This window comes from Uloborus diversus, chromosome 6 (genome assembly GCF_026930045.1).
Source record: "Uloborus diversus isolate 005 chromosome 6, Udiv.v.3.1, whole genome shotgun sequence".
NCBI lineage: Eukaryota > Metazoa > Arthropoda > Arachnida > Araneae > Uloboridae > Uloborus > Uloborus diversus.
In genome coordinates, this window is record NC_072736.1 from 132,772,073 (window position 1) to 132,916,251 (window position 144,179).

Sequence of the window (144,179 nt, forward strand, 5' to 3'; positions counted from 1 at the left end):
TTTTACTTTTACCGTTTGGCGCGGAGTTGGCGCAGCGAATTCCAAGTTTGATTAAAGCAACCCTACGTGATACGAAAGAACTTGTTGAAGACTTTTTCTTCCCACGAACAAGTCGGAACTTCTGCGGACGGAGAAAAGTTATTGCCACAGGCCATACGCGCTGGTCAACAGTTAAGTGTTTACGGTCACTTTTCGTTCCACAGGAATTTATGCGATGAAATGACTTTGTTCAAGAGCGACTTGAGGCTCAACATTTGTAGAAAAATGTTGCTCTGAGAGTTGGTCAGGGAAACCGATTTTTCGGAGAAGACTTAATTATATTTGCACGGTCAAGGACCTTATGGATGAAAAGATGGAACCTTAAACTACTTTGCAGCTGTGTACATGGTGAGAGGACTACAGTTCTTCTGAACAAGGAATCGAAGAATTATTTTCAGTAAGTGAGTTTTTAATTTCTTAATTTTCTTTTTTTAAATTATCGAGATTTAAAATTTGTTGATGAAATAATTTTCTAACAGAATCTGTAAAATAAAAAAAAGCCGTGGAGATTCCGATTGGGGGGGGGGGGGGGGCGGAGCTGTGAGGGTTGCAACTAAACATGCTCCAAAATTAACAAGAATTAGTTCTTTTTCCTTTAGACCCTTGTCTGTTCGTTCAACGTGTTTTGTTTTGGCACTTAATAATAAACACAACTTGATACTATTTTCCATTCAGCATCATTTCCAGGCCTTCAAAATTACACATTTCATCTTCTTTTTTCATTTTTGCGCAGATATTTGATACTTAACTTTGATGATTAAATAATTTCTTGTGATAAAACAGCTTCAGTCACTCTAGTAAAATTTGGAGGCACCACGACGTTAAAAAAAATTTCACCTGACCCCCCTCCCCCCCGTTTAAATTGGATCCAGAGGGGCCTCAGGGAGTCATGACCCAACCCACTTGTAGCGACCAACGACAGATTAAAACTGCATTCTGGAGACTTCAATTTCAAGAAGAGCCATAGATCCCCAATTGTGTTTGAACTTATGACTCCCCCCCCCTTCCGATTTGTATGAGTATATTTTAATAATAACCCCCTCCAAAACTATAGTTTGATCAAACCTAACCTGGCAGCATCGTAATATTGTATTTTTGACTTGCTTAGTCTTCACAGTGCTTCCAGGTTAGGTTTGCTTCATCTATAGAAATTGGATTTCTCCTTGTCCCCTCTTCTCACCGTATAAATTTCTGTATTCGCTACTAGGAAAGCATCAGTTTCTTCAGAGTTTTTTTTTTTTTTTTTGAATTCACTCGCTAGAACCCATGGAGTTACGACATCAGTTCAGTGTCGGATCTAGGGGTGAGCGAGCAAGTACATTTGCCTCGGGTGGCAACTTATGGAGGCGGTAAATGCAACTACAGTAAAACCTGCGAAGTTGACCACCCTTGTAAGTTGACTACCTGTCTAAGTTGACCGCTTTTTTCAGGCACGGAATTAGCCCTTTGTCATATAAATCAACCTTTGTAAGTTGACCACTAAAGTAGTGCACCGCAAGTGGTTGGTAGAACTCCACGGCGCCCACTTTGGAAACTCCTTCCCCATACAAATAATTTTCAAAAAAATAAATAATAAATAAACTCTGTAAAAGTTGGTTCTCTGAGAGAGTAGTGTCGATGCAAGGAAACTACTTGTCATCCTGTCGCTGTTATTCTTATGCTCCTGTTATGAGTTTAGTGTGGATTAAAGTTTGGCATTGGTTTTAAACGACTTCAAAAATGAGGCGGTTATTCATATCGTGTGTATGCTTTTTTTTTTTGTATATTTCTCTCTCTCTCTCTCTCTTTGTAAGTGTGTGTTTCATTGTAACTTGATATAAAAACTTAAAGGAAGATGAGAAAGGGCGGCAGTTTTAAAATTTGCCCTGGCTCAAAAAATTGAAGATTCGGCACAGTAAGCACATACTACCAATAGGGAAGTTTTCGATTTTTCAATTTTATTTTTATATGATAGAGTAACATATATGAACATCATAGGTGAAAAGTTTTTTGCGATACGATAAGTAGCTTTTTTAAATTAATTTTTAAAGTTCAAGCGCTTGTGACGTCAAATGGCATAGGAAGTGACGTCATGCGCTCTTCCGATAGGGGAGAAACCGAAGGACGTGCATTCGACTTCGAAGACGAAACGTAAAAGGCTTATCTCCTCGCATCAGTGTTGCCAGATGGTCAAATCCAGATTTCCCCAATTCCCTTCCAACTTTTCCCCAAAAAGCGATGTTTTCTACCAAAATTCCCCAAATGCAAAAATTATTTTTCCACTAATATTTTCATAAAATGAATCGACTTCCTCTAATATTTTTGTCTCTTGAAAAAATTTTTTTCCCCAAATAGCCAAATTTTCTTATAAAATTCCCCAACTTTTTTTTCTTCACATTTTCGTTTTTTTTTTTTTTTTTTGTCTTCGTTATCTTTATCTTTCTTTATCTTTACTAATAATAAAGCTGAAAGTCTCTCTGTCTGGATATCTCTCTGTCCGGATCTCTTTCTGTCAGGATCTCTAACGCACATATCTCTAACGTCAGGATCTCTAACGCCAAGACCGTTCGGCTGATTTTCATGAAATTTGGCATAGAATTAGTTTGTAGCATGGGTGTGTGCACCTTTAAGCGATACTTTGAAAATTTGATTTTGTTCTTTTTCTATTCCAATTTTCAGAACATTTTTCGAGCAAAATTATCATGAGATGGACGAGTAAATTATCAAGTTATCATAACGTGGAACCGTAACTTGGGCAAGCCAATTGGCGAGAAATTCATCATGCATTATTTGTAAATATACAGGGGGACCAAAAGACCTTTTAATTTTCTACTACGAGCAAAGCCGTGCGAGTGCCACTAGTCATAAATACAAGCGCCTGACCGAGAGATAAGAAATAACCAAATATTTTTTTTTCTACTGGCATTTACTACTCTGCTTCTGTATGCACATTTAAACTATGATTTTTGTATATATTTATCCAAGAACAATCTTCATCACACTTATTTTTACCTGTTTCACGTATCAACTAGTTACTCATGCAGAACATTAATGCGAATTCCATAGCATAATATTCCACATTATGCGAATTCCATGAAGTTGAGCAAAGCTAACCCAACGCTGTTTGATACAAACAATGTTCCCACTACTTCTTGACGCGTATTTAAACTCGAAAAAAAATCTTTTTTCCCCGAGGTTTTTTCCCCCCAGGTTTTCCCCAAGGGAAAAATTTTTCCCCAAAGAATTCCCCTCAAAACCCATTTCCCCCAAAATTTCCCCAGAGAGCACCAGATTTCCCCAAAATGGAGAAATTTCCCCCAATCTGGCAACACTGCCTCGCATTTAACTCCTCGCGTTTCTGGAACATTAAACCTCTCATCCTCTCGGAAATATTCGAATATCATCATTGATGTTACTTGAGCAAGATTATTTAGATTGTGCTTTAACGAATCCGGCCTCCATATAGTGTGTTCAAAAGGATTATTGAATTTCTAAAAAATAAAAATATCAGCGCGCTCAAAATGTCCCTAGCGAAAACAAGGGATCTTCGGCGGAAGGCTGCCCATTAGTGCCCTGTGACGTGAGCTCATGATGTTTCAGAAGAGCGCACTTTTGCGCGTGGATTCTTAAAAATTCATTAAAAATCAATCACAGTGTTTTAAAATTCGGCGATGGTGAATTTTTTAGTTTTGAGGGTCAATTAACAATATCCAATAGTCAAAATATGAACATTTAATGGGTTGCAACTTCCCTATTCTTTTTCGTCAGTATACATATATGTAAGGATTTTATGAAGCAATTCTCCCTCCCCCCTCCTTCTTCCGGGGGACTAAACTCTGGAGGCGCCAGTGGTGGAGTGTTTAGTGCTAGTGGTGGAGTAACGCTAGTGTTTAGTTCTTATAGCATTATGAAAATCAGTTATTAAAAAGTAATGTTTATCACTGTTTAAGATGCTGTAAACTTACTTTTTAATTCCGCTGGCGTAAGCGTTTTTTTTTTTTTTTACAGTATGATTGTTTGAAGCAAAACGCAAATCATACGTTCAAAAAACTCCCAATTTCCGCCAATACTAATATAACCATTCAATGATATTTTAGCAGACAGTTCTTTTATATTTATTTATTTTTATGCATGAAGGATGAAATCGTTTGTACACTGCACCTCAGGATTGTTGGCATTCGCCTTTAGCCGATTCCACTTCAAAATCAGTTGAAAACAAAAGAAACGAGGGTTGCCACAATCAAGCGTTGGTGAAAAAAGTTTTTTTCATGAAGTGTCGGTGTTTGTTAACTCTAAGAAATAAATTTTAGCTGAATACTCGCGCCATACTCCGCGTTAATGAGTACATCGTGGGAGCTTTGATTAGCTGATCGCGTCTACTGCTCTCCCCATTTCCTGCGAATTTGACGTCTTTGAACTCTTCCGACGAGTGCCAGCAACGCGAAGGCGCACTATATAGGGTGCTTCACAACTACCTCCGGCGCTTAGAAGGTTCATTAGAACAAACATATCATCAATAGGATACAACAACGTTGACTTGACAGGAGAAAGTAACATTTCAAGTTTTGTTTAACAAATGTTCGACACGTGAAACTTTCGTGCACTATACTTTCGTGATGCGGCAAATATCAAGTCTGAAGTCTAATGGGGTTGTTTCCTCCAGTCAAAAGTAGTACTTTTAGTCACTGAAATTGATAGAATAAGCAAAAAAAAAAAAAAAAAAAAAACATGGACCTAGAAAATTCTTTCATTTTCCCAACAGTTATTTTTTAATTAATTTTTTAATTGATAGAATAAGCAAAAAAAAAAAAAAAAAACATGGACCTAGAAAATTCTTTTATTTTCCCAACAGTTATTTTTTAATTATTTTTTTAAAATGTCCGATTTTTCAAACAAGGCGTGGTCTTGGTAACGTCACAAATGATGCTCTTTGGCGCATCTTTGGACCGCGTTTCCACGTTATGATAATCAAGAAGCGAATGAAATAGCTCTACGCTTGCACGTGAGTAAAGATGCGAATTAAATATTTTGCTCTGTGAATGGCAATACAGAATGGCATTTAATCATTTGTGATGTCATCGGCAGGAAATGTAAACAATGAATGCGCACTGATTTAAGTAATTTTTTAAAAGTATTAAACTTAAACAAATTATTTTAAAAATGGTCAGATCCTATGTTTTTAAGCATACTCTTTCAGAAAAAAATACTTCTAAATTTTGGAAACGACCCCATTCTTGTTTCACTCAGTGTATCAAGATGTTATGATCAATGATCGTTCATTTCCCAACAAGATTCCCAATTTTCCACGGCGCCCACTTTGGAATTCCTACCCCATACAAATAATTTTCACAAAAAGAAAACTCTGTAAAAGATGTTTCTCTGAGAGAGAGATGCAGGGAAACTACTTATCATCCTTAGAGTCCCTATATAGAAGCTTCTATAAAGGGACTCGAATCATCCTGGCGCTGTTTTTCTTATGATCCCATTATGAGTTTAGTGGATTTAAGTTTGGCATTGTTTTTAAACGACTTCAGAACGGAGGCGGTTATTAGTTCATATCGTGTGTATGCTTTTTTTTTCGTTTTCTTTTCTCTTTTTAGTCAGCTCATAGCGTCTTACTTAGTGACTTGATTTTTATTATTCCTTTTTTAATGAATAAAGGATGTAAAATGAAAAATAAATAGAGTTATGCTCAAAATTTGCTTATTACTGCATGCACGTTTTTCGGCGTTGCAAGGAATGCCTTTTTCAATGCAAAAGAAGTGAGACTAGAATCTTTTGTAAGATGGATGTCTTTTCATCTTTTTTTTTTTTTTTTTTCATGAGGCATTTATCTTGGTTACTTGCGACTGTGGGTTCAGGAAACTAGATTCTGAAAGCAAGAAGACTGAATCTCCATGGGAAAAACTTTTTCCAAAACCTTTTTTTAATAAAAGTGTTGGGGGGGGGGGGGGGTTAACGGTAGGACTTAGGGGTAGATTTGACCACGTCTGACTTTTTTTATTTTAAAACTTTTTTATATTTCCTTGAAAAAAGAAGTTTTAAAGGTTTAGGGGGATTAAAACTCTTTGAAAATAAATCAAGAAATATTTAACCCTCTAAGCTATTTACTTAGGCTCCTAATTGAGTGGTTTTAATTACCCAACCAAAAATAGCAAAAAGGGATATTTTCAAGTAATTCTGAACACATGTGAGGTAATTATGAGCACTTGTTACTTTCTTCTATGCCTTAAAATTAAAAAAAAAAAGAAGAAAAAGAAAAGAAAAGAAAGTATTGGTTTAGCGAACATTTTCGAATTTCAAAAGATTTCCACATTTTCAAGTGTACTGAGTCCATTTTGACCAGTTTTGGAAAATGTCTGTCTATCTGTGTGCGTGTCTCTATGTGTGTGACCAGTTTCTTGAAGCCAGAACTACTGCTTTTGTAGTGCAAAAACTACTGCATGAAATCGGAACAAAATTTGGTACACATTTGGCACTAAGGCAAGAAAAGTGACACAGCTCAAAATTTGGAAAAAACGTACTAGCTATTGATTTAAAATCCAAATTTAATGTCTTGTCTTGCCACAAAACTCACACAAAGTTAGCATACATAATTGATGCGTGGTGGAGTAAAAACGATACAATTAATGGCGACACATAGTTAAAATTTTACAATTTAGAAGGAAATTTTCCTTACTTTCAGTATGCATTATTAATTTAGACAACAAAAACTAACCACTAAATATCACAATTATAATTTTTTTTCGAGTATTGTAATATTTGAGACTAAATCGCTTAGAACTACTATTGCGTAAAACCTTGATTTTCTCCAATGCTATTGTTTTGAGTTGTGTCACTTTCCTTGTTTCGGGGTGCGATATGTGCCCCCATATGAATTCGTGCCCAGCGGCGGACTGGATCCCTTAAGAAGGCGTCAACCTTGGCCTCCAAAGGAAGGAAAAAAAAGTGCAATAAAAAAATAAAGGTGCAATAAAAAAAGGTGCAAAAACAAACAAAAAAAATAAAGAAAGAAATAAAAAAAATAAAAAACTATGATACACAGGTTTACGAGATTAAAGAAAAGAAGAAAAAAAAGGAAAGGGAAGTCACACAGGTTTGTGAGCGAAAAAAAAAAGGAAATCGCACTAAAACATTTAAAAAATAAATTAATTTAAAAGAAATACTTTTTTTTAAATAAAAAAGGGATTCAGGCTTGAGGGCGCATCGGGCCGATTTACCGGCGGGACAGTCCACCCCTGTTGGTGCCCATTAGTTTTCTGCACTATTCAAGTATTACATGTTCCTAAAACAAAATGTACAAATCGAGCTTGAAAAAACCTGTTTCAAATTTTGTTTTGCCTTTGACCAATTTTTTTTTTATTTTTAAATTTCACTGGTTATAATCACCCAGCTGCCATAATTTACCCACCTTAAGAGCCATTGTCTGTAAGGATCAGGCAGGTTGTGATTGTTGACATTTTTAATTTTCTTTATTTTTGCAAATGCTGTTCCTTATCATGAATGTAATGTTTGTGCAAAATATGAGCTTTGTCTGCCGTACCGTTTTTGGGAAATTAATTTTTTTAATTTAGGGGGCGTGGCACATTTTTGCGTGTTTTTCAAATTTGCAGATTTTAAAGTTCTTGTTGCTTTAAGCGCCCCTATAATGACATGGATTTTAAAATTCTATACTATTATATGGTCTTCTTAGATACTATTACAGCTGTCAAATTGGTGTCACTACGAGGGCGACGGCCATGAAGTCCGTTTAAAAATGACCGAAAATGAATTTTTTTCTATATTAAAGGCCAATTTTCTCAAAGCGCCTTCATGATGACACCAACATTTTTAGATCATTTTCTAGCCACACTTACATACATCAAAAATATGTATCAAAATCGGTGTCACTATAAGGGCGCCAGCAGATATTGGAACTTTTATTCAATAAATTTCACAAAAACACAAATATTTAGAATCTAATTACAACTGTCGCCCTCATAGCAGATATCTGATACTACATTAGGTTGATAACCAACATGTTTGTCTAACATTTGCACAAAAAAAAATCGGTGTCACTCCTATTATTTTTGGAAATATAATCGTTCGAAGTTAGTACGTTATGGCGTTTTTTTATATTTATTTATTTAATCTTTTCACCCCCAGATAGTTTTTTTGAACATATTTATTTTTAATTTAATACAAAAATGTGTATCTTTTAACATAAATAGCTTTGGGCAGTAAGAGCGTCTTTTTCTTGAATAGAAAATGCCCGTTTTGATATAGGTACAGGCAGATGTATTGTGCATAATATGTCTAGATTACCATACCAATACTCATCTTGTTTTTTCGACCAAACAAATCTATTTGTTCCAATTGCTCTTGACATACATTTGACAACAACTTGCAAATGGATTTTATACGAAAGATGTATAGAGAGGAGGTCTTACAAACATCTTATATAAATGCTTCAAATTTTCAACTAATAAATACCCCTGCATTGCCAAAAGTTCAATTTAATGAAATTGGATGGTCCCTATCTTTACGAGCTCAGTTCAAGTTCACTTCAAAGCAGAAGGAGTATTTATAAGAACAATTTACGATTGGTGAAAATACTGGGAAAAAACAACATCCCTGTCAAGTTGCACACCACATGAGAAATGCAGTTCGTAAAGGGGAAAAAACTGTTCGTTGCTTCAGAGTATTGTACTATGAAACAAATCCTATCCTTTTTTTTCGATGGAAGAAACAAAAAAAAACGAATGCATTCTCAATACATCAAATGAGAATATTGAAGAAAGCGAACATTCAGAATCTGAAACTGAATTCGAGGATAACGTAGACCAAAACGAAGAAAACATTAAGAATCAAGTCAAACCAATTTCAGAAAGACAGTCATCTCTTATTGAAAACTGCTAATTTTGTTGCACTAAAGCATGGGGAAACATGGTACCCCAGAAAAAGAGTAGAAGTTGACCATTTGCAAGTTTATGTCAAATGCATGTCAAGAACAATTGGAATAAATAAATTTGTTTGGCCGGAAAAAACAAGACGAGTATTGGTATAATAGTCTAGACATGTTATGCACAATAGATCCACCTGGTACCTAAATCAAAACGGGCATTTTCTATTCAAGAAAAAGACTCTCTTGCTGCCCAAAGCTGTTTATGTTATAAGGTACACTTCTTTGTATTAAATTAAAAATAAATATGTACAAAAAAAAAAAAAAAATCTGGGTGTGAAAATATTAAATAAATAAATATAAAAAAAACGCCGTAACGTACTAACTTGGAACGATTATATTTCCAAAAATAATAGGAGTGACACCGATTTTTTTTTCTGCAAATGTTAGACAAACACGTTGGTTATCAACTTAATGTAGTATCAGATATCTGCTATGAGGGCGACAGTTGTAATTAGATTCTAAATATTTGTGTTTTTGTGAAATTTATTGAATAAAAGTTCCAATATCTGCTGGCGTCCTTATAGTGACACCGATTTTGATACATATTTTTGATGTATGTAAGTGTGGCTAGAAAATGATCTAAAAATGTTGGTGTCATCATGAAGGTGCTTTGAGAAAATTGGCCTTTAATATAGAAAATAATTCATTTTCGGTCATTTTTAAACGGAGTTTGTGGGCGTCGCCCTCGTAGTGTCACCGATTTGACAACTGTAACAGTATCTAACAAGACCATATAGTAATATGGAATTGAAAAATCCATGTCATTATAAGGTCGCTTCAAACAACAAGCACATTAAAATCTGCAAATTTGAAAAACCGGCAAAAATGTGCCACGCCCCCTAAACAAAAAAAATTGTTTTCTCCAAAATGGTGAGTCAGACAAAGCTCAAATTTCGGATTTACATTACATTTATGATAAGGAACAACATATGTGAAAATAAAAAAAATTAAAATTGTCAACAATCACAAATGCTTAAAACTGCCTGATTCTTACAGACAAGGGCTCTTAACCTTAACATTTTATCATTTTGGATGGAAATTGTTCGTTATCTAAGAATAGTTTTTCGTCCTTCTGAACTCCGTTTAATACATGTGTCCTCTCTTAGATATTTCTAAAAAGGGGGAATTGGCCACGGGCTTCCAATTATGAGACCCTAATTAAGAAGGAGAAAATATAAGAATATTTTATTTTTGGATTTTGTAAAGAGCTTTAGCCCCAAGCTCGCAAATGCCTGTGGTCAGCATATAGGCTTACTTTCATCCAGATGTAAATTTTTAAGCGAAGATGCTATATTTTATAGTTACAGGCCTTTGACCCGCAACAAACAGGAAATATGTATGCAGCCACGGTATTTCCTAAATCCACCATGCATCTGTAGAATATTAAGAAAAAAGTTTTTTTTTTCGTCGCAGAAAAATATTTGAAAGCAACCCTTCAACCCAGCTCGCATTCAAATTAAAAACAAAAGTCAGACCGTACTTAAGTTCATCCGGTGAATTTTTCACCTTTCAAACCGGGAAATTTCTCGTTTCGCCAGTTTGAGAAACTTGCTTCGACAAAACGGAACACGAAGATCAAAAAAAGTCGTTTTTCGGGGTGGAAGGGAGGATAAAGTGGTTCGAACTGACCAATTAATTCGGAATCGTTTCACTCGTCTTTCTCAAAATAGGATTTATGAGATCAAGAACTAAGCGCAGGGCCGGACTGGGTGATCGACAGGGCGCGGGAAAGCTGAGTTGAAGGGCGCCGACTGAGTCTCCATAATATCTAAGAAATTAAGATTTAATGCGACCATTTTTAAAAGGATAAAAAATCATTGAGAAGCAAATAAAGCCCTTTTTTGTTGCTGAAAATGTCTAAACGAGAAGTCATATTTTTTGCAAGTTCAAAAATAGTAGAAGAGACCTCCCCCCTCCCCCCAAAGAGTGTTGGTACATCCCCTTAAATATTAATGATTACCCCCTAGAAAGAGACTCCCATAAAAAAAGAGACGAAAGACCACCAAAATACACCCTGAAAATTTGAATAACGTCGCGGGGGCGGTTGGGGGGAATAATTTTTAATTTCGAAGAATGAGAAGATTTGCAAAATGTTTCTCAACAGAAACTTTTTCCGAAAATTCATTGCTTGTTCGTCTTTCTTCTGAAATGCATCATTCACTAGTTCAATAGCATTAAGTAACAACACCTCTTGCAGTGATACTTTTTTTGTGTGTTGTCGATTGAATTTTTTTCACTGGTATCTGCTGTTGTTTTAAAACATGACGCTATCATTTTATTACATGAATTTGTCGGTTCTTTAAGCTGACGAGGTTTTCTCTGTGCGATCAGCTTTCATGCTCAGGTTTTTTTTTTTTTTTTTTTTGTCCCTGCATATGCTAGTTTGTCATTTTCGACAAAATGCTTCTGCAATTTAAAATTAAAAAGAGATGTATGTACATGACAATTCAAACTGTTGTCCGTTTTCAAAGACTGTTTTAAAATATTTTTTCCACTTTATTGTGCTAAAAACTCAAAAAGAATAAATTAAAAATATCATTTCATAAGTAAATTTTTTTCTTTGGATTGTTAAAAATCCAGAGCCGATCCTAGGGTGTCGGCCGCCTGTGTGCAAAGACCTGATGTGTCGCCCCTGAAGAGCAATTTGCATGTTTTGACTATAACGCCCATATAAATCTATATAAATCTTTCTTCAAATTTCTGTATCAAGATCTAATTTTTAAAAAAAGAAAAACAAAACAGGAGAAGGATGAATTCATGTAAAAAGTTAGAAAAAACTCCTTAGGTACAATTTATATCTTTGAAGAAAGTAATAGGTACAAAAAATGTACTAGTCGTAAAAACGCATTTTATAGTCTGTCTTTGGTGACATCAGAGGAAAGACGGAGGAGGAAGAAACAGGGTGGGGGGGGGGGGGGATCGCATCCAGAAAATATTCAAAATTGGGTTATGAAAAAAGCTGTAATTAATCTTTGGTTGTGTTTGGTTGCTAGGACAAAAGAGTCGGGAACATTCAAGGTCCATGGAGAAATTTTCAATATTGACGTCAAAAATTGCAATTTTAGGAAATTTTTCGAGATTTGAGGGGAAAGTAATGTTGGAGTTCTTTCCTAAAATTCTTTAAAAATTGATGTTAAATTGCAGTTATTTTTTTCTGACCTTAGTTTAGAAAGGATTGGCGCTCTTAAAGAAAATTTTCTGGAACGGAAGTTTGGAACAAGCAATTTTGTGTTATCTTTGTTGACGTTGTTGGAGGGAGGGAGATTCGGTCGTCTCCTATCGAAAGTTTTCAAAATTGAAGTTTAAAACTCAAATTTAGGCTGTCTTTGGTGACGGTAGGGGGTCTGGCATCTTTCCTCTGTTAATTTATCGGCACTATTGTTTCAAAAACACATTTTTCGCTAGATTTGGACACGATAGGGGAAAATACTCCGAACGGAGAGAAATATTTTACGGAATTAAAATCAATTTTAGGCTATTTTTATGAAGGTAGGGTTTTAGGTCTCTAAAAAGCGCAATTTTGTACTATCTTTGGTGACGTTAAGGAAACCGAGAAGTTTCAGCGGATCTTTCTGAATATTTTTCGATATTAATATCTGAAAAATAACTAAAGACTTGTCTCCGATTGATGGGGGATGCCGGATGTCCTAGCGCCGTGAAAATTTACGTAAGCTATCCGGAATTTTTTAGAAATGGAAGTCCCAAAATCGTATTTTAGGCATTGTTTGATAACGATGGGACAAAGAGCGGTTGGGGATTCAGTGTGCCCTCAAGAACTGTTTTTTGAAACTGAAGTCAATTTCAGGCTATTTTAAGTAGGAAGGGTTTGGTGGCTTCACGGAACCATCTAAAAACGAAAGTTTGAGCCATAGTGATTACGTTGGAGAAAAGGGGGATCCGCGGTATTTCCCCCAAAGTTCTTTGAAACTGATGATTGAAAAACGCAATTTTGGTTTGTTTTTGAATACGTTAAGTGAGAGGGGGTAGGATTGAGGGCCGCTAACTCAGACCATCTTTGGTAGTAATGTTAGGGAATGGATTTCAGGGGCCTCTACCGCAAATTTCGAAAAGAAATTTGAAAAATGCAATTAAGCAATTTTTGATGACGTTTGGAAGAGCTGTCCCCAGAAGAGACATTTTGGATTTTAGAGAGATCATTTTTAGGCTATGTTTGATTAAATTTAAAATAGAAAGAGTGAATAAGAGACTGAATTGGATCTTTAAGATCGATGGTTCAACCAGCAAAATTTTCCGAAATTGAAGTCCAAAAAACGCAGTTTGAAGCCTTCTTTAGTCTTGTCAAAAAGGTCAAGGCATCCTTTTGGATCTTCGTTTTGGAGCTACACTTAAAATTTGTTACCCGGGGCAAAGGCCCTGTCCTCCTACTTGATATGTAACCGGGCAGTTCATTCGTGATTTTAATTAGAAAAAACTGCTGTAAAATTAAAAATTTTAGTTTGTTGATTATATATGTTTGACTCTCAGGGGAGTAGCAATTTTCCATTGTCTCTCCAGTCTCCACGCATCCACGACTGCTGAACACAGAATTTGTAGTTTGAAATACTTGCGAGAGTATCCTATCAGCATAGGTTTTTTTTTCCTTTTACATAGAATATGTATGTCTTCATTGTTAAGGGTCAATAAAAGCTTGGAAGGCTGGGGAAGGCTGGGGATGAGTATTAGTGGCCTTTAGAAGGCACGCTTTTATGCTTCGGGTGGGGGGTGGGGGAATAGATTTCCGTTATTGCCCCTCCCCTGCTGTATCCATGCCTGATTACCAGTTCTGTCGCAAATTATGCAACCAAATGAAGCATGTGAGTCTAACATTCCATTTTTCTCAATATGCTAAGCTGTTGGAAAATTGGCAAACACTTTGATAATTGAACATTTAAAATTCTGCATATTTATTCGACTTATTATGTCATCTTGTGAGAAATTCTTGAGGAATTTTGCTTGATTAAAAGAACTACATGATGCCGCCTGCGGCCGCCCCTTGCTTTGGCCGCCCTTGTGCGGTGCGCACTCTGCACACCTGCTAGGATCGGTCCTGTAAAAATCTTTGCATCTCTGCATGGTGCTCTTTTAAAGCATTTTAGTTATGCAATTATTTTGAGAGTAGGAGCGAGTGGTAATGAATATCAGGCCATTACTAGTTTCTATAAATGTACTTAAAAAAAAGGTATGTTTTTGGATGAATAGCAATACAAAAAAGGAATTCAGTCATGAAGGGGAAACTCGATTTTACAAATTGGGTAAATCAAGAAATATTATAATTTATCAAAAATGAAAATTAATAAAGAGTAATTAAGGTGAAGAATTTAGTGCGGATATAACATGCGACATGACATTAGTGATTAATTGATTTCAGTCCTCAAAATCAAAAGATTATTCGAATTATGTTTACGCATTTGTTTTGTACTTATAATATTGCTTGGTTTTTTTTTTTTTTTTTTTTTTTTTTTTTGCATCTCACATGTCAAATTTTATACGAATTATGCATTTGTAATGAAATTGGCTTATGTATGCTATAAAGTAACTGCTGCCATGAAAATGAGTTAAAATATCATTTTTTTTTCTTAATGTTTGCAAGACATATTTTTTTATAAATAAAACATAAGTAATACCTAGCGTCCTTAAAATCTATTTTTAAAGTCTGATTTTTTTTTTTCAAATCCTATATTTATTTATTAGTAACATGATCATGTCATAGCAAATATCTTGGGGGAAAATACAACCAATCGAACTCTAACTTATCCAGTGCACCTGATCGCCTTTTTGCAATACGTAATAAATAATATCATTTTAATAACACTGAAACTATTGGGAAAAGCTTGAAATTAAATTATTTGAGAAATCATTTTTTATGTATGGATATACATTTAAAATTACTATTATTTTTTGTGACCATTATAAGGAATAAATGAATTGATTTGATTAATCAATAAAACTTTTGCAAGAAAACTCAAAGATTTCAGTTTAAAAGAAGAACAAATAAATTTCTTGACCATGTCCAATTTCCCCTTGCCTCCTTTTTTCATTTAAGAATTCCTTATTTTTTTTAAGTAAAATTGAAATTACAAGTTTTTTGTTAGCATAAGAAAACAAGAGGGTTTTTCGTAATGATATTTTTTCCTCCACATTCTTAAATCAGGATCTAATTTCTGAAAATTCATTTCAGAAATTCTCGCTGTCCAAAGTGTTATATTTTTAAAGTATATATATAGCAAAAACGAACATTTTAAACGTTTATATTCATTTTCATGGCATTGTTGTCTTAAAGTTTCGAGAACTTTTTGAGTGTCAGATTTTTTTTTTTTTTTTTTGAAAACTGGCGTGACCGACCTAGACAGAGCCGTCATAAAAACTACCAATCATATTAAAAACAGAGGGACGATGAAAAAAAAAAGAGTTCAAGGACAGGCTTGATCTTAGTAGTTTTTACCTTTTAAAATAATAGTTTTCAATTGATAACACAAGACCTTTCAACTTATCTGAGTACGTTGTTTTTTTAACCATATGTATTTTCGAACATTTTGCAATATCATTTGTCATTTCGCAGCACATAGATCATAATGCCATTAATTATGATTCATAGATTGTAATTCTATAATTTAAGATTATACATGAAGGAAAATATTTTCGCAATAAAAAGAAAATGAAAACTGAAACGAGTAACCTTCTGTTGAAAAGATCCTTGACTTAATATATCCAATTTTGCTGCCGCTTCAAAATTACTTGTTCACTAATGCAAAAATCTGATCCAAATTACTCTTCGATTCATGTAAGTAACGGCAATGGGACCTCTGTAGTCTACCTGCATAAAATTTATGATAGTTGTCCTCCCTTGTCCAACAGAAATCCACTGCTATGAATCCCCCAGGACTCAAGCATCGCAGATCCTTATCGATATAAAGCATCTTAAAAGGCGTTATTTAAAGCCATAAAACAAGTGTGTGGTCTACATGTATGCTCCCTTTTTTCTGCTTACCAAAAGATAGTGAGTCAAAAGCTCTTGCACAGTATAAGAATGCTTCGAAAGACCCTCATAAAATGCTTTAATGGTTAGAATCTTTAGCTTTTATTCTGTGAAAAAAAAAGTGCTGTTTATTTTTTAGGCTTTATACTATCCTGATATGTAAAAACTAACTGCAGATAGAAAACGAATAAGGTTACATCGATATTTCTCACATTCCATTTCTAATATAGTCTTTCTTGACTCTTATTAATATTTGTAATACCAGTAGCGTACCTAGCATGGGTGACACTTGGAGCGGTAATTAGTGATGTGTCACCCCTCCCCCCCTCTCCCTCTAAACGCAAAAAAAAAGTTTTTAAATTCTATGTAAACATGAAAATATTACAATTTTCAGAAACAACTGTATTTGTGATTTGTGAAAAACAAAATTTTATGTGGGATAATATACATGAGGCAAATAAAAACTATGAATGATTTTTATGTAACTACCCAAGACGCATGTGTGCGTCGAGAGATCAAAAAAGTAAGGGTGTGTGTGAAATTGTTGGCCTCGTAATTACTTTGAACTTATTTTACACACATGGAAAGCTAATGGGTTTTCAGTTTTTTGTTATAAGAGGTCACTACTAGGTCTAAGTATTGACAATATGAACCTAATTCTGATTATAGTAGTACGTATTGATTCCATGGTGTGGGGTGGGAAATATTGGGGTACGGGCGGACCTATCCCCTGTAAAATTTTCAAATTAGAAGTCTTAAAATTGCATTTCAGCTTCATTTTTATCAAAAACTTGTAATTCCACTTTGGGTATCACCCCCCCCCCCCAGACAGTCAACCCCGAGGCGGACCCCCCCCCCCCTTCGCGACGTCACAAGTAATAGCTTTGCGTTTTACTTATTAACAACATCGTTATACATTCCTTCTTCAAACTCAAACTTTGTTCCGCTCATAATGAATTGCGTTGTTTCATTGATGCAAAGTTTATCAATAATAAACTTCACGAGTCAACAGGATAGCGAGGGGTGGGGGGCGCGGTATCGAGCTTCATCTGAGGGAAACACAGATGAAAAAACTTCCCAAAATGATATAAAGGCAGCATAAAATGTAATAATATTATGATTTTATGCAGGAATTCAAATATTAATATTTTTAAGGGAGTATTGTAGCTTTTTTTTTACATAAGGGCGACAACCCCCCACCGCCAGGGCAATGACGAACCTCCTCCAAATGCTACGCAGCGCTCCCCCTCCCGAGAACTTGACCCCCAAAATGAGATTTAAAAAATATCTTAAGTTAACTCCTAACAATTTCAATGCCGAAGGTTATGCCATGACCCCCTTCCTTTGTACACACATCTGGCTAAAAAGACAGTGAAAGAATTAAATCCAAATAAAAAAACTGGAATATGTTTTGAACACAAAGATCTTGAACTTGTAATGATTTTAATTGACAAAACTTAGTTTAAAATTGAAAAATGCTTTATCTCTAAAGTTTTTCGGCATCTTTATTGTGTTTAGTCCAGTAATTCCTCAAATGTGCCCAGGGGAGCCCTGCAGTCCTCCTAGGACCACATCGAAAATTAACTATTTTTCTCAATTAATTTAGACTTAATATTTGTTAAACTTTTTTTTTACAGGATAAATAAGGGCTATTCAATGCAGATACACGACTTGTATTTATTTTTGACTGCCAGTTACAAGTCATAATTTTATTTTGGGAAGGGCGCTATGCGAATATCTTAGTTCCAAAAAGGGCGCCATGACTCCAAAATCTAGGAATCACCGTGCACTCTTGTCCTAAAAGTTATTTTGTGAAGTGACAAAAAATACGACATCTGACTTCTGTCATCGTGTTCATCCATCCACTAAATTATTGCTTTTATGCGGCTTATTTCGACATTACACTATTTTTAATGCGCAGATTTCAAAAATTAATATTATTTGTCTTCTTGCTTCTATTGCACTCATGGTCGTTACCAGAACAGGGAGTCATGCTATTCGCTCTTTACAGCAACTTAAGTATAGTCAATAAATCAAACCATTCTCGTATTCTTGACTATAGATATGTGCTGTCACTTTCACCCTCACATCCCTTTTTTATTGGGGAAACACCATGGGTCCGCTTTTGTCCTCAGAATTGAAACTTGGAGCAAAAGATAAGCCACAAACGATGCCCTGGGATCAGACCGTTTACGAAACGAGAGGGGACTAATTGCCTTTATTGGGGGCAATAAAAGGGAACGTTTATATAAATAAGAAGACCATTGCTTTTGCATGTGAAAATATTCACATGCAAAATCACTTCTTTGTTCCACATAATTTATTTCCATTTTTCTAAAACATTGTTTCGAAAAATAAGAAAAGAACAGAAGGGCGCCTTTCGAGAGGGCGCACCGGGAAAAGTCCCGGTTAAGTCTATGGCCAGTCCGGGCCTGACTAAGCGTGCTATTGAATTTCGAATGTAATATCATCTATCCATTGAATTCAAAAATGACTTGACCTGATTTCGTTTCAGTCTGCCATGTTTCGTTATTTTCGTCTCAATTTTTCTATTATTATTATTATATTTTAGTTTCACTAAACTAGTTTAGTAGATTGTATTAGTATTATTTTTAGTTTTGTCAAACAAATTCAATATAAATTCTATCGGTATTGTATTTAGTTTTACTAAACCAGTTCAGAGTATACATTCTTTTAGAATTATACTATTCAGTTTTGCTAAACCAGTTTTATAGGAATTCTATCAGTGAACACAATATCACCTGATTATGACCAATGATCAGTGCTGAAGTTGAAGAAAAATAAATTTGGGGAAACTCACCTTGGGGTTTGCTAATATTCACCAAAAGAAAAAGTGGTTTGAAACCAATTGCATCATATTTGCCATATTGATATATACAGTGAAACCTGTGTAAGTTGACCACGTGCGGTGCACTACTTTAGTGGTCAACTAAAACCATATGGTCAACTTATAGAGGTTGAATTATATGATATAGATCTAATTATGTGCCTGAGAATAGCGGTCAACTTAGACAGGTGGTCAACTTACAAGGGTGGTCAACTTTACAGGTTTTATTGTATATAAAAAAATATATATTTCGGGGGCTACATCTCTCAGCGTTCCCCTCCCTACAGCGCAGATCAACTACAGCGCTGCCAATGATTGTAGTCTTCTTTTACAGCAATATTGCTTTATAAACTTCTGTTTATTTTGAAGGGTTAAAAAAAAAAAAAAAAAAAAAAAAAAAAAAAACCTGAAAATACTGAACCAGGATTTTTTTAATATTCTTTTAACGAAAGGTTTTGTGAGTCGCTTCAATATCTCATCAAACCTCAAATGAAAAAACTCTCAGTTTCAATTGGCACTCTCTACAAATAAAGTTTGCTCTATTTTTTCATTCATTTTTCATAGCTACCATTTTTAGACAGATATTTAAATTTCGTATTGCATCTAATTATGAAAAAAATAAAAAAAGTCTTAAGTGACTTTTGGGGAAATACACGCACTATTATCTCAAATTGCCTTGTAATTGTTATCAATTTCTCTCCAAATTGAAAAATACGTTTGACACAATAAAAATTGAGCCAACGAGGTTCCTGCTGTCTTTAAAAATATTTCAGTTTATATAAAAACGGTTTTAATGATTTATCAAAAGTTCATAAAACTTCGTATTTTCGCGGTAAGAATACTTATGCGCAACCATCCACATAGAACAATGTTTATGAATATGTCAGTCTTAATTTTCTGCTTTTAAAAATACTATTAGCTTCAATGAGAACAATCCTTGGAAATTCTCTTATAACATCTTTCAGCTTCAAAGATTTTGCACTGCAATGGTTTTTAAGTGGAATTAGTTAGGTTAAATAGTTTTTATTATACGCAACTTTGAAACTTACTTCTTTGAGGCTCCCTTAACTTTTTTTTTTATTTTCTCCCATTCTGTTCAGTGAGAAGCAAAGGGATGTAAGTGGACATTTTCAAGTTTTGAATAAAACACGTTTAAAGATAAGGTCCTAGGTAGGCTTTCGTTGAGCTTTTTTTTTTTCTAAATCATGCTGAATAACAGCGCCTACCAGGGCTACTAGTACTATCTCTAGCCCCAAGACGGAAGAGGGCTTCACCTACCAGTTGTACTGGTTATCCACAAATTTTTAATTTTGCCACTTACACCCCTTTGCTTCTTAACTTCTTCATGTAATACCTTATTTTTATGATAAAATTGCCTCATGAGTTTTTTTTTTTTTTTTTTCACTTTTTTAAAAATTATTTTGTATTAAAAGTATTTCAACTTTTAATCATCTCAAGCTTCTAAAAGAATCTTTTTTTTAATTTTGAATTTTAACCTTTTTTCAGTCCATAAATAAGTTGGTCAGTTTTTTTTATCCCCAAAACGGGACATTTACCAGATTTAGTCATCTGCTCGTGTATATTAAAAAATAAATAAATGAATAAGTAAAATAAAAAGTTATCCTTCTTTGTAAAAATATAGTTTATGACAAACAAAAACAGAAATAAACAGTTAAAAAGGAAAAATTGATTTTTTTTTTTTTTTGTACAATTTTATTTGAGTACATATGGAGCAGACTTTAAATAAGAGTGAAATTCTTGATGGACTTTCATACAGTTTATTTTTAAAATCAGCATTGGTTTAAGAAGTGGTTCATTGGTTGCAAGTGGTGATTGGTTTAAGAAGTAAGAAATTAGTTCAACAGCGCCCCAAGGGGAGGTCATGGGAGGTCACTGTGACTTTCCAAAAATTCCTTAGTCAGCAAATTTTGTCTGATGATTCGGCCAAATTTAGAGTTCTATTCCGCAAATTATCATAATTCTGCAAAATTTGAAGTTTCGTTCGGCAAATTGAGAATTCCCGCCTTCCCAAAAGTTCAAATTCGGGGCGCGCCTGAGTGTGAGGAAAATAGGACAGAAAACCTGAAAATGAGAAGGTGATCATACGCCCCGTTCCAAACGGGGCGTATGGTCACCTTCTCCATAAGCAAAAAAAAAAGCGTTCTACAAATGTAATTTTAAATGACCTTGAAAGTGTTATTTCGGTCATTCCGCGATACATTCCTTTCATTTGTACGTGCATTACATTCAGAGCCGTTCGAAAAGGCTCGGAAAACGCACTTTCACGTCTATGACTGCCAGAGGATTACGCGCATTTCAATTTTACATCAAGAGAGAACGAAGCCTGAATATAGAAACCCTATTAATGGAGACAACTACCTTGTATTTATTTGTCTCACAGTTCCCATAAATCTCAAAAGCATCAAATAAGCTTAAAACGAGCTCATGTGTGCATCACATGACTTCCTTTACTCCAATTTCATGTCTGGCCAAATTGAAGCCAGATTAAAAAAAAAAAAAAATTAATCTGAATTTTGACATCTTGAATTTAAATTATGTTTTTCGCAATCACGAGTGTGTGTATGTAGGCGTGTGTGTTTGTGTGTACGGGTTATGTGTATGTGTGTGTATGAATGTGTGGGGGGGGGGGTATGTGTATGTGTGTGTAGGCATATGTGTTTGTGTCTGTGTGCATGCATGAATGTGTGGGTAGTTGTGTGTGTGTATGTGTGGGTAGTTGTGTGTGTGTATGTGTGGGTGTCTGTATGTATGCGTGTGTGTAAGTGTTTGTATGTGTGTATGTGTGTATGTGTTTGTGTGTGTGTGTATGTGCGCGCGTGTGTGTGTAGCTGTGTATGTATGCGCGTGTGTGTAGGACATGGATGCAACCTGGAGACGGCTTTCGCTATAGGAGCAGCATCGTGAGGAGCCAGCCGGTCCACGGTGATGGTGCGGACGGTGGCGGTGGGAAAAATCAGCGTAACGCTAAAAACAGTCAAATGAGAACAGTAAGCAATCGTGATTGCTCAAAAAAAAAAGAAAATTAATTTGAATTCTGAAATTTTGAATTCAAATTATGTTTTTTCGCAATCACGAACTGAGACAGGACCCTACTCATTGGAGTTATAGAAACAGCTCCTGTCCCCCCTCCTCCCCAAGCCTGACTCTCCTCCTGGGAGGTCACATGTGCATAGTTGTGTGTGTAAGTGTGTAGGCTTGTGTGTGTGCGTAGACCTGTGTGTATTCACGTAGGCGTGAGTGTATGTGTGTGTGTGTGAGCGTGCGTGTGTGTAGGACATGGATGCCTCCGACCAGGAGAAGCGGATAGCTCAGGACCGGAGCAGCCGCGCCGCGCCGCACAGCGGTTCAAGGGCGGAAAAAATACCCATTTTTAAGTTTTAAGGTAAAAAATATTTCATGCCGTAATTACTTAGCCCTTGAGTTATAGTAACTTACTCCATAAGAGTTTTTTGGAAAAAAAATTCCTTTTTCACAAAAATAAGCCAAGATTGTTGAACAATTATGTTTTTACTTTTTTCGGACGTACGTCTTATACTTCAGTTTTAATTCATTCGTTCAATAAAGAGGAATAAAATTTAATAAAAGTCATTTCTGATTGGTTTCTCACACTTATAGGATGCATATTATATCGTAGTTAAAAATTAAAAATTCATGAAAATTGAAAACTACCTGAAATAAAAAAACATTATTTTCTAAAAAATATAATGAAAAATATTGTGAAATATACTTTTATCGGTGGCTTCGGGTGGGCTAAAATTTACATATATCAATAGTTTAATCCTTCCTGTAAATAAACAACAACATTTTAGCTGCGACCACCTGCGACTGCAATCGTAGCAGGCGTTTTGTTTGATTTTCGCTATTTACAAACACCAATATAGTAAGCTGGAAAATAACCCGTAACGTTATGACGTAGCTAAATTGCTTTTTTTTATCAAAGGAATTGGTCATCAAACTTGACATGCTCCGGACTAACGTATGTCACAGTTTCACTACTTTGCAGGAGAGGTTAAAAACGTTTGTTTATTGTTTCCGAAAGTTGGGGCTCTTGAAACATTCATCAATAAATATAGAGGATTTTTTTAATACAGATTTACGTTGTTATGGCTTAATGCGGAGCATTATTTTACATGTAATGCAATAGTAACCTAAAAATAACAATTTTCGGACCCGTTTCGTATGGCTTTAAAGAAGATACATATGAGAAAGAAATTTTTAAAACTCATACAGAATTCTATATAAAAAATTTAAATAACCAATCTGTTCATAAAACAATGAAATTAGAAAATCATCAAACGTTTGAAATTTCTAATTTCCTTTTCGAAATCATTCTAGTATAAAGCTGTTCTCAGTTTGACAACATTGCCAGAAAATATTGTTCGAGGGTATCAATTGCAATAAATAAACCTTGCGTGTGGCATACAACTGATTTAATTTATATTTTTCGCTAAAAACAGACATGAATTTGAACTATAGAGAAACCCCGATTTCACGTTTCTCAGTGACCTAATCAAACATAAAATACATAAAATATGGGAAAACGTCAGTTCAAATTTAAAAAAAAAAAAAAAAAATATGGGAAAACAAAGTATGGGAAATGTATAGAAAGCAAAAATCAGATAAGGAAACAAAAATAATCAAGGCTGCTACGATGACGCTTATAAAAGGTAAAAACGCGATACCGTCGAGCCCGCTTAATAGAATATCGGATAATAGAATATCCCGCTTAATGTAATAAAATTCCAATGTACTACACCGTTGATGTGTATTATTTTTATTCCGGATAATGGAATATCCCGCTTATTAGAATAATTTTTCTTGGCAAATTGCCTATTCCATTAAGCGGGCTCGACTGTATTTTACGAAAAGAACATTATTGTACATACCAATTTAGATCATTCTACATTAAGATACGAATCCGGCCGTTTAGGTTGAAAATAGTCAGTAATAATGAGTCACTGAATTCATCTAGGATTGAAATACTTTGCAAAGTTTTTTCCCGGTCTTTATGATAAAGAAAATAGTTTTTTACTATTAGTAAGCTCTTAAATGCAGTATTGAAAGAAGAGACTTGTGTTTCCTCTTCTTGTTCATCTTCATTGGCGGTCGAAGGGCCCACAAGGTTGGCTACGGATGGAGCAGTAGCATCTCTGTTTTCATGAATTAACTTTTAACAGAATGGATTATGTTTAAAAATGCACAGAAGGAAACATGTTGCTTAATTTTAAATTTTTTTTTTCTTTTTTTTAACTGCCAAGGGAAAACGTAAAATGCAGGAAATTCATAACCAATAAACTTTCTATCCGGGTTAAATTAATATTATTAGTACACGGAAAAACTGGGACCTGATGATAAAAATCGTAAAACACGGGGAAAACGTTGATTCGGGGGACGTAAAATCGGGGTTTCGCAGTGAATATGATCAGCCAGCAGGAAGATAAATATTACCATACAACAATTTTAACACTTTTCCATAGCATTTTTTGAGAATATTCAAAGTTATTGAATTTTTTCCGCTTTTTTGTCGTTTTGAACCACAGTGCGCCGCCTGCAGAGGACGGTGAGCGGTGATGCTGCAGAGGATTCTGGTTCAAGCTGAAAAAGGCACGGACCTCAAAAACGGTCAAATGAGAACAATAAGCAATCGTGATTGCTCAAAAATAAATAAATAAATAAATAAATAAATAAAATAAAAATAAATAAATAAATAAAAACGCCAAATTTGTCGCCAAGTTGGCGACAAAACTTGGCGACCAAAATGCTGGCGATATATCGCCGTGTTCGCCAAATTATAACACCACTTGAGTTTACATCGAAATTAACAATCATTTCCCTCCAAAAAGGGGAAAAAGACCCCTTTAGAAACACTCGAATGCAATCAAAAGGGTAGGAGTCTACGTATCGAATTTCAACGTTCTAAGATATACCGTTCTTGAGTTATGCGACATACATACGCACATCCGCACATACAGACGTCACGAGAAAATTCGTTGTAATTAACTTGGGAATCATCAAAATGGATATTTCGGGGGTCTATACGTTCTTAGACACCCGATTCCCCCATCCACGTGTGGTCGAGTCGAAAGAAAAACTCAACATTCATTCGGGGGTGAATAAAATGAGAATTAAGGTCGATTTTTGAGTGAAAATTTTTTCGAGACTACAATACTTCCTTTTTTTAAAAAAAGGAAGTAAAAAGGTTCAGTACAATCTTCAAGGGAAAAAATTCAGGCCTCATGAGAAAATTTTTTTCAGTTTTATCGCCAACAACTGAGAAACTAAATGACCATATGATTTTCTACATTACATTTTTAATCATGTTGCAAACAACCTTGCTTTCCATCCAGTACGCTTTCTTTGACTGACCTTTTGAATTGAAATGAATATAGTCGAATCCCATTTCAACGAAGTCCAAGGGACCGGCGAAATCATTTCGTTGTAACGAAACGAAACTTCGTTCAGGAACGACACACAAGGGGGCGAAAACGCCAAAAAGCGCTTAAAAATGATTATTTTTTTCCCTATATTCAACCAATTGAGGATTAATAATTTTGCACAGGCCTGCTTCTTACTCAATTTGAACTGGAATTTTAGAGCCCTTCGTCCACTACAAAGCTGAAGGAAGTACGGGAATTTACAAAATTTGCTTTTAAACAGTCTATAATTTATTTTCTTATTATAAAGGCGGGTATATTTAACTTCTCTGGTGTTCAACGATAGTAATAGGACGAATAAAATGCATAATCGAATATTCAATCCGAAAATCGGTTTTGATCAGCACCGAAAACTAGAGAATTCAAGGTTGTTTTTTTTTCTTCAAAACACTCTACAAAAAATGTCCTCTTATGTCCTCTTTGAAATTAATATTAATTAGTCATCAAGGGTCTGTAGAAAGATCCTGAAAAGGAATTAGCTGCGGGAATCTGCGAACTTTGGACCCTGGGTCCAAACTAAGGTTCCTATATAAACGAACCGACGCATCAGCTTAAGATCAGCCTTTTTGAATCGGAGCGCGTGTTTGAGTGGTTGTCTTTTCTGGAGAGTCATCGCGTTGGTGATTGTTCACTGTAAGCAATTATTAGCGGCACGGGAATCTATCTTCTATATATATAAAAATGGAGTTTGGTAAATTTGTTCCCTAAGATCTCAGAAACTACCCGGCAGATTTGACTGAAACTTTCACCGTTTGTTCAGTTTGGTACTGGGAAGGTTTATAGACCAGTTCGAAAAAAATCCGATTGATAGTTCCCTTTTTATTCTAATTTTAGTCCCAATTTTCGCATAAATGCCCCAATATGGGGGTGGAAAAAAACGTGCACATATTAACATTATATGTCCATCGAAAGCGCCAATTTTTCTGCTGAAGATGGCATCTGTTCGCAGTTTCTAAGTTGTATAAAAAACGAGTTATGAGCTTTTTTGTTCCCTGTTCGAAGGCTCTTATCAACCCAAGTCATTATTTAGTGTGTCATGTGTCATCTCAACTCCCAAGAATTGTTGTATTGTTGAATATTTTTGCGTTTCGTCTGACTTTTTGAGGCTTTTCTCAAGTCAAATCTTAAAATAACGTTTTTCCACAAGATTGGCTAAAAATAAATGGATTTGGCTGATCATTTTACTTTCAAACGGAACTTATGTAATTAATGGTTTATTATTATTATTTATGCTGATTGGACACTTGCTCACTATATCCAACCAACCAGCAGAAATATCGCCAGAATTTTTTCAGAAAGATTTCAGTAGCTGATGCATTTGGCAGTTTTTTCCACTGTCGCTGTTTTTGAGCCCAAAGAGTACGTAATAATGTTTCTCAGCTTTCACCATATAAACAAAATATTGCCAATCAAAGATACTTAAAAAAAAATACTGTAAAAAAATTCAACAACTAAATTAGGCAAATCCATAAACCGCACAAAAAATTCCATTAATATTTCTTTTTGCACGATTTCAAACAATCGCCAAATTTTACTACTTATTTTGGAAACATTTCGAATGAAATTGTTAAGCGCCATTTCATGGTGATCAAAAGTATCTTGGCATATGGTGACAATATCTCTTTAACAAAAATTAGTAACATACCGTTTTATAAAGTAAGAAAGGGGAGTATTATCCAAGTTATCCCAAAACGATTCCCACAAATTCGGTAACATTTTAAATCGCACCAAGAACCCACAATAGTTAAAAATTTCCAAAATAACTAAAGCAAGTTTAAGGGGATCACGGGCGAGCGGCTACATTTTTTTTAAACAGTTCGTTCTTCAATAGACATACAGAGAAGGTATGACTCCATGTAAAAAAAAAAGTACTAACTGATAAATCTTTTTAAACATGTGAAGTTTAATTTCATATTTCGGAAATTCTTCAAATTTGTATACGCTTAAATTTCGTGTTTTCGTTTCTAAATGAAAATTATTTTGCTCTTTTTACTTACTGCTACTTTAGTTTTATGAGTAAGGAAGAAGCTAGAATTTAAATCACGTCAAAAAAATGTGTTTTAAGTTCTTTCACTGAAAACAGAAAACAAATGCAAGTAACGATTGTTTCTCATAATTATTGCTAACCCAGGCAACGCCGGGTATTTTTGCTAGTTGTTTATAAAATAAAATATTATTTTCTGCAAATTTGGCGAAATCCGAAACTTTGCTGTGGTAACCCAAGCAGTGCAACAATGAAAAATCCGATCCAAAATGGCTAAACTTAAGCTGATGCGTCGGCCTATCTATATAGCGGCTCTAGCCCAAACAAATCGAAAAAACTCGTTAATTACATGCCTGTGTAAACAAACGAACGAGAGAGGTTTAAAAACTTTTTTAAGCGCTTTTTGTCGTTTTCGCTGCACTGTCACTTAGTATAAAAATAATAATTTCAGACCCTGTTCTAATTTTATTATCACAAAGTTTTCACCTTCAATGGCTATTTTGGATTGGGGAAAAACCAATCCACCAATCATCAATCAGGGGCGTGCACAACACTTTGGGGCCCTTCACAAATTACTTTTATGGGCCCCCTCCAAATTGTTTCCCCCTACGTCCCTACACATATTTCACCCGAAATTTTAAAAATATTGCCCCCCCCCCCCCCTTGAAGCTCGGGTCCGGGCCGACAGGTGTCCCTTCTCTCCCCCCCCCCCCTCATTGCAGACCGCTGTCACCAATCAACTTTTTAGTGCATCTGATTTGTTCTTAACCCGTTCTTATCATTTAGAAAATGTTTTCCGATAATGGTTGCATTTTCCCGAGATTACCACCAGGGGCGCCCCAAACTTAATTTTTGGGGATGCAGAAAGTCTCAATTTATCGAATGGAACTCCAAATTTGGTCGAATGATGATAATTTTGCCGAATAGCGCTCCAAATTCTGCTGAATGGTGATAATTTTGCGAAATCTCAGACAAGATGTTAGGGAGGTTGGGCGCCTCTAATTACCAACGCTTCCTTTTCTAAAAAATACTCTCCTTTCTTTTGTTGCATTCGCTACACTCGTCGTACCTACTTTTATTTATAGGTCAATAAAAGCATAAAATGTGAAGTGCTCTTTTTGAAATGGAAGATATACAACTCAACCCAACTCTAGTCAGAATCCTTTTTTTTTTTCATTCGAATTGGCTTTTGCGAATGCAAATCAACGATGAAAACACGTGCCCCCACCCTAAGGAAGTTAAGCTAAGCTCAGAAAGGGTGTTGTAGGTAGGTTGAAGATGATCACTTCCTTATTAACCATTGAAAGTTTAAGAAAAGGGAAAGCGAAATTGTAAACAACCTTGTTTTGAAGAAACTCTCTTAGTTGTGCTTTTTTATGACCAGTTGTTAAACTTCCAATCGCGTAGTCTCTTGTCATCCCACAATCTACTTTTAACTCTTTTATTTTAAGTTCTGTATGTGTCCGTATTTTTAATACCTTTTGAACGAAAGGATCATTAAAAGCCCGATTTATCTACTTTGGGGAGGGCGGAGATTCGTCTTCGGAACAAAACGCTAGCTTCCCCCCAAAAAATGTATGTACTTAAACATTTCATCTGAAATATGACAAATACAAACTATGGCAAAAGTTTAAAAATTCTTGCATTCGTTTTGGCATTCAGAAACTTTAAAAGATTACATTCAAAATAAACAAAGAGTAATACATAAAAGGTCATTGGCAATACTAAGGGAAATGTTTTGACGGAAAATGTCGAAAACAATGTGCCAAACGTTTTCCCAGTTTCAAAAAATAAATGGCGTGAAATAAACATATTATGGACATAAATCAAAGACGATCGTCTGCTTGAGCTATGAAATATGATAATCGATCAAGGAAGGAAAATATCCATCATTTAGGCGGAAACGTACTGGGGGAAATATACCTGCTTTATCTGCGCCATAAGCATCGATTTTCTTTGAAGCTTTGACCGTTTGCCGTTTTCATAAGGAAAACCTTGTTATTTAAAATGACCTCAAATAAATGATACTTGAATACATTTTTCTTTTGATTATACTATGCCAAAGTTAAATTTCATGAAAATAAATATTTTATTAAAGTAGAAATCTTTCTCCTTTTTGTTTTAAGCTTTTTTGCAAACAGAGTTGTATTTATACGAGGAAAAGCCGATAATATTGTCTAAGATTGGGTTTAAAAGACTAATTAGATTAAAATAAAAGTTTAGGTGTTCTATGCACATTCAAAGATACTATCCAGTAGACCCTCGTTTTACGCGGGGGTTACGTTCCACAGAAATGCCGCGTAAATCGAAACCGCGTAAATTGAGACCTAATACTAGTGTTAAAATAGGGGTTTTGTTCCGTAGATAACAAAGTTCTTCATTCTAGCGATGACTAATTGTATAATAAGTTTGATGTGTACTTATATCGATTTTTATGCACAACATGCATGAAGAAAACAAATTAATTTCGTGTTCTGTTTATAAAGAGGAGCTGGCTATAATAGTCTTTTGGCAGACTTTTTCTCTGTAATTCTTTGCAGAGCATTAACGCATCAATGATCACTTGCGTCATTTCCATGAAAGAATCTTCCTTTACTAATAAATCAGAAAGATCATTTCTATTGTTTAGGATTCGCTCAAACTTTTCAATATGGACATTTTTGGTTGTGCGTCACCGACGTCGGTACCCTCGTTGGTTTTGGCCTCCTTTGTCACTCTTAAAAGCTCTTCTTCCAGTGAGTTCTGAACTGTGTGAGTTTAATAACTTTACTTCTGGAAAGAGCTCTGGAACCAATCGCATAAAATGTCTCCAGTGGCCCAAGCTCAATTATTAGCACGGCAAAATGTAATTGATTACGCGTAATTTGCAATCTTTTGGAGTTTGGATTTTGAAAGAGGAGACAATTTTATCTGTTTGCATGACCGCATCCGTGTAAAACCGAAACTCATCTGCGTAAAATAAAATAAAGGTGTCAAATCTTAAACCGCGTAAAACGAGGGTCTATTGTATGGAAAAATTTTTAACTGTTGTTCACGAGGCTGCTTGCTTTTGCTTGCAAAGCACCGGTTTTTTTTTAAAATCAGTCCTTACGTTTAGCACAAATGTTCCCAACCTGCGGTTAGTGACCCCAAATAGGGTCGAGAATCATTTATTATTATGTTTTAGCGACATTATTCTTGTTTATAAAATATAAATATTCTCCAGTTTAAAAATTGTATTTACGAAACAAAAACTTTTTTTGTATCGATCTTAATTGCGTTTAATACTTTCAATAAAATTTTGTTTTGAAAAATTTTACTATGTGTTACTTTTTGTCAGAAAATTTTTTGATTTTTTAAGATTTACCACAAATAACTAACTAAAAAATCGATATTTGAATGAAAAAAATTTGAAATATACGTCAAGAACTACAGTACCTATTTTAAAAAAATATTTCTACAATTATGTACAGGCATTAATATTACGCATGAATGAAACGTCTCAAGTTGTATCTTATACGTAAAGGGGAGTATTCATATGGGGACGCGTTATGTTTAGTTGGAAGCAGTGGCGTAGCTACACTTTCTGCAGCCCGGGGCGGTTCCTCAATTTGCCGCCCTTTTTGATGGGAAATAGTTGACACATTAAATAGTCAAAATTATTTTAGTAAGATTTTAATAAACAAGAAAAGAAACTTTTTTTTTCTTCTTATTTTTCTTGCAGAAGGAAGAAAAAGTAATTCAGAACCCCAACCGAAACATTCCAAAAGTTAAGTCAAAATTAGAAATTTTAAGCAATTTTTATAATTGCTCGTAGAAAAGATGCTTGGAACTCCTTTTTTTTCAAAATTAAATTTAGTTTTATTCATTCTTGATAGGGTCGGGACTTCTCCAGGAAATTTCCGAAACTGAAGTGTTAAAAAAGCAACTTTATACTATCTTTGGATACGTGAAGATATTTGGGAAGGTTCGGGGGCGCTCGCTGTCCGGAAAGCTTTTCAACAAAGTTGAGAAACAAGTAAATGTAGGCTGTATCTTGTGGTGTAAGGGTCTCTACTATCTCCAACAAAGACTGGATTTTCCTCCCAAAATATTTTCAAACTTGAAATCAATTTTAGTCTATCTTTGATGACGTTAAAGAGAATAGGGAACGTTCAGGAGCTCTCTGGAAATTTTTCGATGCCGAAGTTTCAAAAACGCAATATCAAAAACGCATAAGTTTCCAAAAATGTTGGAAGTCAGATGGTTTTTACGTCTCTCCTTGAAACTTTTTGAAAACGACATCCTAAAAACACGATTTCAGCCGTTGTTTGATGGAAAACGTTATGAGAGAGTTCGGAGGTTCGTAACGTCCAAACCAACAGTCGTAACGTCCGTTTTGTAACGTCCTAAAAACACGATTTCAGCCGTTGTTTGATGGAAAACGTTATGAGAGAGTTCGGAGGTTCATTTCCCACCCAAAATCTTTTTTAAAAAACTGTTGCTCACTTTAAGCTCTTCACCACTGAGAAAAAAAGGATTTGTTGTCTTCCCTCAGAAATTTCTAAAAACGAAATTCGGAGCCAACCGTGATGACGTTATGTGATTTCGTGCACATCTGGGTTCCCTACCTTAGAATTTTTCTGAAGTTTAAGTTTTGAAAACCCAACTTTAAGCTATTTTTGGAGACATTGGATAAGTTGATGATTTTAAAGTTTGAAGTTGATGTCCTAAATATAGACTTCAGACTATCTTTAATCATTATACAGAAAGGATCAGGGATTGACCGCTTTCAGAAATTTGTTGGTATTGAAATTATAAAAACTCAATGATCAGGATTAGGTTAAAAGATGAGATGTGAAGGGATGGGGTGGGCATTATACTTTGGAAATGTTTCGAGACCAACTTTGACTTTGAAATTTGACAAATTTGAAACACTTTGCCCAGAAATCATTTTACTAATTAAAAACCTTTCCATAAAATGAATGACTAAATGTGAAACTCATTGTATAAAGGAATTAGTTGATATAATGCAGAAGTACAAGCAATTATTATTCGAGTTGTGAATAATTTTTTTAATAAAATGAACATAAAATTCAATCTGTCTTATTTAAAATTTTGTAGTCAATGTTCAAATAAAACAGTTGTTTAAACAGATAATGCTATCCTGAAAATGAGCAAGAAATCGCCCACCATTTCAGATCTCTCTCCTTTTACTCTTGTTTTCACTTTCCTTTCATTTATTTATTTTTTTTAATGCGATGGTTTCCCCGGAACTTATTTAAAATCAAATGGTAGCTTCATCATTTAAAGAAAGGTTATGGAATTTATTGTTTCCTCCGTAATAGTTAAAATTAACAGCAAAGAAAAAAAAAAAACATGGTTCCTTGACTTCACCACTACCACCTCTCTCTCTCCTTCTAAAAGTTCGACGAAGGAAAAGAAAAAACAAACAATAGTGCTGAGATGTCCACAAGAAAAACACATGTTTCGTATTAGAGTAATTGTATTTTTATAGTCGTACTAAAATCTTACAATTCGAAGACTTTTTTTTCTCTTTTTTGCTTCCAGTAATGGATCAAAAACATGATTTCCTTATTGGGAAAACGCGTTAAATTTTTTCGCGTTAAAAGTGTAAAATTGCCGCCCCCAAAAAGTGCCGCCCGGGGCGCATTTAAGCATACGGTACTCGAGTTTGGACATGTGAATAACACGCGCTCTTCATTGGTCGAATCGTCTGTCAATCAATTGCCTTTCGCTCCGTTGCCGCTGAAACACGCGCCATGTTGTCTGAGATGGCCGATATGGGTTCGCTCTCGTTCTCCATGAAAATAAAAAGCGAACATCTACCTGCTAAGTTTTACAATATTATTGTAGAAAATGATGAAAAGATTTTAATAAGAAGCAACGTCAAGACCATGGTGGACATAGATACTTGAGTCCGAGAATTTGGAAAGAAAACAAATACTAAGTGGAACACGAGAAATTGATGCCTATCAGGTCAAAAGTTCGTTTGCTGATAAGTTTCTTTTTTCCTTCGTCCTTTTTTTAAAATATTTAATTTAACTTTGAACACCTTGATTTTTTTAAACATGTTATGAACTTTTAAATCAAATTGTGCAGTTATGTTTTCTATAGATTTGAAGTGTTAATAAATGATTAAAAAACAATTATTCATGGCTAATTTATATATATATATATATATATATATATATATTTATATTTCATAGTAAATTTTGATTAATTAAACTGTTGAACTACAGTGTGATGTATTCCAGGATTTATTAGTACAACACTTGCCATTGGTGTGAAAATATTTTAAATTATTGTTGAATCTATCAATTTCAAAATGTTTTAATTGACAAAGGGAAACACAGCTAAACATCAAAATTATGTATAACATTTCTTATAAAATGCAATTAAAACAGAAAAAGGAGTTATTTTTTATATTTAGGCAATCGCGGTTATTTTTTTTGCTTATGCTTGACTGAAAAAAAAATGTTCCCATGAAAATAATTACTATGATAATAATAATAGCTGTAGCTTGTTATTTTTAAAGCCTTATTAAGATAGATTAATTTTCGTTAGGATATTTACAAGTTATCTGTGGTTGCGTACATTTTTTGTTTTTTCTCAAAGCTTAAGTAAACCAGAATTTACTTTAAATAACTGGTTCATTTGTGGCAAATCACAGGATTTCAGAAAACACGTACCCAAGGGCGACTTTTAACTACCTTTTTTGGGGAGCGGCAGTGGAGGATGATGCTGACAAATTTTTAGAGTTTTGACCACAAAATTTTTTTGAAACTGCTTAGGTGTCAATAAAAAGCACCAAATCAGATAGCAATAAAGCACCAAATAACTTTACGAAAGAATTTTATGAACTATTTAAAAAAAAAAAGGTTTCAACCTTTACAACTCAAGATAATTCATGAATTGAATCAAATTTTGTAATTATTTTCACTTTATTCATAAAATATTTCAACACAAAGGATAGATAGTATTGTGGTCAATTGGGGGGGGGGGGGAATGCCCTATGGCCTCTCCTGTAGCTGCCCCAGCGGATACTAAACGCGGATACACACAAGCCCCTAGTAGCACACAATGATGACACAATTCTAGTTTTAAATCAGCGGTAAAGTTTGCGACAGCGTGGAACAGAAATTAACTATACTATAAAGGATATGTCTAGCAAACCATTCCAGATAACTTTTCTGAGCTATTTTGAGGGTTTTAAATCATCGTCTTTTTAATGTCTCTTTTAAGTTTGCTTCTGGTTATTGCATCACTCGAGTTTCGGTTGGTATAATGATTCATAGAAACGTTGGAAAACAATTATAAGATTATTTTCTAGCAAATTTCACCTTAGCAATGATTGAACAATAAGATAAAAATGAATATTCTTATTGATCCAATCCATACTATAACAAAACGCCACTTATGCATAAAATTCATTAAAGAAAAAGTTTATGAAGAAGCATGCTCGATTCGCAAGCAACAGAAATCCACAATGTAAACAACAAAATAGTTGCCACTCAAACATAACCTTTTTTTTTAAAATCAGAACAAAATTGCGGCCCCTACGCTTTCGAGAAACGTAAAAAGACAGCACAACAATTTATTTCTCAACGAAACAATTTATTTCTCAAAAATGAAAAATAAACAGCTTATAACACGATGTTTACATTTGGACTTAACGTTCTCGCATCGCTTCCAGCGAAAGGCGATTGATTGACAGACGATTCGACCAATAAAGAGCGCGTGTTACACACATGTCCAAATTCGAGTACCGTATGCTTAAATGCGCCCGGGGCGGACCGCCCCCTCCGCCCCCAAGCTACGCCACTGGTTGGAAGTTAAGTTGTCGCAAAAGACATCCGATTTTTGTCAGGTGACGTTTCATCCCTAAACTCACTTATTTTGCATTGAAAAGGGTGTTCCTGGCAACCCCAAAACACGTGTCTGCAATAATCTGCATTTTTTTTTTCACATTTTTATTTCCTATTTTATTTTTCTAGCACAAAGCTATTTATTTAACTCCATTAGCATTTGTTTACTTATTCCCTCACTTATTTATTCATCATTCACTAGTTTATTCACACATGTTTAATTATTAATTAATTTATTTAGTCTTTATTTTTTTTCCGTAAGGTTCTACATAATTTAATTGACTTTTTAGTTATCGTTAATTCGATACAACTTGCTGTTCCAAGTAGGACTCTTAGGAGTCGTTCTTCTTTTAAATTTTTTTTTTACCAAACGAAACTACGTTGATAATTTTTGTCTTTTTAAATTTTACAAACTTTTTAACATTCATTGTCGTGATTTAGATATTTTTAACTTGTCCTTTTACAATTTTAAGTCTTTATGTTTCAATATTTAAAAATATATAATTTGTTTTAATTGCTATTTTTATATTATTGTTGCCGCTGTAACTGGATTCTTTCTGTAGTGTGCAATACTTTTAATAAATAAATAAATTTATTAATTTATTTTGTCGTTTTTTTCCCACTCACTTTATTTTATTTTACTCATTTTTTTTTTTTTTTTCAAAGAAAATATTTGTAGGAATCTAATAAAAAAATATTTCATTAGAAAAACAGTATAACTTCCTTTTGCCCCAGGTAATAAGGCAAAATAAAAATTTTCTTTTTTTATTTTGAAGGTACAAATTTACTACCAAAAACTAAGAATAACTTTGCAATACAAGTTATCTTTAAAAAAAAATCATTGTTCTGGAGTATGTACTGTAAATTTCAAATTAAATTTACTATTTGCTCATTTTGAAACAAATGTAATTTATCTCAACCGTTTCACTTTGCCCCACATTCCCCTACTTAAAAATATTTTCTTGCTGATGACAGGTAGAGCTAGCAAATAAACAAAATATTGCATTCTTTCATCAAACCATTTTTATTTTGTACGCTATGACAAAATCAACTCGAAAAGTTAATTTTAACTTTTCCGATGAGCTACTGATTTGTGTTTTCTTCGAAAATCTTGTTTAATTTATTTACAACTAGTGGTACCCGCACGGCTTTGCCCGTAATAGAAAATTAAAAGGTATTTTAGTTCCCCTGTATATTTACAAATAATGTATGGTGAATTTTCTCGCCAAATGGTTTGTGCCCATGTTACGGTTCCACGTTATGATAATTTCGTAATTTACTCGTCCATCTTATGATAATTTTGTCCTTAAAATTGGAATAGAAAAAGAACCACATCGAATTTTCGAAAAATCCTCTTCGAGGTGCACACCCCCATGCTATAAACTAACTTTGTGTCAAATTTCATGAAAATCGGCCGAACGGTCTAGCGCTATGCGCGTCACAGAGATCCGGACAGACAGAGATAGAGACTTACAGCTTTATTATTAGTAAAGAAGCCAAAGCTACGTTTAGATTGAGTACGAAAATCAATGAACGTGTAATTATATGCAAACTGCATGGTCAGGGTTGCATGGGACTGTAATGGAATGAACGAAACATCCTTTTCCTGTGTGCAGTCAGTGTGTTTCCCCACTTAAAGCAATAAAAAGTCATTACGATAACGCGGCAAGATAATAAACGAGAAAATATAAATAGACTCGGAGCTTACACAGGAAGAAATGTTACTATTTTTGTTAACTCCAAAAGCTAAAAGTATATTTTGTTAATTGTGTTTATCAAAATAATAATATTTAAGTCATTAACTCGTCGCTAAAAAGACGAATGGGCGTATCTCACTTTTAAGCATTTTGCAAAAAAACCGATTCAAAGATTTCCAGTTTACTTTATCGCTTGAGAACCGCCACCAGTGTGAGGGACTGTAGCTTTCTTACTATTTATTGTAGAGATACGCCCATTGGTCATTATTATAAAATCGACTTTGGACATTTCTGTGAGTGTCATAGCTCATTTTTCGATTTTTTTTTTTTTTTTTTTTTTTTTTGAGATGCGCCCATTCTTCTTTTTAGCGACGAAATAATTTACAAGAAAAGAAAAAAGGAAGGACGACAAAACGAGCAACAGATTGGGCTGGCCATTCCACTGAAAAGACGCCATTTTGTTCCGCACTTGACAGTCAAATATTTCACTAAAAATAATAATTTAAAAATGTTAATGAACAAAACTTTTTGCTAAAGAAATCACACATACATTTGTGATTTCTCAAGCAACAAAGTTTTGTTCATTACGTTTTTAAATTATTAGTTTTCAATAACTATATGAACTGTCACGTAGGGGAGAGTGTTGTACCTTGGGGCACTTTTCATATTATAATTTTTAACGTCCATTATTCGAATCAAATTTAAAATCTAAAAGTCACATTAAAATACCTCAACATACTCCTATGCAATAAATTTTATAAAAGTCAGAAAGTTTGAAAATAAAATATTGCCAGCCATTTAAAGTAAAAGTTTCAAGCTGTCCCAAGGTACAACATCCTATTGTACCTTGGGACAAATCCTGTTGTACAATGGGAAAGTCTTCACGATTCAGGAATCACCCATATACTTGAATCAATTTTATTCCGGAAGAAAAAATCATGGTATTGAATTAAATCATGAATATTTAATAATGAATTATGAATAATGAAATTATTATCCAACATTAAATGTGTTTAAATGACTACATAAGATTAGAACATTGTTTCATGTTCCTAAACATATCTTAATTATTAAGAACCATGCATATGTTGTACCTAGGAACGTGGGTAGAAAATGTTTGGCTGCCCCAAGGTACAATCACCACGTGGCTTAAGAAAAACTAAAATAATAGTCAATCTAGATGGACTACCATTATTTTCTCATAAGCAAATTATTTAAAGTGCTTCTCTTTTATAACAAAATAAAATTCAGTTGATTAAACTTACAAATTCAAAGACAGAAAATGAATTAAAATGAAGAAAATATTTACTACTAGAGGACCCGACAGACGTTGTTCTGTTCAAACTTTGTAAATTGAAAAGTTAAAAAATTTCAATAAACCATCAAGTGTTTGAACCGTTTTGTTGAAAAAAAAAAAGTAAAAAGAAAATGTTTTAAGCTGCTTGGTGTCAGAATGCGTATATTTATAACAAATTGATTTATCTAATGCCCACTGAGCAGTTGTTTCATTAACTATATTTTCTCCCGTACTTGATGGTTTGTTCCTTCAGCCATACTCAAAGGATAAAAAGCGCTCTCAGATATTAAGTGTAAAAAACTAATCAGCCATCTAGAGCACACGGGAAATCCCGCTGCAACACCCCCCATATGAAAAAGAATAAATCAATCGAAAGGATAGGGTTTACAAAAACGCTAAAGGTAAAAAAAATTCTCTGAATAAGCGAAAATCACTCCCCCTCCCCCTCCCGATGTAATTTAAACAAATTCTTCAACTAAAATGACTAAACACTCTTTAAAAACAAAAACAAAAAAAAAAAAATCTTTTGCAATTTGAAATATTTTGCTAAATAAACAAAAAATACAATAAATTGCATTAACAGTAGCTTTAAAATGTAAACAAATGATCACGCAACTCTGTTGTTTATAGCTAAAGTCGCCAAGCCGCCACGTTACTGTAATCCAGCCGATCAGTGAGCGAAGCCAACTCCGACCGATTAGCAGTCCGATCTTTTGAACAAAAACTTTTAAAACTTCATATATTGCCTAATTTGTTCTTTCCACCAAAGGTAAAGATCTTCCACTGCACTGATCTTTTGTGTACAGAACTCCCCTGTTGTAATTTATCTGGACGAAAATAAAATTTGTTTCGTCTTTATTAAAGGAAAAGATGATGGAATTAAATGTACTGAGTAGTTTGATAATCCTTAAAATATTCTTGACATTGGTGCCAAAACTCAGATGGATTTGTGCCGAGAAACAAATGTTGCTTGGTACGGTAGTTTCTGATCATTTGGTTAGGAAAACCTAAAGCACCGATCCGGTCACATGGTTCAACTACGACGACAGAACACACGTTTTGTGTGAACCTTCCAGTACTTTACTTTAAAATATATCTCGGGACCTAAAATCGTTGCTTTCAAGAAATGAAGGCTTCACTCTCTATCTCTCTCTACGTTTTATCTATTCTCAATTGACATATCACAGTAGGAAATTTCATTACAAAAAGCAGAGCTGGCTTTCTTATTGTCCTTCGGCAACGGGTTAAATATTTATTTAAGTTCTCGCTCAACAATTGTTAAAATAAATATTAACCATTTGGGAGATAAAATCATCCAACGTTTAAATTAATTAGTTAACTAACAAAAACGTTTCCGATTCGAGCCATCGCGCTTCAAAACCATGCTTGCCACAACTTAATTACACACAAAAAATTTGATCAAAATCGGTCCAGCCCGTTTAAAAGCCTTATAGTGACAAACGTCCGCACAGATTTTTATATATTAAGATGGAGTCATAACATTTTCTTTCTCTCATAAAATCGTCAATTTTACTCATTTGATGCTAATTTTTTGCTATGGCACCATTTAGTGGTGAAGGTTACTATTAGAGATAACAAAAACATGGCTGCTAAAAATAGATTCTTAAAAATTAGCAGTGTCCCAAAGTACAACACTCCCCTACGGAAGAAGATAACCGCGTTTCTGTGGTTATTGCTGTGAGACATGTGACCAAATACAACCGTGGTTTTGAGTGCAATGTCGACAGCCGAAATGTCAAAATTTGTTAGTGCCCAATACGACACAAATAAGGTCAATATTTATTTCCTCACTTATTAATTTAAATAATATTGAGGGTTTTGGGCAGAGGTTCCCGAAAGTTTTTATCCTCTGGACTACCTGCTTTTTTTTTCTGATTTTCGTAGATCCTTTCCAAGGGGTGGTTACGGTGGTTTAAGTTTCACCCTAGCCGTTCTATGAGTCAGGTGGAAGCGAAATGTATGGAAATTATGCAAATATTTACATTTGTATGCACAAGGAACTGGTGAATAATTATAGAAGTTTAAGAATCATATTTTCCTGGGTCCCGCAAGAGGGTGTCAACCTTAACCTCTAAAGGGCGCAAAAAATAAATAAATAAATAATAAAAAAAATTAAATAAATAAATAAAAGCGAGAAAGGTAAAAGAAAGAAAGAAAAGAAAAAACGATGTTACACAGGTTTACAAGTTTAAAGAAAAGAGACAAAAAAGAAGCGAAGAAAAGTCGCGCAGGTTTGTGTGCGCAAAAAAAAAAAGAAGGAAACTGCAACAAAATATTAAAAAAATAAATTTAAAAAAAAAACTTTTTTTAAACAAACAAAAAAAAAAGTTTTCAGGTCTGACGGCGCATAGGCGGGAGGACGCGCGGGCCAGCGCGCCCCTGATTAGACAGCTTAAACATTTAGTTTTAGATGCGTGATTTTCAACAAAATAAGTCAGTCAAAAGTAGTTCACTCCAGTTAGTATTGTTTGACATTAAAGAGACGAGTTATTCTCTAGAAACTTGTTTTTTTTTTCATAAGAAATATATGTTTATTGTCTTTGCTTTTTTATGTTACAGCATTTTATAATCATTCAGTTTCTGCTTTACAGTAAAAAATGCTTTTGAAAAGTCATTTCCGTTGAAATTTTCCTTTTTGTACCAAACGGTGCAAATATGCAAGGAAACGATCCTACGAGGCAAACAAAAAATAAGTCACAAAAAATAAGTTCAAAAAATATCACCTGCAGCAGTTCATTTTGGGACACCAATCAATTATATTTTTTTGAAGTTAGTTTTTGTAAATTAAGAAAACATCTATTTCCTGGATTCACTTTAATTATATTACAGTATTTACTCAAAGTCAGTGCTCAACTTCTGTCATTTTTACTGACCCTTTTTAATGACTATCGTTGTTCTCCGCAGTAATCACTTATGCTGCAGCAGCAAAAAAAAAAAAAAAAAAAAAAAAAAAAAAACTCATTTCCATTAATGTGGAATAAGATATGGGACGAAACAAAATCCAAAATGGAGTGGGAAGATTTCCTCAACTGTTAAGAACCATCTTCTTGTACATTATATTTGCGTGTTGTTCCACTAGCCGAATCTAATGGCCTGCTAAATGATAGGTATCAGCACATCAACGAGGAAAGATGGTAGCTCAGAAACGCCATTCCCGTTATAATCTAGTGTAGCAAAGAGGAATGAACTACAAAAACCACAGATACCGAAAATGAAACTGTTTTTTATGGATGCTTTGGCTGTTCTCGCGTGTAAAGCAATAGCCGGCGGGAAGTTAGCGAACCGTGAAAACGGAAAAGCGCGTTGCCAACCATCCAAACAAAAAGTTCGTAAAAAATAGTAACATAAAAGGATGATGACTCGAGAGCCTACAGAATGGCCAGAAGTAAGAAATAAGAAACTAACATCTTTCAGGATGTTTTGATACGTTTCTGCTTTGTTTTTTTCCCCCCTCCTCCTACGTTCTTAATGGTGAGAAAAATTATCGCCGGGTGATTCCGAAGAAGAAAATGGCTACAACAAACGGCAATGCGTTCCAGATGTGAAATCGAATCTCTCCCATTCGGGTGCTGAAGAAATTTTTTGTTCTTTCGAAAGAGTGAAGAGCGAACTGAATGTTTGCTGTTTCTCTTTCATTCATTAATTATTAATCAACCGCTTGTAGTTGGAGTTGTTTGCAAAAGCCGATTTGAAAAAGCACCTACCTGAAGGTTATGAGCACTTACTGGGTGGCAATGACCTAGATAGTACGTTGATTAAAACAAATAATTATAAAGATACTAAAGGGAGTTGCAACAAAATTCAACATTTCTCGGCAGCATTTTACGTTTTCACAGAGTGCTGTGTGGCAAATATAAAGCGAAACTGAACTTGATCAACATTTGTACCTCAACCTAAGCTGGTTTTGTTTTGTAATTAACTGCAGCGCAAAAGTTTTGAAAAACCTATTTTTTATCCCTACGAGCAAGGTCTTGAAGTAGAATATTGAAATTTGCGGTGCTTATTTATTATTTTTTAAAGTATTTTTAAACAATAACTTTTGTTTTGCTTATGGGCAATTCTACGAAAATGTCAACCTGAACATCAAAATTTCAATATTAACCGAACTATAATGTATTGTATATCATTTTAAAGCTTGTAATATATAATTTAAATGCGTACCAAATTAAATTTTAATTTACAATTTTTCGTATTGAAAGCAAGCCGTAACAAATGCCTATATCTTTTTCGGATTTTTCGGGGAAAATTTGACATGTAGTAATCAATTTTTTTTTCTAAAACAAATTCTAACCAAAATTAAAGAAGGTTGGTGTATTTTGTTACACTCATAATACAGTTTCAAAAAACTAGAAGCTTATAACAATGAATATCTTTATAGCGTTTCATTCAGAAACAGTTTTAAAATCAGTTTATAAATGTCAGTCAGTTACCATAAAAAATCATTTCCCCCCTCAGCATGAAAAGCATTGGTGGAAATTTTCCAAAATTCATATTCTTTGCCTACATCAAAATTTTTTAAATGCTGAATAAGTAGAATGGAAGTTTACATCCGGAACACCGAAAATTCCTTGGTAACTGACTGACATTCTGTTTAACTTTAAAATGGCTGCAATGTAATTTAATTTAATGCTCCTGAAAACAGAATTATTTTATTTTTAGCCCCTTAAGTGATATCAAACAATTCAACTCTTTTAATATTTAAAAATGATAACATATTTTATTGATTTTATTCATTTTCCATTCTTACGTAATTTAGTAATGCTTGAGCCTAAATTTCAAAAATAATTGTCTTATATTCGAAAAATACATAAATTCAAAACAAAAGAGGAAAGCATTTTACAGCCAGTACAGCCGAATGACAAATTTACAACATCACAATTTTCACAAGGAGGAATAAAATTCAGAAATATGGGAAATGACTGCTAGTAAAGAACATTTCTATGGAGTTTCTTCTGATCTACAATATTTTGTAGCAAGAGTGATCGATAGTAATTAGGGGAAAAGCCGAGGTGAAATTCTTAATAAAAGGACTTGTTCAATCATATGAGTGACTAAGATGATGTAGAGGAAATAGAAATAGTTTACTTTTTATAGCTCAATAATTTTACAAGGATGTGATCCATTTTTAAATGTTGAAGAAAAAGAAAAAAATTTCAAATCCTCTAGCAAATTTAAAAAAAAAAATATGAGGAGAAAAGAGGTTATCGATAGAAAAACATAAAATCTTATTTTAATTGCTTTTCTTTTGCGTAGAGTTTTACTTACAAATTTTAAGGCTGTTAGACATTCGGTCAAACACATTTATAGATAAAGTGAGCAATAACCAAGTCAAAAAGCACAGATCGCAGATTACTGCAAATTATTAAACAGATCTTAATTTCTAAACAGTTAATATTATCACATTTATAGATGCTACAAAAAAATACTATCGAAGGAAGTGCTGCAGAGTTGTAATCGCCTGCAGTTTTTGTCATTTCAAATACTACAGCTAGGTTACACTGAGGGTGTAAACTACTTTAGCAAAATACTAGGTGGCACAAAATTGTTATTTTGATGTTAAAAATCAATCTTTATATACGTTTTGTATCACCCTTGCATTTAAACGTCATAATTAACATATTGAAACTATTTTTTGTAGTAATTTTATATATGGTCCTAATTACTTCGGGGGTTCTCATAGGCTGAGGGTCTCCTGGTCTAGCCCTAAAGGCAAAGAAAGCTCTGCTTTTGTGTACACTTATTTGTATGTTTTACTGCGTAATTCTGAATTTTTTATGCTGGGATACATAGGAAATTTACTAATGTCAGTCAGTTAGCTCACGAAGTTGTACTAATTACTCTAATTTTGTTATTTTAGTAATATTTTCGAAATCAAATGCCGTATGCCGGAAGGTTATTCATATTTCTTTGATCCCAATTGAAATTCATGAATAATTCCTTTAGCTTTCAGAGGAGAACATTTTATTGAATCTATATTACGTTTCCTGCAGGTTGCATTCATGTCAGTCAATTACCATGGTTTTAACATTTTTTTTTTAAATCATCTAAAATGCAGTTTAAAAATTCAATTATACGAATAAATTCAGCTAGAAGAAATCAATAAACTTGGAGATTTTTTTTTTTAAATAGATATTTTGTGTTGCATGTTTGTAATATCAGTCAGTTGCCAATCTCTCAGTGAATTACCAACTTGTCGTAAATACTGCAAATCTTTACTTTAGCAATACACTGGTCGCCGAGATTATGAATCCCATTCGTTCTCAACAGTTTTGATTCCATAAAACGGCTGATTCAATAAAGCAGCTAATTCAATAAAGCTGAATTTTGTTCTGTTTTTGACAATTTGATTCATTAAGGCGGTTGATTCAATTTTTCACTGATTCAATTAACCGGAGTCCATTGTATCAAATCTAACAAATGTATTTTCATTGCTTGCCTTTTATGTAAACTTATTTATTTGTTTTGCTGCTTATAATTTTAAACATTTGCATTAGTATATTTAGAAAATTTCAGAAATGTCAGTCAGTTACCGGGATGTCAGTCAGTTACTAAGCAGTTCTAATTACTGTAGTTCTTTATTGTAGCAATATTTTCCAAGTCAAATGCCGAAAGTTTATTCATCGTTCTTTAATCCTGATTTGAGTTAAATAAAAATTCCTTTTAGTTTCAGAAAAATCTCTTATTAAATCAGTATTATTTTTCACGTAGGTTGCATTCATGTCAGTCAATTACCAAGCTTTTAACAATTTTTCTAAAATCACCCAATATGTATTTTGGAAATTCAATTGTACCATAAAATTCAGCTTAAAAAGTACAATAAGCGAGGAGAAAATATCTTTTTAAAAATTAATATTTTATGGTTTATGTTTCAAAATACTTACCGTTTTGCTCTGTGAATGTCAGTCAGTTACCAGTGGAATCGGCCTCATATTTAATTTATTTGCATTCGATAATTCATAAAGTGAACTAAAACTCAAGGAACATATTGGAAGTTCTAGAGCTTGAATACGCCACCTTGCGTTGATTTAAGAAATTAACCGAAGAGGTAAAAAATTTCAATTAGAGATGCATCGAATACAATATTTTGCCGAATACCGAACATCCGGTTAAAATTTAAAACGAATACTGAATGTTTGGTTGTAATTTTTCGATTAAAATTTGAATTTTATGCCAATTTTGTGAAATGTAACTGCATTTCCATTTAGAATCGTAAACTTATCTACCTGAAGTAAAATTATTAATTTAAAATAAGTAAAAAAATCAAATAAATTATTCTAAAAACGAAAACATATTGTCCAAAAGCAAAGCAAAAACAAACATAATTAAAATTGAGGAATAAAATTCAAACTGTCAGATATTTTTATTTTTGTCTTTAAGTGCAGAGGATTGTTTAACTTTGATTACAATGATTGATTTTAATTATGGGTTGTTTTCAAACAATATTTAATATTTTATATGGTATAAAACTTCAGAATTTAAAATACTGTAACATTTAATGTATCCAAGCGTTTTCTTTTTTCCTCTTCTCCTTATTGTTTCTAGCTACGTATTTTATATAAAAAATTAGCAATAAAATTAAGTAGTAAACATTTACTTAATATATTTATTACTACTTCACTTTATAGTGGAACCCCGATTTTACGTTGTCTATACACGCATAATTTATCCCGCTTCTGACGTCATTTTCTGTTGGTCCCTGAAAAAAGCTATACTGAAAATGTCAATATATTCCGGAATTTAGGTTACCCTTTTTCAGAAAGTCCGTTTAATAAGTTTTTCCGCAAACACAGATCAAAAGCAATTTATAACCTTCATAGTCCAAAGCCCAGATAAATTCTGTGACTCATAACAAAGTTCCACTTCGATATCTTTAAAAATTAAAAAGGTATCAGTGATCTAATGAGCCGAATTTCAATAGTTCTTGGATATGCGACGAAAGGTAAACCGAAAGGTCGTTCGCAAACTGGTAACACTTGTTATCGTGTAGAGTGGTTTAGGATAAAAAGATTATTTGCAAACGATCCCTCACGAGTCGTCGTCCATCTAAGAATTATTGAAATTCGGTTCATTATATCGCTGATAACTTTTTACATTTTAAAGATATCGAGGTCTGTATTTCGCGCATGCGCAGTGAAAAATTAATTATTTTAAACGTTCATATTTCATTAAATTTTCAATCTTTTAACTTCAAATTTCATTATTATGTTTCTCTTGCATGCTGTCAAATATTTCGCGAGTTTAATAACGTTTGATGGAAAACTCTGCCTGCTATAAGCCGAAAACCTTTAAAAAAAATGTATTTTTGAAAGAAATGCTTACATCTTCGTGGGTGTAAGAGGTACTTTCACGGAAATACGAAAATAAATTCTACATAGTACCTTACTGTCTGACCACGGATTGTATGGAAAGACAAACATCCATTTTACAGCCGGAAATGGACGAATCTATTATTTTTTACCGATGTCTGCTTTTGCAGAAGCAGAGTCTCATTCAAATAAGCGGAATACGCGCATCAAATTTTTACTTTTCCCCCTTATTCACATGGATTCGTCTTATCTTGACATTTAAAAATTCCATGCAATCCGTGGTTGGACACAGGGGCGGCATTTCAGCATTTCGTTTGGGGGGTCGAGCTTTTTGAACATGAATTTTCTCAGTACGGTATGATGGTTAACAGGAAGTGACAATAAAATGGTTTTAATGTTAAGAACAATGAAGCAATATTGAAGTTCAGACACAAATGTTATCTACTATAAAATGTACCTGATGTTGATGAAATGTTGTACCTGATTGAAATAGTCAAAAAACAATGAAGGCAAGAAAGTTATATTAAAAAACACATTTCCTTCAAATTCCGCTCTTTAAAGTAACCAAGAAAACTTTTTAAATTGGGCTAGTACTTATTTAGAGTCGTTTAAAAGTATAGTCGCAATTCACAAAACAAATTTTACTTATAAGTGTAATATTTTCTTTTTCGCTTTCTATAACCGATCTACATAATATTGAACAGACCAATGGTAAATATCTCGTCAAATCCTGTCTCAATTTCTTGAGAAGCTGAAAATTGATCATTTTATTCAGAATAGTGATTCAATATTTTGACTAAAACTTCATAAGGTTTTGTCACCTCTTCTACATTGGCATACAGTAGAAACTGTTATGGAAAGTTCTACTGTCACAAAGTTTTTCATTTTGTTCAAGGGCTCAAGCATGAATTAGTGCGAAAATTACTAAGAGTTTCAAATGTCAATCCAAGAATTAAGATTAGCGGATTGAAATTTTTGTGATAGAGTGTTAGTGTAGCATTGTTCAAAAAACGCTCCGCAGTATAAATAAAGTAAACAAAAATTGAAACAAAGTCATACATATTAAAATGACATCAGATTTTCTATCATTGAAAAGGTCGCTCTCCAGTTATTCTTCCAGGGGGCTTTTATAGATTTAACTTTTGAATACCATCGTGTGTCACTCAGAGATTGTCAAGTAAAGAGCCTCAAGATATATTTGTTGATTTGAAAGTATTTTTCGATGTGGGATGTTTTTCATAAAGAGCATATCTTTACAAAGAGTTTCTAAGAAAGCATATAATGCATCGAGTTGCTAAAATATGTTTCTAGTACAAGGAATCAACGAACAATTATTAGCTAAACATTAATTTATAATATGAGCATAAAAATTTATGTAAAATAACATGGAGTTTACGCGTAAAAATTGCGCAGTCTAAACACTGTGCGGGCATCTCATAAAAGATGCACCAGCATAACATAGAATACACAATTTTGAAATATTTAACCCATATGAAGAGATTACTTCTTTAGTTAAGGCAAACAATTATTCTCCACCTGTTTTTTCTGTTCTTAAAATGCAAGCAAATAATTTTCTAAGTTATCTAAATTGAATTTAGCCATTTTTTTATTATTCTTAGTGAAAAATTTGGGGGTGCAACCGCCCCCTCTCGCTCCCCCTATTTGCCGCCCCTGGTTGGACAGTATTTAGTTCTGAAATTTATAGCTTATTCCCAGCTATTTACAATGCAATATACGATCAAAAAACCCCTTTTTTTTCCCTCAATTTGTTGTTGATCCCTTAATTGAATAATAAACTTAATTTTTATTGAAAAATGGTAGCTGGAGTATACTTTTTATGTGAAAAAAAATTACAGAGCAATCGGTCTTTTATTTCTCGAGAAATCTGTAAAAATGTGAATTTTTCAAAGTTTCCTAATACTTTTGGTAATAGAAGGCACATTAGGCATCATTTTTTACAAAGCAATATTGTCTCCAAATTTTCTAAATCGTCAGACAAAATTTGCCAACTGAGGGAACTTTTTAGGAAGCCACAGTGATCCCCCGTCGAGGTGGCCAATGACCATATAGAGCACAATGACTCTGTCTGAATTTCAATCCATTGTAACTTCTAATTATGAAAAACAGAAAAAAAAAGTGTCATTCGCAGAAAAAAAATTTCATAACTAAATAAGGAAGTATAACACAAAAGCAAAATGATTTCTTTAACCGGTAAATTGTGGGCTAATGGTGCTTTTAATTGCCAATCACTGCATTCGTATTTTACTCCTATTATACACAAGCCGAGGTGTTAAGTTTAAAACACGAATAGGTTTTTGAGTTGTCAAAAGCCAGATTCTTTTCCTTGATAAAAGGCTTGATGATATAAAGTAATTATTTCAATTATTCTTAAGGATACTCGCTATCACGTGAACAACTTTTATTTTCCTCTGTTCTAAAATTACCCTTTTCCTTATCTCATAAAAAATCTCTTCTCGACCATCCCCGAAAAAAAAATAAATAAAAATTTAATTTGAGCCATTGTCTTTTCGTCTATATTCAGTGGCGTCAGCGCAGACAAACAAACTACCATCAATATGCAGGGCAAGAATTCAAAACTCTGCTGTCACTTTCGATTCAACAAATTCTGCAAACAGTTGCTTCTTGTTTTTATGTTAGTTCGCGCCATTTTCTTTATTATTTGTTGGAAATTCGATTCTTCGCAGCATGCAAATCCAGTTTCGGAGGCGAAGGTTCTGTCAAACAAAAGGAATGAAAAATTGTGACCCCATTTCTGAGAATCACGCTCTCCCTTAGATATTACTTCGTGAACAGACGATCTAACATATTTTCTTTGGTAACTTTCTTGAGCATAAAGGATTTTAATCGTACAAAATGGGATTCGGAATTGAGTTCATGCCTTTTTTATTTGTCTCAACTATGAACGTGCATTTTAAATTGTTCTGAAGCTTCCTTTTTTTTTTTTTTTTTTGTTTATAAACTGATGATAAGCATTGTTCTACTTTTGATGGCGTCATTAAAACTAAAACTAAATGGTTGAAACATGTTCCAGCGCAGTTTTAATAATTACAGTGCCCTTTTTAGAATAGTATATACGGTCGGCTTTTTCTATTAGGAATTACAAAAGCAATTTCGATTTGAATTCTAAAATTCTCAACTTTATTCCCGTGTAGAATCTTATTTTAAAAACACAAACATTGTGAACAAGATTTTAAAGAATGCTTGGATACTTGTTCATTGTTGTTCTGTTACGAAAACAAAAAAGTCGTTAACTCTTCGCCGCCATGTTTGTCTCTCATGCTTCAACTTAGCATTTAAATGAAGCTTAGATTTTTTAAAATTATATGTATAATTATTTTGCTGATTAATCTATGTTTTAATGGAGGTTTTAATGGTGTTTAATTTAGTTGGTGGATTGTTTTACATTTTAATGGAACTTTTAGTGTTATTTAATCGCTTGTTTATTTATTTGGCGGAATATTTTACGTTTTAATAGAAGCTTTGATTAAATGCTTTGCAACTTGTTTTATTTAATTGGCGTATTTTAGGTACATTTTCTTACTTCATTTCTGTCTACCGTCTGTATATATGATACTGTGTTTTTATTTTGCATTTTAATAAGACTTATTTTACTTAATTGGTGTATGTTGCTTAATATTTTTCATTCTTCTCTACTAGAGCATCCGCTAGCAGAATGGAGTCGTTTCAAAAATTTTAATCATATTTTTTTCTGAAAGAGCATGCTTAAAAACATAGAATCTGACCATTTTTTAAATAATTTCTTTAAGTTTATTATTTAAAAAAAATTACTTAAATCGGTGCTCTTTCATCGTTTAACGCTTATGCCGATGACATCAGAAATGATGAAATGCCATTCAGTGTTGCCATTCAAGGTCCAAAACATTTAATTCGTATCTTTACTCACGTGTATTGGCAACGATATGGTTGATAGAAAGCGTAGAGCGCAATTGTAATTCGCTTCTTGATTATCATAACGTGGAAATGCGGTAGAAAGATGCCCCATAGTGCATCATTTGTGACGTCATAAAGACCACGCCTTGTTTGAAGAATCAGACATTAAAAAAAAATAATTAAAAAATAATTGTTGGGAAAATGAAAGAATTTTCTGAGTCCATATTATTTATTTATTTATTTTTTTTTTTTTGCTTATTCCACCAATTTCAGCGAAAAAAAGTATTACTTTTTACTGAAGGAAACAATCCCATTGGTTTCAGCCTGTTGCAACGCAGATCAAAAATCAAAAAATAGTCTGCAACATGAACCGACATCAGATTAATCGTGAAAACTGAAATCATCACCAAGAAAAAAATAAGATTCTTTACAAATTTTAGGTTTTTTTCTCCCCCGACTAAGAAACAATCTGCAGACTTTATCAAAATTCTGCGACGCCCGTTGCAGTTTTCGATGTTTCTACTTCCGGGTTGAAGTAAACAATAACTTTCTTCTGAATTTCATTGTTCCTTCCCAAATACGTCATATTAATAAAAAGAATGGAGAGAAACGCAGACCCGTCATTTCAAACCTTTTCGGCTAGGGGGAGAGGAGCAGGGGTGTATATTCGATGAAATTTTATCGGAGAAGAAAAAAAACCACGCCTATACATATTTAAAAACGTAAATTTTCCAAAACCAGGGGAGCAATCGCAACCCCTAAACGACGGCAAGGGATAAAGCCATTTTCAGAAAGAGTATTAAAATATAATTTATTCAAAAAACTATGTACTTTTCATTACAATTATGCAAGCACAAAAAAATTCTAATAACTGTTTCATAAAAGTAATGAAGCAAAAAGATTTTGCAATAGCCACATGAAACTGAATTTTTGGGTTTTTCATACTTTTTCTGCTAATTTGAATTTTGAATCATAAATATATCCAATTAGCCAAAATACAAATACTAAAATACACACAAGTAATGCTGAAAAAATTTCAACTGAAAAAAAAAAAAAAAAAAAAAAAAAAAAAAGTAGAAAAGAAAAAGATAGCTCAAGAAATAAAAAAAAACTGCATTCTATTTGCAACTCCAGAGCTCGAATACGCTACCTTGCGGTGATTAATAGTACTAACGAAAAAGGTAAAACATTCCATTCCACGTGTTTTCTTTGCGGTAAATTACAGGCTTCACACAGTTCATGGTCTAATGTAATTTCTGAAGAATAGAAAAGAGAAAGCTTCCCATAAACACGATGAAAAATTACTGTCATTCACTAAGCAGCAAAGCAAGTTATAAGTTACGGCATTTGTTTGTTTTACCTTTTTCATCCGCCATTAGACAGTGGCTGCAGCGCCCTCTATAGTTTATTGGAGTTGCGAATAGTCCCTCGGCCCCTTAAATGCCATCAAAGTTTTTAGAGCAATTTTGAAGAGTATTAAAGTAATCATTTTCTGAAGTCTGTTTACCATCACTGAAAACTTTCCAAATCTTAGCTTAAGAAACTTACATTTTACCGAGAAATACTTTCTAATGGACGATTAGAAACTGGGAATCACTCATGCAACAACCTCGGACCTCGCTCACCCGTTTGCTGATATTTTAGTTTATGTAAATAATTAAACGGCAATTACTTCGCATTTCCACTTGTTGCTTCACCTAAAAGAATTTCATTGTTTATTCTCTAATCGCTTCAATCTTAATCTGCCCCTACCGATCGTTCCAAAAATATTTTATCTCAATTACTCACCTATAAAAAACAAAACGTCAGTTGAAATCTTTAACATGTAATGACATGATTGAATACATGCTTTTAATCCGAAACAACGGTTCATTTTCGATTTTAATTTGAAACAGTTTTTTCCTCCTTTCAGGTTGGATACTTTTAGATTTCCAAAATTGTGGTAAGAAATTTTTTTCAATTCGTATTTATTAATTAATATTATTATTATGCTTCTTCGAGCATGGATAAATATTTTATCCTCCGCAAACCAAATTTAGTGACTTTTGAAGTTAGTTAAAGTTGTAGTTGTTCGACTCTAACTCCTACAATTTGGTAACTTAAAATATTTTAAAAACTTATTACGTATGTGTCGGTTTTCGTTATAAACGTAAATTGGGCTTTCATTTTGTGTATTTTTAAAAATTGAATACGTTGTAAATATTCATACAAATTATTTATAAAATCGAGATGTTGATAAGTTCTCTCTCTCTCTCTACCCTCCCTTTTTATATTTTAATTACAAAAGGGCCAGAATTGAATTAATGCTGAAAATTCGCATCTTTTACGTAATCAGTGGCACAAAATATTTACTAATAGACAAGTAACTAAAATTAAAAAATTGCAAAAACCCCCGACTGGGTCGCAAATGCAGAATAAAGAGAGAAAATTGAAAATCCTTTTAAAAGTCTTTTACTGTAAAAAAAAAAAAAAAAAAAAAAATTAATTACAAGTATTTTATTTGTTAACAAATTGAAACTGACAACAGATAAAATTTCAAATAACTGCTTTTAATTTCCTTCTCGGCCAACAGCGAATTCGGTAGCTGAATAAAGGCTTAGCCGTAGTTGAAGTCTGTTTTAAAAAGCGTTTAATTCGAATTCTATGTAACATGGAAGTTCCAAACACATTCTATCAGACGCAGAAAAAAAAACTATTTATTTTGGTACAAAATTTTAAAATATGTTTTCACTGCAAAAATTGCAAAAAACCTTTTAGAGGTTTTTAATTAATATCTTCGTTAATTAATGTCATCCGAAGACGCAACCTAGCTAAGAACACTCTCGATCATCTCTCCTTTCGAACAAAATTTTTTTTTTCAAAATCGACCCATCCGTTTAGGCGCTAGAGTGCCACAGACAGACACACACATACACAGACACGTCAAATAAATAACCCCCTTCCTTTGTGTGTCGGGGGTTAAAAATGAGATGCCCTTTTTTTCCGTTTATTTTTGAGTAGTTTATAATATTGATATTGACCAATATTTTCTAAATAGATAAATGATACAAAATTTGTCTATAAAATCTAAATGTATCAAATAATATTTTGTTATTTTCTTACGAACTACGCACTAACTTCCACTCCAAATCGGGGCTTCTCAAATTGTGGTCAGTGATCTTCTTAGAAGTTCACTGCAAACTTCGGATAAAATGTTTAAAAAACGTTTCATGATGATATTTTGTAATACCTTTGCGTTTGAAGACCAGAATTTTCACCTTCAAGTATGGAGTTGCCCTTTTGAGTTCTACTTCCCAACATCTTGAGATAATTCTGCAAGATCATGCTTTAGCCCAGGTGATCGAACTGTTTTCTGCTTCTACAAATCTATTCAGTCTGTACTCATGTGAATATCAATGTTTTGACAACTGGTGCTCCTAGCATGGGTGTCATTTCAACTTATGCAGCCACCAAAACTAAATACCGACGCTGTCTTGGTTGTCTATAATTCGATTCCAGCTATCAAAAGTTAAATCCACTTTATTAAAATTGTGTCTACTAAAACAACCTCGCTCTTTCCGTTAATTCAATGTTCAATTTTGAATTTTAATCGTTTTGTTACACATCTCTATTAATAATAGAGCTGAAAGTATCTCTGTCTGGATCTCTGTCCGGATCTCCGTGACGCTCAAAGCGCCTAGACCGTTCGGCCGATTTTCATGAAATTTGGCACAGAATTGGTTTGTAGCATGGGGGTGTGCCCCTCGAAGCGATTTTTCGAAAATTCAACTTTGTTCTTTTTCTATTCCATTTTTAAGAACATTTTTCCGAGCAAATTAGATAACGTGGAACATAGGCGAGCAAATGAACATAGCAAATTGGCGAGAAATTCATCATCCAAATTTTGTGAATATACAAGCGAACCAAATGATCTATTAATTTTTTACTACGGGCAAAGCCGTGCGGGTACCGCTATTTAATTTATAAAGTTAAAAGATCTGCGCTGCCCCATTGTCTGAAAATTTCAATAAGCAGTTGTGCCTCCGTATCACTGCAAAAGGCGACCAGTTTAAAACTAATTAAATCTATTGATTGCCAAAGGTCTACTCATGTTATTATTTTTTGCGTTTTGTCAATTTATTTAGTCTTAATAAAATTACATGGAAAATTGCTTGTCCGTTTTTTTTTTTTTTTTTTTGCCGCACCCTGTATTTCGGCTGCCCATGTAGGGGAACATAGGGCAAAGTGAAATAGTCAAATATTTATTCTGCTTTTAGCTCCACCTATCTGGTATTATTTTACATATATAGTACCATATGTAGTCTATTTCAGTCAGAAAAATAATACCGCCAAAGATTAAAGCATTTGGAAATACAGGCAATTTTTAAAAAATGATACTCATTTCGTAATATTTTGTAGTAAGTCAAAAATTATTTTTGTTACTATAAAATGATAAAGTACCTGTTATTAACATTTTAAATATTAATTGAGATTTTCTAATACTCTGTGAAATCTTTATTTAGTTAATATTAAGCTTATTTATATTTTAAATATTTTCTACAATCAGTGAAGTACATACGGGGCAAAGTGGATGGGCAAAGTGAAATAGTTTGTTTCATTTACTCACTCAATCATTTAATATAAATTACCTACGTTTTCGTTTATTAATTAAATCATTTACATTCTTTCAATTAGTAATTCATCTATTTATTCATTCATTCACTTATTTTTTTATTCATTCATTCTTTTACTCGCTCATTTTTTTTGTTCATATATTAATTGATTTATTCATTTAATTATTCGTTTATTGTTTCATTATCTTTTCATTTATTCATTTAACTTTTTAGTTACTGATTCTTTTGATCAAAAATATGTTTTACTACCGAATAGAAAATATTTCATAGGGAAAATATTTTATTTTTCACTTTGCCCCATGAAAAAAAAAAAAGGTGAAAATTTTCCACTTTTTTTTTGAAGGCTCAAATTTACTGCCAAAATTAAAAAATACTGTTTCAAGGCAAGTTTTATTATAAAATAGAATGTTATTTCTTTATGTACAGTAATTTTCAAAACAAATTTCCGATTTGTTCATTTTGCAAAAACTTACTCATCTTAACCATTTCACTTTGCCCCACATTCCCCGACTTTTCTTCACTTAGCTGTGGTTTTCATGATGATATTTTTATTAACAAAATCAGAAATGTAAAAATGTCGGTAGCCTCTAAGAAGGTATCATGATTATTTATCTATTAATATTTTTTTTATTAAACTGAAGCTTATCTGTCTAATCGAAATATTTTTTAATCATTTACATTTTCAGAGATTTAAAAAAGAAAATTACGTGTAATTTTTTTACTTCTTACATCTTAATTTGATGTAGTGAAGGATTTTTTTTCTCAACTCAGGGGAGGAGAAAAATTTCCATGGACAGATGATGCCTCACTTTGTCTACCCCTAGCTACGGCCCTGACTGCCCAGCATTATATATTATTTAAAAACAACCAGGTATTTGCCATAGATTTACTTGCAACTGACTCGGATGGAACAGCAGTCAATCCAAGCATTTACCAATGGTGTTGTTTCCTTTAGTCAAAAGTACTACTTTTAGTCACTGAAATTGATAGAATAAGCAAAATAGAAATAACATGAAGCGAGAAAAGAACTTTCATTTTCCCAAAGTTTAAGTTTTAATTTATTTTTTAAAATGTCCGATTTTGGAAATAAAGCGTGCGTCACAAGTGATGAACTTTGGCGCGCTACTCCACTGACGCACTGAATGCTTACGATTGCTACGACCGCATTTCCAGATTGATAGTTAAGAAGCGAATTAAATATTGCGCTCTGCGCTAATGGCATCAGTGAATGGCATTTCATCAACTGTGGCAACTTGTGATATATGCAGAAGCGTAAAAAATGAAATTAAAGCTGGGCACCAATTAAAATAATTGCTAAAAAATTTTAAAATTTGTCAAATTATTTTTAAAAAAAAGAATAAAACCTTTGTTTTGAAGCATGCTCTTTCAGAAAAAAAAAATACTTTTAAAATTTCGGAAACAACCCAATTGTGAAGTTTAGAAAATTTGCTATTGATCTGCCCACAATATATGGAAAATGAAGCGGACATGAGTGCAATTTCTTAAAGTCGATTTAAGGAGGCTCCTTCTCACTCATTCTAATATACTTGGATACTTTTCCTTTGCATGCCTTTCCTTTTTTAAACAGAAATTAGTGGCTCAGATTTTCTCGCAGAACTACAAGAAGTTACTTTTGTCAGAGAATTAAACTAACCAAACTTCACTACTACTTAGTAACAGGGGCGCCCCAATGGGAGGTCACTGTTGACCTTCCAGAAATTTCCTTATTCGGCAAATTTTGTTTGACGATTTGGCAAATTTATCGTCATTCGGCAAAACTTGTAGTTTTATTCGGCAAAATTATCATCATTCGGTGAAATTTGGAGATCCATTTGGCAAAATTATCATTATTCGGCGAAATTTGAAGTTCCATTCAGAAAACTTATCATTCGGTGAAATTTGCAGTTCCATCCGACAAAGTTATCATCATTTGTCGAAATTTGGAGTTCCATCCGACAAAATTATCATCATTTGACAAAAAATTGGAGTTCTATTCGGCAAAATTCGAATCATTCGGCAAAATCTGGAGTTCCATTCGGCAAAGTTATCACGATTCGGCAAAATTTAAAGTTCCATACAGCAATTTGAGAATTTCCGTCCTCAGAAAAATTTAAATTCGGGGCCCCCTCCTGCACCCCTGCTTATTTATTACCTTTACCACTATCATTATTGAGGGTAAATCTGAATAGCGGGTAGCACATTTACAAGCCGTATTCAGTCAGCCATAATGATCTGATTGCCCTGAATGGGCTCCGAAACACAGAACGCGGGTTGAATCCAGAACGATTTTCTCTGCATTGGACAGGAGTCTGCTGAGGAAAAAAAAATGCACACTTCGCTGACCACTAGCGAACAAAAGAAACTCTAATTTTCCATTCTGCTGGGAAAGCTGCTATCGCCTGCGATCATCGGCCGACCCCACGCGAAACAATACATCCAGCTGAGTTTCCGTGACTGGGACCGTAACGGAGACTTTTTCGGGCGCCATCTTAACGGCCGATTGACTTCCTTGATGGCAATAACGGGTTGCTTCGACTCAAGACGTTCAGAGATATATTCAGCAACATCGGAGAACGAATTATGGATTATTGATCATCTTTCTCCCCCTCTTTTTACAAAGCATTCTTATGCAAATGGCGTAGAATTCTTCACCCGTGCTCGAAGACCGATGCATCGCTACGTAAATACAATGGAGGTGACTTATCAGAATTCTTTCATCATTGCCATTGAACGCAAATGCAAACTACAACCGCAATATTGTTTTATGCGGAACTTAAGATATATCTTTAGAATAATACATACAAAAAAATCCCTATGTAAGCTTAAAGGCTAGATTTATTTTCGGTATTTTTTAATTTTAATATTCATATTCACTACTTTTCTTTTCTTTTCTTTTTTTTTGGAGAGAGCATGTGAATTTCTTTTAGTAGTACGACTTAAAAAATGATATAAATTTAAATTAAAATATAAAATTTAATACATAAACCTTGCACATGTAAACGTTGCATATAGACATGTCCAGGTTTTAAAAGTATTGCTAACATTGTGACGACCATTCGAAAACGTTTATGATACGTTTGAACGTCACGTCTGCAACCTGTTATATATATTACCAATATTGTTTTATGCGGAACTTAAGATATATCTTTAGAATAATACAGACAAAAAAAAAAAAAAAATCCCTATGCAAGCTTAAAGTCTAGATTTGAGTATTTTTTAATTTTAATATTCACTACTTTTCTTTTTTTTGATAGAGAGAGAAGAATGAACACATACAATTTCGACGACGAATGTTTTTCTACTAAAAATTCGTTTGACTGTCAAAAATGTCTACTGTCAACTCCATGTAATTAATACATGAATACTTTCAAAAATTTTAGATGTACGACTTAAAAAAATGATATACATTTAAATTAAAATGTTAAATTTTATACATAAACCTTGCATAGGAAAACTTTGCATATAGACATGTCCAGGTTTTAAAAGGATTGCTAACGTTGTGACAACCATGAAAAAACGTTTATGAAACGTTTAAACGCTACGTGCGCTACCTGTTATATTACCAATAATGTTTTATGCGGAACTTAAGGTATGTCTTTACAGTAATACATAAAACAACAGCCCCTGTGTATGCTTAAAGGATATATTTATTTTCGAGATTTTTTTTTAAATTTTAATATTTATATTCATTACATTTTTGCTTTTTTTTTTTTTTGAGAGAGAGAGAGAGAGGGAATGAACACATACAATTTCAACAATGTATGTTTTTCTTCTAAAAACTCATTTGACTGTCAAAAATGTCTACGGTCTACCCTGCGTTATAAAGACATAAATATCTTTAAACATTTTAGTAGTGTTTAAAAAAAATGTATTGATTGTATAAATTTAAATTAAAATAGCAAATTCAATACATAAACTTTGCACAGGTAAATTTGCTTGCAGACATGCCGAAGTAAGACATTTGTTTCATAAACGTTTTAAAATGGTTATCAACGTTGCGACAACCATTTTAAAACGTTTAAACGTTACGTGTGCAACCTGTTATACTACCAATACTGTTTTATGCGGAACTAAAGATATATCTTTAGAATAATGCAGACAAAAAGAAAAAAAATCCATATGCAAGCTTAAAGACTAGATTTGGGTATTTTTTAATATTAATATTCACAACTTTTCTTTTTTTTTGATATATATATATATATATATATATATATTTATATATATAGATAGATAGAGAGAGAGAGAAAATGAACGCATACGATTTCGACGATGCATGTTTTCCTTCTAAAAATTCGTTTGACTGTCAAAAACGTATTAATTACATACAGTTGACAGTAGACATGAAGTTGTTCAAACATTTTAGTATTACGACTTAAAAAAATAATATAAATTTAAATTTAAATATTAAATTCAATACATAAACCTTGCACAGGTAAACTTTGTATATAGGCATGTCCATGTTTTAAAATGGTTGTTAACGTTGTGAGAACCATTTTAAAACGTTTATGAAACGTTTACACGTTACGTTTGAGGTCTGTTATGTTACCAATATCGTTTTATGCGAAAATTAAAGTATATCTTTGGAATAATACATAAAACAGCAACCCCTGTGTATGCTTAAAGGCTGTTCATGTTTTTTTAAATTTTATATTCATATTCACTACATTTTTTTGATCAATCACGATTGCTTATTGTTCTCACTTGACCGTCTTTGGCTTTTGGGTCCTTTTTCAGCTTGGACCAGGGGCCTCTGGAGCACCACCGCCCACCGGCCTCTTCAGACGCGACGTCTCTGATCCTGAGCATTGTCCCCCGGAATCCGCTTCTCCTGGGCAGTGGGGTCTATGTCTTACACACACACACACACACACACACACACACACACACACACACACACACACACACACACATACATACTCACACGTCTACGTGCATACACACAGGCCTACGCACACAACTATACTCATGTAGCCGCCTAGGAGGAGAGGCAAGCTTGGGGAGACAGAAGCCGTTTCTAGAAACAATAACTCCAATGAGTAGGATCCTCTCGCAACTCGTGATTGCGAAAAACATAATTTGAATTCAAAACTTCAGCATTCAAATTAATAGTTTTCTCTCTCTCTCTCTTTTTTTTTTTTTTTTTTTTGAGAGGGAGAAAGAATGAACGCATACAATTTCGACAATGTATGTTTTTCTTTTAAAAACTCGATTGACTGTCAAAAAATGCCTACGGTTTACTCTATGCAATAAATACATGAATATTTTTAAAAAATTTAATAATTTGATTTAAAAAAATAATATATTAAATATACAAATTTGAGTCAAAATGGCGAATTCAATACATAAACTTTGCACAGGTAAACTTTGCTTGCAGACATGCCCAGGTAGCACACATCCGTTTCATTAACGTTTTAACTCTCTGGCGGTTTGACATACGAGCGGAATTTCACCTGGAAAAGGTCACCTTGGGAACATGGCTATCTGCTCGAAATGGTCAATACTTTTTATCTTGAAATTCCCTCCCCCTTTCGGAAGGAGATAAAAAGCACTTAATCCCTTTTGTCCAGGACGTGCTGTCAAAGCTCAACCCCTTTCTTTTCAACGCGTGTCGCAGGGAAGAGTGGAACTCCTCCAGACTGCCAAGGTCCGTCCCGCCCATTTCTGCCCTCAACACGTGTAGCAAACGAGTTGAATTCCTTTCAGCCAGTCGTGTTTTACTAATCACAACTTTCTGTAATATTTATGAAGTAATAATCTAGATTTTAAATCTCTGGAATTGCTATCTCCTACTACTGCTCTAAATTACTATTCACATATTTTATTATTGAATTTAACTACTCATATTCAACATTTATAAAACATATATTTGGAACAAGTTATTTCAATATGAAATAGCTAAATGAATTTAGTTATGATTGTAATGTTTTGCATAACCTGAAATCATACATAATAATAAAGAGCAATAAAGGAATTCCCTCCCCCCTTCCGCGCAACAGCAATTCGTTGTTTTTCTTTTAACGCTGGGGGAAAAAAGCACTGCAAATTTATACATCTAAGCATACTTTTTACATACTATGTTTGTATATGTATATTTTTTTCTTTATTTGTGCATTTTTATGTTTCGAATCTCGCCATATTTGAGACTAAGTGATCGTAATAGCGGTATACCTAGACTTGCCTTATTTCCGAAATGTTCAACCAGGACCCCCCCCCCCCCCCCCACCGTGGGTATTTCAAAAGGTACACACCCCGGCTGGTTTTCAGAGTGTTTTAGAAGGTAGTTTATTCTCAATGCTATGGATAAATGATTACTAATTATCAGCCTAAACCAGGAATAACAAATGATACATGACGCAAGCAGATACATTTAAACAATTTATTTTGTAAACGTTAATCTTTTGATGTTACTTCAGCAAGAAATGAGGAATTGAATTTTGAACAATATTTACTTGTTTATTGCATTGGCTAGGACTTTTTTAGAAAGTCTTTTTTGTTTTAAATCTTTTTGTAAAATTTCTTACAAGCAAATCGGATAGCAATTTTATAGCTCATAAATTACAAATCTGTACCTCAGAGCTAAACTAACGTGATTCACATACGCTATTTTACAGGAGAGAAAAAAATATGTCATGTGAGTGCAATTTTCGAAAATATGTAAAATATCCGATATTTTCAATCAACGCAAACTAATGTCTTCAAAATAGTAAATGCATCCTCAAATCACTTTATTTATTATTATAATGTGCAGACTTAAAATTAAGGTTTCTTTAATTATTCATATCTAATATTCCATTTTACATTTTAGTCAATTTTAATAGAGTTAATATAGCGTTAGCTGTTCTACTCATTTGTCTTCTGTTAGCTACTTTTACACAGTTATATGATTCAGAAAAAAACAGTATGCAACAGTCAGGGGCACAGTCATAAGACATTTTCTTTTGTTCCAACCAATGGTTAACATTTAATTAGGTACTTTTAATATGCATTAAAATTGTTACATTACTAATAATTTTATGAATAAAAAAATACATTATTTTGTTATATTAATGTGTAATAATACATCATAAAACTATAGTGCATAACTTTTTAGGTATTTTTAATAATAAATGAGCTATATTACTATGATTAATATAATTTTTATACTGAAAATACCGTAGTTGGAAAAATAAATATCGAAAATATCAAAATATCATGATATTTTCAGAACAAATATCGGATATATATCGGCGAACCCTAGCAGTAATAAACAGAAAATTCAAATTTTTGGACTTACGTCAGTCTGGCTACGAGGTACAGAAATGAAAAATTTATTATTTTAAATAATCCTTCACGGTTAATTATTTTTATATTTTTTTGGTCATCTGTAATGAAACTTATATTTTACCGAGACTTGAAGTAAACTGGCCGGGACACTGGATTTTTGAATGAAAATCGGGACTGTCTAGGATCTCGTTTGAAAATCGGAAAACAAATACTAAATCCAACATTCACTGAATTATGGCGTATTTAACAAAGCTATTATAAAAAAAACACTGACAATCACATGGGATCTAGTATGGGGGGCCTCGATGAGAGGCTCAGAAGGACAGTGTAACCTCCCCAAAAAATTCTCATTTGAAAAATGTGGAAACACTATTGCAACATTGAGATTCTTCTTTCAAATTTTAAAAATTGTTTTTAATGATGCATAATGTTGCTTCTCATTAGATGTTATGTAAGTATGATATAATGTGCATGCTCATGTTTATCATTTGGAAAAAGTAGAACTTCATTCGAAAATTTGAGAATCCACCTCTCCCGCCCCCCTCTCATTTTATTTCGGAGTGCCCCTGCTAGTAGTTAAGACCTAAGTGACCGAACTAGGTATCAAATCAAAGTTATGAAAACACAATTAAAGCAAAAAATAGCAAACAACGAAATACTTTTAAATTATAGTGGTAAAAAAAAGTCGCAGCAAAAAAGTTGTTAAAAAATTTTTACGAATTTTCATCCCCGTAAAAGGTTTATTAATTAGTATGAAGCATGAATTATGATGATTTTTCTATAAAAATCAAGGTTTTATAATTATTTTTGCTTAAGTTGTTCCAAGGAATTGAAAGATCATATGACTTGTATCAAGCAATCGCACAGATTAAATAGTGATTTGAGATAAATATCAGGCTTTGGGCAAATTGAGATCAATGAAAATTCTGGATTTGTTGCTTAATAAAGTACAAATAGTTAAGCTCTGCTGAAGTTTTATTTTAATTATAAAACGGTTTAAACCTTTATTTATTTTTCTCTATTTATTATTATTCCTTTTTTTACATAAAAGAATAGTTATAAATTCTCACTTAACCATTTCCCCATTTCCATCTTCCTACAAAATACTGTAGATCTTACGCAACTCCATAGAAATTTCCTTTACTAAAAGTCAGGTCCCATTCTTCTGAATTTCTTCCCCCTCTCAATGAAAAAAATTCCGAGGCTCTTTATTTTTTATTGAAAAGAAAAAGCTACAAACGATTCAATTTTTGATTTTTTTTTTTTTTTGAAAACTATTCATTTTCATATACTTTTCCATTTTTAATAACAATAAAAAAAATATTATTAATGTTCTTTGCTAACAACTGAAGGTTTTTTTTTTTTTTTTTGTATAAATGTTAACACAATAGCTGCCTGGTGTTGTGCAAAATTTTTGCTCTTACTATATATTGTTTATTTAGTTTTTTTTTTCCTTATACAGAATTGAAATTGTATGCTAAGAGATAAATGTTTGTTTTTCTTTGTGATTAAAATAATTATAAGCTGAAGTATTAGACAGAATCGGTGAATTTAAAATGTTTCTGATATTAATGATTGAAATTTGCGACCAAAACCCAAGGCCAATCAGTTAGAGTAAATAAATTTGAAAAAATATCCCTTTTTCTTATATTTTTTATAATGTGTTTTGAGTACAACATCTGCCTAAATGTGCGTAAAACGCAACGTAAGTGCACATAAAAGTTCAAAATTGATCTTTTACGTGTACTCTTTGGTTTTTTTTATGGCATTGTGATTTTATAACAGTTAAAGTTCCTAAATTATATGTTAGTAGCGAATAAAGCCGTAGCTATAAATTTATTTCCAAAAGGATACTTAGTTTGTTTTCGTTCAATTTGAAATCTCACGGCTTTTATTTATTAATTTATTTGAAATGTAATTGAATGTCATTGTCGTCGATTAAATTATGTTGCATCCATTTACAGCACAATCATTAATTAAATGTAAATTTTAAGCTTAGAAGAAAGAGAAGTGGATATTTCATTCTTGGAATCAAGTTTTGCTTTTAGCAGATGCTTACAATAAATAGCAAGGAGAAAAGCTTAGAAATCTTTGCGTTGATAAGAAGGATGCACTGAACCTTGAAACCCCAACCTGATGAAAGGGTATTGTTTGCATGTGTGAATACAGAAGGTGGGCCCCTGCGCTCCGGGGTGCCGCTCTCAGGAGAGGGGAAAGGAAACGCAGGATTCTACGCCTTGGACCGTTTGACAACGAAAATTTAGTGTCAGAAAAATACGTGTAAAACGCTAGCGACGTGATCTTGCTACGGCGTGATAAGACGTGCAAAACCGCCGGTAAGTTAAAATGATTGTTAACGTTGCGAAAACTATTTTAAAACGTTTATGAAACGTTTAAACGTTACGTGTGCTACCTGGGTGCCAACTCTTCCGCGTTTTGTAGAAACTTTCTGCATTTTGTATCTATCTCTCCATCTTTCTGCACGTAAGATAAAAATTATCCGCATTTTCTACACCCTCTTTGAAATGAATGTATTACACCCAGAGGTATCAAAAGCCGTGACTGTTCATTTTTGATCTGAACTGATCATGTTAGGAGTTTGCCTTTCTGTGACGTAGTGAGCTCTGCACCAATCAAATCTTTCTATGCTTTTCAAAAGAAATAATCTAAAAAGTTGTGACTTCTTTATGAAAAATTTATTTCGATATATCTAACATAAATACTTATTTTATGTAAACGAGAAAAAGATTGCACATTATAATTGATTAAGACACATTGGTTTTTAAAGCTGCCTTTTTACAATGATGTTGTGGTAGAAATAAGGGGTTCCCATGTTCCCAAAGTGGTTGCCAAGGCACCCTGGAATGCCGGAAGTTGTGGCAGAGGGTGCTGCAAAGTATCCACGGGATCAATATGAATAATGCGATAGATATAGACTCAAGTGCCGAGAGAAATTTGTAATTCTCAGTAATTTCACCCTTACACCATGTATTGGACGATATAATTTCAGTTCAAAAGGTATGCAACATTAGTTTAAAAGTAACGAAAAAACTGTCTACCTCTCGCATATTAATACTTAAAATCAGATTTCTTAAAATCTACTTAACTTGTTGTTAACGAAAGACAAGGTTGTCCAGAGGCCATGTCAGCCCAGTCGGAAACTAGAAACCCAGCCTTGGGGGGTGGGGCTATCCATTTAAAAGGCCAGACGTGGGAGTTGCTCCCCCCCCCTTATTTTTAATGCCAACCTTTCTTAAACGGCCTATTAAACTAGTCAATTGGAGGTACATGTACTACAGGTATCTCCCAATTGACTTTAAACTACACAACTCCATTGACGCAATAGACCAGCGATATTTAACCTCTGGAAGGAATCAGTTTGTAACAGTGACTTTTATTCGATATTCAAAAAGAATCAGCAGTCCTTTCTGTTCCATTATGATAAGTAAAAAATATTTTGTTGTATACCCTTTAAAAATTGATTATTTCAAAATTTCTTCAGTCACAAGAACCGACATAAACTAAAACTCAAATTCCTTTTATCGTTTCAGACGGTGAACAAAGAGCTGTAGAAAGAGAATGGATCGCAACATCCCGGATGTCAGAGACATCTTCGGACGCAGTACGGATTCGTCACCAAAGAAACAGGAGCTGCGTTCGTATGACTATTCACCCCGAAGTCGCAGGCGCCATGAAGAATCGGAGAATCACAGCCACAGGATACCATCCCACAACCACCAATCTTCGGATTACCGATCCAACAATTTCAGCAATCCTAAGAAAAATCGCAGTCGCCATGACGACTACAGTGAACCGATTAAGCAGAATATTATCCGGAAAACAGACGACAAATCCTCCACCAAGAGCAAAGATTCGTCTCACTATTCCAACAGGACTCTCACTGAACGCGACATTCGTCATTTGGAACGCCATCTTTCAATGAAGAAGACCATCCGCAAGCAGATCAGTCGAAACTTGGCACAAGCTTTCGTAGATGACCCCGAGTTGGTTTTAAATGATTTCACGCCGAGTCCTGTTGCCAAACCTGGGAATAAAGTCTCAGCTGATCGCACTTTTACTCTGACCCGAGCTAAAGTGTCCAAATCGGAGCAAAATGTCCTGGATCTACTAAAAGACAACGAGCCCGACTCGGGACATTGCAGTGCAGATAATCCGAATAGTTCCGACGACGATTCTCAAGAGCAAACCAAGCACTATCAGACGAGTAAATACTCTGAGAAAACGAGTGGCAACAGCAGGCCTGTTGTTGAGAGCAACCGGAATAAAAGTGAACCTCTCAAAGACGATGGGAAATTTTCTTTTTGGAAAATGTTCTCCGTTAAGAATAGAGGAAAACGATGATTGTGTGTTAAAATTTAAAATTTCAGTGAATATGACTTCGAAGTAACTGAATTTTGTAGGTGCTTAAAAAGTTACTAAACGCTCTTACTGTCTGTGATAATCTAGCACTTGGTGGAAAAAATGTTTGCTGACTTTCAAAATTGTGCCTTCGAATTTAATACTAATTTATTAAAATATTGAACTTTTTACACGAATTCAAGGTAGAACGGTATATGCAATTCGTTAGAATAGCTTTTTATATTATTTTAGGCAACGAGAAAGCGATTTTTTCCCCATTGATTATATTGAATTTCAATGGAATTTATTTTTGTTCATGAACAAGAATTATGAGAGAAGTTTTTAACTGAGAAACTAATTACTATTTTAAAGGTTTGAACAAATACGATAGGTGAATTTGCTATACTTATAAAATATCGTCAAACCGAAATAAATAAATAAATACAACTTTGTTTTGTAACAATATTGAATATATTCATAGAACTATATGTGACATACATAGGCAAAGAAGGTCCTTCTCGAATTAAGAAAAATAAGAAAACTCATTTTCCATACTACAGTCTTAGTTATGTCAATCATAGATTGACATTTCCTGCTTTTTGGTGTGTTTTTCGTGTTTCCTGTAGAGTGCCATTTTAAAAGAAGAAACTTTCAAGAGCTTACAGCAATTGATATTATGCACTTTTCCTTTTGTGGACACTATTTTCTGATAAATATAAATGGCGTCAATTCAGAATATTATTATTATTATTTTTTTTTGAGCAATCACGATTGCTTATTGTTCTTATTTGACTGTTTTGAATTCCTATGATTTTATTTTCCCACCACCTCCCTCTGCAGCATCACGGTCGGCCGCCTCACGATGCTGCTCCTCTTACGAAAACCGTCTCCATCAGGTTGCGTCCATATCCTACATACACACGCATACACACGCATACACACGCGCCTACACACATACACACACACTAATGCCTGCGCACAGACACAAACACACACTCCTACACACACAAATACACATACACACACTCATGCCTGCACACAGACACAAACACATATGCCTACATACATACACACGAACGCCCGTACACAGACAGCACTGCATGCACAACACGCACACACTTGCATACACACACATATGCGCCTACACAAACACACACGCGCATTCATACACACACACACGCTCCTTAAAACATAATTTGAATTAAAGCTGCCAAAAATTCAAATTAATATATTTTTTTTTATTTAAGAAAAGCAAAGTTTAAAGGAATGGCTGACGGAATTAGCATATCAGTTGGTGTGTTTCAACTATATATACTTCATACCACTTATTTCAATATAATTCAATGTTAATGTAGAAATACATAATTTTTAAGGAACTATACTGATATCAACTGTAAGTTACCACCCTCAAGCCAGTGCTAAGGCAGAATTAGTTGCATATACCGACAGCCCGGTTTTGGCATTCCGAGACTCCAGTTTCGTCCTTGTTTTAGCCGCACCATTTGCTTGCGGACTGAAGCTGGTGAGCTAAATTAATTTTAGCTGCCAGTTTGAAGGTATTCTCAGCTTCAATGAAATGACACATGCCGCCAGACTCCCATTCAGAATTCCAGACTAATGAGTCTAGAACAAGGATAAAATTGCAGTCTCTGGCTGTCATAACCGGGCTTTAGGTTTTTGCTTTAATGCTAATATTACTTCATTTCTATGAAAGCGCAATATTTTACGGACCATTTTTTAGTTGCGTTTGTGTGTCTAAAAATTCTTTAAAAAGAAAATTGAACTTCTTCTGCAAATTAAACATTTTAACCAATTCTTATTTTAAATGTAAAAATTTCATACATTGTTTCTTTATTAAGCTAAAAATTTAAATAATATGTTTTTAAAAATTTATTTTGTATAGTGAATGTTGTAAGCTGAACTATACAGAGTGCCCGAGAAAATCTGTTACTATTCTAAATTTTAATAACAAAAATACTAAAATGAAAGGTGAAACGCAATTAGCTGCAAAAAGAACGAAAAACTCTGAAAGTTATTATTATTATTATTATTATTATTTTAGTATTAATGGGGTTTTTTCAGTGTCTGGTCAGTGCTAATTCTATATTAGCTACCAGTTTGGCACTCTTGACTTCCTTATAAGGTTTTCCACTTCCAGCTCAGTCACTTCCTGTGCCGGGGTGATGAGTGCTAATAAGCATGAAACTGCAGTTCTCGGCTGGAATGACTGAGCTGGCGGTGTATTTTACGCATATTAATGGGGTTGTTTTCTTCAGTCAAAAAGTACTACTTTATTAAAAAACTGACTTTGTCACATTATTTTTCATTGTTTTTGGCAACAATTAAAAAACAACTACATCACCAGTGATGTTCAAATCAATTTTTCTGAGGGTATACTTCCAGTAATCAGTTTTGCACAATATGTGTATGCCATCATATACATAATATGTCATAATATGAAAATTTTTGAAGCTTAATTGTATACGCTATATGTCTAAAAAATATTTGCGAGTATACGGCGTACGTGGAGTACATCCTATGGGAACATCACTGTACATCACTTTCGTCGCATCAAAAAGTTGCAAATCAGAATTTCAAAGCCCTTGCATAAAAAGTTTCACTCCAAAAACTTTCAGAGTTTTTTATTTGTTTGCAGCAAACTCGGTTTCAATTTGTTTGTTTTTATTTTTGTTATTAATTTTTAGAATGGTGAAGATCTTTCTCGAACGCAATAGTTTGTTCATGTGTTAAGTTTTCAGTAGTTGAAAAAGAAAGAGAGAGAGAGAGGGGAAGAAATAAGAAATAAGTAACTTTCAGTTTGATTCTCTTTGTATAGTTGATTTTCGGTATAATCATACTGTCATTGATATGATTTGAATATTGAGAAACTGTTATTGAATTGATTCTAGGACTACTTTATACATTTATTTAGCTTATTATAGTGATGTGTAAGTTTTTCGTAAATAAATTGTTTTACATATTTTTTTGATATGTTGTAACAAACTTATTGATTAACGATCCGATAATTACCAAATTTAATTTTGCAAAAATACTAATTTTTGTCACAGTTTGATGTTTTTTATACAGACGAACCTCGTAAATTCGAGCACATGTTTAGTACGAGCTATACTGCTAAAGACAAACTACATTTGCTTTCCCCGTCTTCTTGTTTGCTGTTGACTCGGATAAAACGAACTAAAGTTAAGAAAAATTGATTTTAAAGTTCCCTTTGATTCGTTTTAATGAGATTCAACTGTATATATCGAATACAAGTGTAATACGTTTCAATTCCCCCCCCCCCCCCAAAAAAAAGTGAAAGAATTTAACGACGTAAAAAGGAACATATGTTCTGCAGTCTCAGCGAGAAGCTGCTAGAAACAAAAATAGTATAAAAATATTCAAGAAAAACAAATAATCAAGGTACTGAAATATAATAAAAATATCAACGATACAAAACTAATTAACATGGAATTCAAAAGAATGTCTTTTATCAAAAAGATCAATAAAAACAAATTGTCTGAAAGACATCTATTTAAATCAAGGAACTCAGTTTGGTTGGTATTGTCATTTTTGTGGGTAAGTTCTAAATAAGGTACGTTGATCACTTTTTATAGATAATTCACATACAGATACACATTACAGATTATTTTCAATTATCATAACTTTTCGAGTGATTCAAAAATATTTTTCCACCTGGGTTTAGAACTTATTTACAAAAATGAGAATTTCAACCAAACTGAGCTCCTTGTTTTAAATATGTCTTTCAGAAAATTTTGTTTATATTGATCTTTTTGATAAAAGGCTTCCGTTTGAATTCTACGCTAATCGACTGATTTTATGGAATTTAAATATATCCATTAAAGTTTTTCGTAATAAAAAAATTAATGAAATCAATCGAATAAAAACTGTCTGCAACAGAAAAGATGATGGATGATTCTTCAAAATCGTATCAGTAGCCTAACACAAAAATTGTTTAAGAAAAAGTTTTAATTTTTTTAATAGTTAGAAATAACTTATCTCATGTTATTCTACCCTTATTAAAACAATACCTCATTTAGTTTTTTCTACGAAAATTTTTTAATAACCACAAAGTCACACTTTTTGTGTGTCCCCATCCGTTTTTCAAATGGAGTTAAATTATTTAAAAATTTTGTATCAACATTCCAGAAATTCAATTTGTAGTACAAAATTAAGCATACTTAAAGGTGTAAAATAGTATTCCTTTAAATAAATTAAATTATTTAAATCATCAAGGTACATCGTTTTAAACTTTGCCCCCAGGTTTTCATTTCATTCTCCTGTCTTAGGAATGAGTTCAATTATTATAGATAAGAAAGGAATTTTTTATCTGCTGTACTATAAAGGTGTTTATCATCACTATTTTGTTGGATTCCTTGAGTATTTTGCTAGTGTGGTTTGTCTGCTGGTTCTCATTAACATTTTGAAGTTCAAGAATAGGGTATGTAACATTTTCGCTCTCATTTCATGGACAATATTTCTGTTTTAAATAAACGAAAAATTTTAACTCTATTCATAGTGTGTGATTGAATTAAGAGGTTGGAATAGAAAAATAACATTATTTGCCTTAAATGTAAGACCCCTATATATACGAGTCGACGCATCGTTATCGCAAATGGCTGATCTTAAAGCATCAGCCATTTTGGATCGGAGCGCGTGTTTGAACGGTTGTCTTTTCGGGCGAGTTATCGCGTTTGGTAATTTTTCACTGCGAGCAATTATTAGCAACACGTGAATTGCTTTTAAAATAAATTATTATTTTCGGCAAATTTGGCATAACCCAAAACTTTACTGTGGTAACACTAGCTTCGCAACAATGAAAAATCCAATCCAAAATGGCTCAACTCAAGCTGATGCGTCGGCCTATCTATATAGCGGCTCTACTTAAATGTAATCCTGGGCCTACGTAACAAGCAAATTGTAAGGAAAATGTCATACTAATGTCCTAAAAAAATCACTTTCTTAACATTATTTATCAAACACTGGTAATGCATCCCGGAGAATAGAAGGATTTATTTCCTTCCAATACATTAGTTTGAAAATAATGTTGATTTTAAAAAAGGAAGTTAAATTTGGCAAACAATAAATAAAAATTTTATCATATTGTGCATGGCTAATTTAACATTTTAACGTAGCAAACATTTTTTTGTTGTTGAAATGTATGTCCGTTATTTGAAGTGTAAGCTATTCAGAGTGAATAATATGACAAAACCTATGTGGGACTTGTACTCGAAGAAATTGGGGGTGTCCGTTTTACATAAATGTTGTTTCCTCATTTAATAACCATAATAAGCTTTTTGATTTAGGCTTCAGTTATTTCTTTATTACTATAGTTACATTTTAGATAACCCATGAAGAAATTCATTTTGTAACTCTCCTGTGCTGCTTGTCAGCCTCTTGCTGTATGAAAGTTTGACCCCCTCTTTTGAGGGTGTAGCATAGTTAAAGTGAGTTCCCTCTATTTTTTCCTTAATGAGTTCCTAACGAAGGGTAAGTATAATTTTTTGATTTTTTTTTCAGCATTTTTATTTAAAAAAAATGTGATTGGAAAATGTCAGGTTTTTGGAGAATCACCCTAATGTTTATAAAAACCTACATTCGCTGAAAATGTCTTTGACAATAATAATAACATATTTTCTAAAGTTTCTACTGTACTGTAAACACTCCATTTTACAGTAATATACCGAAAAAAATTAAGAAGAACCATAAAAATTCTCCAGTGTTTATATAATTAAAAAAAAAAAAAAAAACCCTGTGGCACGACAGCCTGTGAGGGCCAAGGCCTACTGTGCCCAACTCAGTTTTCCTGACCGGGGGCTCTGGGTTGCAAGGCAGATGTTCCGGTTAGATGGTCAGCCTAACGCGGAACCCCCAGTGTTTGGTTCTCAAGTACGTTTGATACTCATTTTATCGACCCACTCACTGAAGGGATGAACGGCTCAGTCAACCATGCCCAACCCGGAAATGGAACCCGGGCCTGTGGCGAAGCGCTACCACCGAGCCACTCGGCTTCGTTTATATAAATACTCATATCAATCAAAGTGTTCACAATGTCATATGCCAAACACTACAGTTTCAACAATGTTACGAATTTCTGGAAAAAAAAATGTTTGTTTCTATTTGAGCTACCGAGTGGCTACTGACCTTTCGCAGATCTAGCTCATTTCCCCGAGACCAACCATTCTTTCATGTGACAACCACTATCGGCAGATGACACTGCATCGAGAATTTCGACGCGCCGTTTCCCCACCAGATGGAGCGCTGGGCCCTTACGAGGCAAAACTACTCTAGGAATTTGATTTTACCACAATTATTCAAAGCCAGACGAACCCTTGATGGGTCTGCTACATAATCATGCTACATGGACGGTGTCGATTTTTTGCATCTTGAAAATCCACCGACTGGAGTCAGGTTCGAACCTGCGCTTTTGGGTGTAAGAGGCCAACGCCTAACCACGAAAAAAAAAAAGAAGTATTTGATTGTTCATGTGCTGGTCATACTACCCTTTCTAAGGACTTTTTATGCGTCAACCTCCCGTGAATAAAATTCTGATTTTAGTTTCAGGTAAATATTTTGTTAACTTTAAAACTTAATCGTGTGAAATAATGCAAGTAAATATTTTGTCACCGAATAAAAGGAAAAATACCATTATCAAAATTTGACGTTAGCTAAGAAGGTGTAGCCTGAACGCCTGACATTTGAATAATGGCAGAGCAAAATTTCGGGCGGCACACCTTCAAGAGAAAGGGTGTTGCCAATTCACACACGCTCTTTAGCATTATTTGAATCTTGAAGGAGAAAGGAGGTTGGAGTGTGTTCACCTCTCATCCTGCGTTGGCCACTCGCAGCGCCGGTCATACCGGTTCGTTGTGATGTAGGTTCTTTTTTTATCCATGTTATTATTTTAGCCTACTCACTGGTGAAGCTGGGGTAACCTTGTAGTTCCTTGTGATTGCGAAGGCGGAATGATTTCTTTTCTCTATTTTCGCTGTTGTTCTCAGGAGAATAATTCGAGGAAGAAATTGAATATGGTAAAAAGTATTGAAGTCTTCGAATTTCGAAATAATCGTTGACTGGCACTGAAACGTTTGCTATCATTCGAAAAAAGTTGATTATGCTGTCAAAATGGATTATTTAATCATTCGAAGTAATGAAGTGTGCTAACTTCATATCATATTCTTGAATTAGAATGCAATCATTTTGCTCCACCGGTTTAAAAAGCAGAGCGCTGTGGTGCTATGGAGACGAAGTTGGGCTGATTTTGTGGGTAAAAGAACCAGTCGTCGTAGGTAACAAACATGCCGATTACAACTCCGGGATTTCTTTTACTGACGATCGATTCCACGAAAATTCGTCCTGGCGTAAAAAAATATTTTTATTTTTCACATAAAGTGAAAACAAATCTTATTTCTACAGTAAAAATGGCTGTTTTCAACTTCAGCATCAATTTTGATATGCAGTGAAACCCCGATTTTACGTTTCTCAAGAGACTGGGTTAAAAATGCAAAATACGGGAAATCGAAAAATAAAATACGAGATGAAATACATAACAGCAAAACTGATGACGGGATCCGATGAAAAGACGTAAAATGCGGGGAAAACACAGATTCGGGAGGCATAAAATCAGATTTTCACTGCTAAAAAATAATTAAATAAATAAATAAATAAAAAAGATTTTTGTCGTAGTATTTGAAAGCACATAGACAGCGACCAAAGAAGAAGAAAAAAAAAAAAGACGCATTGTTTGTGATACAAATTTAAAAGCCATAATTTTCATAATCATTGACTTTAAAAAAATTATGAAAAACAATTTAAACAAATGCTCCACTAAAATTATGAGTCATAAATTTGTAATAAAGACTATGAATATAAGCAAAAACCCTAGAAAATACTCCGATTGTTTTTTTCAGTCACACACGTAACGCACAAGTAGTAAAGTGTTTCCCTTAAGTTAAATTAGAGGACTAAAAGAAATCTAAAAATATCTCATATTATAAATTAACTTGAGATATGTAAGTTTTATACCTTAACTTTTATCTTTATAGATTCGGTAGGAAATGTTTAATCGAGATTTTTAAAAGATTTCACACATGTAACGCTTTTCCATGTTTTTCTTTACGTGTTGGATTTGAGTGTAAAGGGGAGGCAATTCCAAATCATTAATCTAAAAATACTATGTGCGGATTCTAAAATTATGTCTCAGTGAAAAACATGAAACGCTATTTAACGTATCAATTATGTGTTTAAATAAAGTCATACTTGAAGTAAGAGGGTAAGATTCTGAGGTTAAAATTACTCTAAAAGCTGAATGTTACAGAGCAAACCCTGCCCCCAAATAGGATCAAAACTCCGATACAATGAATCCCTTTAAAAACTCAAACGTGCAATCGGCGCCATAACAGCTCCCCCCCCCCCTTCCCATCAGCACCTCTGGTTATCAATCATGGACAGTTTTAGTTCTTGTAATACGAAATTTATTTAAATAATATTTTACAGTGGATTTTTAAATCAAACATATTTCATACGCGGTCACACACGTAACACTCTTATGTCACACACGTAACAGAATGTATTTTACGGGCAATGTATGAGATTCATAAAATTTTTTTTGAATGAAATATTTACTTAATATATGTAGACACATGTAAAAAAACATGGTTCATTTCAATTTCAAAACTTTACAGGAAATTATAAAATAAGATGGGGTACAACTTATTTACACATTTTCTGAGTCCCACAAGCAGCACATTTAAAATTTGGTGAAAAAGTTCAGAATTATCCAACAATAAAAATTTTGCCATTAAAATAATCCTAGATCTTCTCTATAATCATACTAAGGAAAATTAAAAAATATTTTAATAACTTCATCTAAATTTTTATTGTTGTTAGCAAATAAACAGTGTCAGGTAACACACGTAACAGTGTGTGGGGGGGGGGGAGGGGATTGGCCGGGACGAACAATTAGTTCGATTACTTGTATTACTCTGCCTACTTATAAGAAGGAAAAACCTACAATTGTAACCAGCTTTAGCTTGATTATTTATAACACTTTCTGTAAAGCCCTAGACCAGTGGCTTCCAACCTTTTTTGACTCATCGAATCCTCTAGAGGTTAGCTGACAACAATTGCTCCCCCCTTCCCCTTCTTCCTTGAAAAAACCCTAAGTTGGCGTAGGTGAACATCGATATTATTGGAAATACAATCGAACTCGCTTATAACGAACCTTGATTTAACGAGAACTTGGATTCAACGAGGAAACTAGAAATACTTGGTTGGTACAATGTTAAGTCTATAGGAGCATACTCGCTTTTAACGAGTAGACCCCGCTTTAAGCGAAGTCTATTTTTGTGATTCATAAAATTTCTATTGACTTCCAGCTCAACTTATCCTTTGTTGGTAAATTTTCTTTTACATTCCAAAGACAACCAGAAACAAAGTTAGTGATAAATCATAAATCCTGAGAACAGCGATGACAGCACTTTTTTTCATTTGCGGAGTAAGGAAACATTTAAAAAATTATATACGTGTGTACATGTGTATTCCTCAAAAACAATGACATAAGAAAAAGACATTCAGACAGTTCAAAGCAAAGTAATCAACTGTACAGTGATGAAGAAGAAGAAAAAAAAATATTTGAATTTTGACATCTTGAATTCAAATTAGGTTTTTCGCATCTCGTATTTTTTTTGCGTGTGTACAGGCGTGTGTGTGTAGGGGGGGGGGTATGCGTGTGAGTGTGTGTGTGTAGGTGTGTGTTTGTGTGCAGGCGTGTGTGTGGGTATGTGTGTGAGTGTAGGTGTGTGTTTGTGTCTGTGTGCAGGCGCGTGTGTGTAGGCATGTATTTGTGTCTGTGTGCAGGCATGAGTGTGTGGGTATGTGTGTTTGTGTATGTGTATATGTGTGTGTGTGAGTGTGTAGGCATGCATGTGTGTATGTATGCGTGTGGGATATGGACGCAACCTGGAGACGGTTTTCGCTAGAAGAGCAGCATCGTGAGGTGCGACACCCGGTTGACGGGCGGTGCTGGCAGAGGGAGACGGGGGGAAAATAAAATGATAGCACGCCAAAAACAGTCAAATGAGAACAATAAGCAATCGTGATTGCTCAAAAAACACAACTATGATGAATTTTATTGAATTTTTTCGCAAACTTGCTTTCTACGAGTGCTCGATTACAACGAGCAAATATCGCGGTTCCTTTGCTCTCATTATAAGCGAGTTCGACTGTAAAACTATCATGGAAGGTTAAGGATTACCAATTTTGTAAATATTAATCGCTATTCTGTCATATAGTTGCACATACCATTTTGTTACACTGAACAACAGATGCAAGAGTCTCAAGCCTCAAGCAACTAACTGCAGGACATACTGCATACCTTGCTTGAGTGAACATGAATTATCGTTGATTTCTTCAATTCTTTCAAAATACCCAATTTTTTACTGGAAATTCTATGCAGTGAAATTTTTCGAAGTTTTTTAGTTATTATTACTATTCAAAAGCCAAATTTATATCAGAAACATTATTTCTGTAAATTAAGCTTTTGTACATGCGTACGCTCTATGTAAGGAAGTTTTCCAAAGTTTCTTTTTAAACGTTATTATTACTGTGTAGAACAGCGATTCTCAACCGGTGGTCCCGCAGGTACCGGTGTATGACCGCAGAAAAATTTGAAAGGTATTTAGAGAGTTTTGTTCGTTTACGTTTAAAAAATTTCCATTATCCAAAAAAATAGAACGCCATGATGAAAAAAAACTAATTTGAATTTTGGCATCTTGAATTCAAATTATGTTTTTCGCAATCACGAGTGTGCGTGTGTACGTAGGCGTGTGTGTGTGTGTGGGGGGGCATGTTTGTGTGTGGGCGTGTGTGTGTGTGTGTGGGTAGTTGTGTGTATGTGTTTGTGTGTGGGGGGTATGTGTATGTGTGAGTAGTTGTGTATGTGTAGGTGTGTGCATGTGTTTGTGTGTCTGTATGTATGCGTGTGTGTGTAGATGTGTGTGTGTAGATGTATGTGTGTGTGTAGATGTATGTGTGTGTAGATGTATGTGTAGAGGTGTAAGTGTAGGCAAGTAAGTGACGCAACCTGGAGACGGTTTTCGCTATAGGAGCAGCATCGTGAGGCGGCCGGTCGACGGTGGTGCTGCAGAGGGTGCTGGCGGGAAAATGAAATCATAGCACATCAAAACAGTCAAGTGAGAACAATAAGCAATCGTGATTGCTCAAAAAAAAAAAAAAAAAAATCCTACACGACATTTTTTACTTTAATTTTGTGATTTATTTTTTACTTTACTTCTTTTATGATTTTTCAGCAATGTTTTTTTTTTCTTCTGTATAATTATTACAATAATTATTTTTCCTATTCTTAACATTTAAATATTAAAACAGTTCTTGAATAACAAGTAAAGTTGCTCACCGGTTCGTAAACAACATCACATATGTTTTTAACAATCAGCAATGAACGGTTTTACTTATTTTTTTTTCTTGCCTTTTTTTTAATAAAGAAGGAAGGAAGAAAAATAAGTAAAAATGAAAAAAAAAAAAAAAAAGCTTCACTGATCCGTGAATATTTTTTTTTTTTTTTTCAAAAGCTCTTCCAGTCAACGGGTCAAAAAAGGTTGAGAAACGCTGGTGTAGAAGATAAATATTTTCTATCGGAAACATGCTTACTATAAATTACGTTTTTTAACCTGCATACTGGCCACGCAGCGAAATTTCCCTAAGGTTTTATTACTCTGTGAAATATATGGTAGATTTAACCCAGGAGTACCTTACTTGTAAATCGACTTTTTTTACACACACACATTCCATGCAGTATAGTTTTCCAAAGTTTTATTTACTTACTTAGTATTCTGCTTTGGGAAAGTAAAAGGCAGTATCTGCAGCTATGAGTTTTTGAGGTATTTGATATTTGAAGAAACGAGTTTCGGGATCCACACTAACAACTGGGAAATATTGGAATTTGAGGTTTCTTTCTTTTTTTTTCCGTGCTGTATTTTTTTAGCGGAAACTAAATAAAGAAGATTATTCAGTTTAAAGTACAAAATATTACAGAAATGCAAAAAGATGAAAACTGAAAAATTTAGTTACTGCTTTTTCTTTAACATCCGCGGCAGTATAAATGCCAGGGCCGATCCTAGGGTGTCGGTCGCCCGTGTGCAAAGACCTAATGTGCCGCCCCTGAAGAGCAATTTGCATGTTTTGACTAATACTTAACGCCCATATAAATCTTTCAATTTTTCTTCAAATTTTTGTATCAAGTTCTAATTAAAAGAAAAAAAAACAGAAGGATGAATTTATGTAAAATGATGAACTATGTGTCCTTAGGTACAATTTATGTCGTTGAAGAAAGTAATAAGTACCAAAATTTACTGGTCGTAAAAAAGCATTTTATATTCTGTCTTTGGTGACATCAAAGGAAGGGGGGGGGGGGGTCGTCTCAGAAAATATACGAAATTGGCGTATGAAAAATAGCTGGAATTAATCTTTGGTTGTGTTTGGTTGCAAGGACAAAAGATTCGGGAACATTCAAGGTCCATGGAGAAATTTTCAATATTGAAGTCAAAACTTGCAATTTTAGGAAAATTTTCCAGATTTGAGGGGAAAGTAATGTTGGAGTTCTTTCCTGAAATTCTTTCAAAATTTATGTCAAATTGCAGCTATTTTTTGTGACCTTAGTTTAGGAAGGATTGGCGCTCTTCCTGAAAATTTTCTGAAACAGTTTTAAACACGCAATTTCGGGTTATCTTTGTTGAAATTGTTCGAGGAAGGAAGATTCGGTCATCTCCTATCGAAAGTTTTCGAAATTGAAGTTTAAAACTCAAATTTAGGCTGTCTTTGGTGACATTAGGGCGTCTGGCCTCTTTCCTCCGGTAATTTATCGGCACTATTGTTTCAAAAACACATTTTTGGCTAGATTTGAACACGATAGGAGAATCGGGAAAATATTCCGAACTGAAATATTTTTCGGAATTAAAATCAATTTTAAGTTATTTTTGTGAAGGAAGGATTTTGGGGCTCTAAAAAGCACAATTTTGTGCTATCTTTAGTGACGTTAAGGAAACCGGGAAGCTTCAGCGGATTTTTTTGAATATTTTTCGATATTAATGTCTGAAAAATACAACTAAAGACTTTTCTCCACCTCACCTCGGCGATTGACGGGGGATGCCGGATGCCCTAGTGCCGTGAAAATTTACATAAGTCATCCGCAATTTTTTAGAAATGGAAGTCCCAAAATCATATTTTAGGCATTGTTTGATAACGATGGGACAAAGAGCGGGCTGGGGTTCAGTGTACCCTCAAGAATTGTTTTTTGAAACTGATGTCAATTTCAGGCTAGTTTAGGCAGGAAGGTTTGGTGGCTCCACGGAACCGTCTAAAAACGAAATTTTGAGCTATATTGATTACATTGGAGAAAAGAGGGATCCGGGGAATTTCCCCCAAAGTTCTTCGAAACTAATGATTGAAAAACGCAATTTTAGTTTGTTTTTGAATACATTAAGTGAGAGGGGGTTGGATTGGAGGCCTCTCTAGAGACGCCAATTCAGACTATCTTTGGTAGTAATGTTAGGGAATGGATTTCAGGGTCCTCCTACCGCAAAAATTACGAAAAAGAAATTTTAAAAATGCCATTGAGCAATTTTTGATGACGTTAGGGAGAGCTGTCTCCAGAAAAGACATTTTGGAGCCATCATTTTTAGGCTATGTTTGATTACATTAAGGAAGAAAGGGTGAACTTAATTGGATCCTGAAAATCGGTGGTTCAACCAGCGAAATTTCCCGAAATTAAAGTCCTAAAAACGCAGTTTGAAGCCTTCTTTAGTTTCGTCAGGGCTGCTGAACACAGAATTTGTTGTTTGAAATACTTGCGAGAGTAACCTATCAGCATAGTTTTTTTTTACACAAAATATGTCTTCATTGTTTAGAGTGAATAAAAACTTGGGAGGCTGGGTGAAGCATTAGTATCCTTTAGAAGGCACCCTTTCATGCTTCGGGGGGGGGGGATTTTCATCATTGCCCCTTCCCTGTAACCATGCCTGATTACCATTTCTGTCACAAATTTTGCAACCAAATGAAGCATATGTATAAAAAGTTGGTATTAATGGATAATGGAGCAACACAATGTGCTCTAACATTCCATTTTTCTTAATATGCTATGCTGCTGGAAAACTGCCACTTACTTTGATAATTGAACATTTAAAATTCAGCACATTTATTCGACTTATTATGTTATCTTGTGAGAAATTCTTGAGAAATTTTGCTTGATTAAAAGAACTATATGATGCGGCCTGCGGCCGCCCCTTACTTTGGTCGCCCTTCTGCGGTGCACCTCTGCACACCTGCTAGGATCGGCCCTGATAAATGCCAAATTTTAATTTGGAGTAATATGCATATGATAAAGCAACCTTGTCCAATCACTCTTAATCTAAAAAATCTGTAAATAAATAAAAGGACCTATTTTCCCACAGATAGAACTAATAGATATTTGAAGGGAAATACTTATCTAAGATCATTAGCGTACTTTTCAAAAACAGAAGTACATTTTTATATACCGTACACACCGAAGTACACCGAAATATCCATTTTGACGATCCCCGAACTAATTACTATGAGTTTTCTCGTGACGTCTGTATGTACGTATGTATGTGCGTATGTGTGGAAGTGCGTATGTGTCTCGCATAACTAAAAAACGGTATGTCCTAAAAAGTTGAAATTTGGTACGTAGACTCTTGGTGGGGTCCAGTTGCGCACCTCCCCTTTTGGTTGCATTCGGATATTCTAAAAGGGGTCTTTAACCCCCCCCCCTTTACATTGAAAATACACACGCATGATTATGAACAACACTCGTTGGAGTCTGAAGATATGAAACAGCGGTTGCAAAATAAAATAAAATAATGGGTTAGTTAGGGGTATGGTTCCCATCCATCCCTCTAACAGATATACAGACCAGGGCCTGATTGCCGCACAATCCAACTTTTCCTAAGGGTCCCCAAATTACTCAAAACAATATGCATAGAATTGCAATCATAAGAAAAATACACGCATTTTTAAAATAATTGTTAAAAATAATGACTAATTGTTAATTGAAAAAAAAAAAAGTTCTTAAAGGAGAATTTAAATTAATTCTGCCAGTGGTGAAGTTATCATGTCAAAATTAAAAGGTGCCCCAAAAGAGAGACACAAATGAACATGATAAATGATTTACATAATTCTGTGATAGACAAAGGGGCTCCCAAAAATGCCTCCCAACCCTGTTAATCAGCCACTTCATTCCCCTATAGAGCCTTTTGGGGCCCTCAAAATTATTGTGGGCCTAGGGCCTCATTTTTAGTTATCCGGGCCCTGATACAGACCTCGCAGCGTGATGCCATACTGGAAATGCGGCAGTTTAGGAGTACCTGGGGCAATTGGTCACATTTGCTCAACAACGCTGTTCTCAGGCCATGGATGGTCCTCGAACTCGATTGCGAGTTGTTATTGCCCTCCCGAGAGCGTCCCAGACATGTTCTATGATTGTCCTGTAGTATGTATCCATGTACAAGGTGAAGTGTAACAACTTGTAATGGGGGGGGGGGGGAGTTAAAAGTTTTTGAAAAAAAAAAGAGTGACATCATTACGAACATCCCCTTCCCTTGAAATAATATCAAACTACTTTTTAAATAAGTTTTACAATACAATGCTCTGTCGATTCTCTGGATTCGTTTTTCTCTCTTAGCCGATTAGGGACTGTCCACAAATGATGTACCCTTACCTGATGTACCCATAAGTCACAAACTAACGAAACCGCAGTTTAGTAAATACCAGCTTTCACGAATTCAAAATTTTCTTCATTTATCTTGAAATTTAGTTCAACTACCATGCAAATACTCTTTAGGAGGTGCTTTCTCGATACTAATTTGATTTTGCTTAAGTGTCTTCCCCCCCCCCCTCCCAGATCAAATATTTTCTTTCTAAATAATCGAATACAAATAATTTATAAATTTTTCTTTTTTCCCATGTTATTGAAACATTAGAATCAAAAGTTTTGGCAACAAATAAATCTATATACGTAAATGGCTACTTCTGTATGTATGTCCAAGGTAAGCTTCAAAACTACTCGACCGATTTTAATCATTTTTTCACCACAGATAGCTACCTTATCAGGAAGCAACATAGTCTATAATTTATTCCTAAACGAGCTGACGTGTGCATCACATGACTTCCTTTTACTCCAATTTAATGTCATTTCCCCATTATTCGCTATTTTAATGTGATTCAATATTTATTCTCTAAATATCACCAACAATGGCCAAATTGAAACCAAAAAAAAAAAAAAAAACTCCGCCAAATTTGTCGCCAAGTTGGCGACAAAACTTGGCGACCAAAAGACTGGCGATATATCGCCAAGTGTCCGACAAATTATAACGCCACTTGAGTTTACATCGAAATTAACAATGATTTCCCCCCAAAAAGGTGCAAAAGACCCCCTTAGGAACATCCGAAAGCAACCAAAAGGGGAGGTGCACAACTAGACCCCACTACGAGTCTATGTACCAAATTTCAACTTTCTAGGACATACCATTTTTGAGTTATGCGAGATACATACGCACATACGCACATACACACATACGCACATACATACAGACGTCACGAGAAAAGTCGTTGTAATTACCTCGGTGATGGTCAAAATGGATATTTCGCGTGTCTATACATTCTTAGGCACTTTTCCGCATGTGGTCGAATCGAAAAAAAAAACTCAACATTCATTTGGGGGTGAGCAAAATGGAAATTAAGGGCGATTTTTGAGTGAAAATTTTTTCGCGAATACAATACTTCCTTTTTTGTAAAAGGAAGTAAAAACGTAGCTTAAAAAAGCAATGATGAAAAGCAGTAAATTCCATGCAATTTCTCCATTAAACGATTAAATATAAAATCCATTGTTACAAAAATTCGTTGCCTTACAACAGTAGTATCAACAGTAATCGTAATGAACCTTTGGAATCAAAGCTTCTCCGGAGCAAACATGAATTTAAAGTCATTTAAATATTTGGAAACTCTACTTTTTGCACACTTAGGGAAACATAGTAGAGAGATTTTTTTTTGTGTGTACTATTTAATTAAATAAATAAAAAAAGTGCACAGTTTTTTTTAGTGATCTTTGTGTTTGTTAGTTCATATTTTTTAAACTCTTCAAATTTTTATATGCCTTAATGTAGTGCTTTTGTTTCTAACTGAATACTATTTCGTTCTTAGTGCTATTTTACTTTTATGGGTAAGGAAGAAATTCGGTTTTTAATCACGTCAAAGCAGTAGGTTTTGAGTTCTTTCAGTTAAAACAGAAAACGCATGAAAGTAGCGATTGCTTCTCACAATTATTACGGACCCAGGCAACGCCGGGTATTTTTGCTAGTAGCTTAGTAAAACAAACAACTGTTTTAAAAAAGGATGTGGTTTCCTTCAGAAATACGTAAATGAATTACATATGCAGTCTCACTGTCATGCTCAGTTGCCACCCGAACTTTTATTTTTGGCGGGGGGGGGGGGGGGGGGAGAGTTTTCAACTTTCCGAATAGAGCTCCAATTTTTGCGGAATGATGATAAATTTGCAGAAGAAGGACGTTTTTGGAAGGTGACAGTGACCTCCCGTGTCCTCCAATCGGGGTGCCCCTCGCCATGCTTTCAGTATTATTCAAGGCGGTGAGATTAAATGCCGGTAATGTGATTAATTATCCATATATTTTTGAGTTAAATATTAAATTAGCCAAAATTTTGGAAAATATTTGTCACTTTGCATCTTTTATAAACTCCTAAGTCCCATCAATTCACACAAAATATACTGAATTAATTTTCAAAAAATTTGGCATAAAACCTTTTAATCATTATAAGTACAGAAAAAAAACCTCTCTACGACAAACTTAGGGTTATAAGTCTTAAACACAGTGAAAAAGTTTTCTCAAATTCAAAAAAAAAAAAATCTGAATTTACCTTAAAATTCCGTTTAATCTCTTTGCAATAACTTTTGAAGTTTTAAAATTGATTCTACTGCAGGGCAAATAGTTAAGTCAGATTTGTAGTAGTTTTTGGAGCAAGGAAAATCAAGTTTTCTTGCAGAAATAAGATATAAAAAAACACTTATGTGGCATAAAACTCAAATTTTGTAGTGGTAAAGGGCGGGGGGGGGGTAGAGAATGCGTGGAAAGAAAAACATCCTTCAGAAATAGCAAGAATTGATATTTTAACAAAGTGGCAAATTTACCATGTCGTAATTGCGAGCGTCCCCCACGACACAGGCGCCCAGAATAGGACACAAAAGTGCACGTGCAAAAAATTTTACGTAGTTCTGTTCAGTTCTAAAAGGGTCTCCCCAAAATTGCCCCTCCCCCTCCAAATCTGTCACTCCGCAACTGATTTCAACCAGGTTTTTAAACATTGTTTTTCAAAAGTCAATTTTAATGCACATGACAAATATTTTAAAAACTTTTTTCAACGACAATTTTCATTTACAAAACTAGTTTAGAAATGCGGTAAACGAGACAGTTAAACTACAGGTGTTGAAATTAGTTGATTCTATATTTCTATAAGTGAAAGTCAAGAAACAAGAAACATATATCATTTTCTATATAAATTACAATTGCGAAAAAATAGAACTATATTAAACTTAAGTGTTTTTACTTAAGTAAGTAAAATGTAATCATCGTAGTCAAACAATCCACAAACTCGTGTGAATTGAAGAAATCTAACAAATTTTAACTTATACTTCCTTAAATCACCCTGTCAGTGTAATTTCAATGACTGTTCGAATAACACGTATTGTCTCCCCCCCCCCCTCAAAAACTATGACTGCTAGTAAATGCTCTGCTTTCAAATTTTCCTTTTCTCTGTAAATCAAACGGGACAACAATCAAAGTAGATCGGTAGATGAAACTTTTACGAAACAGTCGCTAACAAATCCGGCAACCACGAGACAACACAAGAAATTCAGAGTTTTAGATACAGCTACCGAAAATTTCAACATAACAAGCTTTAAACATCGGACGATCGCTGTAAGGGTGCTTTTTTAGAAAGTTTATTAACTTCCCCTGAAACAATTATACCAATATACTCGCTTTTAAGTCGAGAACCAAAACGACGTTCAAAGATTTAGGGTTGACTCATATGGGGGAGACAAAACTTCTGAAAAGTTTCACTAGACAACATTTGAAAATATATACATTTTCCCGATTTTAGTTCAATCCTTATAATTAAACACAAAAGAAATAAATACTGGCACAATGTTTTACCTCAAAGGAAGTTCTTAATTCAAATCTCGCTTACCGTAAATTCAAAGCTTCGACATCTCAGACTATTCCAGAGTAGTGAAGTATCTTTTCTGTATTCTTGCTGGGAATATATCCACGTATTAACATTCACAAACAGAAATACGAACACTTCTAGTCTAAAGCGATATACACAAACACAACACACACACGACAAACGCCAAAGTGATACATTGCTGCCACCTGACGAATGAACTACCACAAAAAAAAAAAAAAAAACTTCCACTAGTGATTAAGTCCTACAATTTCTGCAAGACGTTAAGGTTATTTTATTTCATTTCAGTAATTTTGAGGGAGTTATTAACAGCGAAAATTGCTTCTACATTTTAACGAAGCAATGGCCTGTTTGATGATATTTTGATAGTTGAAATTTTAACCCCAACTCTAGTGGATGAACCCTAAACTCCAGTAGATAGCGTTCATTGTTGACCACTTTTTCGTTTCTTCATTCCCCTGAAATGACATAGTCTTACCAGTAAAACAGTTAAGGGGCAATCATTAATTATGTAAGGATGATTTTGGCAATTTTTGAGCCCCCCTCCCTCCATGTGAGGGTAAGTAAGAGTTTTCAGACCCCCTCCCCCCCTATCTTACGCAAGATTCCATTTCGTTTTTCAAAATACTAATAAAATAACGAATCTTACATCACTGAAATCGTTATTAAATTCGTTATTTTGAAAAAAAATTTCAAAACCTTTTTGTGCCAGGAAATATTTACTAAAAGGAATTTAGACTGAATTTTTTTTTCGACAAATATTTTTAGTATATGATGCGATACTAATTAAAAATAAGACAGTGCGATTCTTTTATTATATTTCATGTCTTATATTATCACCAAACTACTTGACCGCGCGATTTCTAGTATAAAATATCGACTTGGAGAATATTATGTAAGAGTGGGTCTGACACCCTCCCCAAGTAAGGGAATGTAGAGATTTTTCCAACACCCCCCCCCCTCCCCTGGGACCCTTACGTAATTAATGAATGGTCCCTAGGTAACCGGATCCAGTTCAGCTTGTCACAATAAAGCCTTTCCCTGCATGTCAAACATTATCAAAACATATTATCGAATTGTCATGCCGTGGCGCGAGTTTCGTTGTTGATGATGTCAGGAGCGTTACTCGATCATTGGCTATTGAGGACATAATTATATATTTTTTGACCCTGAATTGAGGAATTTAATAACAGATGAAGAACTAGTATGAAAAGTACGGAAACTCCAAATCTCGAATTTATCGTATTCGCACGTGCATCGCATGAAAATAGGTTCGTTCTTAAAAATACAAAGCGGGCAAACTAAGAAACAAATTTTAGCGACAGTAATTCAGATTAAGAGCAACAGTTAACGAAATATGTAATAGCAGAAACAAACCTTTTTGAAACATCGCAATCGTAAAAACAAAACCTTTTCATATACGAGTTTGAAAGCTGCCTGATTACGTTTGAAATATGGTCATTATGAATACAGTAACAAAAGATTAACAAAATAGTCATTTTAGGGCATAAAAACTTTTGCAGCGTTTTGTGAAAGGCTTTTTCTGTTTGGCGGATGTGTGTGGTCTTTTTGTTACATTCTTTCCATGGTTTTTAAACTTACCCTTGAATACTTTTCTTTACAATGACCAAGCGCGGAAGCAGAAAAATTGTAAAGAGGGGACGGTTGATTTTTTAACTTAACTTTTGCTATGAGTCTGAGTAGGGGCCATTCATTAATTACATAAGGATTACGTAAGGATTACATCCATTACGTAAGGATGATGTTGGTCATTTTTGACCCCCCCCCCCCCTCTATGTAAGGGTACGCAAGATTTTTGAAACCCCTGCCACCTATTTTTATGTAAGCTTCCATTTCGTTTTTCAAAATAATAAAATAACGAAACTTATATCACTGGAATCGAATCGTTATTAAATTCACTTATCATGAAATTTAACTTTATTGTGTACAGAAATATTTACTAAAATGTTGGAATTTAGACTGAATATTTTTTGACATTTTTTGTGCATGATGCGATATTTTACACCAGTGGTTCCCAATCTTTTCCCCTTTGCGAACCCCTTTCAAACTCCGAAGGAAGTTGGCGAACCCTTTGGGGTACTAGGTAATAAGCAACAAGCAAAAAAAAAAAAAAAAAAAGCGTGCGCACACACACACACACACACACACAAGACAACAAAATTTGAGAGATTTTAAAAAATTTGATGCTGCTCCATACTTTATAACAAGAACGAAAACATAATTGCAAAATATAGAATTACAAATATTGCTAGGAACTAAAATGATCGCAAAAAACATGAATACAAAACATATTGACCAAAAATTAAACACAGTTCTATGTTGAGCTTCAATCAACTTTGAAAAAACAAATTTAAATGGAATATTTGTAGAACAAGAGGCTCAAAGTTTGGCTGAAATTTTTCGGACACAAGGGTGCATTTATCTCTATCACTAAATCAGAAGTCAATTAAAGAATGATCTCTTTAAACTACCTTCCAGGGTCTCAGATTAACTAAATGAACTTTTTTTTCCCAGTAGAATGAAAAAGATCTCTAGGTTTAAGTCTTTTTGAAAAGGATTACGAACCTAGCTGTTTGATAAGGATCTACTGCGCAAATTAATCGTTTGATTACTGAATAATTTTCTTGTATTTACGCTATAAGTGCAGAGTAAAATGCGTGCATTGAAAAATAATAGAAGCGTCGATTTTTCAATTTTCTCATTTACTCTAATTTAACACAAAAGGTGATTTGAAAAAAAAAAAAAAATTAATTTGAATTCTGAAATTTTGAATTCAAATTATGTTTTTCGCAATCACGAACTGAGACAGGACCCTACTCATTGGAGTTATTGTTTCTAGAATCGGCTCCTGTCCCCCCCCCCCAAGTCTGCCTCTCCTCCTGGGTGGTTATGCGTGCATAGTTGTGTGTGTAAGTGTGTAGGCTTGTGTGTGTGCGTAGACCTGTGTGTATGCACGTAGGCGTGTGTGAGTGTATGTGTGGGAAGTCGTGTGTGTGTATGTGTGTGTGAGCGTGCGTGTATGTAGGACATGGACGCATCCAACCAGGAGAAGCGGATAGCTCAGAACCGGAGCAGCCGTGCCGCCTACAGAGGATGGTGGTACTGCAGAGGCTTTTGGTCCAAGCTGAAAAAGGCACGGACCTCAAAAACGGTCAAATGAGAACAATAAGCAATCGTGATTGCTCAGCAAATATTTTAGGCTCACTTACTACAAGTGAAATTTTCTAAACAAATCTCATAAATTCCTTGTTTAAATATAGTGCAAATTAAGTTGCATGGTTAAATTCCGTTGGTTTTATTTTTACTGCGAAATCTTACACTACTAAACTTTTACGCACGAAAATTTTCTAAAGAAATTATTTTTCCATACTTCCTGCGGTTGCTAGCCATTCTTTTTCGACAATAAAGCTCGAAAAAAATTTGTAGTCTATGTAGTGTGAAAATTATAGAACAAACAGCACGATCTCACTTCTATGCATTTTTGACTCAACACACGGGAAGAGCGATAACTCTTCGTCGGACTCAAATGGTGAAGAAACTAAACTTCAAAATATTTGTGTGTGTGTGTGCGACGCTCGCATATGCTCCTTGTAATGTTTTCATCCAATGGCTCTGAAGGGTGTTTTCACCCCCCCCCCCTCTTCACTGCGCCTCTGATCCCTGCCAAACCACTTGACCGCGTGATTTCTAACGCAAAATATTGACTTGGAAAATATTACGTAAGAATGGGCTTGACCTCCCCCCCCCCCAAATTAAGGGTATGTAGAGATTTTTCCAAACACCCTCCTCCTTCGGACCCTTACGCAATTGATGAATGCCCCCTTACACACGCTTTGGGGGAAGGAGGGCTTCCACAGCATTTTTGTCTAAAACAACTAAAATATAAATATTTAATCGAGGAAGGTTTTAGTGTTCGATTGGGCACCACTGTCCAAAAGAATTTTTGAAGCAAAGTGCATTTTGAAGTTAAAATTGTCGAATTTAATGCGGCTGCTTCCGATAACTAAACGAAATAAATCAAGTATTAAATCGAGGAGCATGCCACATTCTAATTTTGGAGAACACCCCAGTAAGTGAATGCTCAATCTTTTTTTCAGTAATCAGTCCAAAGTTGATGTCGCTCGGATTTTTCAGATTATCATGACAACGGTTGTTTTTATTATTTATTTAGAGAGCTAAACTTTGGTCGTCATAGTTACAAATAGTATACGGTTTGATTTTATTCATATTTTTTTCAGGATATAACTCGAAGAAAAACTACATTAGAAAAAGCATTTTTTTGGGTGAAATTACGTTTTTTCAGGAAAAAACGCCTGTATAGATCAACTTAAAAAGCAAAACTTCATCTTAATGCAAAATGTCCAGATAACTAACTCACATCATTTAAAATTGAAAAGAAATAAAAATATACAACGTTATACGCTGTAAATATTCTTCATAATAAGAGTACTGGTGGATATCGGCCATAAAATCTTCATTACCGCATCCTAATCACCATTTCTTTTTTACAGATATGTCTCGAATGACCTATGCTAGAAAATCATAAGTCTTAATATGACGGATACCAATTTCTTGGTCGTTTCCATTCCATTCCATTTCATTTACAAGAAACTCAACGAGTAGGATCCTATCGCAATTCGAGATTGCGAAAAATATAATTTGAATTCAAGACGTCAATATTCAAATGAATGCTGGATGCTTTTATATTTATTTATTTTTTTGCCTTTGTTTGTATCAGGACGGTGGAGTCGGAGTCGGACTGATTTTGGGATAGAGGAGTCGGAAATGTTAGAAAACATGCCGACTCCGACCTTCTTTTTTCTTTCCCTTTCGCTGACTCTCCTTGCATTTTTTAAAAACTGACTGGCAATTGGTTCGATTGCATGTATAAGAAGATACTAATGAGAAAATATCTGCCATTACGGCAATCAGCTAGCTTGAGTGCTTACCGAACTTTCTGTAGCCGTCCCCTAGTTTGTTTGCTATTTAACTTAACTAATAGCAACTGTCAGCAAACGGTTTTGTTGCCTAACATTTTCAAGTAATCACTTTCAAATAAAAATAGAAATATAGTGTTTTGTTCGATCTCAGTTATAAAATAGTAAAAGAAGCGTAACAAATTAGTAAGTCGAGGCCTGTAGCTATGGTTGGAACGTTTAAGGGTGATCGGAAAATTCAAAAAAGGTCTGGCGCGAAGGCACGAATCCAAAAGATCCGATGAAATAATCTAATGGTTTTTTTCTTTATTAAGACTATTTCTATAAGCTTGGTTCTCACTAAAAAGTATGAAACAAAATAAGCGTAAATGATTTCTTGATTACAACACTCAATAATTGCAGTTAATCTTAAAATCTTGACGTATATGTGCCCTATTTTCGTTGCAATTTTATTGATGAAATATAATTTAAAATATATTAGCGAAAATTTTCAGAATTAAAATATTTATATTTTTTATAAACTCTGAAATTAACTTTGGTGTCATCTACCAGATGGGTGTCACCCGGGGCAAACCACCCCCTCTCAAGAACTTGGATTTAGAAAAAAAACTTTTTTTCCTCTCAAGTTACAGCTTTTATTGAAAGCACACGATTTGATCAATATCTATTTGTTAAACATTAAAGGGGGGCAAATTACAGATAATGCTTTTCAAATTTTTAAAAAGGGATTTTTAAGTCATCTCACTTTTTAACTCGTAACTATTGGAAAATTTGATTTTTAAATTGAATTTCTGACGTTTCATGCGTCTTGGATTTACAATAAAAAACAAAATGCAAAATTTTCATGAAAAGGAATTAATACTTCGATCTCTGTTTAGAGGTTTTCCCCCTTCCCCTGAAGGGAGAGAGGGAGTTGAAAAAATACAATTAAAGAAAAAAAAAAAATCCGGAGTCGGAGTCGGGCGTTTCAAAATCCAGGAGTCGGAGTCGGGGCCGGAGACGGTCATTTTCCTTCCGACTCCGCGGCCCTGGTTTGTATAGACTTGAATTTAAACTATCAAATGCTCTTCTTTCAGGTCAATATATTTACCTTTCGTTTTTTGTCTTTTCAAGATAATTCTGGAAAACATTTAACCCTTTATCCTCCAGTTTCCACGTGAATGTAATGGAAAAGCAACTGAAGCAAAAACGTCCATTACCAACTTCGGTTCGATTACAATTGCTTCAACTGCCTCGATTACGTAATTATTGAAGTTTTCCGGGTAGAGATTTATTTTTGGCGTCACGATCATCATGAGTTGTTTCAATGTTTAAATTCTGGTGCTGCTCAACATTTGTTCATTACCATGCAAGCCCGCCATTTAGGGGGGTCGGGGTCGACTGCCCCTCCCCCCCCAGTTTTGTGAAATTCATGTATTTTATGTAAGTGGGCCCAGTGGGCGTGGTTTTTGCTATTTTTCGGTACAATTTGCATTGTAAAAAGCCCTTTGCCCTCCCCCCCTGGAAAAAAAAACGGGCCAGTACCAATGTAATTAGTTTGCTCTATTTTCTAAATTATGAACAAAGATTTTGAATTTTGGAGAGAATTACAAATATTTCAAAAAATTTTTCCTCTTCGCCAACAACACGAGCTTGATTTTTAGATCGAACATAATATTCGATGTTCAGAGGTGTCCACAAAGGGGAAGGGGTGGGGTTTGTAGTCATGTGCAGATTTATGGGGGGCAGAGGGGGCAATGCCCCCCCCCCCCCAGTTTTGGGAGGACTTCATGTAGTAACAACACATCTTCCAAAAATTAAAAAATATATATATTATTTATTTTTTGAATAGTTCAGAAGGGCATGGGTGGATTTATAGGGGGGCATAGGGGCAATGCCTCCCAGTTTTGGGAGGACTTTATATAGTAACAACACATCTTCCAAAATCTTAAAACAAAAAAATCATGACTTTTTCTTTTTTGAATAGTTCAATGAAAATGAAGAGAAAAGCGAATGTCCTTTTCTAATGGGAAAAAAGAAAAGGAAAAAAAAAAAACGAACATTAAAAACAAATAGTACAGCTGTCGCTGGGGTGCTGAAAATGTGTCTAAATTCACTATTTTGGACTGAAAACCATTTGGGCAAGTATATGAATGAAAATATAGGCTAAACAAGCTATACATTAAGCTGCAACACTTATAATAATTGACGATTATTTTTACAAATTAGAACCTAAAGCAAAGGGGAAAAAACTCCCCCCTCCCTCATTCGCTCTAACAGAACGATCTACTCGTTATGATTTGTGTCCACATTTAAAGTATATTTGTGCATAATATTTATGTTCTTAGTAGATTAATTGGCCTTTTGAGAAATTCAAAAAAACATAGTTTTTTTTCTTCTTCTCTCTCTCTCTTAAAAGAGAGAGAGAGAGAGAGAAAATAAATACTGTCGCAAACTGAATAAATTTCAGTTATCTGAGTGTTTTGATTAAATGAATTTTTTTACTTAGAGGGAGAGTACAATTTTACTTACTTTATAAATACTGTTTAAAATGTAAGGTAAGTCATAATCTCTAAGTCTAAGTGAGCCAGTTCTTGTCATTATTGAAATCTAAATAATTGAGTCATCAAAAGTTTTGGAAAAATTTGCTGAAATTTTATAAAAGTCTATAAAAACCTAACAAAGGTTGGTAAAATCGTAAAAATCCTTTAACCATAAAAACTGACGAATTTTCATAAAAATTACGAAAAAAAAAAAAAAAAAAATCAAGCAAAAATCTGCAGGTAAGAGTGAATTACAAACGGGGCCAAATTTGCCTATAAGGTAAACAAGCTATTGCTTAGGGCCCCTGCTTTGAAGTGGGTCCCTAACTCCCAAAAAAATTCATTATTCGTTCCTTAAAAAATGGAAATTGCTTGAAAAAACAAATTTCATTTTTAAGTGCTTGAAAACCTTGAATATTTGGAAACGTATGGCTACAAACTTTAAATTTTAAAATTTCTAACAAATGGTAGAGGGGGAGGGACGCCAGAATATGTCAAATTCAGCTCCTTGCCATATCCTGTATTAAAAATGTAAAAATCATGGTTCTTACGTTTGTAACATATTATTTAAAATAAATTTTTGTGACTCACATGTTTCATATCTTGTTGTTTATTCAATCCCGAATGCAGTATTTTAGAAATTCTTTTGTATTGATTGCGTTTATCTTACTTCTTCTGCATATTGTCTATCTGTTTAGCACGGAAAAAAATACGCACTACTTCTATTTCTATTCATTTTCTGCCCCACTTGCAACTGAAGAAAAGTTGTTGTCATGAGAAATCTATGGTTTCTTTTTCCTTTTAAATTTAAAATAGCTATTTCTCACAAAGTTAGAACAGGACTGTAAAAATTTTCAATCAAGTACTAAAATATCAGAGACTGGAAAGTACAAATGAAGTGCGTTAAATAATTTAATTTATTCTAGAGTCCTTGAAAATAATTAGATAAGTCTCTGAAAATCCTAAGCAAAGTGGGCTCCAATTACTTCTACTGCACATTGTTAATCTGTTTAGCCAAGGAAAAAATGATACACTACCTCTATTTCTTTTCGTTTTCTGCACTACTTATAATTTAAAAAAGGTTGTTGGAATGAGAAATCAATAGTTTATTTTTATTTTTTTTCAAACTTAAAATGGGTGTTTCTTACAAAGTTTGAACAATACTGTACAACTGTATAATCTAGTTATCAATTTCTATGTCTTTCCAATTAACCTTTATAAGGCTTCAAAATGCAGAATTTTATATCCATTTTACGAAATTTTCCCCGGGGGAGAAACCCCCGGCCCCCTAAAATTGCTGATATTCTATTTCCCACGTAAAAGGGAGCCCTGTGTCACTCTCTTGATACCAGCTCCCTCTCTTAAGGTCAATTCAAAAAGAACAGCATGAAAACACACATTAATGAAAACGACACACAAAAAAGTAAAGCATGGACTTATGCACCACAGGAAACAGACAAAAACATGGGAGTGGGGGGCAATAAAAATGTTGCTAAAAAAAAAAAAATCCTGCCCCCCTCCCCCTAGGAAATCAGTCCTAAATCCGCCTATGTTCCTAGTGCAGACTGCGCCATTGAATTTTTTAGGGGGTTTTAAGGTGCATTTTCCTTTTTAGGGGGTTGAGGTTCTCAGCCAGGTGATGAGGTACTCCGTAGCATTTGAGGGGGTGGGTCATCGCTTATGGAGGATGGGTACACCTACAAAAATTACTCTACGTGAAATACCTTGCATTTCTTTGAATAAAATAAACACATCAATATATTTATTTTTTCAATCGTTACAACAACGTAACCGTTGTGAGGTCTCAACGGTTCTTTTCGGCCTCCCACGACGATTACGTCTTGTTAGGGGGTCATTCTTGGAGACCACACGCAACCACTGCAGTTGTCCCACGGTCTTACACTAGATCCCCTTCAAGATTACGCAAAAGTTGCGGTCACTACGGCGCCGCTCCTCCTCTTTTGTCTCGGAGCAGAGACCACCCTATGGTGAGAATCGAAGTTTTCTTCGGGGGTCTGAAAGGCTTCTGGAGGCAGAGATGGTTACGCCACGAGCCGGGACTGAGGTCCGAAATTCTCTCGGGAACGCAATGTTCCAAAGTTTGGTTTGTAAAGCCAATATATAACTTAACTTCCAACGAAGTTAGTCCTCTGTGGATAAGATTCCTGCATTTACAATCCTTGTAAATTAATTGTACATAGCTGTATGCAATTACTCCAGACAAATAAAAGTTTATTTTTATTATTTATGGTCTGGTACGTTACAGCTTTAAACTTATTTGGTGGCAGCTTCGCGATGGTTCCTCTATCGCCTCAAAGAGACTGGTAAACAAATTATTTACCATAGTTGAAATTGCAATTCATCCAGAACTGCTCTGCTTGGAATGTGCTCATCTTGTGCATCTTCGCCCATGTGAAATGTTTGTGTTCTTCTCGCCGTCCAGAAGTGACTTCCATGTTCGCCCCGCGAACCTATTTTTCCTGTGATTAAAAGTGATCTTCGTTGCATCAGAGCTGTGTGTTCTTCAACTTCTGTGCGCGTGTGAAAGAAGAAATTTACTTCTTGTGTTTTTAAAAGCGAAATCGTCGCATTTCCTTTTGAATTAACAACGGGCAACCCGTTAAAGAATTTTTAGAGATCGGTCATCGCGACCTGAACTTTTTTGTGATAACCCTCCTGTGGTTCCTGCACATTTTTTGAGATCGGTCATCGGACCTGAACTTTTTTGTGATAACCCTCCTGTGGTTCCGCACATTTTTAGAGATCGGTCATCGTGACCTGAACTTTTTTGTGATAACCTCCGGTGTTTCCCGCACGGATCCTAGTATCCATTAATTAGTTCCCTATCTCTGAATTTACACTTGGATATACCCTGATGAGGTCCTTTCTGCAATTGGGTAAGTACCCTTTTCATTTTTGAGAGTGACGGTTAGGGTGTAAAACTTTTCTTTTTTCTCTGTGTAAAGTAAAATTACTGTACCTTATGAACATGTATTTTGCTAGGATTAATGACACTTAACTTAATTAGGTAGTTCATTAACTTTTAATTTGGCAGTTGTCTTGTTTGTATTTTTATTTTTCGAAATTAAATTGTTTTGTAATCATGGCTTTCTTAAACAAAGCAAAAAAGTCTGAACTCCAGGAATTAGCTGAAGAACTGGGGTTAACTGTAACTCCTGATTTAAAGGTTGTTCATTTGAAAGAGTTAATTTCAAAAAGTACGGAGGACCCAGAAGTTATTAAAACAATGTTTGAAAACATAATTTTCGAAAGGAATTTGATTTTGGAAAAGGAGAAAGAAAAGAAACAGGAAGAGAAAGAAATGAGGGAATATGAGTTAGAAGTGCTCAGGTTGCAGTCTCTCCCACAGCAGGGAGCTGTTTCAAATGTAAATACTGGGTTTCGGGCATCAAAAGAAAATTTTGAAATTGTCAAATTCATCCCAAAATTCGATCCCGAAAAATCAGACATCAGTCTGTATTTGACTATTTTTGAGCGACAGGTCAAAAAGGCAGATATTTCCCAAACTAATTGGGTTTACTGCCTGTTAAGTTTACTGCCGCTGGACATCGTGCAGTTGATTGCTCGGGAGTCTGATGAAAAGTCAGAAGACTACGATCACATCAAACAAATTTTACTTAAGAAATTTAAATTAAGTGCGGAAGCTTTTCGCCAGAAATTTGTTCAACTGAACAAGCGGGTTGAAGGAACATGGAAATGGTACTGCTCTCTTCTTGTCAGAAATTACTGTTTCATGTATGTGTAACTGTAATCACCGTGACTATGATTTCGAACTGTTTACACGTGATTCAAGTGTGACAAGATTTGCATAACGGTGTGTTGGACTTATTTCAAACTATTTGAACTGTTTCCAAATTTTTGAACTTTCCACTCATGTGAAAAGTTCCCTTTTTAAGGGGGAAGGAGCTGTGAGGTCTCAGCGGTTCTTTTCGGCCTCCCACGACGATTACGTCTTGTTAGGGGGTCATTCTTGGAGACCACACGCAACCACTGCAGTTGTCCCACGGTCTTACACTAGATCCCCTTCAAGATTACGCAAAAGTTGCGGTCACTACGGCGCCGCTCCTCCTCTTTTGTCTCGGAGCAGAGACCACCCTATGGTGAGAATCGAAGTTTTCTTCGGGGGTCTGAAAGGCTTCTGGAGGCAGAGATGGTTACGCCACGAGCCGGGACTGAGGTCCGAAATTCTCTCGGGAACGCAATGTTCCAAAGTTTGGTTTGTAAAGCCAATATATAACTTAACTTCCAACGAAGTTAGTCCTCTGTGGATAAGATTCCTGCATTTACAATCCTTGTAAATTAATTGTACATAGCTGTATGCAATTACTCCAGACAAATAAAAGTTTATTTTTATTATTTATGGTCTGGTACGTTACACCGTGAACATTTGCGTACGCTGCTATGGGAGAACGTAGCGAGTAGTGATGTTCCGGATATCCGTATCCGCAGATATCCGAGGGAAAATGAAGAGGTGTATCCGCATCCGTATCCGTTACTTTTTTGACGGATCTTTTCCATTCTAAAAATTCTTAAATATTTGAATGAAAGATTCTTAAATTCCGTTTAAATTAGGTTTTATTCCCTATTTAAATTATAAGGTATCATTTCAGAAGCCAACGGCCCTCTGTGACATGTTTTTTTTTAAATTTTTAATTTAATATTAGTTTTTGTTCTTCTTCATTCTGGTTTTTCTCGACATTCTTCAAAAACACTGAGACAAACTTCTCTATTTATTGTTTGCAAAAGTGTTCCCAGCTCTGTTATTCCGTCGGTCGGAGTAATTTGGGTGGGATGGGTCAGCGCTGCATTTATGCTGAAATAAAATACGAAAATCTAGCCTATTCAGTAGTAGCTTTACGCTCTTGTATCCTGTATCCTACATCTACCGTTACCGAGCAAGTTTGTTCAAGCATTAATGCAGCGCTGATCTGTTCCTTCCAACTCTCCCTCATTTTTAACGGAGATTTCTTTAAAGAGTAAATCTAAATCATAGTCTCTTTATTATATTTTCGCCGTGGATGACATTTTTTGAAGAAACAGTGTTATTATTATGACGGAAATACCTTCCGTAATAAATTTTACACTTGGATAGTTGAATTGGGGAAAATATTTTTGAGATCCGTATCCGTATCCGCGGATCTTGACACTAATGATCCGTATCCGTGGATCTACTTTTTTAACGATCCGGCACATCACTAGTAGCGAGACATCTAGGAACGCGATTCGAGCATCCAGCGTGGATAGAAGCATATGTGGGTGCTCGGAGAGATCGGAGATTCTTACAAAGAACGCCGTCCAATGGGTCGTCTTTTTCGAGGTCCGCTACTTGTTCAATACCTTGAGCACAGGAGAATAATTATCTCTGATGTGTACTGTGAGACACTCCAAAGACCACGCAGGTTCATCAAGAACAAAAGACCAGGTCTGTTCAAGAAGTGTGTTCTGCTTTGTGATGACTCGTGTTCACACGTCTCCAGGGTCACCCAGGCGACACTGACCAAGTTCAAGTGGGAGCAGCTCGACCATCCGCCCTACAGCCTGGACATGTCGCCTGCGATTTCCATGTGTTTGACCTTCGAAAGAGCATTTGAAAATGAAGCGCATCAACTCGCACGACGAACTAAAGGACACTGTGAAAGACTGGGTTTCGTCACTGCCACTGAAATTCTGCGAAGAAGGAATCCTTTGGTTAGTTAGTGGGATCGTATAGTCTTCATTTAGACCCACAGTATCGTATGGCACCTTTTCATTTGAACATCTCTTATTTGAGTTATACACGGTATTTTTAAATCCTGTTTTTATTGACTTGGTTAAGTCTTTTTTTATGTCTGTTGCAAGTGAAATCTTGCAACTCAATTTTCATTCACTTCATAGTGATCGGATTGTTTTTAAATTTGGTATGCAACCCCGGACAGTCTACGGACTCGCCTACACAAATTTTTTGCGATTGAAATTCTCAAAACGCAATTGTATGCCATCTGTGATGACGTTAGAAGAAATACTGAGACTCGAAACACTTCCCCTGAATTTTTCGACATTGTTGTTCCGAAAACTCAATTTCAGACTATATCTTTGGTGGTATAAAGTCAGAGGGGAGGTTTGGAGGCTCAATAAGTCTTAAAAGTTTTGATTGGTTAAGTGAGCAAATTGATGTTTTTAATGACTATCTTACCGAACGATTATGTAGTCCTAAACTACATAGGAAGTAGTTTTGCAGGAGTTAGCACTAAAATGCAGGAGTTTGAAGGGTCCTCCAAAAAAATGTTCTAAACGAAGGAGGAGTTTTGAGGAAGCGTAAAAACCCTGGTGATAATACAACTTCTATATATAATTGGTTTATGTGCGGATCCAGAGTGGTAATTATTCCCTCCTTCTTTAAGGGAGGTCATTATCCTCTCCCCCAACAACCTAAAGCTTGTTTCAAAAAATTCGCCTCCAACCACGGATTCATGCCTAAAAATTAACTTATGACGCTTCCGATAGTAACTCCTTTTAAACCAGACGCTGGATCCGTCCTCGATTTGGTCCTTTAATTCCATTGCCAAAATGCTCCCTTTGGTTGAGCTTTTGGTAAACCAACTTTGCTGTCATTTCTCAGAGCATCCATATTTCTTCCCTTTACTGCAATTATTTGATGTTCTCAATTAATCTAATTTATGCTCTCCGACGTTAGCACTTTTCCCTCGGCCACTCTGCAGGTTTTCTTTCGAACTAGTTCAGTCTAACCATCTGCCCTCTCTGTGCTGTTAATTCTGTCCTACACTATTTGCCTGCATAGTACTATACTATCTGTCATATTGGATCTAAGTTCATAAACGGGTCCTGTGCAGGCCTGGATCTATACATTTTGAGCCCACTGCAACAAAGTCTGAAGGGCATCTCTACAGAGGCAAGCAGTGTATATTTGCAACGTTATAAGTGGTAGTGCCAGTTCTTTTAATCAATTTATTGGGCCCTTTAAAGATGTGCCCCCCCCCCTGCAATGCGGGTACGCGCACAAAACGTAAACATAAATTAATAAACAAATAAATTTAAGAAGAAACAGGAAAATCAAAATATTGATAACTATTGTACAGTTAATTTTGACAATGTACTTTAACTACAGTATGAATTCAGGGTGACTTGAATGTAAGAAGGGTCTTTGATTCTTGGTGTATCAAGCTTCCAGTACCTTTAAAACTGAACATGCCACATCCGACAAGTCGGAAAATGAGACACTGAAATTCGCAGGCAAAAACAGTCAACTACTTCAGATGTGGTAACAGGAGGATTGACCAAAAACTCACTTTTACCAATACCTATTTTGAATCGTTAGCAGAAAGACCTTCTATAATAAACAATGAATTTTGTCTTACTTTACCCCATCTAACGGTTTTGAATAACATTTAAAAACCAGCAAACTTAAAAAGTAAAATTATTAGGGTAAAGTAGCCATATTTCGTCCCCCTAGGTTTCTCTAGTCCGACTCTAGGTGTCGTCATCGGCGATATTTTTTATTAATGGCAAACAGGAACACTACTTATTTGTGGAAGCTTCATGAGTCAAGTCCGTTGCCGTTTGGGAGCACTTATTCTGATTTTTGAAAACAGATATCATAATACTACTTCTCTTTTTGATTTATTAGACTGTGTTAATTAGTTGCATTTGACATATATGTTTCGGATAAGCAATAAACCAAGTGCGCTTTGTCACGTTTGGTTCACTTCACATAGAGCAGGAAGCCGCTATATTGGCAAATAGGATGTTCCTATTTTTGTCCCCAGCCAAGTCTCAAGTAAACATAATGGTGTAGAGAATCAATTGTGCCAAAAATGTTTTTATGAAGACAAATATGAAGAAATATTAGTACGTTACCCTCAATGCGCCTCGTGGACACAAGAAACATGCTCCAGGGTGAAGAAAAATAAAAAGTCATTTGTGGTTTAGATGGTTGAAAACTCAATCTTATAATTGTTAATTAAACATTTTTTACTAAAAGTGTACAATTTGAGATGCTTTTCTTTAATCTAGTGATTAATAAGTATCTTTTGTTACTACCTGGTTTATAGAACATTATTTTCTATTTAGAATGTGTACTGAAAGGGAGACAAAAGTAGGTTAACTAGTTTCAATTCTGGCAAAAGTGCTTTTTTTTTTTAAAACTTTTTTTTTAAACCAAAAACTAATTGTTTGACATACATTCAAGCTTAAATTCCATGTGTAGTTGGAGGTGTTATATAAACTTTTTTGGATGAATTAGTCATCGCATATGGTACTCAAAGGCCAAAAACCTTGAGGGGGGAGGGGACGAAATGCAGCGACTTTATCCATATGTCCTTGTACACAAAAAACGTCCAACTGTTGAATAACTATTAGCCTTTGAATCACATCAACAGACAAACGTTATTACAATACACTGAATATTTTAGCTCAACTGAGTTTTAGCAAGGAGCAAAATCGGTAAAAAATGTACACACTTTAATAAAATCAAATACATTATGCTGGATAAATATGTTTTATTTTTTACATAATCCATCTTAACCACATACAATTTACAACAGTACATACTCTTAGAAATAAATTCACCGAAAATATTTGACACGACATGGACATTTAAAATTAAATAAAAGACTTAAGTGAAAAATTTTTACAGTAATGTTCTTTCTTAAATGAATGTATCACATATTGTCAAATTCAACTTAACTACATATTAAGAACTCTAAAGAGTTTATATATTTTATTATTCATTCATCTGAAAAAAGAGCATGATAAACATTTAAAAATTAAAATAATATCACAAATAAAAAAAGCAAATAAATAAATGTTGGTCCCAGATTTCCTTGGGAAAATAAGTAATTAACTAGTATGCTAGCAGTGCGATATTTACAATAACAAAATATACAAGGCAAAGTGCGTTCAACTAGTGTCAATAACTTTGAAAATCTGGAGATTATTATGCTTTCTCACAAGAAACACTCAGCATGAAAAGGTACTTTTCCGTTAAAGGTACCTACCTCACTTAGTTTGGCAATTTGTTTACTTTTTACCTTGGCGACAATAGAAAAAGTGCTAGATGTGATTGGCGATATCTACAAGTATCTGTCAACCCTAAAATTTAGAAATTGAAGTTGTTGAATGTCACCAACTACGAAGCTTTTAGTTTGCAAAAGCAATAAATAAGTCAAAACGGCCGAAAGTAAAAAAAAATCGCCAAATGAAGTATCTTTAACGGAAAAGTACCTACAAAAGAAAATGAAAGGCAATTGGTATCAAAAGCAGAAAATATTATTAAGAAATACTTTGCCTGAATTAGTGCCTAAAGTGAATGGAACAAAATCTAAAATTTCCTCAATAGTCCCATTCTTTATAACAACTTTCATTAATGAGAAAAGAAAAGGGAAAAAATGAGTGATAGAAATAATGAGTATGTACATTCAGAGAAGAAAAAATCATTTTCAGCTAAAAAGACACCATGAGATATAGAAACATTTCCCATCCTACTGATATTGAGCAAACAAAGCCAGCATTTTTTATAGATAAAACAGGGTTGGCTTAGCTGTTGTTTAGTGTTGATTCTAGCATGGAAATACTACAAGACTGGAAGTATTTTCAAAAGGGCACATAACCTTTCCAAAAGGACACCTATAGTTAATTTAAGGGCACACTTTTTGAAAATTTTTCAGTTGGTACTTTAATTATTTAGTTGACACTTTATTTTCATACTGATAACAAAATGAGTACGGTCAGGTAAGGTGGAATGGGTAGTTTATTAATCTTTTAGATACAGAAAAAAAAAGATTAAAAAATAAAAACACTCATGTTATTTATAATAGTTTGACTTTATTTTGATTCAAGAAAAAACTGAATGGAAGCAGTCAGAGTTTAGTGGCAGCCTTCTTGGAAGTTACACTGTAAAAATCAAAAAATTAACTGATGTCTTTGAAACTTTTTTTTTTCAGGATTTTGTTTGAATTTAGATAGCATTCTATTACTGTTATTTTCATTTAAGGAATTCTCCTTTGTCAACTGAAAAAATCAAAAAAGAAAAATTAAATAGATTTTAAGAAATATGTTAAAAAATTTTAAGTGGCGTGGAATGGGCATAATATTAGGCTTAATGATATAGGCTGTGGAATTAACATTTTTTCTTATTAAAAGTTTTTCTCTGAAGTAAGTTGTTCATTTTATCGAAAGTTTTATATTCTGAAATGCTTATGTTATAGATTTGCTTATGGTTGCACTAAATCTGGTTGGATGGAAGATACAATCTTTGGAGAATGGTTCAAACTTTTCGCAAGGCATCTGAAAAGACTTGCAAGCTATTTGACATATGAAATTTTAAAGCATGCTATTGATAATGAAATTAGCATTTGCCTACCGCCTAATACAAGTCATGCCCTGCATCCACTAAACAAAGCCAGAGCTGACTAAATAAATTGAAAACCAGTCTGATCAAACTTCCATTCCACAGGTTTATGTACAAGTACAATATCTACAGGAGATTGGTGCTAGTTGAATACACTGCTAAAAAATTTGCTCAAGTTCTAGAATCTTTAGATACTTGAGCTTATGTTGTAAAAAATCTTAAGTGACAGGAAATTTTTTTACCTTCCCCAATAATGCGAAAATGTAAAATTGAAGAAGAACAGATCACCAAAAACCTAAGCCAGCCAATCCTCAGTAATCGTGGACATTATACCTTTAATTGCAGTGAAACTACAAACTATACTGTTCAACAGATTTTTACCCTTACATTCAAATCTTTTTTTGAAAAAATAACAATAAATTCATGTTTTCACTTTGAAATTTAATTTAAAATAATACTACCCATTTCACCCCACCCCATGGGATGGAATGGGTATAAAAAGACTTTGAAATAATAGTTTTTTCACTAAACAATAAATTTGTTTCTGTAATAATAACTATGGATATGTGAAGTGTATTGTTGAAATGTAAAAACTCAGTTATGGTTTTTAATTGTTGGATATCAGATTTGAATAGCTTGATAATGATTTCAAAAATACCTGCTTTTATACCCATTCCACCCCATCTGACCCTATTTAGCTTTTTTTTCTGGGAGTTGTCCCTTTATTGTTATAACGGTAGTTTCTTTTTCTTTTAACTTTGCCCTGCCAAAATCACCTTGAAAATTCTGATGCCCTCCTCTACTGGTGGTATGTGATTTATTTTATTACTATTACTAACAAACAATACTTGATTACTCACAACATAAGAGTAACATTGTAACTGCGGCTAAGAATAAAGAGTTAACAGTGGGAAAAAAAATCCATATGCACAACCTCAAAAACCAATTCTTGGTGAGTTGAATGCCCCCTGTTGGGTAACACTGCTACAAAGTCTAACAGCAAATTTTCTTAAGCTACTGAAAAGGAAGGTATTAACAAAAAGGTAGAAACTTCAACTAGGTTAAAAAAGAAGAAACAAAAAAGGGGTCTACTAAATTGTTCAAAATCCAAGTTTTGATTTGGCAACTGATGACAAGTGGTCTATTGTTAATTTGATGTTCAACAAACTGTACAATAACTTATATGAGATTTTATAATTTTTATAGCAACTTATTATTTCAAATTTAATTTCAACTTGTTTATTGATAGATAAAAGCTTTCTTGATAGTTTTTTGTCCATCCAAGAAAAGAAATAGCGTTTTTACAAACATTCATAGAGAACTATGATTCATTTCCCACATATGTTTAAACAAGTATTATAAACTTAAAATTTTCTTCAATGAGTTGCATTTAAAAACACCTGCAGACAGTGAATTTATATAAAGACTTTATACTCTCTAAAATATATTTACTAAGCTCCACACTATGCAATTTCACAGGGAAATAAACAGACAGGGGGAAAAAATGAATACATATAACGCTAATGAGGCATTACAAGTTTTGCCAAGAACAACCATGCATTACAACAACCATTGGTTTCACTTCGACAGCCTCCCATTTGAAGTCACACTTCCATAGGCGACTGGTGGACAAAAAACAATGAGGGTTCATAAGAGGTGTGAAAGGATGGGGGGAGGGGCCCTTAAAACTTTTTTTTAATGTAAAATTGGGCTAAAAATTTGAATTTTAATATTAAAGATTAAATGACTTCTAAAAAATGCGGAATATGACCTCAAAATTCAGAACAGATAGCCACCGACTATCCCCTTTCAATGTTCCATCCTTATGAAATAACAGGAGCAAAGCCCATTTATTAGGAATTTTCAGCTCTTATTATTGTGAAATAAACCAATTCATTGAGCAAAAAATAATTTTTCAATCCGTCTTTAATTTTTCACTCTGAAAAGTGAGGGGCCAGACCCTTTCACTTTTGAAAGTGAGGGGGCAACTGCTCCCCTAGCCCCTTCGTATGAGAAGTCTATGCACTCTTCTCCTTTGATAAAAAAAAACAGGAACAGATTTTGTGAACAGAAATGTAAGATTAGTTCAAAAGAGAGAGAGAAGAGAGAGAAAAGAATTTACAAAATGTGCTATTTCATTTAAAAATTGAAGAAAGAAAAATGAGAACTAAAAAATATGCTATTTCACCTAAAAAAGAACTTTTAGAAGAAAATGAAGAAAACTGTAAAAATATAACTATGAAATTAATTTTAGAATTCAATTTCTAAAAATAATTTGTAACAGGTTACCAAAATTACGCACTTCAAAAGATTAGTGGCCACTCTATTACACATGGATTGGACAGCCTTGGAGGCAAAATATTGAGATTCAAAGATCATGTAATATCAGCTAGTCTAAAACTAAAGAGATGTTATATATTAGTTAAAAATCAGCAATATTAAAAGCCCTAAAGCCCTTTAAATTTGAATTTAACAGAAAATTTCAGGCAAAAATGAGTTTTTTTTTTGTTTGTTCACAAGTCTACCAATACAACTATTTACCATTTGATGGTTAAAAACGAGCAAAGAATTTTCACAGCTAAAAATTTATTAAAATATTTATGATTATTTAATACTTTAATTTCAAAATAAAATTCATCATATTTTATGAGTGAAACTGAATTTCAACTCATCTTGAGTAAAAAACAAATATACAACACATCCTCCTACTTGAAATGAAAATCATTGCCGTAAAAACATGAATTACATTACAATGAGTGTTCCTTTCCATGAAACTTCCTAATGCTTGATGTGATCCCTTTCCCTTCTAACGCTTGCAAATCGGTAGAAATTAAGAAAACAGTAGTATTTAAAGGTAAGAGGATCTACAAAGAATAATTTTTGAACTGTTTCAAATCAAAGTACAATTAGTACCAAAATGCAAATATGGGGTTTTCATTTGAAAATTCAACTATGGGTATCATATTAATACTGCCAGTTTCTTGCTCACTGCCGTAAAATATTACACATGTTTTAAATTTAAAAAGAAAACCTTAAATCCAGTAAAATAACATAATAATAATATGGTTCAATTAAATGGTACAGTAATGTATATTTTGTGAAATTGTTTACAAAGGCCAATCTGATTAGCGGTTAACAGGCCAGAAACTATTAATAACATTGATGCACAATGTATAAAAACAATGAATGATAATGTTTCAAAATAACAAAGATATTATAAAAAACAATGTATGAGAGCATAAAGTATGATATAAAGTAAAAAAAAAAAATAATAATAATTTCGTTAAGAAATTATTCATTGATGGCTTGGCACATTTTTTGAACAGAACATATCACAATATTGCATTTGATTTCAAATCGTATTAGGAATTGCTGAATAGACTGAAAATGAAATAATCAAAAAGTAATCTTTAAAATCTCAAATTCATTTAATTCTGCTAAATATAAGTTAATTTATATCTAAAACACTGAAATGATGATAAACACAATAAAAGTTGAAAATCGTAAGCATTTAAAATTGAACATGAATTTGAAACATAATGCATGTCAAAATTAATAATAAACTTTACATAATTTTAGTAAAAACTATTTTTATAATATATTCAGATTCAAATTAGACCACAGAGATTTGGACTTGGTAGGAAACATATGCATAAGATGCTAAGTCAGAATGTTTATGGTATTCCTGCTCTGTCGTTACGATACTGCATTTTTGGATATAAATTGAAACAATAATGACTAATGGAAAACTTAAAAGAGGAGGGAATTTTATCATTTTAAATCAGAAATCTGTTTTTAAAACACAAATTTCAGAAACAAAATAAAATATTTTAATCTCTTTTTTCTTTTTTTCCCTCTTTTTATTTGAAACTTTCATTTCACTTATTAATATTTATTCATTTTTTTTTCAATACATAAATAGTTCATTTTATAGCTCAAAGAGACTCAATACTGCTTCATATGAAAGAAAATAAAAGTAAAATAAATAAATAAAACAGAAAAGTGCAACAATAAGCTCCTAATATTTAAAATATGATGAAATATATTCTTTCAAAATTAAAATTCTATAGACATTAAAATTATTCTTATATGAAAACATTTTTAATTCAGCTACAGACACTTGTTTATGAAGTTATTTATTTAAAAAATATTTTCATTTTCCTCGTATATTTTGTTTGAAATTAAAAAGCAATGTTATAGGTCAATGAAAATAAGATTTCAGATTAAATTTTCATTTCCCGAAGAATACAATTTAAGAAAAAAAACTTAAAAATAATAGTAGTAAAATAAGCATGGTTTAGAAATAAATATAGTAACTAAAATTGAAGTACACATAAAGTATATGAACACTACATTGGAAAAAACAAATAATTACTACACTGTTTTTGCTTAAGGCTTTTAGAACAACGATTGCTCTACAAATTATCTTAATTAAATTATTATTTCTTTAGCTATGTCACGCAAAATTAATTAACAATATAATGTGCAAAAGTAAATAGCTGTGTGCTATTAGTGAAGAATATGAGTCGCATAAGTAAAGGAAAATAAAGTGTATTGCACAAACTGAAAAGTTTTAGAGAAAAAATAGTTAAGAGACAGAAGATTTATCTTTACACTTTTTTTCCTTTTTAATAATAACAAAAACGAGAAAGAATATTCAAAGAATAAGCTCGGATGACAATAAATAGTGAATAAAAGGAGTTGATAAAATGAAGCATAGGAACTAAATCAAAGATAGACATACAACAACTCAAAACAGAATTTCAAAAGTTGACAAAAAATATTACTCGAACATTGGTTTAAATTTTGAACACACATTTAATAACACAAAAACTGACATTTTAAATTGCTAATGAGTGGCATAAAAAGTGATAGACTATAATTTTTCTTTTATCAGTTGTTTTGTTTTTTCAAGTTTGTTTTGAAAACTGAGCAAATTTCAACATGAAGTTAATGTTAGAATAATGTTAGAGTTAACTATTCTTCCTGGTGTCTGATTATTTTTACCTTACATTTGCATAAATATAATAGCTCTGACCTGGAGTCATTTTTGCAAAGTTTTCTTATTTCTTGTTGCACTTGATCTTTTGAGGGTTTGGAGCAGTTTTTAAAAAATAATTTTAGTCAAATAATATTTATAAGTGAAAGAAAATTATTCTTAAAAACCAAAAAAAAAAAAAAATCTTTTCACTAAAATTATTTATACTTTTTTCTAAACTCTTATTTTAAAGTGATGTACTTAGACCTAACTTACCAAGGACACCCATATGCAAAATTTCAAGGGGGGAGGGGCTCAGATATTTTCCCTATGGTTTAGCAGGATAATTTCTTCATAGAAACCGATTTGAATACAGATTAGAGTAATAAAAGTTTGAAATTTTTAATAACTTATTCATTAATTGCTGGAGAAGAAATGTTTTTACATTTTCGCAAAGAAAAGAGTGCTAAAAGCAAGGAAGTTTTAATTTCAAAGGGGGGTCGCTTGAGCCCCCACTAGCCCCTCTCCCTTATGGGCGCCCTTGTAACTTACTTGTTTACTATTGGTACCACAGTGATTATTGTTGCAGTGAACGGTTAAACAAAATGTATAATGTTGCTGGGTACAGTAATTACAGCCGAGGTTTGCAGCAAAGAAAATATATTTTCTTTAAATAAGTTACAACCACATGGCACAAAATGCTTGAAAAAGCTAGATTTCACCAAAAAACACGTTTCTTATAAGTTATGTAAAATTTGTAGAACCTATAACTGATTTAATGCAGTATAACTATCATTTGCACAATGAATATCCCTGGAAATTTTATCAATTATACACAGCTAAATTATAATTCTTGAATTAAAATCTCACATTTCAAAAAAATATATTAATGTCTTTTGTATTTTAAATATATTATAGACAATGTTTCCTACAATCTTTACTAATGTGGCACCTTAGACAGATAGTAAAGGTTCAGATGTAGTTTATCATGTGTGGAATAATTGCTAACACAAGCTTAATTAATATTAACAAATGTACAATATATATAATATAACAGGCACACTCATTCAGAGCAACTTTTTTAACTGCTCCACTTACATTTCAATAGCATTCTTGTACTATCTGCATAACACTGAAGAAAAACTCTTGTATTGAATTAGTATCCAACATTAAGAAATAATGATAAAAATCATTTAAAATGAATTATTAACCTTTGAACCATGGGATAAATATGATGGAAAATAATTATTTTAATAAAAATTGTGTAATTTTGAACTGGAAAAAATAAAGTTTTTGAATGTTTAAAAACTCCCCACCTTTTATTTCACAGCATCACATGATTATTGTGAAATAAAAGTGGTGACTTTGAATTATGTGAGAAATGCGATGCAAAATAAATTATTTTGATAAAAGTAGGGGTGGGGTAACTTTGAACCACAGAAAAAAAAAAATCTAAGTGTCCAAAAGCTCCCCAATTTTATTTCACAGCATCACACAATTTCCATCATTGATTATACCGTCCAGAATATTACAATGTTGAAGGAGAGTTTTCAACAACTTTAGGCAGTATTTAAAAGTATAACTTCAAAATAATTGGATGACAAAATGTACAAGCCTCAAAACATAACAGTAAGATATTCTACTGTTGCTCTGATGAGACAATATGAAAAATCGTAATAACCTATTTTGCAATACAAGTATTCATTCAAATTCATTGATCATATACATCAACTGTACGATTCATTAATGCAGGCAAGAAATGCCAGTAATCTTGTTTTTAAAAGTTTTAAAAGTTTCAAAATGTCTAATTCAGAAATGAACGCCAAAATCTTTGAGTGATATCATTGTTATGAATTTAGTAAACTGATTGACTAACATAATTATTCCTTTGAACACATGTTATAGCAGATCATTTTTTGAATTAAGAATGATTCTCCCTATATTTAAAAGAATTTTCAAGTTCATTTCAAAAAATGGTTTTCCATAAATACAAGAGCCATTAATACCTGATGTTAATTTGAATAAAAATTTACAATATTGTTAAAAACCAGAGAATTATTTTATGTAAATAAGTTTCCTTTCTACCCCTGTGATTTCAAATGGGATCACTGAAATCAATAAGATTTGGGCATAAATCACAATATTGTGATTTATGCCCATTATTATTATTAATGCCCAATTATGCTCATGCTAAATGAAGAAATTTAGTAATTTCAAATGTGCTAATAAAAGATTTTTTCACAAAGAGCTGAAGATAAAAATAAAATCAAAACATGAACGAAGATCAAACAAATACACTTTACTTCAAGGTATCTTATTTATTGCAGCATTTTTAACATCCTCACGCACATATTTAAAATCACAAAAAACATGAATATAATTAATATCTATTAAAAAATAAATATTTTATTTAAAAATATAATTTCAATGTTTGAAATTAACCAGAAATTTGAACATTTGAAAGAAAATTCATAAAACATTTTATTTTTCAGAATTATTAACTTATTACGATAAACTAAAAGATTACAACTGAACCTACGAAATCCCATGAGCAAGACACGGTGCTCTCCAAACCGCAGAAGCCTGCCCACTGCGACCACATGACATGTTGGGAGCATCCTCCCACGCATTTTCCTCTGGGTCATATACTTCTACCGTATTTAGAAAGTTGGTGCCATCATAACCTCCTGGGGAAAAAAAAAGTTCAAAAGATAAAAGTTGGTTAGCATGATCAGTAAGCAAGTAACAAAGCAGATTGGGTTTTATCAACAGGCCTATTTCACAAAATTCCAAGATTGTTCTACCTTTGTACAGAACTTTGAGAAGACCTCATTTGAGGCAGTGAGAAGCAAAGGGATGTAAGTGGACTGTTTAAAGTTGAGTAAATTACATTTGAAGTTCAGATCCTAGGTAGGCTTCCATTAAATTTTGTTTCTAAGTCATGCGGTACAGCAGCACCTACTAGGGCTACTAGTACTATCTCTTGCTTCAAGACAGAGGAGAGGCCCACCTACCATTTGTGCTGACTATCTCCAAATTTTTAATTTTGTCACTTACATCCCTTTGCTTCTCACGGCCTCATTTGGAGTATGCTGTTCAATTTTGGTCTCTGTATCTTAAGAAAGATATTAATTGATTGGAAAGGGTTCAAAAGAAGTTTGCAAGGTCAGTCAATGAGCATTTTAATTTAGGTTACGACTTCAAGCCCAGAATGCTTAAAAATGTACAGTCTTGAGTAAGGGAGAGTAAGTAGGGATAAGATCTAGTTATTCAACTTTATTAAAATGGAAGATATTTATGGTCTAAATTTTTGCACAGATGGCAAAACCAGGGGTCATTGTTTTAAGCTTTTCGAACGCCAAGCTAATCTTGAAACTAGGAAAAATTACTACTTCAACAGGGTCATAGAGATTTGGAGTATTTTACCCAAAGCAGCTGTTACTTGGGATGGGGTGAATTTTTTTAAGTGGGCTCTTGATTTTCATAACAACCTAGCTGGGCCTAGAGCTTGCTGCTGGTCATCACATTTGTATTCCTTTTGGTACATTTGTATTTGTAAATAAACACTAAAGCACAGTTTCATTTTTCAGAAATTCATAACATAGATTAAAACTTTAATGTTTGATACATGACATTAAAGACATTAAAATTGATTGCTCTAATTATTAAAAAAAAAATTAGAAAAACTCTCATGGATTTATTTCATGGTTTAGTTTCACTTGGCCCAAATGTTCCTGTGTTTGAACACTGGCACCACTCTAGCCTCCAGAAGAGTGTTAATGGCTGTATAATGCTCTCTTTCCTTTGAAAACTGAAAATAATTAGGGGAGGGGCGACATTTCCAAAGAGTGGGACGTGTTCAGGGTTAAACTATGGCCACATTTGGATTCATGGGGGTCATTTTACATAAGAATCAGCAAGAATGTCAGAAGCAATATGAAGAGTTTTTTTTTTGCCATGCAGTGTTATTGATCTGAATGTGAAGGTTATTTGTTGATGCAGCCATTGGCCATCCCGGTTGATTGACGAGTCCGAAAATCAGTCATCGTCTTTGGTGATCCCAGAGATGACCGGTTTTTGGACTCATCGATTCACCTATATTTGTTTTTAAATTCATATGCGGAAAATCATCCACTAATGATGCATGTGTGCTCTTGTTTTACAACTTTGCTAATATAAATAGTAACTATACTCGTCTGCAAGCTTACCTGACAATGGAAAAATAAGCCGAGACCAGGTAAAGGAAAGAGTTCCCAGCACCTTGTCCGATATTTGAGTGAAATTATGCTCTTCATTTTAGAAATCGGATTAGTTAGTTAAACCCTCGCATACATAACATTTTTTGTCATAATTTCTGTCAATTGTTAAATATTTTCAATCTTACGAGCAAAGCAGTGTGGAACATTATATCTATTTGAATCACAAACGCCAGCCAATAACAGCTCATAGACTGGTGGCGATCTTCTTTTATTCACAAAGCAGACAGGGTAGGCTGCTAGTAAGTGTGATTTTATCTCTTAACTCTATTTTTCTTCCGCACATCGTGACATCACTGTCAACTTAAGTTGCAAGCAAGTATATTTAAAAAATATTAATGATAACAAAGACGCATGGAAGATATTCGTAATATCACCATAAGACATTTATAATATAAAGCTCAAAGCATTAATACATACTAATTACTTTAAGTTTTAAGAATATACAGTAAATTAAATAAGAATCATTTGTGTGTTTACTGTTTACATAAATAAGAAAGCATATGTTCTGTATAAGAAAGGGTTGTACTATTAAAAAAAAGATGGTCAACAGAAGGTAATAATGTGATATTCATACTATTTACACCACATTTTATACAAGTTCTTTCATGCAAACACAACTTTACAAACTGGTTTCCAATATTTAAAGTAATTCAAAAAGTTAAAAAGGTAAAAATTAACTTTTCTTTACGTCATATTTTTTATAAATGATAAAATTGTGAACTAAGACAATATTTCTGATAGAAATGGCAAAAAAAAAAAACTACTTTAGACAAACTGTAACTAACAACAAAAATAAATTACCTAAGGCGTATATTTTCCCATCCAAAGCAGCTACACTGAGAGCACTTCTAGGAGAAGACATGGAAGAAACATACACCCACTCATTGGTTTCAGTGTTATACTTTTCCACGGTTTTTAACTGTAATGCTCCATCATATCCTCCAACAGCATAAATATAATGATCTAGAGCTACAACACCTAACAATTCATAAAAAACAAAGCATCTGAATTGTTAAGCACAAACACATTCAAAATTTTGCATTGGGCTCTGAAAACAATATACATTTATAAACTGAACATAATAAAGAGAATGATTTTTTCAGCATTTATGATACAAAATGGTTCCATATGGGAACTATTAATTTTCATTATTTTAAAGGGTTGCTTTTTCCAGTTATTTGAGTGTTAAAAGAACATGTTCAACACATAATTTTTGTATGGCTAATGCTTAATTTATTTATTATTATTATTATTATTTTTTTTTTGGCTATCGATCATAATATTTTACATCTGATAAGTCATGGAAAATAATACAGAATGCTACTTTTAAATTCTAATGAAGTGGTTACAGTATTTATCATAAGAACTTTAAATTCAATTTTTACTACATTATTAAAATTTGAGAATAACTGGCTATTTTCAAATGTAATGTAATCAACTGGACTTTCTGTATTTAAAAGCAAATAAATAAATAAAAAAAAATAATTCATAAAATAATGAAAAGAAAACAAGGAGCACCATAATAATGAGCAAAAATGCCTGTAAAAAGCATTTATTATTTTTTTAAAAATCTTCGTCGTTCAACTTGAATTTATAACTCAAAGTTATAAGCATTAATTTTGAACAAAAACTTAACTAATTAAAAATTATGCAGGCACAAAAACTTTAAAGAAAGAAATGAAGAGATGTCGCATTCATCTAAGTACTTTATAATGCTAATAATCCTATGCTATAAAACCAGGTAAAACTGGCTTCAAAAAAATTTAAAAAATATCAGATTTGTTTTTTGAAGTTTTTGCCAAGAGTTCTTTTAAAAATATTTTAATGGAAATGCATTAATCTCAAAATGTATGTTTAAAGTATAAGTAAAAAGCTTATAATGCTTTTTTAAATCAGCAGTAAGACAAAAAACTCCACAGCCAGTATATAATTCATAAAAACTTTTTCATCCACAAAATTTCAACCTGGACAAACTGGATGTGTATTGAAAGTGTACTGATTAAACATAAAAAATAAATGCATAAGCTTAAAAATTAAAATAGTTAGGTAACTTAAATAAAAGTACTGATTAAATATAATAAATTAAATAAACAAGCTTAAAAATTAAAATAGTTAAAATAAATAGTAAAAAAAACTTTCATTTATTAAAAAATATCTACAAATGGTTTTCAAATCATGAACCATTACTATAGCTGAACCCATTACTGTAAAATATCCATCATTATTAATAATAATAATGATAAAAATAGTAAAAATAATTTAAAAAAAAAATAAGGGTCAGGTAATAAGATTCGTCTACTTGTTTGCACTCAGAAGCATTTAAAAATAATATATTAAGGCATGTAAACTGCGCAATTTATTACAGGAACTACTCCACATGCTCTAAATACATATATTGTTAATTCTGCCGAAGTGCAAATTATTATACATACCAGCTCCACTTCTATTTGTATTCATGCTAGCAACTAAAGTCCATGAATCTTTTTCCGGATTATAGCACTCCACAGTGTTCAGGCGGCTATTTCCGTCATACCCTCCAACAGCATACAGAAGTCTTTTAACCACTGCAACACCAACACCTATTCTAGCAGTTAACATATTCTGAACTCTGAACCATTTGTCTTCTATGGGATCATATCTGTCACGTTTAAAAAAAATAATTGAAAATAAGTCTTTCAAAATGTACATTAATATTGATCTTGTAACATGTGAAGAAACATAGTATGTTTTTTTAGAACGTCGGTAAGAACTATAGACAAAGTTGAATTATAAATAAGAATTGGAATAATTTGTATAAAAGTTTAAAAATAAATTGAAAAATTTGCTTTTTTAAATGTAGGAGAAGTGGGACAAAGTGGAATAAATAAGATAACTTATTTTTTTTCAAAATGAACAAGTTGGAAATTTGTTCTGAAAATTATGGTACATAAGGAAAGAACGATACATTTTATTATAAAACTTGTATTGAAACATAATGTTTTACTTTTGGCAGTAAATTTGTACTTCTAAAAAAAGGTGGAAATTTTTCACTTCATTTTTTTTGGGGCAAAGTGAAAAATAAAATATTCTTCTAACGAAATACTTTCTATTTGATTATTAAAGATATTGTTGATCAAAGAAATGAGTAAATAAAAGAAAGAATGAATAAATGAAAAGAAATTAAAATAATAAAAGAATAAAATTATAAAATGAGAAAAAATCAGTTAACAATATAGTGAATGAATGAAAAAATAAGTGAATGAATAAGAAAATAGGTGAATGAATGAATAAATAAGGGAATTAGTAAATGAAGGATTGTAAATGAAATAATTAATAAATGAATACGTAAGTGATTTGATAAAAGATTGAATAAATAAATGAGATGAACTATTTTACTTTGCTCCCCATACACTTGACTAAATGCACAAAGCATTTAAAATACAAATAAGCTTAATACTAAACAAATAAATACTGCACTGAATATTAGCAAACTTTATGTGTAATGTGTTCTTTTTAAATCACTGTAAAAAAGTTTGTTATAGAGAATTCAATTAAAAAATAATAAATGAAATAGTTAAAGTGATTTATCCCTTTAGAGGGGGGGGAGTCGGGCACATGCCACTTGGTCACCCCCCTAAAATTTGCTGCTAGTTTATATCCTCCGATACAGCACTGATATATTCATTGGGATAATTTATATGCAGCCCACAAGGTTGATCATAAACATTCTATTAACAAGCACTCAAGTTTTTAAGATATTCTGTCCCTATTCTTGATCATCACCGATAACAAAGAATACACAAATAACACGGATAACTGGAAATTTTCATCTTGTTTAACGTCACTTCAACCAAGCTTAAACAGCTCTTTCTAGACTGAGCAAAAAGAAACAGCAGGGGCGAACACTTTCCAAGAAGAAACAAGAAAGTGTGCAAAATTTCCATATCAAAACTCAAAATTTCCCCTCTTTTATATTTCGATAAATAAATATTGCTGGTAATAAAAAGCATGTCAGTGGACAGCTTCTTATCTGGGATGCAAATTCAAAAAAAAAAAATAAATAAATAAAATATATATTCCCACAACATAATAACTTTAACCTTTACTCGAAACATTTATGATAGCTCCAAAATTGTCACAGTTTATGAACTATGGTTGCGTTTGCTGACCTCGACTGGTCAACAGGTGAACTAACAGCAGCGTTCTATGAGAGCTACCGGTTAACTGGTTGCTAACGATGTCGTTCTATGAGCCTCACTGGTTGATCAACCGGTCAACCTCAATTTAATCTGGTTGATTGGTCAATTGAACTATGTGACATTTTGGACCAATTATAAGTTTTTCACCTGTGTGTTATTCATCTGCGCCATGTCTGCGCAAGTAACCGGTGATCAACCGAAAGTGTTTGATGGAGTATTGGTTGGTGATCAGCAGGTTAGTAATCGCTGACGTCATTAGCTGTCATATGATCAACCGACCGGTAGCTACTGGTCGAGGTCGTTGAACATAAGCTATATTTTTGGTGTCTATGTGTTTAGAAAAATTCTGCATTCTATAAAAATTCTCATTTTACTACAAGTTTAGAAAAATGTCAAAACTTACCTTTCCACAGAGTTATGATGAACAGTAGCTTTTGAACCACCAACAGCATACAACAGTCCATCTAACACCCCAACACCAACTCTGTTTCGAGCAATTGTCATTTTACAACAAGATTTCCACTTATTCGTAATTGGGTCGTAACAGTCTACTCCGTCAGAATCCTGATTACCATCGAGACAGTTATTTCTTCCACCAACAGCATAAAATTTACCTTCGATGAATGCACCACCAAGTCCACTTCGAGGAGTTGGTAAATCAGCCAGAGAAAACCATTGTTTTTCCTGTGCATTGTAACATTCCATGTTACTCAACGAATGTTGTAAGTAGCCTCCGGTTGTATAAATGACATATGGGACTTTAGGAGTTCGCTGATGGCAACTGTACTTTCTTCGGACAGTTAAGTCCTAATTTAAATAAAATGCATTGATTTAAAATAAGGAAGCATAAAATAAAAAAGCGGATGAGAAAAATCAATAAATAATAATAATTGTAACAATGTATATATAAAAAAAAACACTCAGAACATTTTTAAAACTTAACATCTGTTTTGTTTCATAGTTAATTAATAAGTCATAAGTACAAGCTTTTAAGTTAATGATAATTTAAGAGAGACAACTTTTACATTTATCTCATTCAGCTTCTGTACAATGTATTTTTCTTTCATTACCTATGAAATCTTCAACTTTAATGTAGCATGCGTAAAAAAAGCAACTAAGATTCGAATAAATTATGATGTTACAACACAGTTGCTTCATCATGCTAATCTGTAACAAATTTTAGCAAAGAATTAATTTAATGTTTAATTAAAAAGATAAGTAATGCAATTTTTAGTCATTTTTGTGTAAAATATCATTAAGTAACACATACATTGCAATACAAATTTTTTAATAGAAATGCGTACTATTTAAACTAAATTTTTTTTTACTGTGAGCAAAGCAAAATAACATTTCATTTCTTTTAACAATTATATTTAAAAAAAAAAGGAAATTGTACCCATTTTAGTTGGATTTACGATCAGTTTTCCTTGGATTGTCTTTGATTGTTAATGTTAGAACATTCTGAACACTATTTTCTTACTAAATATGTTAATTATATCAGGGGTGCCCCCCCCCCCCTAAGAGCAATTGCGAACACCCTAAATATCGCAAAGACACCTTCCCTCCTAATGAGAAAAATACCCCTCAAAACACCCCTTAACTAAAAATTTCAAAGGCACAGTCTGAGCCATGACCCTGCTAGGTGGGCACTCCTGATTGTATTAAGTGGAAATTATTATATAAGGAGCTTCAAAATCAGAAACAGAGCATGCACTGCTGACAATTTTAAGGGATTATTTTAAGTTCATCTTGATTTAACCCCTTCAGTATGGATTTTATTTCTCTTAACTTTTATTACCCACAGAGTGGGTACATTTAATTTGTTATGTTTCAAAGTAAAACAGAATGTTTTGGACAGTAGAGCAAGAGCTAGGACTATCCCATCCTTAAGGGTTTAATGTTATTTAGTCAATAAATAAAACTTTTTATTACTTGGATGATTCGGCTCAAGTAGTCACAGCATTGAGGTTCATTCTTGAGGACTTCACATTTCTGTATTTGTTCTTTCAAAAACCTTGGAGTTAAAAAATGGCACCTCACAGCATTCAAAATGTCCGATAACCTGGGACATCTTCTTGACTTATCATGTTTCACCCAACGTAAAACTGAATTAAAAACTTCCATTTCACTGCGTACATTTAACTCATCGCGTTTAATCAACATCACCAATTGACAAGCAGACAGAGCAAGAAATTCTTCTCCTTGAGAAACCTGAAAAGTCAAGCAAATGATCTTATAAAATCAAAATTTTAGAGAACAGTTATGACAGCTTAAAATTCGAGGAATATGCATAAAGGTTAGCTTGATATGAATGAAATACAATTTTATTCATGCTTTGAGAAGCAACTGAGAAACTTTTGAAATGAAAATGAAGTAGAACATAATCAATATGGTCAAACTCAAACAGGGGCTTGAACAGTAACTTCTAAAATGCTAAAATTTTAACCCTAGCTCAAAACCTTATTAAAATTATCACATTATGTAGATGGAAAATTATTTTTAAAGAAATAAATATTTAGTTTTTGATACTTGAAGTATAGTACTTATATTAGAGTATTCAAACTATATTATCACTAGCAGTACTCAGACAGCGATGCCCGTGCTGAGAAGTTAAAAAAAAATCCGTTGAACAAAAAAAAAAAAAAAAAACACACCCATGCCCCCCTTTTGATGTTAAATGATCACTTTTCTTCAATTAAATGCATACACACCTTTTGAAAAGAGCTATTAAAGTCTCTTTGAAACTTAAAACTATTTACAAAACACATAAAAATATTAACAGTAGCTTTAAAACTCAAAATAATACTTCAACTACAGTTAGGTTTTTTGTCACATAGTTCGTCTAATATAATTTTTTATGGTCATATGCCAATGGGAAATATTTTTTTAAAAACTCCAAAAAAAATTCCATCTGAATCAAATACATGGAGTCGCACAACTTTAAACAGTCATTTCTCATTTTGAACTCTGCTGCAGATATGATTTTTGTGCTTAGCACAGCAGAATACTGATGTGCTAAGTACAGATATTGTGCTAAAAAGTTTATGAAAATCAAGTAATTGTCACCAGGTGGTTTTTTTCAACATATCCCATGGGGGGTGTTTCTATCTGCCAGGAAATATGAGCATCAGTGTCAGTCAGAACATCATTTCACTATTGTAGTTGGTTCTGTGTCTCAAAAAAACTAGAGCAAATCTCAACTTTTTATGGTAATTTTCGTGTTTAGCAAGGCAAAAAAGGTCGGAAATAGCCATTTTTGGGTTGGATGCATTTTTGGTGTTGACTGGTGTAATTTATTACAGTTAATAGGAATACTGAAGGCAACATGGCCAAGTAAAGACTTTTAGTCAGTAAGGTGACTTTTTTCGTCACCCAAGCGACCTGGTGCCCCGAATTTGTCGAACCCGAAATAATACATTAAAATATTTTTACGCATAACACACAAGAAATAAGATTTCAGAACATTTTGACCACACAGTTATTTAGTTCTTTGTTTAGTTACCGGCCACAAGCATAAACGCAAATTTATTGCTTTGTAGTCAAGAGCTATAACAGCCCAATGAGTCATAAAAGTTTTATCAACAGAAAATTACCTGTGAGAAATGTTGATCAATAAATTGATTGGCTGTTTGGTACAAATTATTGCATCCATGCTGTAGTGCAAAATCAGCTATCCCTATGCAGTTACTAGGATCAAGTTGGTTCTCCAGAAAAGAGCAGCAGGAATCTATTATGTGAGTTACCTAAAAAAGGGAAGAGATGTTATTACTAACAAAAAATATCAAAATCGTTTCAAACTATAAAAAATTCAGAATGATCTTGAAATAAGGAGGGAAGGTACAATTTCAATGTTGTAAATGCTTTGAACAGTTTTCTAGAAGCTGTGGTAAATTGAGGTGAATAGTTTTAAGAGGATACAAGATCGCTACTGAGGATTGACTGCTAGTACCAACCTAGTTCGATCAAGAGTTCAGTTGCTGTGTTGATTATTTCTTTTGTACTTATACAGAATAGGACCCCAATTCTGTACACCCTGGACCACGACCTTTTTCGATTTTAAATCTTGATTCAAAACTAACTAACGCACTGTGCAATATTATGCACATTTTCCTGAATTTTGCTTATGTTTGTGACTAAATTCCTTTTTTTTTCTTTGTCTAAAAAAAGCATACTTTGGTACACTAAAAAAATGGTGGGAGGTAATTTGCATTGGATGTATGATCCACAGATGTTGCTTTTTATTATTATGCATTATACAACATGCTGGCGACATTTTGTCTCGATATGCTTTGTACTGAATACCAATGAGAAAAAAATAAATATCCTAAACTGTAAGTGAAAGCTAAAAGAATGTTGCACAATTATAGCAAAATAGTAACATTACTTATAGCATGTGGAATCAATAAAACTTAAAAATTACTATATTTTCAACAAGTAATAGTCATTTAAAAGTTTAAATAGGAAAAGGAAATTGGTTGAATTTTTTTTCGAAACTTTTTACAATTTTTCATATCATACCAGCTGCGTCGCACGGCTATGCACTGTCCACTTTGAAAATAAAAGTTATGTCGAGTGACGCGTATTCCGCAATCAGGCTCAAAAAAAAGAAAAAAAAAATCAGTACAATTTTGCGACAGATTGCAGAAAAATGCCAAAAAACGAAACATTTTAAATTCTCCAATTACAGGAAAAGCCTATAAAACAAAAAGCCAGAATTTTTTTTATTTCTTCATATTCGAGAAAAAAATTGCAACATTTTTTCTTAATGATTTTCTTCACGCTTCAGATTTTAATAAAAGCATTGTTGTGGAAAGTTGAGATAAAGCACTGAATAATAATTTGTGAATGGAGGAAAGCCTTCAAAAAATAGGGATTATATATCAAAATCTAAGTGCCAAAACTAATAATTTTTAATTGATATCTCCACTAATTATTATCGGAGGATTATATTAAATAGCCAAACATAAAGACGGGAAGATTACCAATTTATCAATACCTGGTTCGATGATCAGTTCATTGGCGTTCGGGAGAAGTAACTCGGACATACATACATTGATACCTACATAAGTACATACATAGACACATACGCTCAGTTTTTAATAACATAAGACTAGCTGCGTCACCTGGCTTTGCACAGTCCACCTCGAAAATAAAAGTTATGTCAAGTGACGATTGTTCAACACTCAGGTTTGAACAAAAAAAAAAAAACAGTAAAATTTTGCGGCAGATTGTGGAAAAATAACCAAAAAGTAAACATTTTAAATCTTCCAATTACAGGAAAAGCCTTTAAAACAAAAGTTTACATGAATTTTATTTGTTCATGTGCGAGACAAAAAATGGCAACAGATCTTTTGTCTAAACTATTTTCTTCACGCTACAATTTTAATAAAAGCATTGTTACGGAAAGGTGAGATGAAGCACTGAATAATAATTTAAATGGAGGAAAGCCTTCGAAAAATAGGAATTTTATGTCTGAATTTAAGTGTCATTATTAATAGTTTTTAATTGATATCTCCGCTAATTATTACCGAAGGATTGTGTTAAATAGATAAACATAAAGACTGGAAGATTATGAATCTATCGATATATGGTTTGATGGTCAGTTCACTGTCATTCGGGAGAAGTAACTTGGACATACATACATACATATAGTTACATACATAGGTACATACGCTCAGTTTTTAATTATATAAGATTAAAAAAACTCCTGGTTTTATGTCTTCCAGATCTGGGATTCCAAAAATAGGGTCCCATACTGCATTTACAACAATTAAAATGTATTTAAAAAATAAAAAGAATGTATGTTTTCGAAAATACTGAACAAGTATTTGAATCCATGAAACAGTTACAATTTAATCTATCAAACAGTTTCTTTCATTGAGAGACTGTAAACAAATAATATCACTTTTATTGAACACTAGCTGCATTGCCCGGCTTTGCCCGGTCTATTTTGAAAACAAAAATTGTGTCAAGTGACGTATATTCAACAATCAGGCATAAATAAAAGAAAAAAAAAATCATCATGGAAAATTTCAACTCCAAACAATGATGACCGATATTAAAATACTTTTAAGAAATTAAAATAAAATGAGAAAGATGGATTTAAAAAGCATAACTATGGAAAGACAAAATAAAATAAGTTTCAGAATTGAAAATGAGAAAGATAGAAACAATGGATTCAAAAAGCATTACCGTGGAAACGCAAAATAAAATGGCTAAAAACTTGAATAGAGAACAGATTTTTGAACTTTATTTAATTCGCTTTTTGTAACTTTTTTTCTAATGCAGATAGGGAATTAAACTTCCGACCATAGGTCGAGTTAGATCTGGAGTAAAAAAGGTAGCTCTTTTCAATGGTGTCAAAACGAAAACTGTAGGACAATTCATTCACTTTTTATTGATAAATTTAATGAAGAAAATAGTGCCTAAATTTTAGTTAAGCCTAAACAAATTCGAGCTAAAAACGTAAATAACTCCCGCCGCAATTAAGTCAGAGCGTTGGACCAAATTGCGTAGAACGTGGAAAATTCTTCCCTTTCCAACGATATATAATATTACTAATTGCGAGTAATTTTTAACCCCCATATTCGGGAATTTATGTGAAAATTGGGCCTAAATTGGAATAAAAAAAGAACTATTCATTGAATTTTTTTCGAACTGGTCTGCAAACCTTCTCAGGACTTAAAGGGACAAATTGTGAAAATTTCAGCGAAATCGGCCGGATAGTTCTCGAGTTTTGCGAGTTCAAGAAAACAGACGCTTTTTAGACACTTCATTTTATACTATGTAGAGATATTTGACTTTGTCCTCCTTTGTCACAAGTAATACCTGCCAACATTGCAAAATCAAAATTAGGTTATGAGCAAAATTATGGAGACATTAGCATGCATAAATTTAATGACAAGAGTTCGAGTGTAATGGGAATTTTTAAAATATAAGTGGGGATTTCATAAATTAAGCCTGTATAAGACCTTAAATTTGGGTTCAGAATCCGGCAGCACTTGAAATTTAGAAATTGAAATTACAATTGTTATTGTTTGAAAGTAAAAAAAAAAACAGCTTTTACATTTGAAACGAAAGTTTTATAAGAGGCATATAAGTTTTTCTCTTTGGAAAAAATTGGTACGGTTGTAAACTTACAAATTAATCATTAATTTTATTTAAATGAATGGATCTTTATTTCATCATACATAGTGACCTGATATTTTCTTTGATGATATTAGGAAACCTACTCATGGTTGTTGCAAATACCAGTACCATTTGATTGATTTTCATTTTTCACATTTGTAGAGCAAAATATTTTTTAGGACTGGATTTCAGACCTTCCAAATTTTAAGCTCAGAAAGATAATGTCTGATTCATTGAGGTTGGGGGATCAGATTAATTGAAAAAAAATTTACCTCTCAAAAAACGAACCCATCACGAAAATTTTGCAACCTTAAAATTGAAATTTGGGATAAAAATGCTTAAAACCGACCCTTATCAGCAATTCTCATCACTTTAACATTATATGCTTCAGATATTAGACACTATTTCAATATGTTTTGTAATAAACCAACCAATGATTAAAGCAGACATTTCTTTAAATTTTAATGAAACTGATGTTGTAAATAGATAAAATATGAGAAAGTATTAATATAAATAACATCATGAAAAAAAAAGTTAGCTAAATATTTTTTATAAAAAAAAACTTAAAACCTTTTGATTAATTGTGCATTACCTGGAACATAGTTGCAGCCGGTAACAAGTTACATACATTATTCTCCTCAATTTTTACTTGCCCTGTGTACGCAAAGTGTATGATAATGGCCATACTTAAAGGACAAACGCCTTGAATGTTGATAATTGACATTTCAGATTCTTTCAGACCACTTGTAAACATTGCCTGAAAAAAATAAGAATATACATTAAACAATTAATTAATGAATTAAAGCACAAAGTTTTAATTTATATTAAGGGGGAAATCACAGTTTAGACAGGTCAAAAAATCCCCCTTTTTTATGTCATAAAATGTTAGTAAAACTACTTAAGAATATGTTTCCAAAATTTTAGTGAAAACTTCGGATACTATGAGCAATAAAAATGACTGTGAAGATTCGAAAACGTTCACAGCATTTTTTTCAAACACGTTTTTCTCAAAACAACTTTTACTTTTTTTTTCAACTCTAGCTCTCTTCTAGCTCAAAGAGTTATCGACCAATCATCCTGAAAATTTGTGCAAATATTCTTTGTTCAATTATAGTCTATATGAACCTAACTTTTCGATGATATTATTAGAAAAAAAAATTTAAAGCAAGAAATGTGAAAAAAAAAATGGTAGAAAACGTAATATTGCAATCCAAACCCCTCAAAAACGTGCAATATTCAACTTTTTTGATCACAATTAGGTTCATATTTTTAGGAAATATGTTGTTTAGGAGAAAGAAAAATTGCAATGATTACAGACAAAAATTGTGGCTTTGGTAATGCCCACCGGCAACAAGCTCTGATGGCGACTGCCCATGGACAGCAGCTTCCACTAATTCTGGTGGAAATGACTTCAAAAAAATACAAGGTACACTTCAAAAGACGAATAAAAATACCCTCCAAGGTTAAAGAAATTCTCATTTCTTTTCTGGAAAAAAAATTCACGAAAAACACTAAAATTTTGCCTCATAAACTGTTTCCCCTTAATGATTAAAATGACTGTTTTAAAATTCGTGAACCAAAATGGCAGTTCATAAGTTTCAGTAGAAAGGACCATGTCCTAAAACTTTTTCCTAGGACATCAAAAACAAAAGTCCCCGATACAAATAACTACTTCACTGTGAATAATAGAGACGTACCGAGTAGCACTTTGGCCAAGTAGCCGAGTACTCAGCCTTTCACTACTCGGTCGAGTTACCAAGTACCAATTATGTTTTAAGAAGAACCACCGACACACATGTGATGAATTTTGAACTTATTGGAATAGTAGTATAGGCCTCCTTGTCCATATAATAGTTTTTAAAACTAAATTCCTGCTGTAGTTTAATTACGCATTATATAAACAATTTTGTTTGTGTCAAAGATGTTACAAAAAAATATTTTTAAAATTAAAAATAAATAAATAAAAGGTATGTTTAATCAAGTTGGAATTAAAACAAATTACAGTAAAATCCCTCTAATGCAAACACTAACAGGGCAATTTTTCTGTCTGCAATAGAGAGGTGTCCGCAGGACAGGGGTTTAATAATGTTATTTGCATTGGAACTGGGGAATTAAAAATTGTCCGCATAAGAGGGGTGTCTGTCAGGAGGGGTTTCCCTCTATACCAATAAATTATAGTTCTAGTCCGATAAACATAAATAATTTTTAAAAGCAGATAAAACAAATGTGCAGGAACACTGCAGACATGTGTTTCTGCCCCCCCCCCCCCCGTTACAAGGAACGTCTTTTTCAGTGCATAACATGTGAGCTAATGTAAAAACATTCGACAAAAAAATCCGACTTTTGTCGGATGCCTTTAAATCCAGGAGCTCTCATTTTGTGCATTGAAAAAGGAATTCCTTGTACGCCAAAACACGTGTCTGCAGTGTTCCTGCACTGTGCTTTTAACGTTGTTTCATTTCCTTTTATTTTTTAAGCAAAGGTATTTTTATATTTTTTATAACTAATTTTAGTTTGGAGCAAAAATTCATTTTTAATATAAAAATTCCATATTTTCTATACTTACCTTTTTTTGCATAATTTTTAATAAATAAGTTTTATTAACTTTGGGGACATTAAAATAAAGATTTATTCCATTGAAGCATTACAAACTTCTTTATTCTCAAAATTTAAATTTTACCTATAAATTTTAATTGTAAATGATTGCAGAATATAATGCTTGCTCTTTTTTTTTATATAAATTTTAGTATTAGTCTTGGACAATATTCAATTTTTTGCAACTACTCGGTATTGGCCGAGTATATGATCAGAATTTGGTCGAGTACCGAGTAGTTACCGAGTACTCGGTACGTCTCTAGTGAATAATATGGGTCATAACGGGTACTTACCTTGAAATATGGACTAGCAGATGCCAATACTATTTTATGAGCATGAAAGATTTCATCACTAACTCTTATCTCAACATCACAAAGTTTCTGATGCTGCCGCATAAGAGACATAATCTCAAATGCTTCCTTTGGATATGAAGAAATGGTGAATCGCATTGCCCCATCCGTACAAAGATCTTCCTTGTCTTCTTCGACTGAGCGAGATCTGAAGCACGGTGGGTGATTTGGAACATGTTCTCTCTTTTTTGCCATTTTTTGGAGGGGGGGGGGCTTCAGAACAAAGGGTCCTTACTTGATGGATTGAGTAATATTATAATGTATGGAATGACACTACAATTTTTGTACGCTAAATTTTTTTTACTGATAATTTGATAAGATGTAGGTGTTCGCATCAACATCGTAAGGACAATTACCAATTCACTGATGTGTAAAACCTAAAAGAAATAAGTATAACAGTGTTTCAGAACATAATTAATTCATAACAAGATTAAAATTTTAAAAACATTTGATTTAATATTTTAAATTTACTTTTCTTTCAAAAGCTTAAATTGTTTCAATGAACTTTTTTAACAAAAAATATGTTCATCAACATTCACTTTACGCAGACAAGTGATGTCATATGTATTAATGATAATAACTAAGGGATGCACTGAATGCCATATCTTGCCCAATACTAGAACTGTCAGTTAAAATTCTAACACAAGATTTTCTGGATATCAAATGTTTGGTCACTTTTTTTTACTGAAATGTTTCACTTTTTCTTTTATGCAAATTTAAAATAAAAAATGCTTGTTCTGTGTCTTTTATGAGAAGTAAAAATGTACTTCCATTTAACATCTTAAAATTTTCTACATTTATTATTACGATTAAAAAATATTAACCAATGCAAAAGCAAATCAATAGTAAATGGCTAATTTGGTTTAGATTTATCTGCAACTTTGTATAAATTGACTTTAATTTAGGCTTGCCAAATTTCTGAAATGTTCAACCAGGACACCGGAATGCCCCCAATGTTGCTAGTATTCAAAATGGTACACACCTGTGGCTGATTTTTGGAGTGTTTTATAGGTAGGCTAGCCAGACGTCCCGGTTTGACCGGGACAGTCACGGTTCCGGTTTTCACTCAAAATCCCGAAGTCCCGGCTGGTTTAATTTATCTCTTGGGAAAAGATAAATTTGACTACAGATGACCAAAAAAGTCTAAAAATATTCAACTAGAATAATTACTTTGTCATTTGTAACACTTGACAGATTAAAGCCGAAAAAAGAAAGTAAAAAAAGTCACTTCCGATGAAAATTGTTCAATTTTTCATTCCTCTCGTTTAAAGAGTTTTTTCTTAGCAAGAAGTAAAATGTTTACATTTGTCTGCTTGGGTCATTTCTTATTACCCTTGTTTTAGGTCCATCATAACTAGTAACCATTTACTCATAGCATTGAGATGAAATGTCCTGTAAAATACTCTAAAAGCCAGCCAGGGATGCGTACTCTTTTGAATACTTGTGATGCAGGGGGGGGGGGGACATTTCGGTGTCCCGGTTGAGCATTTCAAAAATCTGGCAAGCCTATTTATAGGGCAGGTTATTCTCAATGTTATGAATAAAGTGTTACTAATTATGAGCCTAAAACGAGAGTAAAAAAAATGACATAAGCAGATAAGATTTTAGCATTTCCCTTCTTACATGTGATACAATTTATTTTAGTTGGAAAAAACACTTTGAATGGGGAATAAAAAAATGAACAATATATAGATATTTTGCATTAAGTTACCACCCTAAGCCAGGGCTGAGGCAGAAATACACAATATACACAGCCAGCTCAGTTATTCCATCCGAGGACTGCAACTTTAGGCACTCATTTCGACATTCTTTTCATTTTATAGGACTTTTTAGAGTCTTTTTTGGTTTTAATCTTGTATAACTCCCTACAAGCTAAACCGGTATTAATTTTACAAGTCAATGTTACAAATGATAAAGTAATTATCCAGCATTATCCATCACAGTTAATTATTTTTTAACCTTTTTGGTCAATTTTAATCAAATTTATCTTTTTCTGGGAGGTGAAGTAAACCGACCGGGACTGTCCCAGTCAAAATGGGATGCCTGGCAAGCCTACTTTAATTTGATAACTGATAATCATAGCATATGTTACAATACGAGTCCAAATTGCATGAAATTTCATTAGGTACAAATTACAATAAAATGATTTTCTGTTATCTTAGCTTCTTCAGTAAATGAATAAATTTAAAAAACTAGACATTAATCGATGTTATATACTTATGACTATTTAAATAAAAGAAATACCTTTGTGCAGAAAAATAAAAGAAAAAATCATGCTGAATCACACAAATTTGCAGAAATTTGTGCAGAATTTTTCAAATGTAGTCACCCTTTTATAGATGACTTTACCTTCGAAAGCATTGTAAAGGAGGTTCCTGGAAACCCCAGTTCTTTCCCTGCAGTTCTTCGCAAATTTGCATAACTTAACATTCCTGTACTTTCTTTTACTTAAAAGCATGCCTTTTTTTCTTCTTTTATACTTAGTTTAATATTTAAATGACTTAGTAATACTAAAGTTAATGTAAAACAGGGGTGCCCACCTAGGGAGAGGGGGGTCATGGCGCAGACTGTGCCATTGAAATTTTTAAGAAGGGTTGTTTTGAGAGGTATTTTTCTCATTTTTAGTAGGGATTCTTGTTTTTTTTTTTTTTTTTTTTTTTTTTTTTTTTTGTGGGGGGGGGAAGAGGGGTCTTTACAATATTTAAGGGGTGCACCATTACTGTTAGGGGGTGGGAAGGCATCACTGCTGTAAAGTGTTGTGAGAAAAATAGCTAAATCTAAACATTGCAGCTAAAGTTAAACATCTAAGTGTTTTCTCTAAATTCACAGTGAAGGTATGAATGATAATATTAGTAAGTAACAATTTAAATTAGCTGTGTAATATGACACTAATATATTCATTGTATAAAAAAAATTTGCATTTTTATCAATTGATGTTTATCAATTGATTAAAATTAATTTAATATTCAATTTGTCTGCTGAATAATATGCAGTACTATACCAAATATTCAGTGCATCTTTATTAATATCAATAATAACCATTGGATTATACTTTGAGGAGTTGAGATCAAACCTTAATTTACCAAACTCATACCTGGTCTGATGGGCATAGCATAAGAAAAGGTACTAAGGAATTATGAGATTCACTCTATGTGAGTACAACTTCGTATCAAAGTTTGGTTGCATTAAAGCATAGCATATACATTAAAATCCTGCTACAATGAATACCAATACACAACGAAATATTCGTTTCAATAAAATAAATTTTCAGTCTTGATTCAATTCCCATTAAGTTGATTGAATTTCATTACAATGAAATTCCCATTACAACAAACAAAATTTGTGATAACTTGGAACACATTAAAATGGGATTTCACTGCATTATGATTTTATGAGGTGTTATTCAAAGTGATCAGGTTTTTTAATAAAACAGAAAGATGGTTGAAACCATTATAGTTAGTTTACAGAGAAAAATCAGAAAAAACAGCACATGAAAAGTTAAAACACAATTGATTTATTATTTATCTTTTTTTTATGCCAGTAGCTTGAAACTTCTACACAGAATGATCATTACTAAAACTCATAACACATAATTTGATTTAATATTTTTTGAAACTAGATTACAAAAGCCAAGTAGAACAATACACTCGAAGTTGAATCCCTTTCTGAATATAAAATAATGACTGTTTACGAACATTTAAATTTTTGTATCAAATTCTTTCACTAAATTCAAATACCTTTGAGCTAAAATATTCAACATGTCTCAAAAACAAAATTATAATATTCCATTACAATAATATAATGTATATAGCTGCAATATTGAAAAGGAAATCATACACAACAATGTAATTCTGAAACTACAAATAGAATATGCAAGTCATGCATCTATCTTTTACAGGAACATGCATTTCTTTTTCAACAAGTTGAATGTATAGAAAATTGACAGTGATAACTAAGTGTAAAAATACATTTTCAAACAATATTAAAAAACAAAAAGGTCAGACTAAATACAATACTTGCTAAAGTAAAAATATTTCAAATCCTTACCAATATGACTAAGAACCAATAGCCGATAAACTTGTTTTTTAAAAGCTTCAAAATAACAGATTTAAGAAATATCAGGTACTTAACTTAAAATATAATAGTTTAAAACAATATTATCGCAAAAGCATGGCGTTAATGCATATTATAAAACGTATACAAATCGTTCTTTTTAATTTTTTAGCTATCGCATACACGGATTACGAACAGCAGACAGCACATACGCGAAATTTCAAGTTCAAGTTCTTTTTTCTCGTCAAGTGTTTTATTCGCACAATTAATCAATCATTCTAGCTGTTCAACGTAAAAAAATCAAACGAACAGTTTATCGATCTTTTATTTGATCGAGTTAAGCTTAAATTGTTGATTAAAACATTTGTTATCCCATAAAGAAGCATCAAAAATTATGAGAGTAAATATGTTTTGATATATGGCAACAGTCTCCTTTTGTTTTCATTCCTCTTTTATTTATGAGGGGTGTGTGCGGCCGATTTGTATACATAAGCAAATTTATTAAACTTTTTTGATTGTTTGGTATCGAAATCATAATTTGTCTGAAAGTGAGAAAATTATTGATTAACACTTCCAACTGTAGCTGCGTAGAACGTCCGATTTAAATAGAAATTTCTACCATTAGAAATTTATTAAGTTTTGAGTTCGGTAACTCAGAAGTGTATTTATGAGTACAAACATTGCATCTATTAGGCTTACAAGTTTCTTTTGATTATTTTAAGGTTAGTGATATGATCTCTTTGTATTTGACCTTCTTAATTTTATTTTGATTATTATTTGAAAAGTATAGTCTCTTAATATAAATAAATACATTTCATAGGCTAGAATATAATGCTGTCGATGTGTTTCAGATGGGCTCATTTGTGGGAAAATCAGTGGATGAAAATTTCAAAAAAAATCAAGAATTTATGATGCAGTTGCAAAGATTACAGGTAATTTTTCTGTAGTAAAACACAGCTGACTCGTGTTCAACTGAAATGAAAGGTAGTGCATCTAGGTACTGTTCATATATGTTTACATAAAAGATTAAAAATTTTAAAAACACCGAAAAAGATAAACAAAAAAATAAATAACATTGCATAAAAAGATGTTCCTTTTTGCAGATCTTTCTACTTAAAATATTGCATTTTAAATTAGTGACGGTGTAATACAACCCACTTCTTCAAATTTGAACAGCTTGGACCTGTAGCTATGGTTTTTGAAATTTTATGGGTTTCACGTCACTGAGTTAATCAATATACCTAATTATCTTCATTTTATCTTATTGCAAAGCAGAAATAATTGTTACTGAGGAATGATTACAAGAGCTATGAGTGTTGGAATTTAAAAGCAATATTTTGTGCTTAATATATATGTATATCGTCGCCTCAGAGCAACCGTAAGACATCTAAACCCAGAAACAACAGTAGATATCCTACTGTTGCTCTGGGGTGGCGATATTTACTTATTTTTGTTTTTGAAAACTACTCATTTTGTACTAAAATTTAACTAAATAAATAAACAAAATAATAATAATACTGTGATGGAAATACAATGAATGGTTTTCATATGCAATATTTTTCATGTTGTTAGCTGGAAAGACAAATTCACATGAGGAATCAAATCCGAGAAAGGAAATTGGCTTTACAAATTGCAAAAAGTAGAGAGTGTTTTTACTGGTTGGGAGCTTTTTATGTGTTGGCTGCTGGATCAATGATTGCTGCGTAAGTTAAATTTGTTCATTATAGTTTTTATTTTAATCTGAAATGTTCACTCTACAGTTCTGATTTATGTGTTATTGAAAGTATATTTTCGTAAAGCTCCGGCGGCATTTTTACATAAGAAAAACTTTTTTAGCAAGACAATACTTATTACCAAAAAAGTTTCTTTTACTCCTAGTATTATCGTACAGTGGAAAACGTTTTAACACAAAGCTTAAGGAACCAAAAAAATTTTTCATGCTAAAAGAATTTCATGTTAAGAGATATTTTTTTATATTACACAGTATACTGTCCAGACCGCTATGTAACTTTGCATTAATCAATTTTTCATGATAAGCATTTTTGTGTTAAACGTGTTTCACTGTATGCGAATAGCAGAAATTCTTTTTGATATTTACTTTGCATAAGAAATCGCCATTAGTTGCATGATGTTTAACTTGCATATCAGAAGTCTTCGGATACCTTTGGCAGTTAAAATTGTAATATCAATCAACTTATGTTTCACAATTGGACACATTTTTACAAAATAATGTTCTACGCAGAAATATAGTAGGTAGTAACACAAGCTTCCTCTGAATGCTCTCTAGTATTGATTCTATCCTATTTGATTATATATTTTTTCTTTTTTTTAAAAGTAATTATTAAGGAATAAGGTCCAAGTTATTTAAATTAAAATTTAACTCTTTTGTTGTATTCATGTACAAATTAAAATATATGTAGATGTATATTTTTATTTCCAATGGCAGGCTACAATTAAGATAAAATAAGAGCACCAACTTAAAAATAAAATAAAAAAAGAAAGTCACAAAGTAACATGTTTAGCTCACTAAGGCCCTGTCAAATGCCTGAAAAGGGCAACTGCTTTGAACCTGGGCTGGAATGGGATTTTTGTGATGGAGTTGAGCCAGGTTTTAGATATGTTGTCTTCTCAGAAATAATTAGATAGAGTGTTCTGGAACAAGTTGTGGGTGGGAACAAATGATGTAGGCCACAGTAAAAATGAGGAGTTTTCTAGGGAATGGGAATCCCTGTTGGATAAAGCAACCAGCTTTTCGACGAATGTCCAAGTAGTTGGTTTGCTTCCCAGGTATGGAGTGCATAGGAGCTGGCTAAATCAACGTGCGAGGCGTATGAACTTGCTACTGAAGTCAATTTGCGAAAAGCGCAGTATCAGGTTCATTGATGTATGGAGTCATTGTAAACGGGATTGGATTGCTAGGGATGGCCTGCATCTGAGCTCTACAGGGGCCAAAATGGTTAGTGGATTAATTTTAAGGGCTTCGGAGTCAAAAAACTAAGTTGGAATGGGGGGCATGGTTCAAGCATCAGGTATCGAGAGAATGAAATGTTTTTGGGTATTGCTAGAAATGGAAATAAAGTGACGAACAAGAGTAGTAATGTTAACAATTGTAATTTAGGAAATTTCAGGGTGTTAAATAAAAGCAACTTAGGCATGCTTAAAGTTTTCTATACCAATGCTCGCAGTATTAGGAACAAGATGGATGAATTGAAAAGCATAGTTATGGATGAGAAGTTGGATGTTATCGGAATTACAGAGACATGGGCTACCGAATCTGATGCAGAGTTATTACATATTGCTGGGTATAATTTATTCAGACAGGATAGAGTAGGTAAAAGAGGTGGTGGGGTTTTATTTTATATTAGAGACAATTTTATTTGCAATGAATTGGTCATAAATGATAAGCCTACCGATATTGATATGGTTTGGCTGGAGTTGATGAGCAGTAAGGGCATAAAGCTACGCTTTGGAAACATTTATAGGCCACCTAATTCAAACCAGGGACAAGATAAACAGATGTACCGTATTATTAGTGACATGTCCAGTAAGGGATCCGTTATCATAATGGGGGATTTCAATTTTCCGGGTATTGATTGGAATAATTTTTATCCTGGTAATGGCAAAGAAGAGGAATTTTTAAAAGTAATTGGTGACTGTTTCTTAGATCAAGTTGTAACTCAGGGAACTCGAGAGGAGGCGATCGATTTTGGATCTAGTTTTTTGTGACATAGGTAGTTTTGTTCAGGGGTTGAGTGTAGGGGAGCATATTGGAGATAGTGATCATAACAGCATTAGGTTCCGGGTTAAATTTGAAGTGTGCAAAGATGATAATTTTAGGTTTGTGCCCAATTTCAAAAACACCGATTTTGTTGCACTTAGGCAGAGCTTGAAAGAGGTTTTTTCGTCAGGGTTGGAAAATAGCGACGTAGATCAGCAGTGGGCGGAATTTAAGGATAAACTTGCTAAAACCGTTGGGGACTATGTTCCATTTAGGAGAAAAGGTGTTAGTACCAAAATTTGGCCCATGTGGTTCTCCAGGGAGACTAAAGAAGCTCTTAATTATAAGCAAGTCACTTTTCGTAAGTTTAAAGAAACTGGTCAGAGTGCGGAGAGGCTCCAGTATGGTAAGGCAAGGCGAAATTTTAAGTATTTGGTACGGATTCAGAAAAGGGAATTGGAGCAAAGGCTGGCAGATGACATTGATGGGAACCCTAAGAGGTTTTTTGCTTACGCTAATTCTGGGAAAGCTCGAAACAGTCAAATTGGGCCTTTGGTTGATGAGGATGGAAATTTAATCCAAAACGATAGGGACATTGCAAATGTTCTAAATAACTTTTTTTCCAGTGTGTTTAACGATAACTGTATCTCAACAGTTGACACTAACAAGACACAAGCTATTATACAGCTTGAGGATTTGGTATTTTCCAGGGAGGAGGTTTTATTTCATTTGAAAAAGATTAAAGCAACTAAAGCTCCGGGACCAGATAATATCTATCCAAAAATTTTAGTTGAATGTGCAGAGGAATTAGTGGATGTTATTTTGAATATTTTCAATGCTTCTTATAACTTGGGGACGGTGCCAGAGGACTGGAAGCTGGCTAACATAACGCCACTCTTCAAGAAGGGGTCTAAAGGTATTGCTGGGAATTATAGACCTGTACGTTTGACTTCGGTGATTTGTAAGATTTTCGAAACTTTGATCAAAATTAAGATCATGATGTTCTTAGAGACTAATAGTCTGTTGACTAGTTTGCAGTTTGGTTTCAGGAAAGGTAAATCCTGTACTACTAATTTATTGCATTTCTACGACAAGGTTACCTCAGCTTTAGATAACAAAAAATGTGTGGATGTTGTTTATATTGATTTTCAAAAAGCTTTTGACAAGGTACCGCATGTTGCTCTTCTCAGCAAGTTAGCTGACATTGGAATAGGAGGAAAAACTTTACTTTGGGTTAGAAATTGGCTTACTGGTAGGAAGCAAAGAGTAGTTGTGAGAGGAAATCATTCTAATTGGAGTGATGTTTTAAGTGGGGTTCCTCAGGGATCAGTTTTAGGGCCTCTTTTGTTTATTATATTTATGAATGACATCAATGAAAATATTTCTGGAAGCATGAATTGTTTTGCTGACGATGTAAAAGTTATGAGGATTGTCGAAAATGAAGAACAAGTAAAACAGCTGCAAGAGGATTTAGATCATATTACTAAGTGGGCAGATAAATGGGGTATGGCAGTTAATGTAGGGAAATGTCAAGTGCTACACTTAGGTCATGGAAATAAGCGTATGAGATATCGTTTACAGGGTTCAGTCATAAATCAGGCAGAAAATGTTATGGATCTGGGTGTCTTTATAAATCAGGACTTCAAGTTTAGTCAACAGTGCAGTATTGCTAGTAACAAAGCCAACAAAATGCTTGGGTTCATCAATAGATCTATTTCAAACAAATCTAAGAAAGTTCTTCTGCCTTTATATAGAAGTTTAGTAAGACCTCATTTGGAGTATGCTGTTCAGTTTTGGTCGCCTTATCTGAAGAAAGATATTTTTGTATTGGAAAGGGTTCAAAGAAGGGTAACTAAATTAGTAAGGGGACTCTCAGATTTAGATTATGATACCAGACTTAATAGGCTTAACATGTATAGCCTGGAGCAAAGGAGAGTCAGAGGGGACATGATTCAGTTATTTAAATTTATCAAAATGAAAGATGTAAATGGATTAAATTTTTGCGGGGAAAGCAGGACAAGGGGTCATTGTTTTAAGCTATTTAAATCTCAGGCTAACTTGGAAATCAGGAAAAACTACTACTTTAGCAGGGTCGTGGGCACTTGGAATAGCTTACCGGAAGAGGCGGTAATGAGCAAGGGAGTGGATAGCTTTAAGAGGGCCATTGATCTTCATTGGGGACTAATTAACTGACTAGGACCAGCCTAGCTGGGCCCAGAGCCTGTTGCTGGTCGTCACATTTGTATTTGTATAAGTCTCTGATTACCAGCTTCATGGAGTAGAAAAAGATGTCTTTAGAAAAGTTTGGGTGATGGTTGTAACTTTTTTTTTTGCAAGAAAGTCTGCCTTCACAAATATATATATATATATAAGTATCAATCAAGATTATTTAAATTTTATTCATTTCTTTGTTTTTTTTTTATTTATTTCAGATTTCAAAAAACCAAGAAGCCTATAACATTATCTGCCCTGTTGCCTTTAACATTTATTGTTCTATATCAAGGAGATCTTGCATATGGAAATAAACTTCAACGAATAACTAGTAAGTGTTAGTTTTCACTATCAATTTTCAACTTTTATTTGACTGTTTGTAACATATATTGTCAATATTTTTGGACAATAGTTGATTATGTTTGAAGTTTTATTTCAGTTTTAACATTAATGGAGTGTTATTGAACATTTTTCTTTCTTTTTTTCCTTTCTAAAACTGTATGGGGTAATATTATGTTTTAAGCTGTCAGAAAATTGTACAGCCAAATCCCATTTTAACAAAATACAAGGGATCAATAAAATCATTTCATTGGTCCATTTGTTATACCAATATTGCCAATTGGTACATTGTTCCTATATAATTTGATTTGCAGACTACCAAACTCTTCACTACATGAAATTTTCACTGCAACAGACTTTGCTAAAATGAGATTTGACTGTACAGTGAAAAATGTTGGTTACATATGGCTTCATTTGAACTCAACGCATTACATGAAAATGTATAGGTAAAAATAAACGCTACAAAGGTATGAATGAAGATTAAGCATTCTTCTCAGTTCTCATCTTGCGAACTGACAAATTATAACTTCAAGGCATCTCTCTCTTTTTTTTTTTTCAATTTTAAAGGTCTTCTTGAAATAGAAGATTCTCTCACTATGTCCCATGTGAGAAAAGGATTGATCAATGATACTTTTAGAGGCATTTAAAATTGTGTTGTCAAAGTTGGAGAATTAGGGCTTTAAAGTACCAAACTAAAATTATTTCTACTATCAAAAATTCAATTTTGCCTTCTAAATGCCTATTTTGACCTTGAAATAATAGCAAATACTGCCACAGAAGAAGTACAAAATAGAAATGCTTAAACTTCATAAACAGGTTTAGTATTTTTTAAGTATGCAGTTAGGGGGTGTGACTGTTTTTTAACTTTGCATAAAATCAACATTTCCCTGCACATAATTTTTAAATCCCTAAATGCATAAGTAGTGATGTGCATTCATAAAAAAAACATATTTTTAGATAAAGCAGAAAATATTCAGCAGGTAAACAGCAGTATCAGCAGAAATGGGTTTTCGAAATATTTGAAGAAACCTGTTTTAGATTTCATACTAACAATAGGAAAATATGGGAATTAAACCTTTCTTTTGCAGTTTTTTTTCAGCGGAAACCAAATCAACAAGCTTGTACAATAAAGTTAATGTATAATAGATGACAAAAATACAAAGAAGAAAAATGAAAAATTTGCAGTTACTGCCCTTTACCTGCCCATGGCATAACTTATCTGTATAGGCCTTGAAATTAGAAGCAAATACAGTAAAACTTCTCTAGAGCGACCACCCTCTGTTCCATGGAAAAGCAGTCGTTAAGAGAGGTGTGGTTCTAAAAAGTGTCAATTTAAATTCGCCAAAAGAATTTTCCCAAAAATAATACTGTAAATTTACAAATTTTATAAAATAAAGAAACATGAAAATTAATTGTCTTTGGTGTAAGCACTACTACATTCGCATTTTTTAAACTTCTTAAAATATGAAGAATTTTCAGATTGTTTCATATTTTTTGCTTTTTGTGACAATATTGTCTCTCTAGAAAAATTTTCCAAAGTTCCCGATTCTCTACAATTTTTAATTTCATCCTACAAAATTTTAGTAATTTGAGTTTTTTTGCAACCGAAAACATCTGCTAACTTTTTTCCAAATTTCCTTTTTCGTAAGAATCAATCAGTTCTCTTAAATTCACACCAAACATGCTTATTTAGGGATAGAGAGCCCCTAGGAATTTTCTGCAGTGTCATTTTTTCCTTGCAATTGTTGCCCATCAATAAACAATGTGTCAAGATTAACTGACCAGTTTGGAATCTGGATTTTCTTCCCTTTTTTTGTGGGGAAAAGTATGCAAGAAAATTTTTTGAACGAAGGACAAGCCGATGGTCGTTCATAGGGTGTTGACTCGGGTTGGCAGGTCACTTCCAGAATATTTTTAACATTGAGTAGATAAGGAAAAAACTTAGTACTTTGGAAAATTGGTCGTTAATGGAGGTGGTCACTTATAGAAGTTTCACTTTACTGCCAAGTAAAAACATAGGAAGTTCAAAACTTACTTGCCCAAACCTGATGAACTGTCTTTGATTTTTTTAGTCTTCAATTAAACAGGAGCAATGAATTTTTCTTAATTTATACATGACATTTTAATTAACATTTTCCATTATATCTTTTTTTTTCATTGGTGATTAAGTAGTAATATACATTCACCTATTATATATTTTCAGGTGAAGCAGAAAATATTCTGCAGTTTGAAGAAAACTTACTGCATTTACCTCTGGGTCTTCCAAATTTTGAGTCAATTGAAGAAGGCCGCCAAGAGCAGCAAGATGAAGAATCTTTGACTAAAGCACATGATATATTCCTCTAAACTGTCTGTGATAGATTAAACTTTTATTGTTCAATATTTTTTCAGAGTCATGCTGCAATTTATAATTTGAATAATCATATCATCAAACTATCATACTTAAATAAATTTTTTTATTATTTTTTACTTCCTATGAGAGGGATGATTCATGCATTTGTCTGAATTTTTTGATTGAAGGTTTAGTATTTTAAATTTGTAAATGTTTAATTACTTTTTGCAAGAAAGGCTTGTGTGATTCAAACTACCAAAAAGCGTTTCAAAAGAACGATATTGTTTTTGTACACCATTTTATGTTTATGTGATAGTTCATTTGCTGATGAAGCTAAATTATTTTTAAATAAGCGATTTTCTTTCGTTTATAAAAGGGGAGTTTAAAGATAGTATAACATATGTAGAAAAGATCTAAGCTATTGCTAAACATATATTTTCTATCTCTTATTGAAAAATACGTTTTTTGTTACTTTTTTAAAGATGTTTTTGTGTGGAAAATATGCAATAAAATAAGTAATTCAACGAAATCAGGAGTAAATAAAGAAATTAATGTTGCTGTTAAGGACATATTTGCTCATGATTGTGACAAAATATGTATAGAAATAAAGTGCTGTTTTACTTTAGATCCCTTCTTTGGAATCTTTAATAAGTGTTTCTTTTTCAAGATACAAAAATATGTACACACATATTGAGCTTTTTAATATCTTTCATATTCATGTTGTATGTATAATAAAAAGAAAGTTTCTGTAGATTTTTGATGTTTATGAACAAGATGTTGACAAATGAATAACTTAAAATTTAGTCTTTCAATGTAATTTTTGAGAATAATTCAGAACATGGTGCTTTATGAAGAAAAACTATGTACAAGACCTTTAACATGATGGAAAGCTTTTATTTGATTTCACAAAAAGATTTTAAAATTGTTTTTAAAGACAATTTTAACTCTTTAGGGAGAAAAAAAATTTACTATCATAATGATGCCCATTTATTCTTTTATAATTATAATCAATTGTAAAGTAATGAATCGTAAATGTTCTGCACTATCAGTTAATTGTTCAATTATTTGTTAAAGATTTTATTATTATTATAAAATTATATATATATATTTTTTTTTTTTTTGGAATAGCTGTTCACAAATACTAAAATCTTTTTTCTCCTTTGTTATCTTACTCTGTAATATTAAAACCAATGTTTTTTTTTAAATATTTTTATATTTTTGATATAATTTCTTGAGTTTTGACGAGGTCGGGTATATAATTGTTACTGCAGTAACGAATTTTCATCTTTTTATATTTTATGCATTTCTTCATTTATTTATTAATGATTTTACTTCGTGAAATTAAATTAACTCATCAATAATGTTATTGGGTAATAATATTTGTTTTCACTAATTTGATCCCTAAATCTAGCCTTTTCCTCCTCTTTTGGTTGATTGGCTGAGTTTTTGAAAGCCAGATTCTAATATTCTGTGTCATTATTTCACTTAAGTTTTCATTAAAAATTTGTGATTGAAAGTCTAGAACATTTACATTTCATTTGTAGACATTTTTCTTTGTTGTTAGCATTAGTTGTTTTTAAAATCATGTTGCTTGGTTAAAATCCTTGAAAAATTTCTTTATAAAACTAAAATGCTTGTTATTGATGATGTTAAATATGTTAGTAAAATTTTAAAATATGGTAAGTGTTGAAGAGTGATAAGCAAAAGTAATCTACACACACCCACTTTATTTAAAAAATGAACAAATTTTTTAATACCTGAAAAGTTTTATTTACCCTCCCTCTCTTCATTTTTTTTTTTTTTTGTGTGGTGCGGAGGGAAGGGGGGGGGGGGAACTTAACCCATTTTAAAAAAACTAACATGCATTGTATTAATCACTTGTTAAAAAACTCTATTTAAAAAAAATACTTTCTAGACATAATAAGTATATTACCAAAACTTTTTGATTTGGTTGGATGTTAATGTAATACTCATTATTAAAGTTGCAAGTTTTATATTTACTTTTTATGATGTACTATATTAATTTTATATTTATTAGAACGAGCTTATTTTTAAATTTTGTTCTTAGTGTTATTTGTTCAGTTTTGTTTCTCAAATATAAAAATTATTTGTATTGTTTTGCCATTGACCTGAATTATTTTATCTTCTTTGTTCTTTTTTTCTTCCTTCCTGTGCTTACCCTGAAAAAGGAATTAACTTTTTAAAAAACTGTTAAAAGAATATTACAAGAATGGTTTAAATATTGTATACATTATTGAATGCCTTCATCTGTTGTTGTTATCAGTGTCCAACTTCTTATAAATTGGGCTTTTATTTGGCAATTTAGACTATGGTTGAAGCAGACCTAACCTGACAGAGTCGTAATGCTGTGATTAGGATCTGCATTTCCTTTACAATGCTGCCAGATTGGGTTTGCCCCAACTATAGATTACTTTCTTTATGCAGAAATAGTTTGAAATCTTGATGCATTATAAAATATTTTTTCAGCTGCCTCAACTCAAGACTTAGCCATAATGCATGTCTTATTTGGTTTTCTAAAGTTTTAATTCTTGTTGTTGAGAAACAAATATATGTTACTGCTATTGTAATGGCATCTTTTGTAAAAGTCCTTCAGAAAGGAATCTCCAATGAGCTCTTTCATTTGGAAATGTCAGTGTGCAACCATAATGGCTCCCATGAAAATTCAACCTGTTCTTGCCCTTTAGATTGCCCCCCGTTTTATGACTGACATGCTGGCTGTGTCTGGATTACAAATAACTACACATTTTCAATTTATTTTGTCTTGTGAAATAAAAGTTTATTTATCTAGATCAACTTGCTGTGCTCAGAAAATTGCTATTATTAATTTGTTTGACAAAAATGGAAAACTGGTGTGAAAAGGGAAGGAAATAAATAAAAAAAAGGTTTAAAAATGAAAATTTAAATTATTTTTAAACCCAAATTTAAAATCATAATAAACTTCTACTTTTACCTCATAGTAGGTTAGGTTTTTAAAAGTGCTAACTGTTTCTAAGTCTAATTAAATACATTGTAGATACAGTAAAATATTTTTTGGCTTGAGAAACTTATACCTTCTGAAAATTAAAAATTCCTCCCCCAATCTGTGTATCATTTTTAATACACCGTTTTTGATCCCTTCAATTTTTCAAAATATATAACTCTATTCTAACAGTTTGTTATCATGGCGTTATTGATCTGCTATATTTACATTTGTGAATGGCCAAATTTCTTACTTTGAGAAAACTTTCATATAGAAACGTTGATACTCAGTATTGTCATTCAAATCACGTTATGTAATATTTATGCATTGAAATGAAGGAGTTATATTTTGCTTTATTTTTTGTTATTATTTATTCAAGAACAATTTGATACATAGATGTTTTTGCTCAATTTTTGTTTGCTTAGGTTGCCATTGAATGAAAAATTGGTGTTCATTGTTTGAATTTATATTACATAGTTTATATTTAATTGTTGATATGAAAGTTATATTTTGTTTTGTTTGTTGTTATTTATTCAAGAAAAGTTATGTATAGATGTTGCTGCTCAATTTTTGTTTGCTTAGTTTGCCATTGAATTTGTAATGTTCAAGAAACTTTATAAAGTTTTTCTGATTTTTTTTTGGTTAGATTCATTTTGCCACATCCACATACCATGCATTGATGTTTTAAAAATTTCTTCAAAAGGTATCTGGCAATTTCATAACATATTGTATTGTAATTGAAAGAAATGTTTGAAATAACAGAATCTCTTTGCTGTGAAGGCTATTTTATGTAACAAGTGTTTTTCTATATGTTTCTCTTTATAATTACAGTTTAAATCTTAAACTTGCAGATAATGGTTAAATTTGAGTTGGAAAAAACAAAAAGACATTTTCAGGCTCAATTATTTTCAAAATACAATAAAAATTCTAAGATATTTATGATGAGGTTGGGAAATGTGGGACAAAGTGAAATAATTAAGATAACTTACCTTTTTCAAAATGAACAAATTAGAAATTTGTTTTGAAAATAACAGTACATAAAGAAAGAATAATGTATTTAAAAATCAAACTTACATTGAGACATTATTTTTTAGTTTTGTCAGTAAATTTGTACTTCAAAATTCAATTTGTCTTTTTCAAAAAAAAAGTAGAATTTTTTTTTCTCTCTCTCTCTCTCTTTTTAAAATGGAGCAAAGTGAAAAATAAAATATTTTTGCAATAAAATGCTTTCTATTTGTTATTAAAAGTATTTTTGACCAAATGAATGAGTAAATAAAATATTCAATAAGTAAATGAATATATAATGGCTCAATAAATGAATAAATAAATAAATTCGTTAGTTAATATTATGAGAAAAAATAAATATG

General features: G+C 33.2%; 3 protein-coding genes across 3 annotated transcripts; 2 read left to right on the forward strand and 1 right to left on the reverse strand.

Moving 5' to 3' along the window:
- Positions 1-401: 401 nt before the first annotated feature.
- On the forward strand, positions 402-66,918 carry LOC129223962 (uncharacterized). The gene is made up of 4 exons (XM_054858346.1): positions 402-436; positions 52,218-52,247; positions 55,690-55,789; positions 65,733-66,918. The coding sequence occupies exon 4, from the start codon at positions 65,761-65,763 to the stop codon at positions 66,541-66,543; it is 783 nt and encodes a 260-aa protein (XP_054714321.1). The 5' UTR covers positions 402-436; positions 52,218-52,247; positions 55,690-55,789; positions 65,733-65,760; the 3' UTR covers positions 66,544-66,918.
- A 44,128-nt stretch (positions 66,919-111,046) lies between these two features.
- LOC129224469 (kelch-like ECH-associated protein 1) lies at positions 111,047-131,326 on the reverse strand. The gene is made up of 9 exons (XM_054858921.1): positions 131,227-131,326; positions 127,123-127,556; positions 124,827-124,991; positions 120,700-120,849; positions 119,039-119,317; positions 117,510-117,913; positions 115,361-115,566; positions 113,730-113,906; positions 111,047-111,356 (listed from the first exon to the last, which is right to left on the reverse strand). Exons 2-9 carry the CDS (start codon positions 127,372-127,374, stop codon positions 111,205-111,207), a joined length of 1,785 nt encoding a protein of 594 aa, XP_054714896.1. The 5' UTR covers positions 127,375-127,556; positions 131,227-131,326; the 3' UTR covers positions 111,047-111,204.
- A 429-nt stretch (positions 131,327-131,755) lies between these two features.
- On the forward strand, positions 131,756-139,846 carry LOC129225095 (plasminogen receptor (KT)-like). Its single transcript, XM_054859651.1, has 5 exons — positions 131,756-131,954; positions 132,084-132,164; positions 132,805-132,935; positions 137,383-137,492; positions 139,704-139,846. The coding sequence occupies exons 2-5, from the start codon at positions 132,084-132,086 to the stop codon at positions 139,844-139,846; spliced, it is 465 nt and encodes a 154-aa protein (XP_054715626.1). The 5' UTR covers positions 131,756-131,954.
- The last annotated feature ends 4,333 nt before the right edge of the window (positions 139,847-144,179 follow it).

Bases quoted from the DNA above. Each gene is read 5' to 3' on its own strand.
- LOC129223962 (XM_054858346.1), top strand. From the start codon at position 65,761: ATGGATCGCAACATCCCGGATGTCAGAGACATCTTCGGACGCAGTACG.
- LOC129224469 (XM_054858921.1), bottom strand. From the start codon at position 127,374: ATGGCAAAAAAGAGAGAACATGTTCCAAATCACCCACCGTGCTTCAGA. The intron at 119,318-120,699 runs GTAATTTTCTGT...TTGACTTTTCAG, and splicing joins TTGATCAACATTTCTCACAG to GTTTCTCAAGGAGAAGAATT. The intron at 113,907-115,360 runs GTATGTATAATA...ATGAATTGTTAG, and splicing joins TACAAATAGAAGTGGAGCTG to GTGTTGTAGCTCTAGATCAT.
- LOC129225095 (XM_054859651.1), top strand. From the start codon at position 132,084: ATGGGCTCATTTGTGGGAAAATCAGTGGATGAAAATTTCAAAAAAAAT. The intron at 132,936-137,382 runs GTAAGTTAAATT...TATTTATTTCAG, and splicing joins GCTGGATCAATGATTGCTGC to ATTTCAAAAAACCAAGAAGC. The intron at 137,493-139,703 runs GTAAGTGTTAGT...ATATATTTTCAG, and splicing joins TAAACTTCAACGAATAACTA to GTGAAGCAGAAAATATTCTG.